The sequence below is a fragment of the Choloepus didactylus genome, chromosome 9 (genome assembly GCF_015220235.1).
Source record: "Choloepus didactylus isolate mChoDid1 chromosome 9, mChoDid1.pri, whole genome shotgun sequence".
In the NCBI taxonomy this organism is placed as follows: domain Eukaryota; kingdom Metazoa; phylum Chordata; class Mammalia; order Pilosa; family Megalonychidae; genus Choloepus; species Choloepus didactylus.
The window spans coordinates 108,873,372-109,017,550 of record NC_051315.1 but is presented as its reverse complement, the minus strand read 5'-3'; the positions used below and the strand labels follow the sequence as shown (position 1 = coordinate 109,017,550).

The 144,179-nt window shown below is 39.5% G+C and overlaps 1 protein-coding gene across 3 annotated transcripts; it reads right to left on the bottom strand.

Moving 5' to 3' along the window:
- Positions 1–34,933: 34,933 nt before the first annotated feature.
- Positions 34,934–138,932, bottom strand: XRCC5 (X-ray repair cross complementing 5). Of its 3 annotated transcripts, none has more exons than XM_037849507.1 (21): positions 138,847–138,932; positions 134,615–134,728; positions 131,547–131,730; positions 130,612–130,660; positions 129,529–129,651; positions 126,342–126,533; positions 122,925–123,039; positions 121,574–121,712; positions 118,711–118,823; positions 115,277–115,339; positions 112,189–112,326; positions 110,895–110,985; positions 108,446–108,579; positions 100,898–101,094; positions 80,916–81,009; positions 79,393–79,462; positions 49,084–49,193; positions 47,354–47,450; positions 45,414–45,481; positions 35,972–36,043; positions 34,934–35,191 (listed from the first exon to the last, which is right to left on the bottom strand). In XM_037849507.1, exons 1-21 carry the CDS (start codon positions 138,865–138,867, stop codon positions 35,177–35,179), a joined length of 2,199 nt encoding a protein of 732 aa, XP_037705435.1. In that variant the 5' UTR covers positions 138,868–138,932; the 3' UTR covers positions 34,934–35,176. The 3 variants fall into 3 exon arrangements, with proteins under 3 accessions (XP_037705435.1, XP_037705436.1, XP_037705434.1); XM_037849508.1 differs by lacking the exon at positions 138,847–138,932 and adding an exon at positions 138,760–138,779; XM_037849506.1 differs by lacking the exon at positions 138,847–138,932 and adding an exon at positions 136,813–136,854.
- Between the last annotated feature and the right edge of the window lie 5,247 nt (positions 138,933–144,179).

Here is a 144,179-nt window from a genome sequence, read left to right as displayed (position 1 = left end):
TCAAAGGAACAAACGTACACTTCAACTGAGATACAGGAATTTAAACAACTAATGCTAAATCAATTCAAAAAGTTTAGAGAAGATATTGCAAAAGAGATAGAGGCTGTAAAGGAAGCACTGGGCTTGTATACGGCAGAAATCAAAAGTTCAAAAAAACAACTAGTAGAATCTACGGAAATGAAAGGCACAACACAAGAGATGAAAGACACAGTGGAAACATACAACAGCAGATCTCAAGAGGCAGAAGAAAACACTCAGGAACTGGAGAACAAAACACCTGAAAGCCTACACGCAAAGAAGCAGATGGAGAAAAGAATGAAAAAATATGAGCAACGTCTCCGGGAACTCAAGGATGAAACAAAGTACAATAATGTACGTATCATTGGTGTCCCAGAAGGAGAAGAGAAGGGAAAGGGGGCAGAAGCAATAATAGAGGAAAAAATTAATGAAAATTTCCCATCTCTTATGAAAGACATAAAATTACAGATCCAAGAAGCACAGCGTACTCCAAACAGAAGAGGTATGAATAGGTCTACGCCAAGACACTTAATAATCAGATTATCAAATGTCAAAGACAAAGAGAGAATCCTGAAAGCAGCAAGAGAAAAGTGATTCATCACATACAAAGGAAGCTTAATAAGACTATGTGCGGATCTCTCAGCAGCCACCATGGAGGCAAGAAGGAAGTGGTGTGATATATTTAAGATACTGAAAGAGAAAAACCACCAACCAAGAATCCTGTATCCAGCAAAGCTGTCCTTCAAATATGAGGGAGAGCTCAAAATATTTTCTGACAAACAGACAATGAGAGACTTTGTGAACAAGACACCTGCCCTACAGGAAATACTAAAGGGAGCACTACAGGGTGATAGAAGACAGGAGTGCGTGGTTTGGAACACAATTTTGGGAGATGGAAGCACAACAATGGAAGTACGGTTGAGAGAGGAAGGTGGGGAGCATATGAGACACCACAAGAAAGGAGGAAAGATAACGACTGGGACTGTGTAACTTGGTGAAATCTAGAGTATTCAACAATTGTGATAAAATGTACAAATATGTTCTTTTACGAGGGAGAACAAGCAAATGTCAACCTTGCAAGGTGTTAAAAATGGGGAGGCATTGAGGGAGGGATGCAAGCAGCATAAACTAGAGACTGTAACTAATAGGAAAAAGAAAAAAAAAAGCCCATGGCTGAGGCATTACCTCATAGCGTCCATAACTCCTCAAGTCACCTCTGTGGACACCTGTTGCTTTCATCTCTCTGGCACACTAAACCCCTCTTTCCTGTGGGAAACCCACGCCATGTGGTTTTGGTGGGGCTGCACCCAGAAAAGCACTCCAGCTGCAGAAGCTGGACCATGACCCAGCTACCTTATCTTTCTGGCCTCGGGGATTGGCTCAGAAATGGGCCACTCAGAATCCTCCCCGGGACTTCTCCACCAGAGCTTGTGGGAAACACTGTTTCCATCCAGTCAGGTTGCTAGCTGGGACTCTGGGAGTCTGGGGCTCATGGAGATCCCATTTTCTACTATGTAGAATGCACCTAATTTCAGAATAAAATCAAATGGGAACCCTCAAAGCATAGCAGAAGGGTGAGGGTCCCAACTCTCCTGGAAGCATACACAACCGAGCCGTGTCCTCCACTAGATTTCCCAGGACATTAGTCAATAAAGTCCTTTTGGTTAAATTAGTCTAAGCTGGATGTCTGTCAACCCCCCCCACCGCCCCCCAAAAGCCATTATGAATACAATAGTTTCCATATATCTCCATGACAAAAATTCATGGATTGTTGGTTGGGGGTGGGGAAGGGAATGGGACTCTCCTATTGAGTGTAGGGTCCCAAGTTTATCTAGCGGCAGCATTTGCAGCTGTTATTCTTCCTTAATTCTCTTAATGCGTCTGTTCAAGGTCATCAAATGTTAAATAGGAAGGTAATATGCTCAGATATACACTCAGAGAGTGTTCTTTTAAACAGTATTTTCTTAAAACTTTCTTAAGATTACATCAGGGTCTGGTGAAACATATGACAACATGGATGAACCTTGAAGACATAATGCTGAGCGAAATAAGCCAGGCACAAAAAGAGAAATATTATATGCTACCACTAATGTGAACTTTGAAAAATGTAAAACAAATGGTTTATAATGTAGAATGTAGGGGAACTAGCAGTAGAGAGCAATTAAGGAAGGGGGAACAATAATCCAAGAAGAACAGATAAGCTATTTAACGTTCTCGGGATGCCCAGAAATGACTATGGTCTGTTAATTTCTGATGGATATAGTAGGAACAAGTTCACAGAAATGTTGCTATATTATGTAACTTTCTTGGGGTAAAGTAGGAACATGTTGGAAGTTAAGCAGTTATCTTAGGTTAGTTGTCTTTTTCTTACTCCCTTGTTATGGTCTCTTTGAAATGTTCTTTTATTGTATGTTTGTTTTCTTTTTAACTTTTTTTTTTCATACAGTTGATTTAAAAAAAGAAGGGAAAGTTAAAAAAAAAAAAAAAAAGAAAAACAAGGAAAAAAAAAAAAGATGTAGTGCCCCCTTGAGGAGCCTGTGGAGAATGCAGGGGTATTCGCCTACCCCACCTCCATGGCTCCATGGTTGCTAACATGACCACAGAGATAGGGGACTGGTGGTTTGATGGGTTGAGCCCTCTACCATAAGTTTTACCCTTGGGAAGACGGTTGCTGCAAAGGAGAGGCTAGGCCTCCCTATATTTGTGCCTAAGAGTCTCCTCCTGAATGCCTCTTTGTTGCTCAGATGTGGCCCTCTCTCTCTGGCTAAGCCAACTTGAAAGGTGACATCACTGCCCTCCCCCCTACGTGGGATCAGACACCCAGGGGAGTGAATCTCCCTGGCAACGTGGAATATGACTCCCGGGGAGGAATGTAGACCCGGCATCGTGGGACGGAGAACATCTTCTTGACCAAAAGGGGGATGTGAAAGGAAATGAAATAAGCTTCAGTGGCAGAGAGATTCCAAAACGAGCCGAGAGATCACTCTGGTGGGCACTCTTACGCACACTTTAGACAACCCTTTTTAGGTTCTAAAGAATTGGGGTGGCTGGTGGTGGATACCTGAAACTATCAAACTACAACCCAGAACCCATGAATCTCGAAGACAGTTGTATAAAAATGTAGCTTATGAGGGGTGACAGTGGGATTGGGAAAGCCAAAAGGACCAAACTCTACTTTGTCTAGTTTATGGATGGATGTGTAGAAAAGTAGGGGAAGGAAACAAACAGACAAACATACCCAGTGTTCTTTTTTACTTCAATTGCTCTTTTTCACTCTAATTATTATTCTTGTTATTTTTGTGTGTGTGCTAATGAAGGTGTCAGGGATTGATTTAGGTGATGAATGTACAACTATGTAATGGTACTGTAAACAATCGAAAGTACAATTTGTTTTGTATGACTGCGTGGTATGTGAATATATCTCAATAAAATGATGATTTAAAAAAAAAAAAAAAGATTACATCAGGGAATCAGAGAAAGGGCTTAAAGATGAAAAGCTGGTAGACTCACAATCAGAACCCTTAGGAAAGGGCAGGATCCAGCTATGAGGTGAGAGGACAGAAGCCAGAACACAAGATTCAGAGCAGAAGGTAAGAAGTGGCAAAGCTGGTGGCAAGACCTTGATCCGCTGGTCGAAGCCAAAGGGGTTCCGCATTATTCTTGCATTGACAATGGAACACGGGGGAGTGTAAGGGTGAGGAATCAGATCATAATGATGTAAGCAAATAAGGAAAAACCACAAAAAAATGTGCATTCAAAGCTTTGGACTTCTTTTCTCTTAATCTAAAGCAGAAGTTCAAGCAAGGGAGGTAATGTGCAAGCACCAGACACATGTGACACCTTAAAGTATGTGACACCTTAATGCTACTACCTTCTTACTAGATGAAGTACGCCACCCTGGGTACTGGCTTTGAGAAGGTGGGGACTATGGAATCTGCCAGAACTAGACCAGAATCTATTGTGAACATAGGGAAGCTTCTCTGGTCACTGGTTTCCTCATTTTTAAAATAAAGATAATCAATTTGCCTCAGGATCTTTGTAACTACTGAGGTGATGCATATAAAGTAGTCAATGAATAAATTATTGCCATTATCACTTTTATTATTCAACAGAGTAATAGAAAACTGGTGCCATTACCATTAGCATATAAATAGCAAGGTTAAATTAAAGAAAAAAAATGGGTCCCTGGCACCAGTGTTCTGTCTTGTTTTGGTTTCTGTTCAGCTAAGAGTAACAGATACTCAACTCAATTAGCAGGAGCTTAAGCGATGAAGTGTTTTTACTTCTTGTATGAGGAGATGTCCAGCGTAGGTGGCTGCTGGTACCAGTCCAGCAGCTCAGGGCTGCCACCAGCAACCCAGGCTCTTTCTGTCTTCCTGCACTGGCATCTTAGCATGTGGATTTGTCACCCATGGCTATAGCCTCATTGTCTCAACTGGGCTCGGCTACTATAGCTCAAAGAGGAAAAGAAAGGAGGAGGCATGGCCCCTTCAAGCCCTTCCTCTGTATCAGTAAAGCAAAAGTTTCCCTAGAACCATGTTTCTGCTCCTAGAACTTCGGCTTGTATCATTTTTGGCAAGAAATGCCACATGGCCACCCTTTGCTGCAGAAAAGCCTGGGAAAGTGGGTACTTCCTTTTTCTGGCTCCTGGTGTGGACGACACTAAGGGAAAAGGAGATGGGGATGTAGGCTGTGCAGGCCAGCTGGGGCCGTTGCCCCACCCTGTGGATAGGAGGAGAAGTTAGTGTGCTGTTTTTGAAGGCCACTTGTTGGTATTCCATTCAATTTAGAATGCATATACTTTTCATCCCAGGGATTCCATTTCTTTGTGACACTCAGAGAGAGATTACAGCAGATGTTGCATTCACAAAGAACTTGGGAAAGGAGGAGAGTAGCAGTGGCATTTGTAATAGTGAAAAAAATTGGAAAACACCTAAACTCCTGTCAACATGGGAGTGCTGAGTCATGAGATATTGAAACTATTTATGGAATGTCATCACCATCAGAGACAATGTCATAGCCTGGAAAGAATGAGAGAGAAAAATCTTAGTCATTGTTAATGGAAAAATACAATCAGCAGGACAATAAGCACTATGATCACATATTTGTAGAAGCACCCCATAAAATGTCATATTACATATTTCAAAATGCCATATTCCCAAATATGGAAGGATGGATACCCACCCAAGGGACTAGAGAGGTTTACTTCTGGGAGTGGATGAGATTGGGGAATGTGGAGGAGGATTTTCACTCATTGGTGCTGTTTGTATTTTAACAATAAGAATGAACTCGTGTAAGATTCGTGTAATTTCTAAAAAGTTATGTTACATGTAGAGTAGAATATTAAGTAACCATTAAAATGACGGTGAAAATCTTTTTAGAAAATAGGTACTGTGTGCCTGGAGAAAATCCAGGCTCATCTTTCCTGAGAACTTTGATTTGGAGGAGGGGCTGCCTGTGTGGAGTAGAGAGGGGCTTCCGCGCTTCTGTGTTTTACAGTTCTTTGATATGGGAAGTTGAAAACAAAGTAATTTGCAACTGAGACGCTATTTGCTGCTGCTTTGCTGATCTCTGGGAGTGGTGGCACTGGTGGGGGTGGTGAGGGTGGAGGTGGGTAAGGGCAGGAAGGAGGCTCCCAAGCAGGATCGCAGGAGGGAGCTCCCTACCTGCACTTCAGCCAGGGCCTCCAGAGCAAAAAATTTTCTGGATCTGCCTCCAGAGAGCTGGAGTTCTTGCCAGCACACACTCGAGAGAAGAGGCCTTCTGGCTGCAAGCACCGAGAGCATCTGCAGCCAGGCGGCGGCTGCCTGCTAGCCCAGGAGAAGCTGCAGGCAAAGCTGGCGAACACAGAGCCAGGATCATGCAGGCTTCAGGCAGTTGGCTCTTTCCCCTTCTCTCTCCACCATCCAAATCGTTCCCAGGCCAGGGTTTCAAGTGGCAGCCAGATGATGCCTTCCTTCCAACCGCAGAGGATGCCGGACAGGATGCGGTGATGCCAGTGCCCCCTTCCCCAGCCCCACCCCAGGCCCCAGCTCTTGGGAGCCGTTGGGCTCTGATAATAGGAGCCAGTGGCACCTCTGCCCCTGTGCATGCCCACGAGGGCGGGGTGTGGTAGGGGTATGCACTGCAGGCTCCTGCTGGTCCAGCCAAACAGCTGAAGCCCCCCAGGCTCCAGTCCTCGTCCCACAGTCCTCCGGATGTGGCTTGGGAAAGTCAATCAAGGAGATTGACAAGGCAGAACTACTGAAAACAAACAAGGGTAAAGCTGCTTCCTCCGCTCAGAGCAGACGGAAACCCCAGGAAATCAGTCAGTGTAAACAAACAAACAACAAATAACAAAAGTAAGGGGTACAGCAATAGAGGCTTTTTGGTGTGTATTTGAGAATTTCCATAACAGAAATGAACAAAATAGCTGTCACCCATCACCGCTTTGGGTGTTTCTATCATCTCTCCAGCCGGGATCGTCCTTCTTCACAGATTTCCTGGATGTGAATCCTGCAGATTCCCCCTGGCCTGTCCAAATGCTACTTTCTCCAGGAAGCCTTCTCTGATTCCTTTTCCTTCCTCCACCACCTGGTGAAACTTGATCGTGCCTTCCTCTAGTTCTTATTTCATTTTGCTTGTACCATTTTGATAGCAGTGATTCAATTCTCTTACATGGTGGATATCTGCATGCCAATTCTCCTGACCAGTTTTGAAGGCAGGGATGTTCTATTCATCTCTTTATCCTCAGCACATGGCCTGCGACAATGGGAATGGATAAATGAATAAATAGATCAATCAGTCATTTGTTTCATAACATTGATGGTGTGCCTACCATATGATACGGGCCATACCAGGTGGTGATGTAACTCAAGACAGATAAGACAAGGTGTTCTCATGGGCCTCTGCGGGGGGGTCTACAATGTGTGTGTGGGGGGGGGTGGGGGGTGTACAGCCAGCCATATAAGCAGAGAATTGCAAAAGAGGGTTAGTGGTGCAACCATGAAGGTATGGACAAGCTAGAGGGGAGGGTGTGAAGGAAACAGGGTTCAATTCACCCGAAAGAGGCAGTGTTATCTTGGTATAATATTTCAAGTCTGTGGCAAAGCAGGTGCCAAGACAGGATTAGCAAATGCAAGAGATTTGTTGGGAGAGGCAGCAGGAGAAGGCAGGAAGAGCTTCCGGCCACACTGCTGTTCTGATGCCTGTGGAGGGAGAGAGGGAAGAAAGGAAGAAAGGGTGGGAAGAGCTTCAGACTGCAGGGCGTGGCGGCAGAATGGCGTGGCCCATGAGAACACCTTGTCTTATCTGTCTTGAGTTACATCACCACCTGGTATGGCCCGCATCGTATGGTAGGCACACCATCAATGTTATGAAACAAATGACTGATTGATCTATTTATTCATTTATCCATTCCCATTGTCGTAGGCCATGTGCTGAGGATAAAGAGATGAATAGAACATCCCTGCCTTCAAAACTGGTCAGGGGAATTGGCATGCAGATATCCACCATGTAAGATATCTCACGGGGAGTCCTTGAGCCAGAGACGCCTAAGGAGGAGTCTCACACCTCATGGGAAGGACCCCCCTGAACATCCCACTGTGCTCCATCGTTGGCTGGGAGTAACCTGCAGAAGTCACGGCCTCAGCTTGAATACAGTGAAAGATCCAGACGGGCACAGCTGAGGCCATCTGCGGCAGGAGATATAAGTGGCATGTTTTCATGTCCGCCATGCTTGGTCTCTATATTTAAGGAAGTATCAGCAGTCACATAGGTGAGGGACTATGGGAAAGGACAAAAAGGAAGATGTTCCAGGGTGAAGGACCTGCATAAGCAAAGATACTGAAGTCTGAAACAACATGGCTCATGAGCAGACTAGCCAAACCCAGGCTAGTCTCAATTAGGCCTGATGCAATTCTTTCTGCCTTGCCTTGGAGCACGGATTCCCAGGAGGCAAGACTGTCCTTTTGTGCTCCATTCATTTTCAGGGCCAAGTGGTGCTTGTCTTGTTGGCTTTCACTGTTGATTTAGTCTTGTTTGCTGGCTTTTTGAAGGTTGCTTCATCTCAGTTCATTCTTCAACTTGTCCGACTTCTGCTCTCTGTACCACATTCATCGCGGTGGCAGGGAGCCCACTGGAGCACTCAGCAGGTGGAGGCTTGCAGGGAGCCGGCCAAACATTGTTCCACAGCTCAGCCCTCTGCCTCTGGGAAAACACTGAGCAGTGGGAACCCTGAGAACAAAACCGTAAACCCAGTTTTATTGAGAAATGTGGATTAAGAGAGATGGCGAGGCCCCCAGTAATGGCCATTACCAAAAGGATGAGTTTTGGCCCAAACTACTTCTTCTTCCCAGCCTCATATTGCCATCTTGCATAAGGATTCATTCTGAAAAGCAACTACTAGGACCTTCCCACTTGATCCACCCCCACACAGGTGCTCTCTGCTCCTGTTGCACCCCTGCTGGGGCAGCTCTCCCTCTTGCTCACACTCAAATGCCTATGTCCAAATCAAAAGACTCCCTCCTTCCTTTCTAGCCAGAGGACATGCCCTTTCGTCTTTAACATTCAGTTCTTCTTTCTGCCAGAACCAGTGTGTTATGGGTTGAATTGTGTCTCTCCCAAAAAGATAGATTGAAGTCCTAAGCCCCGAGACTTCCAAGGGGACCTTACTTGGAAATAAAATCATTGCAAATGGAATTAGTTCAATTAAGATGAGGTCATACTGGAGTAGGGCGGGCCCCTAAGCCAATATGAAAGATGTCCTGAAAAGAACAGGAGAAAAGACAAAGATAGAGATGGAAGGAGAGTCATATGAAGATGGAAGCAGAAATTGAAGTGCAGTGAAGATTGTCAGCAAACACCCCAAACTAGAAGAGGCATGGAACAGGTTCTCCCCTACAAGTTTCAGAAGGCGCAGGGCCCTGCCAATACCTTTATTTCAGATTTCTAGCTTCCAGAACTGAGACAATACATTTCTGTTGCTTGAAGCCACCCAGTTCATGGCACTTCGCTCTGGCAGCCCTAGGCAATCAGGCAGGTGTCTGGCAGCCCCTATTACTTAGGTCTACAGCCTGCCCAGTGTGGTTAGTTGTTGACACATGGTTGGAGTTCTCCCGAACACTGGACACTGCTGTTCTGGGTTTGTCACCAGACTCTCAGATCCTCAAGAGTTCAGATGAAGCCTCCTCCCTCCTTTTGGGTCTCCAAGCTTTCGGGGAATGGCCTATCATTGGTGTGCATCTAAGCAACATCAGTGTCAGTGACTGGCAAAGACTGGCCTCTAGTTCTGCTCTGGCTATATGGTGATTCTCCAGCCAGCACTCATCCCTGTCCACTGAATGGACAGGCCAACTTCTGCTCACACACATGCCATGTCAGGGTTTGGGGACAATGAATGTAGCCTATAAATTTCTCTGAAATCCTAAGAAGAACTAAGATGGACACTTATGGCCAATTCTGGAAAGTGCTCAACACTGGAGGAAAAAAATCCTGTCCTACATTTTCACCACTTGTAGTAGACTGAGTTATACAACCCCCAAAAAACGTGTTCTTAAAATTAATCCATCCTTGTGGGTGTGAGCCTCATTGTAAACAGGACCTTTGGAAGATGTCATTTTGAGTTGAGGTGTGGCCAACTGAATCAGGAAGGGTCTTAATCCTACGACTGGAGGCCTTATAGAAAAGGCCACAGGGAGAGAAGCCACGGGGAGCAGCCAGGAGCTGGAAGTCAACAGAACCTGTAAGATAAAGGAGATGCTACTGCCATGTGCACTGCCATGTGACAGAAAAGCCAAAGAGCCCCAAAGTTTGCCAGTCAATAAAAAACAATCCCAGGAAGAAGCAAGCCTTCCAGCCTCTGAAACTGTGGGCCAATAAATTCCCATTGTTTAAACTCATTGTATGTATCTGTTTTCACAGCCGGGAAACTAAGACACCACTCTTCTGTACCCCATCGTCCTTCCTTGGCTCTGCCGCTCGCCTTTCTCCCTCCTTTCCTGTGTGCATTGAAGACATGTAACTGTCTCAGCATTTGGATTTAATGGCCTCTAAGCGTATTGTTCCAAAATCTTTTACCAACTAGCACATGGTTCCCTGGGCACTACCTCTGTGCTTGTGTGGTGCTGCTGGTGGTGGCAGTAGGGCGTGTGTGTGTGTGTGTGTGTGTGTGTGTGTGTGTGTGTGTGTGTGAGTGGAACTGAGAGAAAGAAAGCAACCTGGCAAGTGCCAACTGGCAGCCTCTCTGGATCAATAATATTAATGATTTTAGAGACTTCCAAAGAGCCGTTGCCAACTCTTTTTTTTCTTTCAATACTGTTATCACTGCTACAAAGGCACCCCAAGGCCCTTTTACTTAAAGACAGGACAGAATGCCCCAGATGAGAGTGCTCTTGGTTTCTGTCTACAAGGGCTGCAACTGCAATGCTTCCTAGAGGGACGGGTGGTTGGCATTAGGCTTGACCTTAATTTTAGGGTCAGGTTTCCAGGGGAGGGATGGTGTGCTCTCCTGAGAGCTCCTTTTGTGGCTGGCACTCATGTGATCATCTACTCTGCTTTACCCTGGGAATTTCCACCTGCCTTTATGAAGACATGTTTTAAAAAAAACCTAGGGTTTTGTTGACAAAATAAGGTAGTGTTTAAATGCCTAGGTTTTAGTTCTTCCACTCTCTACGCTGTCACTTACTGGCTGTGCCTCCTTCTCTCTGGGCCTCCATCCCCTGTTATGGGGAATGGGGGGTTGGGAGGGTGGCCTAATGGTGAATGACAGCTAATATTCTGTAACGGTCATTCATCGAGAAGACAAAGGCCTGAGAAATCTATGGAAATATTTTATTCATTCATTCATTCATTCATTCATCCTACTCGGTGACAGGCACTGTTCTAGGTTCTAGACCAGAATGTCCAATAGAAATCGAATGGGAGCTACACAGGTAGCTTTAAACTTTGTAGCAGCCACATTAAAAAGTGAAAGGAAACAGTTGACATTTATCTTTTTTTTTAATCAAATTTTTATTTCAAAATAATTTCAAACATATAGGACAGTTGCAAATACAATACAAACCCCATATAGAGAACTCCAGTACCGCCCCCACTCCCAGATATCTGTATCTACCAATTTTACATTTTGCTACCTTTGTAGTACCTTTCTTTCTCCTTCCTTCCTTCCTTCCTCCCTCCCTCCCTCCCCTGCCCTCTTTCTTTCAACTGTATCTATTACTTTTCTATCAATTATCTATCTACACACTTACCATCTTCTGAACATTTGAGGGCAGGCTGCATACTTCATACTCCTTGAACTCATAACACTTCCATGTAAATTTCCTACGAACAAGGATATTAACTTATGTCATTAATTTAACTGCAGTTAATTAAAGAAAATTAATATGGATATAAAGCTTAAATTCTATATTCCAATTTTTCCTTATGACCCCTTTGAGTTTTTCTCCTCCATTCTTAGATCCACTCCAGTATCATATATTGCATCGATTGCCATTAACTCTTAATTAACTCTTTTTTAAAATTAACTATATAAAATTTTTTTTAAAAAAGGTATACAATAAAAAAATTTCAAACATACCATAACAAGGGAGTAAGAAAAAGACACCTAACCTAAAATAACTACTTTACTTCCAACATGTTCCTACTCTACCCCAAGAAAATAACCTAATATAGCAACATTTCTGTGAACTTGTTCCTACCATACCCATCAGAAATTAACAAACCATAGTCACTCCTGAGCATTCCCGGAACATTAAATCTACCCACGTTAGCTTATCTGTTCTTATTGGGTTATCGTTCCCCTTTCATTAATTGCTCTCTATCACTAGTTTCCCTACATTCTACATTATAAACCTTTTATTTTAGGAGTGTGTTGTTTAACATCCAGGTGTTTTTGAATTTTCTAAGTCTCTGATGGCTATTGACTTCTAATTGTATTCCATTGTGGTCAGAGAATGTGCTTTGAATAATTTCAATTTTTTTAAATTTATTGAGGCTTGTTTTATGTCCCAGCATATGGTCTATTCTGGAGAAAGTTCCGTGATCACTAGAGAAGAATGTGTATCCTGGTGACTTGGGATGTAATGTCCTATATATGTCTGTTAAATCAAATTCATTTATCAGATTGTTTAGGTTTTCAGTTTCCTTATTGGTCTTCTGTCTGGTCGATCTATCTATAGGAGAGAGTGATGTGTTGGAGTCTCCCACAATTATTGTGGAAACATCAATCGCTTCCTTTAGTTTTGCCAGAATTTGTCTCATGTATTTTGTGGCACCATGATTGGGAGCATAAACATTTATGATTGTTATTTCTGCTTGTTGAATTGTCCCTTTTATTAGTATGTAGTGACCTTCTTTGTCTCTCCTAACATCCTTAAAGTTTAAAGGATTTAAAGTTTAAAGCATTTAAAGTTTATTTTATCTGAGATTAATATTGCTACTCCTGCTTACTTTTGGCTATAGCTTGCATGAAGTATTTTTTTCCATCCTTTCAGTTTCAATTTCTTTGTGTCCTTGTGTCTAAGATGAGTCTCTTGTATGCAACATATTGATGGTTCATACTTTTGGATCCATTCTGCCAATCTATATCTTTTAATTGGGGAGTTTAATCTATTTACATTCAATGTTATTACTGTGAAGGCATTTCTTGAATCAGCCATACTATCCTTTGGTTTATGTTTGTCAGATATATTTTTTCCCTCTCTCTCTTAATGTCCATTAATGAACCAATATTGAATTTCTTTAGTACTGAATCTTTCTCCATATCTCTCTCTCCTTTCTTTGTTTCTCTGTTGGTAGGGCTCCCTTTAGTATCTCAAGTAGGGCAGGTCTTTTATTAGCAAAGTCTCTCAGCATTTGTTTGTCTGTGAAAAATTTAATCTCCCTCAAATTTGAAGGAGAGCTTTGCTGGATAAAGTATTCTTGGTTGGAAATTTTTCTCTCTCAGAATTTTAAATATGTCACGCCACTGCCTTCTTGCCTCCATGGTGGCTGCTGAGTAGTCACTACTTAGTCTTGTTTCCTTTGTATGTGGTGAATTGCTTTTCTCTTGCTGCTTTCAGAACTTGCTCCTTCTCTTCAGTATTTGATGGTCTGTTCAGAATATGTCTTGGAGTGGGTTTATTTGGATTTATTCTATTTGGAGTTCACTGGGCATTTATGCTTTGTGTATTCATATTGTGTAGAAGGTTTTAGAAGTTTTCCCCAACAATTTCTTTGAATATACTTTCTAGACCTTTACCCTTCTCTTCCCCTTCTGGGACACCGATGAGTCTTATATTTGGATGTTTTATTTTATCTATCATATCCTTGAGGTCCATTTCCATTTTTTCGATTTTTTCCCCATTCTTTCTTTTGTTCTTTCATTTTCTGTTCTGTGGTCCTCAAGGTTGATGATTTGTTTTTCAGCTTCCTCTAGTCTTGTACTATGAGTATCCAGAATCTTTTTAATTTGGCCACCAGTTTCTTTCATTTCCATAAGATCATCTATTATTTTATTTACTCTTGCAATGTCTTCTTTATGCTCTTCTAGGGTCTTCTTGATGTCCTTTATATCCTGTGCCATGCTCTTCTTCATGTCCTTTATATCCTGTGCCATGCTCTCATTGTTTGTCTTTAGTTCTTTGGTTAATTGCTCCAAGCACTGTGTCTCCTCTGATCTTTTGATTTGGGTATTTGGGTTTGGGTTATCCATATCATCTGGTTTTATCATATGCTTTAAAATTTTCTGTTGTTTTTGGCCTCTTGGCATTTGCTTTACTTGATAGGGTTCTTTTAGGATATGTAGGATTATTCAAGGATGAATCTCTAATTTGTCAGATCTACAGCTTGGTGGCATACACTTTCTCTAACTAACCAGCAGATGGCGCCCGCGAGTCACCTATTCCCCTCAAGTCAGTTCTCCCCAACTTTGTCTTTGTGGTGTGTGGGGGTCTGATCTTGTGGGGTCCAATTGGTGCACCAAGTTTGGGTGTTTTGTTGGTGCTGTCCACCCTGAATGTGGGGCATGTGTCTGAGCGGTTAGGGAGGTATGGCAGCTTTAATGATCAAACCTCCCAGGTGTTCCTGGAGATTTAAGGCTGTTGCAAGAGTCTAAACCTTCATTTCAGTCTTGCCACAGACTGTCTCTGCCACTGACCCACAAGTCTTTGGTATTGGGGTATGGTCCCTGGGATTTCTGAGTGGGTCCCTCTTCCAAGCCGTGCCCTTCAAGGACCTCTGCTGAGGGAAGGTTGTGCTATGTCACAGGTGCGCGCCGATCCTCAAGGGAAGTTCTTGGCCACCGGGCCATGTAGGTGCATTCCCAGCCTGCTGTAAGGATGGTTGAATGGGGCATGCCAATTTTCCCCTTTTCGCACAGCTCCGCCTTCCCAGCTCCAGGACAATTAGCTGTCAGTGCACGAGAGGCTATTGTCCATGCCCGACACTGGTGTGTGCATGTGCTGCTGGAAACATCCCCTGTCACACTGGGTTTTTTGCACAAGGGATGTGGGTTTTTTCCCCTTTTGGCTCACCTCTGCTTGCCTCGCTCTGAGACAATTAACAGCGGGTGCATGAAAGGCTATCTTCCATGCCAGATGTTGAGGTGTTCGCACAGCCCATTCCTGCCATGCTTCACTGTGCAGTTCTCGCTGCTGTATCTGCAGCCACTGTTGGGTTTTTTTGAAAAAGAACTAGTCCACCTCCAAACACCAACTCTCGGTTTCCCCACACTGCAGTGTGGCTGCTGGATATTCAGTGGCTTACTCACTCGTTTCAGAATGCCGACTCCTGGTTTCACCAAGTCCACGGTCCCTGTGGATTTAGCAGACCTTGTCCAGCTGGTGCATTGCTGGAACTGGTGTTCTGGGTCACCTTCTGGCTTTTATCTAGTATGTTTCATGGAGGTGTTTTTTTGCCCTGTCTCACCTAGCTGCCATCTTAGGTTCTCTCACATTTATCTTAATAATATATTTTATTTAACCCAATACATCCAAAATATCAGCATTTCAACATGCAAGCATTATTAATGAGATTTTTTGGCCCTCTCTTTTCCATACTTAGACCTTGAAATCCAGTGAATATTTTAAACCTACAGCACATCTCAATTCAGATTAGCCTTGTGTGAGTATTTAGTAGCCACAGGGCAGTAGCAGCAATTGTATCAGACAGTGTGGTCCTGGAACATTTCCTAGGGGGAATGAGGTGGATTTTGAGTTGCCTGAAAGCGCAAGTCATAATAATGAGGATGAGGGTGATGAGCAGCTCAGGCCCTAGCAGATGACTCAAATAGCGGCCACCTAGACTTGGACCTCCAAAGACCTGGACTTGCAGAATAGTAGTGTCAGCTAACAATTGTCAAGCCCTCATTCGGAGAAAGAGGCATCGTGCTAAGCACTCTTCGTACATTAAATAATGTCAGACCCAAGCCTAATAGGTATTACTTTAATATTTATTTTATAGAAATGAGGAAATGGAGATCTAAGAAACTGTAAATTGCTTATGGCCACTGGGTGGTGAGCCAAGGAACACATTCTGCCTGAGCCCATCGCTTGTGCATGTATTTACTGTTCCATTTACTGTGTCCCTTTGGCAAGTTAGCCCATCTGAGGCTGCTAACAGCATGTGGTTGCTTCTTAGCGATCGGGGCTGCTGTGAGGGATATAATGAGAACTGTGGTAAGTGGTGTGAGTTGTTCGCTCTATGGCACCCAGGATGCAAAGAATGTTCATTTCCCTTTGATTCCTCCAAGTAAAAGCTAATTGGCAGGAAGTTCAGTGTCACCCTCTTGGGGTTCTCCCTGTCCCTGGACTTACAGAGTTCTGAAAGATCTGCCTGGCCCCACAGCCACCTGCCACTGTCCCTATGTACCTCTCAGGCCAGGTGGAGCACTGGCCCTTGCTAGGATAGAGCTGTTCGTCCTCACCAACGTTCAGTCTCCATAGCCCTGATCCTAGCACAGGCCATGTGGCCCCTTGCAGAACAAGATAGATACCACAAGACACCACTATCCCCCAGTGCTACCCTTAGTGGGATCTTCAAACCACAGCTCAGCAAACACTCTTAAGATGTCACACATTTCAGTCTACATTAAAAAATTGGGACATTTCACATAAACATTTGGAGTTACTGAGTTTGAGTACATGAAATTTCCTCTGAGGAGGGAGACCTTAACCCCAATGGCCCCTTTTACCCTTGCTGGGAGGTGGAATAACATGAACCAGGCCTCTGTGTTGTCTCCCTAAGGGGGCCCTGTAATAACATGGTCCGGAGCATCAATTCAGAAGCCAGGCTACCTAAGTTTAAATTTAAGTCCACACTACTTGTGTGAACTTGAAGAAGTTTCTTGACTTCTCTGTGCCTCAGTTTCCCAAATGGGAATAATACAATATACAAGGTGCATATATCAGTGCCTGGGGCAGTTAGCACTATGTGAGTGATTGCTATCATTCTTATAAAATGCAAATCAAGCTTTCAGCAGGTCACGCTCCTGTACTACTTAATCTGCCTGGCACATTGCAGGCATAGAAATTTATTAGCCGTTTTGTCTCTTAGTACCATCGTCACAGAGTGCCAATTCTGGGAAAGACTTACGTCATCTTCTTTTAGGGAATTTCTGATTTCACAGTAAGAATTAAGGGCATCTCTTCATTTTTTCTATACTAGCAACTATTCATGATGAAATGCTCTCAAGAAACAGGCCCAACAGACAGTCCTTAGGGGACGCCTTCCTGCCTGCTGTGGATCCGGATGCCCTCTCATGGGATGTGGCCTGGCTCCATGCCCAAGCACAACCTCACAGCTGGGGCCATAGCCTGAGATGGGGTGCTGGGAAAATTATAGGAGGAGAAAAGAGGGATTGTACTTTGTAGAAGAAAACACACACGCCAATGCAAAGGGACAGATAAGCCCAGTAGGTGACCCATGCCTATTGGATTCCAGGCAGGCTGCTTTGAGAGACTCAGGAGAGCAGATTGTGGAAAGGGTTTGAGGCAGCATGGAGCCTTGGAAAGAATGGGGGCTGGGAGGCAGGAGGCCTGGGTTCCAGGCCGATCTGTGCAGCTGACCAGCTGAGTGACCTTAGGGAATTCCTTCCATGTCCTGGTCCCCATCTCTTTGGCCAAGGAGGGTCTGGTCCAGACACCCTCTACAGCCCCTTCTAGCTATGATGCCCTGTGACCATTTTCTGGCTCTCATTCTTGAGTGGGCAGGCTTGTTACATGCTTGGGCTGCCCCAGTGCTGTCAGTGACACAGTCTAGTCCTCCAAAGCCAGAACTATTGACTATGATAAAATCCAGTTTCCTATATCAGGTGTGACTTAGAATCTCAGACCCAAATTGGGCTCAATAGAAGCTTTTTTTTTTTATGATAGTGGTGGCTTCCATTGCTGGGCACTCCATACTTATGCATTCATTAATTCATTTTTCATTAATTTGACATTTACTATCAACACTGGTATAACATGGTGTTGGGACTGGGGAGAATGAAAGAGACAACCCAGAGGCACAAAATCCAGCAACTAGCCCATAGGGCATTACACTTGACCTCTGAGAACCTGGGTATTGAAGCATCCTGCCATGCCCCTGCTTAAGAATACATGCCATGGCATACCCAGGGGCACCCTAACTTCATGAGTCAGGTGGGTGCAAGGGGTCCCAGAGAGCCGGGCCGTCTCCAGCACCACCAGAAGCACCGTGCTCTCCAGGTCTCTTCCTGCGGCCTCAGCTGCAATCTCCTCCCACACGATGCCTTCCCTCCCCTCTGAAGGGACAGTGGAGGGTCTGAAACCAGAATATTTCCAGAGATGTTCCCAAAACCTGTGTGAATCCTGGGCTCTGGCATCAGAAACTTCTCTTCATTTCCCAGAAGCCTGGACAGCCTCCCACGGAGGGAGCCTGATAATAAATGAGTTCATTACCCTGGCTGCTGGGGCCCATGACAGCCCATCTGCTGGCATGATTAATTAAAACTTTTGACTGCCGATGGCGGTGCCATCTCAGGGCCAGAAAGCAATTCATCGGAGCGTCTTCTAGCCAGCCATTTCTGAAGGCTCCTAGAGAGACTGATGGGGAAAGAGAGTAGAGTCTTCGTGGGTCAGCGCCATTGCCTGGCTCCCCTTTACATTACCTGCAGAGCCTTCCTCCTCTGAGAAGCCCACCCCCATGAAGTGGAGGCACAGCAGTGGGAACTAGACCCTCAAATCCTCCAAGTGGGGCAAGGGGATCATTTCCTTAGGGGAGGGTTTTCAACTTCTCCCCAGCAGGGGGTGGTGTTGAGGCTCCAAGGAGGGCTTCAGCCTCTCTTCTTGAGCCCTGTGTTGAGGCACAGTGCAGCCTCCACTTTCCGTCTGCGTGTGCGGCGTTCCCGCCCCTGACCTGCAGGTGTGGCAGAGCTGCTGGGTCAGCCCTCACGTCCAAGCAGGGCTCCGCAGCCCACCGCTCCAGGAGCCTCATCTGGAGGAACACGTGAACGCTTTCCTGGCCATTAGGAAGGTTGGACCTTGGTCCCCAATGGCTATGACCATGGCAGGCTCCTCTCTGTGGTCAGAACTCAGAGGGGAGGGAAGGTCTGACTGAGAATGAAGCCCACCACCTCCAGGAAGACAGAGGCGTCACCCTTCCTGCTTTTGTGTGCAGCCCACAGATCTCGGGGTATCAGAGTGAGTCCCAAAGTGGGCTTCTTGCTCCAATGCAAGCATAGTGAATGCTTATGCATCCTCACAGCCTAGGCAAAACTGCCAAGTTTGCCATTGATCTTCAGAAATTCTGTGTCTGTTCCTATCACCACCTCTTCCCTACATCTCAGTCTCCAGTGCTATTCTTTTTTTTTTCTTTTAACATTTTATTTTGGAATAAATTCAGAGTTATAGGAACAGTTGCAAAAACCATACAAACCCCATACACAGAACTCCAGCATTCCCTGACCCCCCCCATACCCCCCGATCCACAAACTTCAACATGTTGTCCCACCGCTATTTCTTTCCCTCCCTCTCTGCCTATCTATCATCCATCATCTATTGCTCTGTCTTCTGAACATATGAGAGCAAGCTGCACACATCCTTGAACAAACAATATAATTCACATATGCATTTCCCGTGAACAAGAACATTCTTTTATGCAATCCCATTAAGCACAGCTAAGAAGTTCAAGAGATTCAACAATGATACAAAGCTTACATTCTATATTTCCTTTTCCTTATGTCTCAACTACGTCCCTTTGAGCCACCTGTCCTCCATCGTCCGATCCTATCCAGAGTCATCCTTGGCATTCAATTGTTGTCTATTTAGACTGTTTTTTTGTTTTTTGTTTTTCCTCAACTGTGGAAACATATATACAGCCTAAATCTTCCCATTCCACCCCCTCCCTAGCATTCCATTAGTGGGATTACTCACATTTAGTATGTTGTAATGCTATCACCTTCCCACCCTCCATTTCTAGAAATTTCCCTTCACCTCAAACAGCAACCCTACACTCATTTCTTAACTCCCCATTGCCCCTTCCCCCATTTCTCTTTGATACCAGCTTAACTTCTATAGGACACATAAACTATGTTCCTATACTCCTCCATTCCCCCACCTTTATATAGTTCTTGTCAAAAATTACATATTTTACATTGAGTTGAAAACCACTGATTTGTCCTTAGAGTTTGTGTATTTTATATCACGTAGAAAGTAAAAAGTGGAGTTACAATTCAAAAAATTATTGACTTCTATTTGTATTCCATTGTGGTTGGAGAATGTGCTTTGAATATATTCAATTTTCTTTTTTCTTCTTAAATTTATTGAGGCTTATTTTATGTCCCAGCCTATGGTCCCTTCTGGAGAAAGATCCGTGGTCCCTAGATAAAAATGAGTGTCCTGGTGATTTGGGATGTAAGGTTCTATATATGTCTGTTAAAATTCTCTATATCTCTTTCTACTTTGTTTCTCTGTCGGTAGGGCTCTCTTTAGTATCTGGAGTAGGGCAGGTCTTTTATTGGCAAACTCTCTCAGCATTTGTTTGTCTGTGAAAAATGTAAGCTCTCCCTCAAATCTGAAGGAGAGTTTTGCTGGATAAAGTATTCTTGGTTGGAAATTTTTCTCTCTCAGGATTTTAAATATGTCATGCCACTGCCTTCTCGCCTCCATGGTGGCTGCTAAGTAGTCACAACTTAGTCTTTTTTATTGGGGAGTTTAATCCATTTACATTTAGTGTTATTACTGTAAGGGCAGTACTTTCTACTACCATTTGTTTTTGGGAATTTATATGTCATATCTTATTTTTTCCTCTCCTTTTACCTTTCCTGATAATCTTCATTTCTGCACTCTTCTCCAACTCTCTCTCTCCTGTCTTTTCCTATCAGCCTGTAGCACTCCCTTTAGTATTTCTTGTAGTGCCGGTCTGTTATTCACAAATTCTCTCAGTGTCTGTTTGTCTGAAAATGTTTTAATCTCTCCCTCATTTTTGAAGGAAAGTTTTGCTGGATATAGAATTCTTAGTTGGCAGTTTTTCTCTTTCAGTATCTTAAATATATCATGCCATTGTCTTCTTGCCTCCATGGTTTCTGCAGAGAAATCTGTACATAGTCTTATTGACCTTCCCTCGTATGTGATGGATTGCTTTTCTCTTGCTGCTTTCAGAATCCTCTCTTTGTCTTTGACATTGGACAATCTGACCAGTAAGTGTCTTGGAGTAGGTCTATTGGGATCTACTCTATTTGGGGTACATTGTACTTCTTGAATCTCTAATTTTCTGTCTTTTATAAGAGTGGGAAATTTTTAGTGAATATGTCTTCTATTACTCTTTCTGCCCCTTTTCCCCTCTCTTCTCCTTCTGGGATACCCATAACACATATATTTGTGTGTTTCATGTTGTCACTCAGCTCCCTAAGACCCTGCTCATATTTTTCCATTTTTTTCACCAACTGTTCTTTTGTGTGTATGAATTCGAATGACCTGTCTTCCAGTTCACTGATCCTTTCTTCTGCCTGTTCAAATCTACTGTTGTGTCCCTCCATTGTGTTTTTCATCTCCTCCATTGTGGCCTTCATTCCCATGAGTTCTGCCATTTGTTTTTTTAAGTTTATGAATTCTTCTTTATGGTCAGCCAGTGTCTTCTTTATATCCTTCAGCTCTTTTGCTATATCTTCCTTCATTTCATCAAATTTATTTAGCATTAGTTGCCTCCACTCCTGTGTCTCAGCTGAGCTATTAGTTTGTTCCTTTGGCTGGTCCATGTTTTCGTGTTTCCTGGTATGGCTCATTATCTTAAGTTGTCCAGGCATCTGATTTTCTTGATTAGTTTATTTTGGAGCTTGTTTTCTGTCTTTTACCTAGTGTTTTTCTTGTTGGTTGGCTTTGTTCTCTGGCCTCTGTTATTCAGTTCAACTTATTCTAGACCTCTAACTTAGGTTCTATTTAGTTGATCAGAATTTTTCCCCTCTTGTTTTTTCTGTTTCTTGCTCTGCCTCTATGTAACCTTTTTGTGAGTGGGTCTCCTCAGATATGATCGACCCTAGTCAGATTTTCCCAGTCTAGTGAGGCCCAGGTCTCATTGGGAGGGTATGGAGTTTTCCTGAGAATGAGACCCTCCTATGAGGCCTTTAGAATTGGTGCTTTTCCTCTCCTGTCCAGCAGGTGGCGGTAGCCAGCCTGCAGCTCCCCCACCAGTGTAAGGAGGTATGGAGCCTTTAGTTCTCCTGGTGACTCTGATCCTGTCAGGGGCATGGCTGACTGAAGCCGGAATCTGAATTCCAGCCCCTGGGGTCTGAATTCCCAGAAGGAGGACTGCCAGTTGAGCTGGACCTCCCTCCACTCTCCCAATCCTCAGAACTCCAGTTGTCTCTCAGAGGCACTATTCCCTTCTCCTCTCTCCTCTTTGGGGCCTCTCCAGGTAGATTCCTTGGTCAGCCTGAGTTGCCAATTAAAGACGGGGGTGGAGGCCTTCAGTAGTGAATACGGAATTCAAAGACACTGTGGGTACTCTGTCTCCCCCAAGCCCAGCCCAATCCCTCAACCTAGGCTTTCCGATAGAAAATAACCACATATATTACTTTTAGATTTAAAAAAAAAAAAAAAAAAAGTAGAAAAGAAATCAAGAAAAAGGAAAAAGGAAAAAAAAAAAAAGAGTCTCTTTTAAAAGTCTTTCCCCAGCCTGGAAGTTTTGTCAGTGTCAGAGCATTTAAAGATATGCTTTGGGCTATTGTCTGATAATTACTCTCCAACTGCTTCAGTTCCACCCCTTCCGGGGGGCTATTGAAATGCAAAAAGGTAAGGGATCAGTGAGAAGCCAGAAGGGACAAAATGTAGGGGAAAAAAAATGGCTTTTTTGGAGTCTGGGAATGGGTGCCCGCTTTTACGTGCCCCCACTTCTCAGAGCCCAGCCCTTCTTTAGCACCCCAGCTCCCAAAGTTAGTTAATTAATTTGTTGATTAATTCTGCAATTGAGGCTGGGTTGAGCCTCCCTTCTTGCCCTCAGCAGATTGCTGTTTTTTGGTGGTTTTTTTCCCCCCTTTCAGGGAGCCGGCAGCAAGACAGTCTGTGAGGTCTGGGTGGGGAGGGGCGCCAGACCCCTGGTCTGGGGAACTTACAATGTTCACTGAGATCTCAGCTTTTCCTCCAATTCCAAACTTGCGTCCAATGTGCAACTGGTTACTGGAGACCCCGAAAACACTGTTTCATATAGTTCTTGGGTAATTGCCAGCTGCTCTAGGGGAGAGACGAAATTCTGCTCCTCACCACTCTGCCATCTTGCCCTGCCTTGCCCACAACTTAGTCTTATGTTGTTTCCTTTGTATGTGGTGAATTGCTTTTCTCTTGCTGCTTTCAGAACTTGCTCCTTCTCTTCAGTATTTGAGAGTCTGATCAGAATATGTCTCAGAGTGGGTTTATTTGGATTTATTCTATTTGGAGTTCGCTGGGCATTTATGCTTTGTGTATTTATATTGTGTAGAAGGTTGGGGAAGTTTTCCTCAACAATTTCTTTGAATATGCTTTCTAGACCTTTACCCTTCTCTTCCCCTTCTGGGACACCAATGAGTCTTAAGCTTGGATGTTTTATTTTATCTATCGTATCCCTGAGATCCATTTCAATTTTTTCAATTTTTTTCTCCATTCTTTCTTTTATTTTTTCATTTTCTGTTCTGTGGACTTCTAGGACTTTGAGTCTTTGTTCAACTTCCTCTAATCTTGTATTGTGAATATCCAGAATCTTTCTAATTTGGCCAACAGTTTCTTTCATTTCTATAAGATCTTCTGTTTTTTTATTTACTCTTGCAATGTCTTCTTTATGCTCTTCTAGGGTCTTCTTTATGTTGCTTATATCCTGGGCCATGCTCTTCTTCATGTCCTTTAAATCCTTTGCCACATTTTTGTTCCTCGATTGTAGTTCTTTGATTAATTTAGCCAAGTACTGTGTGTCTTCTTTTTTTTTTTTATGTTCTAAGATTCAATTCTGAGTTTACACAATGTAGTTAGTCCACATTGGTGAGGCTTTAAAGTGTTTGCCTTTATTTCTGGTGTACTTCACTCAAATACTGTGTACAGGATCCATTCACCTTGTTGTGTGTCTCACAGCTTCACTCCTTCTTGTAGTTGCTCGATGTTCCACTGTATGCGTACACCACAGTACACCATTCCATTCTTCAGTCAATGTACCCTTAGGTCATCTGCACCCTTTGCAAATCATGATTACTGCCTCCATGAACACCAGTTTGCAAATGTCCATTCATGTCTCTGTTGATATGGGTGTTTGGACTTGGATTCTCCATATCGTCTGGTTTTATCATATGCATTGAGATTTTCTGTTGTTTTTGGCCTCTTGGCATTTGCTTTGCTTGATAGTGTTCTTTCAAGTTGTAAAAAAAAGAAAAAATACCAATCTAATTTTTCAGAAACACAAGTTGGTGGTGTACACTTTCTCTAACTAACCAGCAGGTGGCGTCTGTGAGTCACCTATACTCCTCGTCAGTTCTCCCCAACCTTGTTCCCTCAGTATGTGGGGAAATGATTCTTGTGGGTTCAGTTGGTGAACTCAGTTTGGGTGTGTTGCTAGAGCCGTCCGCCCTGAACGTGGGGCGTGTGTCCGGGTGGCCAGGGAGGAAGGACAGCTTTAATATTCAAATCCCCCAGGTTCCCAGAGATTCAAGGCTGCTGCAAGAGTCTAAGCCTTCATTTCGGATCTGTCCCAGACCCACAAACCACCGGACTTGGCGCAGCATCCCTGGGTTTTCCGAGCGGGCCCTCTTTCTCAGCTGTGATCTTCCAGGACCTCTGCTGAGGGAGGGCTGTGCTACATCACAACTGTGCGCCGTCCCTCAAGGGAAGCCCCAGGCCGCTGTGCTGTGCAGGGGCGCTCTCAGCCCAACGCACAAATGGTTGAACGGGGCATCTCAGCCCCCCCTCTCTTCACACAGTTCCTCCTTCCCAGCTCCGGGGCAACTGGCACAGCTCTGGGCTGTGGGCACGGCCCCGGGCAGGAGTTTATCCAGCCCTCCAGGGATCCAGCTACAAGTCGTGGGGCTTCTCCCTCCCTCCGGCTCTCCCCTGCACTCCCGTGGTCCCAAGGGTATCTGCCGCGAGCTATCCTCCATGGCCAACGCCGAGAGGCCAGCTCAGCTCGCTCCTGTCGTGTTTCGCTGTGTGGTTTCCACCATCGCAACTGCAGCCACTCCTGGGTTTTTCCTTTTTTGTTGTTGTTCTTTTTAAAAGAACCAGTCTGTCTCCAACCGCCAACCCCTGGCTTCCCCATACCTCAGCGCGGCTGCGGGTCTTCCAGCTGGCCTACTCACTCATTTAAGAACGCAGACTCCTGGTTTCACCAAGTATACAGCCCCTATGGTACTAGGAGCCCTCGCCAACTGGTGCATCGCTGAAACCAGTACTCTGGGTCACCTTCTGGTTTTTATCTAGCATTTTTCACGGAGATTTTTTTTGTCCTGTCTCACCTAGCCGCCATCTTAGGTTCTCCTCCTCCAGTGCTATTCTGTGGCTCCTGAGACAGCAGTTGCTCTGGATCCATCATCAAGGCGTAAACTATTACCTTTATTAAGAGCATCTTAAATTTAACAAGAATCAAAGCCTTGAGCTGCGGGAATGGGAGAGATGCAGTTTCAGAGAAGGAGCCAGTATATGGGAGCAGGGAGTTTGGGGGGTCTATTCAACCTCCTAGAAGTGACCTTTTACACTAACACATTAGAGCAGCCAGTCTCTTTTTATATATCCCCAACACTATCCTTTATTGAAGTTAGCATTGTTTCATTATATTATCACCAGGAGGAAAGTCAAGTGCAGGTTTCCTCTCTGGATGGGGTTGTCATGCTTGTCACATGAGACTGACAACACTCACAGGGATGGAGATGGAGTTGAGCAGACCTTGAATTAACCCAAGTATACGTTTGGTTGCTTCCGGTAGGTGTTGGTGTTTCAGTCACCATGAAGTGAAGAGGAGATGGCTCAGTGCCGAGAGTGAGAGGGGTCAGGCTGAGGTACTGACCATGTTCAGCTGAGAGGAGAGTGTGGGCAAGAACGGGGCCCTCCTTGTGGGACTCAGACCAAGGGATGGCCTGAGAGTTCAAGTTCTGCTTTCCCTGCAGATTCACTGTGGGATCGGAAGGAAAAGTCCTCATCTCTATGCACCTATGCATGTCCATTTAGAGATTCTTTCTTGACCTCTTCCTTCCTTGTGGAAATGTGGCGACAATCAGGAAAATTTCATGTCATAAGTGATTTGAATTTTAACAGGGAAGATTTCCATTACTTAATCTGAAGGCCCTAGTAGCTCCCTGAGAATGCTGGAAGTGCAGGGTTCTGGATATTTGTGTTTATCGATGTGTGCAGAACAGTGTCTAGTATGTGGTAAGGACTCAGTACATATTTGGGGAAGGAATGCAAGAAAATAGACCAGGAAGGGTCCTTCAAGGATTTGTCTGGTCCAACATCTTACCTGTGTGCCCAATAAGGAAAACATTACAAAAGGAACTGCTGCTCTGGTTTGAATTTCTGTTTGGGGTGATGGAAAATTTTGGTAATGGATGATGATGATGGTAGCACAACATTGTGGATGTAATTAACACCACTGAATTTTATATCTGAATGTGGCTAAAGTGGCAATTTTAGGTTATATATGTTACTAGAATAATTTTTTAAAAAACAACCATAGGACCATACAACTCAGTAAACCCTAAGGTAAACTATGGACTATAGTTAATAATACAATTATAATAATATTCTCTCCACAGTTGTAACAAAGGCACCATACAAACGCAAAATAGTTATCAATGGAGGTGGTATATGGGAACTCTATTTTTTGCATGAGTTTTCTATAACCCTATAATTTCTCTAATTGAAAAAAAATTCCCATTTACAATATCAACACAAAGAACTCTGGTTTAAGTGTGTGTGTGGGTTCTCTCACTTGCCCCCCCCCCCCACACACACCAATTTACAAATAAAATTGAAGTAAAGAGATACTATGTGCCTTGCGGAGCTCTCCAGATCCGGGTGCCCCTCTCCTAGCCCGGTGATCTTTCCCCAACAATGGAAGTTAACCAGACTGCGTTGTGGAGGCCCCCCAGCCGCCACCCCTACTCTTCTCAACCAGGACAGCCCTGCGCTCACCTACTATATTATGTCAAGCTTCTACATAGGCTTCCACTGGAAGTGGAAGAGAATATTAGTTTTTGAGGGCATGCAACTTCCCTTTAGAAGTTGACTTTTCTACAGATGTCAGAACAGATATAAAATACCCTTCCCTTCTGCTATTTTGGGGCAGGGGGTTGTTGGTTTGGTGAAGTGGGGAGGACACCCGAGCTTTAATGACCAGCACTAAGTGCCCTCTGAGGCTATCCCAGCAGCCTGGGAGCTGCTATCCCAGCACCCTGCCCGCAGACAGCTGCCGGAACCACCTTGCTGGGGTGGCCATCTGACCACATTTCTCTCTTCAGAAATAGGGTTTCTCCCATGGTAATTGCCCTAACCTAATTTTGTAATCTAACTGCTCACCATTTCCCATCACACACTTTACCCTCCTGCTAAACCAAACCACTTACCCTTTCCTGAACCTGTCCTGAACCCTGCCATGTCCTCTATTTGTATGTCCTGCCCCTCTCCTCTCTCTTGATTAAATTCTCATTCCATTCGTAGTCCCTCTGAAATGCCACTGACTCCAGAACGTGTCCCCCGTTACCAAGACTGAAATCAATCTTGTCTTTGGTGCCTTGCAGGCTCTTCTCTTGGATGTCTCTCATAGCCCTCCTCACCTCGTAGATTCTGGCTGCTTGTGAATTCCCTGTCTCCCCCAGTATGCTGTGAAATTTGGAAGACAAGGACTATGTGTTCTTGAACTACAATCCTCTGCAGTGCCCAGCAGAGTATTTTGATGTAGCAGGTGCTCATGCATGTTAATAAATTGAATTTTATAGACAATGAACCCGGGATACATGTTGGGAGAATAGGGGTGGGCATATGGGCCTGCTTGTGGGGCAGCTGCAGATCAATAGAGAAACCCCTCCTGCCAGCCGGGTGTGGATGAGATCCCTGCAGCCCACAAAATGCCCACAGAAGGATGGGGTCACATGCCTGGAACCAGCTAAGACACTGACCACATTACATGCAAGAATTCAGGAATCAAAGGATAGAAAGACACAGGCTTTGTACGAAACATTTACAGAACATTTTGCAGCTTGTTTTCATATTCACATTCTCAATGAATGCATACACACAGTTCCTTTTGATAATTTGGCAGTTTGACCCTTTCCACTTACTCGAGCTGCACAAATATTCCTCACTTCTTCATATAGACAGAGCATCAAATAAACTTTTGTTTCTCTTTTTACATTTATAGGAAGAGGACTAAAATTATTGAGTCCCTTCCATACTTCAGGTACTGTTCTAGGTATCTGACAGACGTAGAAACACTCTTCCCAAAGACGTGCTCTCACCTGAGTGCACCCAGCTGAAACCCCCACTGCCACAGCTCTGTTCTCTGCAGACATAACAACCCATCCCAGTGACTCAGCAAGGGAACGTGTGCACGTAAGTGATGAGTGTGTACATGCGTGCATACATGTGTTAGTGGGTTTGAGTCTGTATATTTGTAATTCTTACTCCAGTTCCCACAAGGTATGGGTCCCACTTTTCTTTTTGCCTCTCTACCATCACACGCTCACTCTACCCTGCAGTCTGATCCTTTGAGTGTTTTTTTCTGTCTGGACTAATAAAGTCGTGAACTTCTCCTGCCTCCCTTTGCCAGTGGGTAGATTTAAGTTTGAAGGTGATTTAAGCCTTTATCAGTACACTAATCAAAATGGCCCATAAAAAGTCCCTAACCCCGATGCTGTTGGAGGGTCTAGGGACCAGAGGTGGGAAAAGGGGAGGGAAATCTTTAAACAAGGAGCCAGGTGAAGTGACACATTGTGATGTGACCTATTTGCTGAGGTTGCAAGACTTGGAGTGTGAGCAAACACACATGAATGCCCACATGCACACATGTGCACACATCTCATATCTAGAACTCAGGCTGTTTTCTGAGTTCTTTTCTCCTAGAGGGTTTGCTTGCCATTCCTCATCTTTTGTCTCCAATATCCCGAGAGACAGCTGTCCATTTTGTCGTAGGGCTAATGGTATCCGTTCGTAGTGGGCAGGGCAGGGCATTCTAAAGCCAGGACGATGCTGTTTAGAAGAAATAGAAAACTGGAGGGGCCAATAGTGACGGAGCTGAGCATTTTAGCTGGGTCACCTCGTTTCATCCTGACGGCCCCGTACGTTAAGGACAGGTAACATAAGCTCTACTTTACAGTTGTGAAAACTGAGGTTAAGAATAGTTGAGCAGCTGGCCTAAGGTCACATAACCAGGAAATGGTAGAAGCAGAATTTGAAATGCAGGCATTCTCACTCCAGAGGCTGGCCTCGTATTCATGACACTGAGCAGAAATTAAAAAGCAGGTTTCTAAGGGGAGGAGACGGATGGAAACGGAGTTGTTGAATCATCACATGGCACAGACTCTTTGCAGACAACTCAAGCCCTGGGTTACATAATTAAAATTCCATGGCCATGCTTCTCCCCACCCCTCCATCCCACAAATGCCAAGCTTGGGCCAGCCAAGGCCACCGGTGATGGTGGGAGGGCTAGCTCCTCATCCTCCAAACGCTCACCTAAATTCTAGTGTAGGTGAAAGCTAGCCTGTGGGCAAAAGTAGCTGGTTTACCTCAGACCATGAGGTTGGGGTGGGGAGTTGAGGAAGGGACATGCCATGCCTGCCCTTGATTTGCTCCTGGGTTTTAGAGATCCAGGAGGCCTGGGTGGGCAGATGGCAGGAATCATTCCATTTGCATTTTTGGAGACTTTCTGGCTATGACATGTATGTGCGGAAAGACAGGGTGGGCAGGAGGGCAGAGGGACTGAAGTTGACAGCCACCTCCTGGCCTGCTCAGTTGGTATGTTACTTACATTAACTGGTTTGAGCCTCAAACAAACCTCCCAATTACTATATATACAGCAAAATTAACCTTTAGAAGAGGTTCGGTAACTTCCACATTTAGATAGCTAGTAAGTGAAGGGACAGGGTGGCAGAAACGATCAGGTTGGCTAACCCAATACCCATTCTCTCTCCATTCTCCCTAGACTGTCTCAACCAGAAAAGCTGAAATAATTTAGGCCTTCTCACTTTCCCAGCCCCCCTTGAAGCCAGGGTCATGTATATAACAAATTTCTGCTCAAAGAAATGCAAGCACAAGTCTGCTGTAGAATTCAGGACTGCTACTGTTTTTCCCAGTAAGAGGAAGCCACAGCTGGCACTGCCCTTTCCACTGTCTTTCCTGCTTTGAATGGGAACCAGAAGGAAGGGGCAAAAGAATCGCCAAGTCTACAGTCATGACACCACTCAGCCACTAAATCACCAGCAGGTGCCTACGCCAGACTTCATGCAATGTGGAAAAAAATTAGACTAGTGGTATTCCCATTACTTACAGAGTTCACATCCATGCCACTGCACCAGTGAGGAGAGCAAGAAACAGGCAATTTATTTCATCACTCCTAAGAACGTATTTTGTAGTCTTCCGACATTTAAAAAATTGCAATGCAAACTAAAATGGCAACTGGTTTTTTAACATTTTAGCATCTTTGGAATCAGGATGCATCTAATAATTAACGGTATTTTGGATTTGAAAAAAATGCTATATTAAAAAGATCCTGTGAAACTTATTGCTGGACCCACCAAGTTTCTGGGTTCTCAAAAGATCACGTCCATCCCACTGGTTTGCTTCTACCAAATGGAGACAAAAATAGGAAGGGTGACAGCTTACCTCCAAGAACAAGAGTGCACAGATCTATTTAAATCAACACAAGCCCTAACAAGTCCCCCACTCCTTAGAGAACAAGGTCTTTTTGAAACATGCTTGTGCCATTTATGCCAAAATATATTTATGCTATTAAAAATTTTCTCAAATTGTCTTTGGAGTCTGCCAGACCCTCTTTTGAGAGTGTGTCTGATGTTTGGAAACAGCCAGAAGTCACCTCTGGTTAAATATTGTGAATAAAGTGAGTGGTCAAAGCAATGCATATGGTTTGTTTTACGTTAAAGTTTTTAAATGTTTGGAGAAATGGGTCACTTGAACAGGTGTGTTGTCTCTCAAAAGATTATTTTGAAGAACACGTACTTAAACCTAAGAGTTCTAACCTTTTCTTCTTTTTAAGTCCTCTACATCTCCCATCCCTTAAGACAGGTGGGTGGAACAAGCATGTTAAATGTCTCAGTTCTGCCCATTTGTGAAAACCTCAAGCCACAGATACATTAGTTTGAATTATTTTCCCTTTTTAGTAAAAATAGTCAGGAATGGACTGGTATTTCTGTATTACTTCCACATATTTCATTCCTTGGCTTTTTGTTGTTGTTGTTGTTGTTGTTGTCTTGTCCAAGATAGACTCCAAGCTTCTCACAGGTGAGTACATTCCACTCTCTTTAGATCATTCGGCAAACATTGGGGCACAGGCTCTAGGCACTCAGTGTTGACTAAGATGGTTCTTGGGTGTTACTAAAGCTGCAGAAATGACTGGATAGACTCAGGACAGCATCTGCTGGGATTTTTCAGAAATGTCCTATAACTCCCTTTTACCCCCACCCTCTCTCTGCCAACTTCTGGCAGTGCAAACTGGCAAGAAATGGAAAGTATTCTCAATCGTTTATTCTGACCAGGGCAAAGACACAGAAAAGTCACTCCAGCATGATATAAGATGGTCTAAATTTGCCAGGATTCGCCATGTCCTTCCCTCTGCCTTTGGGCAGGACTGTTTCTAGCCCGAGTGGGAAGACTACCCAGAGGAGAGAGAGAGGAATCTCTTTCTGTTTCCAGTATCTCCAGAGGAGATTCCTCAGTAGAGCACAGAGAAAGTCATAACACTAGTGACAGATACAGCAGCTTGGGAAAGTGAGAAGACCTAAATTATTTCAGCCTTTCTAGTTCAGTCGAGGGAGAATGGAGAGAGAATGGGTATTGGGTTAGCCAACCTGACAGTTTCTGCCACCCCGTCCCTTCACTTACTAGCTATGCAAACTTGAAGTTACCTCACCTCTCGAAACTTTAATTCTGCTGTATATATAGTAATTGGTTGGCCAAGAAAGCCACAGCCCACTTTCTGTGCAGGCCCGAGATGCCTGTGCTCTCTTTGCTTCAGGCTTGGCAGGCAGTTGGTGGTGAGATGTCAGTGTAGGAGGCAGACTACAAACCTGTCTTGTACTCCAACCTGCTGTTCTAAAGATCCTTGAAACAAGTTCCTACTAAGGTGGTATGATGATTCCCATTTTTCAGTTTGCTCTCTATATATTTAGCTCTAGTTGAGAGTTAAGAGGAGAGGCATCACTGGCGAGGCAGGATTTGGCCATTCCTTGGGTCCTGGTTTTGTGATACTAACTTAATATAATCAAATATAATAGGGTGGCCATATATAAACCACACGTGGATACTTCTGAGAACAAAAGAGGGCACTATTAATTATTCCAGGACAATAGGTGTGAACTCTGACTTTCCCAACTAAACTGGGATTTGTGGTCATCCTATCAAAACTATCAAAACCTACCCTGGGTGTCAACTCCCCAAACCTTGATCACACAGAAACTTTTACTTTTTCATAGAATAACTAGATGAGAAAGCTTAAGTCTAATAGCAATAGATAATTATGAAAATTATCTATACTTAAAGGTTCTTAAAGACAGAAATAAAGATAGGAGGCAGACCTATTAAAATGTTAATATATTCTGCCCATGCCTTCTATTTTGAGTGTTCCTAATACCACTTTATTTGTGTAAAGCATTTGATAGTTTACAAAGTACTTTGATAGGCATACTCTTACTTTTTAAGCCTATGATGTAGGTAATGGGTTCAGTGCTTGACTAAGGCCACACAGAAAACAGCAGAGGAAGAACTCGAATCCAGGACCTGGGCTAGCCCAGTGCTTATTCGCCAAACCACAATGCATCCTGCCACAGTATCTACTCTGAATGGGCTACCAGCTCATGCTCTGAACCTGAATACCCTGGGGGAAAAGAAGGGGGTGATATGAAATGAGGCCAACTGACGGTAGCAGACAAAACAGAATATCTGTTGCCTGACTCAATATTAGCTGCAAAGCCAGATACTGGCACTATATACAATTCAAAATAGAAGTGTGTATCTGGGTCTATTTATTTTTTGAAACTATCTTGTATTAGATAAAAAACTGCCTATCCTCAATATAGTTTCCAGAGTTTTCCAAGATTCTAAATTGTGTATGAAATTAATTAGCAAAGGGTTGGAACCCAGTATTTAAAACAGTGATTCTTAACTGGGGGGTGGCACATAATCTTGAACGGGCATTTGGAAATGTATAGGGGTGCTGCGCTGTGACTGGGGGTTGAGTTGCCCTCCTTAATCTCTCTCTGCCTCCTCTGTAAGTCAATAGATTTTATTGCCAGAAGACCAAAGGTGAGAGGAAGCAGAGTCAGTGACTTCTGATTCACACATGCCTATCATGTGTGGTCTAATGTGCTTCTGCCACCTCGCCCAGGGTTGACTGATGTAGTGCTTGCTGCTCTCCAAGGCCACAGTCAGCAGAATATCTGGGAGTTCTATAGCTCTGCAAATTTCATCTCAGGTAAGTGGGCCCTTGGTGAATTCATCCAAAACATGAAGTCCCTGCTCAAACAGTAATGCTATGACCAAGTCTATATAGCATGTATACTGTGACAACATAGCACACAGTGAAATAGATTTGGAAACTTTTATAAAGCTAATTTAGTACTTGCTTTCCCCAGCCTGTCAAACTCATTTCTTCCTTCAGGTATTCAGATAATTTAGGTAAAAACGGGCTTAGGGAAGCACAAATAATCCTGCTACGTACAACCTAAATCATAAAGTTATCAGAAGATTGAAAGAACTTGATTCAAACTCTTCCTGGTTGGACAGAAGGATCGATGTTTCTAAGAAGGAATTCCCCAAACTGCCAAAGACAGAGGATGCTTAGGGGACCATATTCACTGAGGATCTGAAGAAAATGAAGTAGAATTTAAGAGAACAAAGCTCTCCCTCTCTGCGACTCAAAGAAAGATGTTTTGTCCAAGTTACAAATATCACCTAGGCTTTAAGTATCTGTGCCAGTTTGTATGTATTATGTCCCCCAAAACACCATGTTCTTTGATGCAATCTTGTGGGGGCAAATGTATTAGTGTTGATTAGATTAAAATTCTTTGATTATTTCCGTGGAGATGTGATTCAATCAATTTTGAGTGAAACGTTTGATTGGGTAATTTCCATGGAGGTGTTATACCACCCATTCAGGATGGGTGTTAATTGGATCACTGGAGCTGTATAAAGGAGTTCACAGACAGACAGAAGGACCTCAGAGCCCTTTATAAAAGCCAATCCATTTCTGGTGTTTTGCATATTGGCAGCATTAGCCAACCAGAACAGTATCTAACTGGACAGTGAGAGATGGCTACCTTATCCTTCATTGGGGTTGCTTTAAATGGGCACCTGTACCTATGTCAAGATTGAATCAAATGTGCAAAAGCATCGAGGGGTGTCCTAGAGCCCCCAAATGAACCACTTTTCTCTCCTCAGCTGCCTAGGAGCTCCATTTTCATCAATGCCCAGCACTGAAGAACTCTTTGAAGAGCATTAGTAATTAGCAGCAACCCACAGAAGGAGTGTGAGTCTTTTACGACTGTAACATTTACAAATTTATTGTATCAATGACCATTTTTTGGAGGAATGGGAGATGGGCACCAAGAAATGCATGACACCATGGAAGGAGGTGTTAGAAATTGGCGAAGGAATGGGGAGAGGAAAAAGAAGAGGTGCTCTGCTACTTTCTTATTTTAGGAAAGGAAGCATCATTCAGAAAGACAGAAAAGGAAACGTAAGTAGGAATGGGAAGGACTGGGGTACTGAGGAAGAAGGTTTTTAAGACAACCAAACTTTCTCTCTTTGAACCTGAAAATAGAGATTAACAAGATGATATAATACTAACTACTGATAGTGAATTTCTCAGTTTTTGTTTATTTGTTTTTTAAAGATTACTGATATGGCAGAGGCTGAGCCAAAATAGGGTTTCTTCTTCCTGGGAATGCCATTATAATTCACTGCTTAAATGAGGAGGTTGGGAAACTGGGCCCTTCCTTCCTCCCACCCCGCTTGAGGAAAACCACATAAACACACAACTGGTGCAATGTAAAAGGCTCACGTTACAATGCCACTGCTTTGATTGCATAAGTTGTGATTGCTATTGGAGGACCAGATGAAGGACCATGTCCACGACTGCCTCACTCCTAGGAGGTGTTGAGAAAACTCACAAAGGACCAGGCCGTAGTCACGCATGAGGCAGTAAGAACTTCATGAGGGCTGCAATCCTCATTACCAACACCCCAGGTCAGGATAAAATCTGTTTTCTAGAAACTTCAAAGTAATATAATATACTGAGATCAGTGACCACAAAAGAAATAATACACCAATCCGAAAATAACAATTGCTCTTTATAAACTTTTATGATGTCCAAATCATCCCTTATAATATATATGCACATATTCAATCCACAGAGAACTGGGTGAGATTCACTTCCATGTAATCTGCAGAGACTGTCTCCAGAGCTTGTTTCCCCTTGAATGGGTTCCTTCAGGCTGTTCTTTACGAAACTCCCAGCATCACAGCCATGGCAACACAGCTCTATTCTCTTAGATCTCCACACATCCCACAACCTATATCATGTCCAGCTGGAAACAAGAACAACATATTTAAAAAGGAATCAAGTCAACTTCAGACCACTGCTTCCCTGGTGAGACAAGCTTTACTGAAAATGGTTCTGTTCATTGGTAGGCACGCTTGGAAATGCATGCCTTCTCACTGCTGTTCTAGGAGTTAAATTCCAAGTATCTCATCTCAATGCTAAGGGCTTCTCTTTTAAAAGGCTGCAAACACAGCAGGCAGTTTTTGCTGCTCAGTTGACACATGAGACTTCAGGGCAGAAAGCTTCCAAACATGAAAGCTGGATACAAAAGTCAACAGTTATGCAGCCTCACAGGCATTCATGATGTGGTGCAATGAGGTCCAGAAATCCTCAATGCCTATCAGCCTATTTTGTTTATGTTAATTCAGAACATTTAAGAATTAGGCTTTTTAAAGGCTGTTTTTATTGGTCAACCCACACAAATTGCATGTTGTATTGCTTAATTTTGGTTAAGAGTAATTTCAGTAATTATAACATTTTGCAACTAAAGGAACAGATTACTTAGCTCTTTTTTAGCCCTTCAACAGGGAGGATTAATCTGAATGAACAATGCAATTGAAATCATGGAGCACAGGAATTTCCATTTTAAAATTACCTATTTGATTAAATTTATAATGGCAATAAATAATAGTATAGGGAGCTTCTGGAGTGTTAGAAATTAAAACACAAATAAGAAAAGAAGTATACGATAAGCAGTCTTTGTGGCTGTATTTACAGCAGGTGATTTCAATCATTAGAGGACCTGCTATATACTAGCAGTACTTACTAAATCATCCACATCGCCACCTTCTTCAACTCTGGCTGCATCTTCTTCTGGTTTTTCTTTGGGGGCCAGAAACTGCGAATAGAAAATTGGTGATGGTACCAATATGACAGTTATACCTTTTTTGCTAGCATTACCACAAACCTAAGAAGATTTGTTTAGCAAAGTCTCGTTACAAATGGCACCAAAGAAATATCATCTGGACATTTTCTCCTTCACCTGAATCTGGATTTGAGAGGAAAATTTTCATGTTCAGTAGGGCATACTCAACAGTCACCATGAATATTCTTGTGAAGGGACAGGAAAGGACATGGCTCCTCAAGACAGTGACAATGTGTAGGGACCTCAGTCGGGCACTTTGCTGTTCTGATCTTACCATCTCTGCTTTCACATAAAAGGAGCTGGCTTTTGCCAGTAAGAAAATAACCAAACACCTCAAACCAGTATGTTCTGGACTTTTTTGAAGGACAACACTAACATGACTTCAAGTCTCTGAACTTTAAAAGATTATAACAGCTATTTTTTAACTTCATTGAGGACACAAAGAGGGAGGACTCCTTGTAAGAGATGTGAAACACAAAAAACGGATGAGCTTGGGAGGTTGCTTAATTTCCTTTTCTGGAAATCCTTCAATTTATGTAGATATTTTTGAAAACACGAAAATGGATGAGAAAATTTCTAGTTCACTCTTCTGTTCAGCATCAGTGTTCTAAATCCTGAAGCCTCTAATAGTCAGATATGTAGAAAAGGAAGGGTCCTGAAATCTGCAAGGATCTAGGAATGAGATTTTAAAATGGTAGTGAATTGTACAGAGTTTCTTCCTGGGTTGATTGTGAAGTTTTGGTAATGGATGGTGGTGATGGAAACACAACATTGAGAATGTAATTAACAGCACTGAATTATATATGTGAATATGATTAAAAGGAGCAACTTCAGGTTATATATATGTATGTTAATAGAATAAAAATTAAAACAAAACATAGGACTGTACAATACAGAGAATTCTATTGTAAATGATGGACTATACTTAATAGTACAATTACAAAAATGCTCTTTCATACATTATAACAAATGTACCACACTAATGCAAAGTGTTAATAAGGTGGTATACGGGAACTGTATTTTACACGTTTTCCTGAAAACCCACAACTTCTCTAATTAAAAAAAAAAAAGTGGTGAATGATCTGAGTACTCTTGCCTTCCATCCTTCCCTCTGAGAGGAAGCAGTGGGGACTCTTCCTCCAAGGTATACAGTAACTGCATCAAGAGCTAGGCTCTACCAACCACCAATCTACGTAACAGCCAGAGAGGATCTTCTGGTAGCAAAAGTATTAAAAATGGTAGCAAAATCATGGTCGGTAGAGACGAGCTTGTAGGAGTGGCTGCTTCTAAAGGGGGGTAGAAGATGGGGAGTTCCAGGAAGACAGCTCCACTCTCTCTGTTAGGACTCCCCAGGGTCAGTGGCTGTGGAGTGTGCAGTGAGTGCACCTTCCAGGCTAGACCACCTCTGCTCTCCTACAGTGGATTCTACTCAACATGATAAAATGGAGAGAAATGCTCTACCCTAAATGTTCCTGTTAATTTTATGGTACAGTGGATACAAATGAAACCTTTGAAACCATAGGCCTATAAATAAATACATGAAAATATGTCACCCTTTAAATACTGGGCTGTGTGCAAGTCTCAGGAAGCAGGCTCTACATGTCCTTCTATTCCTCATGTACAAAAACACACACACAGATTACAAAATGGCAACAAAAAAGGCTTTATCTGCAGAATTGGGGCTCTGGCATTGTCAGCACTGTGGCCATCCATGATGGCTTGTTTTTTGGACTCAACATCTGTTGTGGACCCCATCCCCCCACCCCTCATTCAAAACCACCTCACCATTCATTACACATCACTTCTGACTGAGAGATTGAGGGAATTTATCTTCTAAGGACATTTATGGATTTTTCCATAGGTATTTGGTAACCCTAAACTGGACCACATTCAAGGCTGGGAATCAAAGGTATCAGAGATAGAAAATCCTAGCAACGGGGGCAGTACACTCTGGAACAGACTTGTAATCAGCTTCAGTATAATTATTCTGGTTAACTATTAATAAAGATACCAGAGGGCCAAATACAGATAAATAAGCAATCCATTCATTTATTTGCATATGGTTTATGCCTAAGCAAACCTCTGCTCTATCCTAGATTCCCAAATTAATCTTAACTTACACTTCTCCTAAACATTATCACTATTTAAAAAAAAATTCTTTAATTTTGTTCCTCTCCTCTCCTACTCATTATCAGTAATCCCTACATGATTTTCTTGTATCAGGAATATATGACTAAAGGATAAGACTTAGTCAGCCAGGGTAAAGAGAATAAAAAGAGTTGAGTCCTGCCACAGACCTCCACAGAGCCACAGATGACTAGCACCTTCCAAACATATGACAAACTAAATGGGCTCAGTGGTTCTAAGTTCACTCTTATCTTTTATCACCCCTTAGTAACCTGACACCTGGTAGGCACTTAATAATGATATGGAAAATCCCTGGTTTTTTGGCATTCAGCCTTTAAAAGCTCCAATTCCCATTCCCTTCCCCCCTTTCCTACGGCAATTAAAGGATAAATTAAGATAGAATTGCTTGTGCAGTATGATCATGGTATATACAATTAAATACAAATAGCACATCTCTGAGATGAGGCCAATTTCCTAGAAAGAGAGTATCGGCAGCAAACAAACTTCCATTTCCATCAAGTGCTCAACATCTGCAACTGATTTTCTGGACAGATCTGCTTCACATTTCTGTGTAGGTAAATTATGGCTGAAAGCTGGGCTGCCATCCATTATCCTTCCCAAAGCCCCCAGCAAGGCTGATTTCTTGCACACAGCACTCCTCATCATCAGAGATTTTAACTGCAAGTAATTTCCAGGCTGTGCAGTGACTGGGAAGCTACAGATATAGCAGAGAATTCGATGATCGCACTGCTTTCTCAATAAAAGCAACAGATTCTCTGAACACAGCAGAAAGGGGTAGGAGTCAACTCTCATCTTTTCTTGTGTTCTTTACCTCTGCAGTATGTTCACAAAGCAGAGAACTGAAAGCACACGTGTGACACACTCCTTCCTCCAACCAGCATCATTTACCTGGGGTTACCAAGAAAGAGCCTTCTTCCCTGGAGACCTTTATGAACTGGATAATCTACTACTTTTCAAGTGTACTAAAATTCAATCATGTATATTGAATTTCAGTATACAGAAATGCACCACAAAAAAAAAATGGAATAAATAACCTCTGTGTAGAAATGCCCAGTCCTATACTCTGTAAGGCTAAAAAATAACCATCAGCTACAAAATTAATTTATTAATCCCCAATTAAAAACACATGACTTCCAAGAACTCAGGTGAATAAAAGCATCAGGAAGAATAAAAATCTGTTTGCACGTGTTTTGCCTAAAAATGACATATATTTGGAATCCATTGCTACCTGTGGCTTACTTGATGCTATGACGGCAATATAGTACAGCAAGGACATCGTGTACTCTAGTGTGGCAGAACAGAACTGTAACTTGAGTTCTGCCCGTTTCTCATAACCCTGGGCAAGCCACTTGACCTTTCTGTAACTAATTTTCTTCAAAAATAAAATGTGAATATTATTACTTATGTGATCTATCTCACGGGGTTTGGGTGAGTCTGAGATGAAGAAAAGTATGCAGAAATGCTTTGTAGTATTCTAAGTTTTATGTTCTAATTCTTAGGAAAATGTTTTTAAAAATCTGTATATGCTCATCAAAACCTGTGTAAGAATATACATAGTCTCTTTATTTGTAATAGCCAAAGTTTACAATCAATCAAATGTCCATCATCAGAATGGATGAATAAAATGTGGTAGGATAATAAAAGGGAATGCTACATAGCTAAGGAATGAACAACATGGATTAATCGCAAAAGGCATGATTCCATCTATATTAAGATCAAAAAAGGCAAAACTACTTTTAAATGACAGAAATCAGAACAGTAGTTACCCTGGGGAGCAAGGGGTTCTGACTGGGAAGGGCATCAGAGAGCCTTCTGGAGTGCTGGAAATGTTCTATGTTTTGATCTGGTGGTGGGTACATAAGTATACACGTGTAAAAATTCATCATGTTGCATATATAAGTCTTGTGATTTTACTGTATATATGTTCAACCTCAATAAAAATTTTAAAAAATATATCTTATAAAAGAATCAAGTGCTAAACAAAGGTAAAGTAATGCTGTTGTCATTATTGCTTTTCTTTGTTCTAGCATATAAAAAAATACACTGGAGATTTAAAGCAGAAAGGAGCAAAGGAAAATGTCAGGGGGGTCCAACAAAGGCCTGTGGTTAAGAAAAAATTGTTCTAAAAAAATGATTCTAAACTTTAACTTAGGATCCTTCACAAGGCTTTGGTGATTTTTTACACAGTCAAAAAAACCTGTGTGCTCTTGAAAGAGGAAGTATGAGCATCTTTTTTTCAGGCAGACGTGGCTGTTGGCATTGTAAGGGGCAGGCAAGGAAAAATGTGGTAGAAAGATGGAGGTAGCAGTGGTCCAGGGGACTGGATTCCAGGTGTTGTGCTAGCCATTAACTTGCTACGAGACACTGGGCTTCTCTACTTCACCTCTCCAGATGGCATCAGTAAAATGACCAGATCTCAGTTCTGAGAGTCTATGATGCTAAAGTGGGAAATCAATAAATAGCAATAACAATAAAGAGGGCTAGATTCGGCAGCTACAAGGAAAACAAGTGCTAAAAAGATGATCCCCTTCTCCCCACCGCACAGAGATTTTATCGAATGATTATTTAGGTATAGCTCAGCCTCCCATCATCCTGTAAGAAACAATAACATAAAGCCATGAGGATAAATCCTCTTTCACTTCAGGGTTCTCAATATGGAATAAAAAGAATGAAGAATTACAGGGTCAGAAGAACTGGATTCTAGGTCAATGACTTACTACGAGATCTCAGTACGCCATTTTACTTCTCAGCGTTGTAAGTTTCCTCATCTATCAAATAAGAAGTTGAGACTCAAGTATTTTTCAAGTTCTGTTCCTTGAAGTCCTCAGGGGTCTTCAGAGGCCCGTAGGCAGGGGTAATCCCAATCTGCAATTCCATTGCCCATTAACTGAGGAGTAACACCTGTATCTGTTTTGTATCTCAGTCTTCCTTGTATGTGTTCACAATTTTAATAAAAACTCAGCTAGAGGATCATTAGGATTCTTTCCAGCTGAATAAAATTCTATCCAACTTAACCCAATGTCCTCTGCCTTAGTCAAAGATCTAGATTGTTTAAATTCTTCTAACCCAGGGTTTCTCAACAGTAATATAACTCATATTCTGGGCCAGATAATTCTTTGTTGCAGGTGCTATCCTGTACATTGCAGGATATTTAGCAACACCCCTGACCTCTACTCACTAGAAGCCAGTAACACACCCCAGTTGTGGCCACCAAAAGTGTCTCCAGACATTGAGAAATATCCCCTGGGGAGCAAAATCACCCCTGGCTGACAATCACTAGTCTAATCATAACACAGTTTTGTAAAAGGAAATTCCTAAGAATTAAAAAATAAAAAAAGAGAGTTTTCTGATAAGGACGATAAACTTCAAGTGAAGAATCAGCCTATCCGGACCTCTCACACCCAAGTCCAGGTTTCTTGGAGACTCTGGGGCACCCCACTTCCCAGATGCTCCTGCAGTGCCTCCTCCTCCCATACTGAAATGCAGCACGAGAAAATGGAAGTCCTTGGGGACTTGCAGGAAAATGAACTAACAGATGGAGAACATACAAAAGCTAATGGCATGGTTAACAACACCAACTGGAATAGAAAGTTAAGGAAAAGAATTAATTGACAGGTTGTAATGGCAATAAAAAATGAGTATAAAAAAGGAGTAATATTTATGATTGGCTTCAAAATGAAATGAGAGGTACCAATAAATTTAAAAGAAAGTAACCATCTAAACTTATGTCATGGAAGAATTTCTTTCTCTTTCTGCAGCAGGACTGATTTACCAATATTTCTCAAAAGAATCATAAAATCTCCATATTTCCAAACACACTGCAGGGAAATGGTTCCTCTCACCATGATGTGCAAATGTGAAGTTATAATTTAATTTTTTTTTAAATGAGCATCCCTGGATACTTATTTTTCTTCAAATCATTAACATTTAATCACAAGAATCTGACAGCTTGCTAACTTTAAATAACTTATGGTAAAATATCTTGAAATAATTTAAGATATCTTAATATATTAATATCTTAATATCTTAGAGTGTGAGGACTGTCCTTCAATCTCTCTGATTATAGTGAAGTTTACTTAACTGATTGTTTGGGAAGTGACCAAATTTACCACTTGCTTTAACAGCAATGTAAATGAATGTCTCAGTGCACAGTCAAAAGTGATTACATTTCTGTAATTTGGCTAAGAGAAATAACTGAAGCATGTCTCTCCTATTAAAACCACAAAGAATCAGCTTTCTTGAGCCAGAATCTCACTCAGCAATTCTCCCCATTACCAATTGTATGTGCACTCTCCCTTCTATACTTTTTTTCCAAAAATCAGCAGATACCATTTAAAAACATTTTTAATATAAACAATCCAGTTTTCACTCTGAAAAGCAAAATAATGGGTTCATGCAATATCAGGGCAGATAAAAAAGCATAAACTTGCAAGTCAGACATGGTAAGAGTACGCGGTAAAGGTGAATCAGAATTACGAGCTCTATTTAACGGTCTTCCTAACCACCCCCAGCTCAAAGGCCAGATAGACATTTGTTCAGATGAAAGAGATAGGGACTGTAGTACTCTAGAGATTGTTGGTCTAAGATTCCATTTATAAGACTTAATCCATTAAGGAATGAAGGTCCAGTGCAGTGCACAGGAACCAGCATTTTAATCCTCGTGCTGCTTCTAAGTGCTCACAGAGTAACCCCACTTAACCTCTCTGAGGCTGGGCTTTCTAGGGATAACAGGGAGCTAGTTCCTGCTCCTGACAATTTTTAGGGGCTTGCTGTGAGGGTGGCACAGATACTGTTTGAACAATTCGGTTCTAGAGTTGGATATATAGTTTTCTTTCCATTATTTTCTACCTCTATCTAGATACGATTTAGATAACATTTCACGTGAACGTTCTTTAAAAATCAAAATGTTATATAGATATTTGGTATCAATATTAAATTGGCTGGAATGCTGGGGAATATGGAAAAAGAAAATGACATTTTCTAGATGGGAAAAGTCTGTAAGGTTAACATGCAGTATACTTTTTGGTGGTCTATGAGATAATATATATATCTGTGCCTGGCATACAGCTGGCACTCAATACATTTGAGTTTCCGAATTTCTAATCTGCCATGACAGTGAAATTAGGTTTTGCTGGTAGTATTGGAAGAATACATGGATGTATTCTTGAATATGAAAACACTGTACTCAAGTAGTAGCAAAAAAAAAAAAAAAACAGGAGTAGCCACCAAAGGTGGGCAACCAATGTAGGGAGGGGAGGGGAGGAGATTCTCTTTGCTCGTTTTTCACTCTGCCCTCTTCATACTCAAAGATGGTGAAGCCTCTAGAGTCATCAACCAACTAAAGTGAGTTCTGGTGATATTAGAATCATCTAAGCACACCACTTCATACTTAGTAATTAACTGAAATTCCTCTCTGTAGCCTAATTAGCAGACATTAACATTCCTGATGCTAAGGCTCTGTGCTCTTATATTGCAAAGAAGATACTGCACTTGCAATATAGAACAAGCCTCACATATGCAAGAAGTACACTGTCCCTCCGTAGATTTTTTTCTCTCTCAAATATTCTGGATTCACTTACCATATCACCTTTGGTTAAGATGTACTGCTAGGGAGGAAAAGCTATCTTCTTTAGATCAGTGCTTCCTTCTTCCTCCAAAAACTGTAATATTACTCAACTCTCACCTGGACGATAGATTTTTTTTCTCCTAATGCAAGAATGACTAAAATTAAGTTATTCGTCTTGATTTATTTTACTTGTTTAGCAAAAACTGACTGATAAGCCTTTATCACAGTTCAAAGGGGAAAATATTATCATGCCATTGTATAAAGTGACAAACAGAAAAAAGCTAAGCAGTCAAATTATGTATTTAAGCTCATTGTATGCAGTACTGATTATGACAAAAAAAAAGTACAGAAACCATGGAACCCCTTTTTAGATAATGATCAGCCTCTCAGAGCATGTTCCTAAAATTCCAGGTTCTTATTCCCTAAAAGCAGGGACCATATCTGTTCTTGAATAAAACCCTTACACCAGGCAGTGCTTAATAAAATTTTCTGTATATTCTGATTAACTTTTCTTCCATACAGTACCATGATTTCTGCCAAATGTCTTTATTGAATTGAAAATTCAAGAGATTTTATAATTTGGCCTGAATTTAGCCATATGAACAAACACTTACAGCCTTGTTTCCTCCATTTTTCTCTCAGAGTCCTGCCTGTGAGCCCCAGACTAAGCTTTCTCTCAGTGTGTATACAGTCACTTTTTGATTCTTCATTTTCTTAGTAATTGTATTCACTACCCTATACTATAACCCATTGCTTTGAGTTTCTAGGAGGCAGGAATGGTGTCTTATCTGGCACAGTTCTTGCAGATTGTGGAGGCTTTAGTATGTAACTGATGGCTGCCTGGTATTGTGCTAGCAGAACGAGATCAATCAGTGACTGTAATGAAGCTGAATGTAATCCGCTCTACATTTTTGAGCTATTCAATTTAATTTCACTAAAAGTCCACTTCAAACCTGAGGCATAATGAGGCATTACTGAACATGTAGCCACAAGTAATTGACTCAAAGCTGAACCAGATTCAATACTCCTATACCAAGCAGGGGGAAGCTGGCCTTCCTATTTGTGTCATTAAAAAGTCACGAGGTTTGGAAATATGGGGTATTTTACAGAAAACACCCGGATGTCCCTTATGCTGGAATACCAGTGGTTCTCTATCTTGCTGTGCATTACAATCACCTGAGGGGCTTTAAAAACACACAAAAAATCAAAGCCATGCCCAAGACCCATCTCAGACAAACAGAATCTCTGGAGGGTGGGGCTTTGTATCTTTAAAAAAAAAATGTACCCTAAATGACTAGTGAAAGGCCAGGGTGGGAAATCAATGGGCAAGATGGATTCCATAGCCTTTGCCAAAGCCTAGGCTAAGTTTTGTATATACTATGAACTTCAGTAACTCTAGAGATTATGGGTGAGTTCTAGACACATAACCATGGCCTATGAGAAACTGAGTGAAATCACAATTTCTCCCATAAGGCTACTGACGCAATTTGCCTACTGGTTGACTAAAGAATGGATGCTAATTTTTGTTATCCTTAAAATTTAACTTCTTCAAGGAAGAATGGGCATCAAGAAAGTACTGCTCACTGTCTGTACTAAATCATCTAAAGACCAGGATTTATCCTTCAGTACCTTTTTGGCTTCCTCAGCTGTGACAGAACTTCCAGAGGCTTCATCTTTGGTGATCAGAGTAATTCCATCTAAAAAGTAATTCACACAGTAAAACCCAAACATAATGAATCAATCCTAATCCCATCTTTCCTTTCCATCACACATGCTCCCACCTTCACACCAGAGACTTTTAAAACCATATTGGTGCTATGTCACTGAGTTGTTGAGTTTCTTAAGTCACATTTTTCCTTCCACTTTATATAATCCTCTCTTTAGTTTTGTTTGTGCAAAATAAATGTCACATCTCAAATGTCACCTGCTCCATGAAGGCTTCCTTGACCAATTCCAGAGAGAAATAATCTCTCCCTCATAAGAATTCTCAGGTCCCTTTGTCTATGTCCTTGAAATAGATCTCATCTTATCTTGTATAACTAATTGTACATATTTTATCTCTCCTAAGAGATTATAATTTTCTTGAGGGCAGGGACTAGATTTTATTCATCTTTATATTCCTGTCAATGTAGTACACAGCAAAGGCTCAATAAATGTGATGACTTTTGTATGTATGTATACTTTTGTCCAAATCCATTAGGTACCCAATATACGAATCGGCAGCTATTTTGACTTGTAGCAGTGTTACTGATGGAATGGCTAAGGACTAAGATTGGGAGGAAACATCTCTTACTTTGAGCATGCCTATTATTTAGCACAATACATCAATTTTAGCTCAGTGAGAGCAAATCAAGGATAGAAAAAATTACCCTTTACTTTAGTTTCTCTTCTTCCTCAAGTGTACTGAGGAAGTGACTGATGAATGATACACTTTCAGAAATGCACTTGCATTTAACATCCATTTGTATCTAGAAATGGCACAGGTCATGTGTATTCTCTCAATAGGATAGAAGCTCACAGAAAATATGTATCTTGTGTATGTCCTGTAAATTTCTTTTCAGCAAATAATCTGCTGAAGGCATTCAATAAATACCGAAACCAATCTCTTTCATCTACTGGGTCAGCAACAGAGACACAAAAGTGATTTGAGTAAGTCCCATTCACTACCTGCTCTAATTGCTTTCATTCCCTGGTGTAGAAGTTAAAAGGCTGAAAAATTAACTGTCAGGGAAATGGTTGCCTGTGTGATGAAAAGCTACTTGTTGGAAGCTGGATAGTATATTGATAGTTAATTATATTTAGAAAAAAAAATAGCACATTTGGAGAAAAAGGTATTCAACACCTTTTATACATAATTTGCAAAGAAAGGCAAGTTGAAACTAATTTTTTGGCCCTAGTATAAGTGAAAAATTTCACATATTTTCAACATCCATTGTTTTCACAGTATATATTTTAATAAGTAAAATTTTATACTTGGTCCTGAAAGAAAATCAAGCCAGGTTAAAAAAAAAATAGGCAAAGGGCATGAAAGAAATCATACCTCAAGACTAAAACTCAAAGAATGTGTGTTGCCTTCTTTCTGGGTTTAATTTCAGTTGGTCACTGTGACTAGTGAGGCACAGAGGGGCTTTGGTGCGTGAAGATGTTGGTCTGCTGATATGGAAGGCCCAAGAATGTGGTAATGAACAACTAGCAGCAGGAAGGCAAAAGTGGCTGAGATCAACCCAAGTGCTGGGGTTCAAGCAGGAATGAATGGCCTAAGAATCTGAGAAAGGGGGCAATGTTTGCAAACACAGCTTTTTCATTTAACAAACAGACCTGGAAACAGGTCACACCACAGAGTTTGACATGGGATTTATAGGTTTACTTTTATTTACCACTTTGTGTTTCTGCTTATTTTGAGTTTATTGAATCCTGAGCATTTCCCATATCCAAAAGGAAAGTCTTTGGGTCCCTGCATGACACACTGTATAATTTAATTTATATTTAGAATGTATATTTATAGTTAATTATATTTAGAAAAAAAAAATAGCACAAGTATTTGGAGAAAAAGACAAACGACTCCTTACCCTGAACGACAATTTCCCAGAAATGATTTAATTGTTTCATTTCCACTTTCTCTCGAAGGGTTTTCAGGAAATTGTTAAAGCGCTGCTCCTCTGAAAACTGTGGTGGGACATGGGGTATGGGGGAGACAACTCAACTCAGAACAAATACAAAAATAAATTCATCTCCAGACCAAAGCACTATATTTTGAATCCACCACGCTTGCAAAATAAATAAATAAAACATTCTTTTGTAAATGGGAAACTGGCATATCAAACAGAGCATACTTGTTTGGAACCAGAAATCCTTCTATACATGGAAGGTCCAGCATCTCACAGAGCCATACAGTGTTTTTAGTGCCCTGGTATTTTGTTTTATTTTTTAACTTTTAATATAGACAAATTCAATCAAAAACAGAGAATAGTTTAATGAATGCTCATAAACCTATTAACCCAATTTCAACACTTATCAACTTGGCCAATCTTTTTCATCTACACCCTTACCTTCTTCTTCCCCAACAAACCCTGGACTGTTTTGAAGCATCTCATATTATTTCATCTATCAATATTTCAGTAAGTCATATTTAAAAGACAGGGATTCTCTAAAACAAATCAAATCCACATGCCATTATCACACTACTCAAAAATTTAATTATAATTCCTTAATAGGGGCAAATAAGCAGTCAATATTCACATTTTCCCAACTGTCTTATAAATCTTTCTTCCTCTTTTTTTTTTTTTTTTTTTAAATTTAACTTTTACTGTTTTTAAAGAAACCCAGTGATCTGGCACTTTTAAGGACATGTGGTGGCAACAGTGCATAGAACTGTTATCACACACTCCATGTAGCCTGGATCAGTGCCGAAAAAAAAAACTATATTTTCACCAACCTTTTCTTTACAACCAAATTTTTCCACCCAACTGGGACATCTTTAGTCTTATCTTGCCTGTATTTTTCCAGAATTTTGGCTTTTTATCTGTAAGGATTTGGGTCATCTACTTCTGAATCTCTTATTCTACTCTAATTTTAACAATTTTCTCATTTTCTTATCATTCTTTATAAGTGTCTAAATCATACCAACATTATTAATTCATTCAGCAAATATTTAATAAGCACATACACAAGAACTAACATGCATGACAACTGTGCCTACTTTAAAAATGTACTATCCAATTAAAACTTGCTTACCTCTTGTCTAGAGGTATAAAAGCCTAGAAATAATTTAGGAAATTTCAAAAGTGCTTTCTAAAAATTTCTAATAAACAAATAAACACAAAACCTTGGGAGCAGGCTCGAAACTTAATTTTGAGTGTTCTCCACCTCCATCCTGCCCGCACACTCACACCAGCATTCAGATCCCTAAATTCATAAATTCTTTCCCCATAATTAGACCAAAATATATTCCCCCCAGATTCCCTAAAATAGCCCCATCTTTTACAATGATGATTGGGTCACCAGAAGTTACAAAGGAAATTTCCTTGGTTCCCTAAATAGGAACAAAGCCAGAGTTGTTGTGTAACAAACAGCTAACTCTTAGGGATAAAATATCCCACTCACCCATCTTTACTTCTCCTCAGAAAAGACACTTATAGTAAAATGAGTTTAGTTATTTCTACCTTTCTTGGCATTCATTGCTGTTTGCAATAAGAACCATAATTTCGAAAGCCCACACCTGTTTGTGGCATACTGTCTGTCTCTCCCTCATGACAGTGGCCAGCTGCATAAGAAGAGAAGAAAGCTAGAATAGCATTACCTGAATGGCCTCTTCCCGGAAGGCTCTAATGCAGTCCATGCTCTTCATAAAATATGGTGTTTCATTAGTATCCAAAAACTGCTCTATGTGACTTATTAGCTGGTGACTCACTGGAACATAAGACAATAAATTTATTTTCCTAGATTTGAGTGGTGCTTGTTAGAGTGTATGATTCTGTTTGCATGCCAATGAGTACATATTATGGTTCAAGAGCCTCCTGGTCAGGCACAACCGTGATACTTTTTTAAGAGGCTGGGTGGCAAACGGGAGGTGAAAGGCAAAATACTGATTCCAATACTGATTTGAGAAGGTTGTGTAATCCTTCTTGATATTTATTAAGAAATAAAATTTCATTTCTAAAATGTTTAAAATGATAGCTAACTGTGCCTTTTAGGATTTCAAACACTTGGGTTTTTGTTGTTGCTGCTTTTGATTTTTCCCCCTGAATTTAGGGGCCATTTGGACAATTCAAAACTGCCTTTCTTGATAAGATCGTAGACAACAGAACCTTTAGTCTCTCTCCCTAATTCTACTCAGGATAACTGTCAAACAGTGTCAGGCCAGGAAAAACAATAAGGCAGGGACACCGCATCTTCTACCAGTCCCAGGTCAAATTAGAAAACACCAGCCCTGATCATAATTTGATAATATCCCTTTAGACTGAGAAATCATTAGTAACATTATCTTGTGCTCCAGCTGGACATGAATATTCTCTATGTTGTTCAGCAATCCACAAACCATGAAAACCTAATAAACAAAAATTGTCAGAAAACAATGTCATAACTGCTACAGAAAGAGGAAATACATTAATAATATCATTTCCAAGGTGGCTAAGAAAAGGTTACAACTTGAGGTTGCCTCACAAACAGAGAGACAAAAAAATTCTTCAGTACGAAAAAGAGCAGAGGAAAGTAGAAATGTAAAACAAAAATCATCAGGAAACTTAATTTGCTGAGCAGATGAAAGCTGACCCTTACAATGTGTGTAGAAGAATAAATCATGGCCTAAAGGGTCACTCCCCGCTTGTCCCCTGAAACCACCCACAGCCTGATTGTTTAGCAATTTACGCTGAATGGTCGATAGCCTAAGACTGCAGGTATGCCATAATCATGGCCTAATCTGGGCATTCCAACAGTTACAACGTGTATGTGTACACTGTAAAACAAGCTACTCTAAGCGATCGCCCATAAAGCTGCAACTATGACTCACAATGACCTGAGCCTTGCTCAGTGCCTTCTGAAAGACATGATACTCAGCACCTAATTATTTCCCAAGGATCCTACAGCAGTGGAATGGACTAAAAAACTGGTTGCAATCTTTTCTAATGAAGAAATTTTTGCAGCAAGAGAAAAATATCCATAGTAGTCACCTCATCTCTTCACTTCATCTCTTCTACCAACTAGAAGATTATGATCTACATTATAACCAAGCACTTCACAAACTTGAGGGATTAGCTAAACACTGCCCTGCAATTTCAGAAATCTTTACCAATGTATCCTGCGGCAGTGAATTAATTTCCAAAGAGAAAGAATGTTCAGGCAGGTCTTTTTGAATAAGGTAAATAATACATCCCTGATTAGTAGACAGCAGAAAACCATCCACAAGAAGCTCAAAGCAATAGAAGCTATCTCCCTTTTTCAGCTTAGAAAGGTGAAGTAACAAATGTTTGTTATTTTGTATACCACTTAACAGCAGCTTACTTTCTCAGATACTTGGACATAAAGGTCACTTGCAGTTATATTTTTTCTAGGCACAAATAAGAGCCTTTACAGGCTGTGGTGGTTTGGAGCTATGAACCCCAGAAAAACATGGTCTTAAACTTAATCCACTCCCATGGGTGTGAGCCCTTGTAAATAGGACCTTTTGATGAGGTTACTTAAGTTAAGGTGTTAGCTCAACTAAATCAGGTTAGGTCTTAATCCTATCACTGGAGTCTTTTATAAACATTATGAAATTTAGACACAGAGAAAGCCACAGGAAGAAGCTAGAAGTCACCAGAACCCAAAGAAGCCAGGAGAGGCCACCATGTGCACTGCCACGTGACAGAAAAGCCAAGAACCAGGGCTTGCCAGCAGCCAGCCCCATAATACTGATACTGTGCTGCCTTCATCACATCTTGATTTTGGACATCTCCTAGCCTCAAAACCATGAGCCAATAAATTCCTGTTGTTTAGGCCAACCCACTGCATGGTATTTGTTTCAGTGGCCAGGAAACTAGAACATAAGCCAAAGACAGACATCACAGAGACTCCAAGTTCCTCTTTTCTTTTTAAAATGAGAATGAGGAATCTTAGGAAGCTTCAGTGTAAATATGTTTTTCTTTGCTTGGTTTAGTGATTATTTTCATAAATTTATCCTAGTATATCTTTATTGTGTAACTACTATATAAAAGACACTATGCTATGTTCTGTGGGGGACATAATTAAGTTTAAGATAAAACTCTTGCCTTTGAGGAGCCTACAGTTTAATAGGAATATAATACATACACACAAAAATAGTAACAGAAGGCAAGCATGAAGAGGATGATGGATGTTCTGGAAATATACCAACTGATCTGAAGTTTAAAAATCTTTGGAGATTACAGAAAGTTTCATGAATTGACATGGCTTTTTAGCTGAGCAATAATAAACAGAATTTGGTCATCATACAGCAGGAAACAGAATGAGCAAAAATATGAAGAATGGAGATGGGAAAACATAGGGTATGTTTGGATAAAACCAAATGGTTCAGTAACTAGAGCAGAGAGTACATGGAGGGGAGTACAGGAAGAAAAAGAAGGAATAAGAATTAGATAGGAAAAGACTGGAGGGACGTGAGTCCCAAGAGGAGAAAATAAGAAGTGTGAGGGTTCTGAGGCAGGGTACAGTGTGGCTCCTTAGAAGTAGAGAAGAAGAAGAGAAAAGGATCCAAGACCAAGCCTTTCAGGAGCTACAATATTTAGAGGTTGCAGAGAGGCAAGGGGGCTGACAAAGGAGGCTAAGAAGGAATGGTCACAGAGGTGGGGCAAGATAGCAGCATAGAGAGCTGTGGAATTTAGTTTAAATAGCCAGGAACAACTAGTTAATAGTCTGGAACAATGTTTAGGGACGTTTGTGACCGGACAAACATTGTACACCAGTCTGGAATGGGTGGAATGGCTGAGATTGCAGCATAGAACTGTAAGTAAAGCTCCCCAAACTGAGGAGCTGGCACCCCTCCTCCACTGGCACAGAATGCTGAGTTGGAATACTTCCCTGTGGAAAAAAGGAGGAGGCTACCTGGAGCGAGGGAAAGTAACTCAGCCAAACTCCAACTGAAGTTTTAATTAAGAAATTTGGATAACTGAATACAAAGTAGAAGCAAAGATAAACCCGGAGTATGCACGAAAGGAATCCTGAGGTCTCTCCCGACTGTGAGGGGGCGGGGCTGATGAAAAAATAAATAAATAAAAACAGAGGCTTTTGGAGACAGCTAAGCTCAGAATACTGGCAAATGGCTGTGTCCTAAGAAAAGGGGCACAGAGAATGGGGTACCAACACCGGTCGACTAGTGAAACTGGGGGGCTGGGTACTGACTCTGAAAAAGGGCTTTCTTTCTTTTTCCTTTTTCTTCTTCTTCTGCCATTCTAAGTAGCTCATCAGAGAAAGCCTCAGGCATTTTCAATTGTTAGCACTGAGCCAGGCAAGGATGGAGTTAACAGAGTCAGAGAGACAAAGGAGGAATTCAGGTGCAGGAGACCAACTCCCTAAAGGGTGTATCTTCCCTAAGAAAAGAGGAAGGTGGTGCCCAGCTCAAGTGGCTGCCCTCCTTCAGAGAATTCAGACCCTAGGGCCTGGGGAAGAGAGGGGAAGAGAAACAACTTAAGCTTGGCTTCTGACACCCTTGGCCCCTGGCCAGGACAGAGTCCACTGCGAATTAAATACACTGCACCTCTTTACACCGGTGTGGAGCTGCAGGCTGACAAGCACCACCTGCTGGACAGGATAGGAAAAGTAGGGAGTCTAAAGGTCTCAGAGGAAAGTCGGACCACCTGCTGGGGTTCATCCTCAGGTAAACTTGACACTGATTACATCTTTCTCCTGAGACCTAGACCTGTCTGGTCTGGGAAAACCTGATTGGGGTAATCAAGAAAACCAGATGCCTAGGCAACAAAAAATTAGGAGTCATATTAGGAAAAATGAGGATATGGCCCAGTCAAAGGAACAAAATTACAATTCAAATGAGTTAAAGCAACTAATTAAAGATCTTTAAGCAAATACACTAAATCAATCTAAAAATCAAATCAAGGAGTTGAGGGAAGATACGGTAAAAGAGATGAAGGACATAAAGAAGACATTGGCAAACACAATGAAGAACTTGAAAGCTTGAAAAAACAATTGACACAATTTATGGGAATGAAAGGCATAGTATAAGATGAAAAACACAATGGAGACATACAACAGCAGATTTGAAGAGGTAGAAGAAAGGATTCATGAACTGGAGGACAGGACATCTGAAATCCTACACACAAAAGAACAGATAGGGAAAAGAATGGAAAAATATGAGCAGAGTCTCAGGAAATTGAATGAGAACATGACACACACGAATATACGTTTCATAGGTGTCCCAGAAGGAGAAGGGAAAAGGGGCAGAAACAATAATGGAGGAAATAATCACTGAAAATTTCCCATCTCTTATGAAAGACATAAAATTACAGATCCAAGAAGCAGAGCATACACCAAACAGAAGAGATCCGAATAGACTACACCAAAACACTTAATAATCAGATTATCAAATGTCAAAGACAGAGAGAATTCTGAAAGCAGCAGGAGAAAAGTGATCCATCACATACAAGGAAAGCTTGATAAGACTATGTGAGGATTTCTTAGTAGAAACCATGGAGGCAAGAAGGCAGTAGTATAATATATTTAAGATACTGAAAGAGAAAAACTGCCAACCAAGAGTTCTATATTCGGCAAAACTGTCCTTCAAAAATGAGAGAGTGTTTGAAATATTCTCAGACAGACACTGAGCGAGTTTGTGAACAAGATACCTGCTCTACAGGAAATACAAGGGAACACTACAGGCAGACAGAAAAAGACAGGAGAGAGAGGTATGGAGCACATATTGCATGATGGAGCACAATAATGTAAGTACACTGAACAAAGATGACTGTGAGTATGGTTGAAAGAGGAAGGTTAGAGGCACGGAGGACACCAGAGGGAAAGACTGAAGTTAAACACTGGGACTATATAACTTAGTAAAACCCAGAGTGGTCAATGATTGTGATTAAATGTACAAATATAAGAATGTTTTACATGAGGAAGAACAAATGTCAACTTTGCAAAGTGTTAAAAATGGGATGGTATTGGGGGAAAAAATACAATCAATGTAAACTAGAGTCTATAGTTAACAGTAACATTGTAATATGCTTCCATTAATTGTAACAAAGGCAATATACCAAAACTAAATGTCTGTAAGAGGGGGATATAAGGGAGGGATATGGGATTGTTGGCATTGGTGGTGGTGTCTAATTTTTTTAATTGTATTTTATTTTAATTTTATTTTTTCTTTTGTTGCTTTTTAGTTGTCATTTTTTCCTTTTTCTTTTTCCATTTTTCTTTTTTCACTTCTTCCTCTTTCTTTGTGGAAGAAATGTAAATGCCCTTATATAGAATGCATAATCATGTGATTATACAGGGAATCAATGACTGTTTACTTAAGATGGAATGTATGGTGCGTGAGTAGTAAAACCGTCTAAAAAACAAACCGAGGGATACGTGTGCTGGAGAAAATGTGGAGGAAGGGATGTACCTAATCACCGTTGGTGGGGAAGTAGACTGGTGCAACTCATCTGGAGGGCAGTGTGTTGTTTCCACAGGAAGAAAAGCACAGGGTTGCCATATGGTCCTGCAACGCTGTTACTGGGTATATACTTGGAAAAACTGAAAAGAGGGACATGAATAGACATTTGTATGGTGCGGTTTATGGTGTCAGTATTCACAATTTGCAGTGGATAGAGGTGGCCTAAGGGTAGATCAACTGATGAACAGAATGGCGAACTGTGGTGTATACATACAATGGAATACTGAGCTGCTACAAGAAGGAATGAAGTTGTGACGTGAATGGACATTGAAGATAGTATACTGAGTGAAATAAACCAGAAATGAAAAGAAAAACATTACAATACCTCACTAATATGGACTAACTATAATGTGCAAACTCTGAGAACTGAGTCTGAGAGCACAGGTTATCAGGGGATGGCTTACTGTCAAGGTTCCTAGATTGTAAGCCCTTATACAGCAGTCACATCTATTCCTGAGTTGTAATGGCTGTTTGTAAATTCTGCAATGCTGAGCTCTTTGTGTATAACCTGGTTGGTCTCTGGAACTTTGGGTATCTGTGCGACACCTGAGACTCAGAGCCAGAGTCCGGCAGCTATAAATGTCAGCATTACCCCATACAGCAAATGTTAAAAGAGTCTGAAAAAAAGAGATGAGACTTCAATTAGACATATGAACGAAATGGACTTAGTTAGGACTAAGGTAAATCAGGCTAAAGGGTATAGGGCGATATTGATGGTGTTTTAAAAACTTCAACTTCTGTGTGAGACCAAAGGAAGAGATTATTATTATAGGTGCAAAAATCTATAATTTTTGTAACACACTATACAATTTAACTTGTATGGTCAGTTTATTCAAACAACATAATTACATGGAACATTGAATAGGGAGTGAAATCTGGTTGGTTTGTAGAGGTTAGTGTGAAGCCCCAATACATCCCAGGGTAATTTAGGCAGAGAATAAAAATATATTTGCAAAGCCCCCTTGAGGGACTGGGGGAAATTGAGGAAATATTAAATTTCCCCATCTGGGGAATTAATGATATTCTCACAAGCATTGGAGACCACCAACCTAAAAGGCTGAATCCTTGATCTTCGGGCTTGCCCTTACGAAGTTTGTTACCACAAGGGAGGGGCTAAGCCTACTTAACATTGTGCCTAAGAGTCACCCCCAGAGAACCTCTTTCATTGTTCAGATGTGGCCTCTCTCTCTAAGCCAACTCTACAGGTAAACTCACTGCCCTTCCCCCTACGTGGGGCATGACTCCTAGGCAACATGGGACACGACTCGTGGGGATGAGTTTGGCCCTAGCATCACGGGATTGACAAAGCCTCCTTGGAACAAAAGGGGGAAGAGAAATGAAACAAAGTAAAGTTTCAGTGGCTGAGCGATCTCAAATGGAGTCGAGAAGTCATTCTGGTGGCTGTTCTTATGCATTATATAGATACCCCTTTTTAGTTTTTAGTGTACTGGATTAGTTAGAAGGAAATACCTGAAACTGTTGAACTGCAACCCAGCAGGCTTTATTCTTGAAGACAACTGTATAACCATACAGCTTACACTATGACTGTGTGATTGTGAAAACTTTATGGCTCCCACTCCCTTTATCCAGATGAATAGAAAAATGAGGAAAAAAAGTAAATGAATAATAGGGAGCGATGGGGGGTATGGGATGTTTTGGGTGTTCTTTTTTACTTTAATTTTTATTCTTATTCTTTTTTGTGTGTGGTAATGAAAATGTTCAAAAATTGATTGTGGTGATGAATGCACAACTATATAATGGTATTGCGAACAACTGACTGTACGCCGTGGATTATTGTATGGTATGTGAATATATCTCAATAAAATTGAATTGAAAAGAAACAAAACAAGGAATGGTCAGAGAGAAAGGAGAAAACAGCATCACAGTAAGAGAACATTTCAAGAAGAGAGTTGTCTGCTGTGCCAAAATCATTACATCAAGCTTGTAAGGAAGAATATAAAGAGAACAGAGGATATGCACTGAAATCTGGGGAATCCTTAGATCCATGGACTGTGAGGAGGAGCCCATGAAACAACTAGCCAGGTACTGAACTGCTTTGCAAAACATAGCTTCCTGACCCATTTTACCCTGAAATTTGATGGAACAACACTAAAACACTAATACACAAACACACACACAACTGCTGTCTTAAAGGGGAAGATTCAAAAGACACTAAAATAAAGCAAATGCAAAAGCCAACAATCTACTTGTAAAAATGATGTAAGAAAGAGGTTATAAGGGAAAAAAAAAAAAAAGGTAGGAGTCTCTAAACGCAGTTTCCATTTAAGAATGAAGTCCTAGTGTGTCTGTGGGCCACTTTAGATTTAGTTTTCCTTATTTACATGTTAAACCGTCCTTTCCTCCAGAAGGTAAAGGAACACAGGAAGATAAACAAATTCAAACTTCCAATACATCTAAAGAATATGGAAAACCACATTTTGTCCTTCTAGGAATAATCACTTACATGGCCTATGCATCTGGCTGATGATTCTGAATTCTGTCTCTCTACTTAGACTATTTTGTTTCACTGACTGTAAGGAACCAGTTTATATATAGAATTTAAAATATTATAAAATATTTTATATTTTATTTACTAAAAGTATTTTATTTTTTAAATATAAGGATAATATTTTAATATCTGAGTATCAGAATGGGATGTGGACAAGAGACTTCCTTTCAAAGTTCAGTAGCCATTTCACACTTCCTTGTCATTTTTAATAAAAGTAAAATGCATAAATGGCTGACAAAAATAATACTCTACCTTGGACAGATTATGTTTTGACCCCCCATCTCCCATTCCCTATAAAGGAAATGTGATCATCGGGGTGCTTTTCTTTCTTTATTCATCAAGTATACAGCTGATGAACGGTCTGTCAGTCTTCATACTCAGTAAATCAGAGTCCCAATTATAATTCACCAAAAAGCTCTTCAGAATTAGTCAATGACTCAATAATACTCATTAGTAGCTAATACAGAAAATGGCCACTGGAAAGGCCATCCCTATTGGGATACTAACTCATGCCAAGGGCTGTCACTTATCTCAAGGAGTATTTAAAAAATAAGTATTGGATTCTGAGGTTTTATATATGGGCACTATGCATAATCCAGCATTTTACCTGAGTACAGAGGTTGATATAGAAAATTAGGATCAATACAATAATACTTTAATGTTATGTGCAAAATGTTATCCAGATTTAGAAGTTATGTAAGCAGGAAAAGTCAGAGTTTCCTTCTTTAACCTGAAATGCATACTGCCCCTCTCTAGAGAAAATATTCAACAACCTCCAAAATCCTGCAAAACTGACACCTCCTTCCATGCTGCACGGTCCTAAGGGCCAACTCACCCAGGGTCATGTGCTTGCCTGCCTTTGACTTTACATTTACTTGCTGAGCATAGTTGTCTACCTCCCTTCTCTGCAAAGCTGTTCCCAACAAAGTGGAAAAGAAACTATTTATTGTGGTTTGTTCCCTCCATCTGACAGGGCCAAAAAACCAGCAGGTTCACTCATCTGTCACATGCTGCATATAAAGAACTGAAACATCATTGCAAATGATTTTGCATCATTCAAGATGTTTCCCAACTCAAGTTTTCTATCTCAGTGCCTCATGGAAATGTTACTGATTGAAAAGCTGCACATTTTGCAGATGCCAGCAGCTATATTATTTTGAAATGTTAACAATTATTTGTATAACCAATGACAAAGCCATCTTTATAAAACAAATAAAAATCAAGCTCTTATATCAAATAAGTATATGGTCAGGCCAGTCATTATTTATTAAGAGAATAAAAAGAAGTAATATCCATCAGCAAATAAAACTCTAAGCAAGTAGTCTAGTCAGCCATCAATTAAATCCACTGCAAATTAATGAAATCATCGTTTTAGATAGTGACATTTCACCTGATGCTGAGAAAGGGAGTCTGGGTTTTAATAGGGGCAACTAAAACAGAAACAGACCACCAACTAGTTTCCTTTGTTTCTTTACTATACGACACAAAGTGATCATTATGGGTTGTGTGTGGTTGTGCATGTGTGTGTGTGTGTGTGTATCAGCAGGGTCAAATCAGAAGAAGAGAAATCACTGAATATTTAACACAGGAAATTTAATGCAGGAAATTTTTGTGATGGTGGTGAAGAACTGTAAAGCAAACTGGGAATGGTGCCATAATCCAGAGATTAGCATAACCCAGAGATTAGAAGCTGTAGTACTCCTTGGTGTGTGGGGAAAGAAGAGGGGTGTAACCAGAACTCAGGGATATGTCCTAAGGGAGCCTAAGCCCCAAAGGACCAGAGATGCTGCCCAGCACGGAAGGGAGAAAGACAGACTGGGGCCTCCTCCTCCCTCCCTACTTCCCACCAATCGTCCACTAGTCTCTGGTTGGCTAAACCGAGTCAGACATCAACTGACAGGGAGCCTGGGAAATACAATGTACAGGGTCCAGCTCCACCCCCACCCTGCCCCTCTGATCCAGGAGAACAGGGGAAGGGTGAGGAGCCAATTTAAGGACCTCCAGGTATAGTGTGTTAAGAACTCAGAGAGGTTCAACCCATTTTATGCACTGGATAGTACCAGGAGACAGAAATTATCAGGGTAATATTTAATTTAAATAATAAGGAAATATAAGATTTATAGTGTTTTATTCTTTCTCTTTTTTTCTAGCAAGGTAGGATGCAATGATATTCAGTTAAAAGTATTGAAAAGATTCATAAGCATATTTAAAGCCTTTACCGGGCATTTTAATTCTTTAAAAAAATTTCATTTCTATAAAAAGGAAATTATACTAAAAATGTGATTTTCACTTCTACTTGTAGGAAAGGCTACACAGATGTCCCTTTCCTTAGATTTAACATGGTGAAACACAGCAAAGGGTTACCACATAATTGTGCAGATGATGAGAATAAACTAGTGGTACTTCAAGGGACTGAACACTTCCATGGTATTCATGTCCTTTCAGAAATCAAATGTACTTCTAAAAATTTAAGCACAAAAAGAAGTTATCCTAAATATTTTTCCTTTAAATGACAAAAGATATGCTGACTTCTTAAATATCCTTGTTGGAGTTTGGATCCAAGATCCAAGAAGAATCTGCTCTAAATTTTGTGTTCCTTGCTCTGGAATTCCTCTTTTTAGTTTTGAAGTCTTTAATAAAAAAATCTTATTGGGGAAAAAGAAATCACTGGGTGGCAACAGAACTAGGAAAAAAACATAAGCTTTACGTACCTGAAAATGATGTTTAAAATGTCTTTTGTTTTTTTTTTTTTTAAACAATTGGACTATGAAGTAGACATAGGTCTTCTGTGCTCTTTGCCCCAAACCTGCAGCTCATCTAGCAGCTAAAAGAAGTTGCCAGCCTCCTTTTGAAGGACAGAAGAGGTCAGTAGATACAACACAGAGCAGAACCCCATCGTCATAATATTATGCATGACTGGTGGCACAGGAAATTGAACTAAGGCAATATAAAGCACTGACCACCTCAACAGTACAGATGCAGCCCTGGTTTTAAAATTTTTATTATTATTTCAGTCTTACCAATAACTAAAAAACTCAATTAAAACCTCACCGCTTAAGCTCTACAAGTTTAGTCACAACCCATTTTTTCATGCTTAACGATTTTCTCATTAAATGTAGTAATTTCTTACAAATCACACTAATAAAAGTAGGTCCTGCTGGGTGTTTTCCCTCCTTTATAAATGCTGCCTTTTCATTGATGTGTTAAATTAAAACCCCAGGCACAAGGAGCAGAGTAAATGCAAAGTCTTTATTGACAGAGTCCATTCCTGCAGACTGTGAGATCGCTCTCGTTTTATTTTTGCTTGTTAGCTTGTTTATTTATTTATTTATTATTTATTTGTTTGTTTATTAAGCTAACTGTGAGCCCTACTTTGTAGCCACAGGAAGAATGATACTGAAGGACTCTTGGCCTTAGCTCAGTCGAACAAAGATGGTAGTGTAGGTTAATAAACTAGGAAACAACATCCAGTTGGCCCACCAGCTATAAACTCACTTTACATAAACAAACACTATCACATGTCTTCATTCTGCTGGATGAATAATACTTTTCATCTTCAATAACCAGATATGTTCCTATGTCAGCCGGAAAGTTTTGAGTCTCCTGGTCAATGGATGTGCTCCATGGTATTCAATGGTCTTTTAACTTCTTATTAAAAACATTCAATTTAACCATAAAGGGCCCACTAAACATGTTCCATAAACCTTGAAGGCCATCAGTTAATATTTACAAAGCATATAGCAGTTAACTATCTACTCTTTAGTGTTATTAATTTCCCCTAATTCCAGAAAGGAGTAAATGAAGTACACTTAGGGTACAAAATTATGTTAATAAAAGAAAAATACTAAAGGAAGACCTTCTCATCAAACGAGGAAGTGATCTCTTTGGATGGTTTATGTAATGATTGTGCCATATGCCTAGAGGTAATTATTGGGCATGAAGTTGGGAGGCCAGGTGGGAAGAAAAAGAGGGTCTTTACAATCTTCTACGGTCCTAGAATTCAAAAACTTAATGAGGCTTAATGAAATAAAATTGATCTAGAAGAATTAAAATCCTTACCATCCAGACTTGATCTCAGTCAAGATGGGCAGTAGGAGTGAGGCAGAAGGCAAGATGACAGTGTTTGGTACTGTAGCCATTTTACAGTAACTGTTTAGCTTTATACCTTAGTGGATGCCATCAAATTAAATGTAGGAAGTAAGCAGAAGAAACCCAGTAGCCATAGTAACAGTGCAACCAAGAAGAAATACTCTGGAACAGGAGACCAATCTGGCAATGGGATCCAATTAAAAGTTGGTAATTGAACAGAACTGAAATTCATGTATCAGTTGAAGAGATACGAGTGAGTGATGAGTCAGACTCCTCATCAAGGAGAGACATAGGCAGCCACTGGTTATGTGTCCTTTTGTGACTGTTAGAGGAGCGGGAGGCAGCACATAGTGTTTTATGATGCCTCAAAAAATTGAGTCCTTCTTGAAAGGAAGTATCAGGTACCAGAAATTTTAAATGGCATTTCATATGGCAAATTCTTTTAAAAACATAAATAATAGCGCCCTGTGTTTGTGGTTTCCCTTAAGAATCCTTCCGATCCCTTTCTTCTTTCATGTTTTTTCCATCCTTCTCTGATTTTGTGAAGAAGTTTTATAACATCCTAAGCTCAAGATACAGAGATGATCTATTTCTCCACCTCTTTGATGGGCTAAGACTTATGAACTGATGCAAAGAACCAGAGAATTAAGTCTGCTGTAATTCAGAAATTCAAATTTATATTATGCCCAAGCACTGCTCTGTTCAAGTTAACAATGGAAACAAAACAATTACCACTAGCCAGCAACACTTGGAGAACACACAAAAAAAATGGAGGTCATTTTGTACAACTGATGGTAGACCAACTGTAGCATCTTTGGAGTGTGTTGTTTAACTTCCAGGTGTTTGTGAATTTTCTAAGTCTCTGATGGTTATTGACTTCTAATTGTATTCCATTGTGGTCAGAGAATGTGCTTTGAATAATTTCAATTTTTTAAAATTTATTGAGGCTTGTTTTATGTCGCAGCATATGGTCTATTCTGGAGAAAGTTCCATGAGCACTAGAGAAGAATGTGTATCCTGGTGATTTGGGATGTAATGTTCTATATATGTCTGTTAAATCAAATTCATTTATCAGATTGTTTCGGTTTCCTTGTTGGTCTTCTGTCTGTTGATCTATGTATAGGAGAGAGTGATGTTGAAGTCTCCCACAATTATTGTGGAAACATCCATTGCTTCCTTTAGTTTTGCCAGTGTCTGTCTCATGTATTTTGTGGCACCATGACTGGGTGCATAAACATTTATGATTGTTATTTCTTCTTGTTGAATTGCCCCTTTTATTAGTATGTACTGGACTTCTTTGTCTCATAACATCCTTGCATTTAAAGTCTATTTTATCTGACTCCTGCTTTCTTTTGGCTGTAGCGTGTATGAAATATTTTTTCCATCCTTTCACTTTCAATTTCTTTGTGTCACTGTATCTAAGATGAGTCTCTTGTATGATGGTTCATATTTTTTGATCCATTCTGCCAATCTATATCTTTTAATTGGGGAGTTTAATCCATTTACATTCAATGTTATTACTGTGAAGGCATTTCTTGAATCAGCCATACTATCCTTTTGTTTATGTCTGTCAGATATATTTTTCCCCTCTCTCTCTTAATGTCCTTTGATGAACCAATATTGAATCTCTTTAGTACTGAACCTTTCTCCGTATCTCTCCCTCCTTTCTTTGTTTCTCTGTCAGTAGGGCCCCCTTAAGTACCTCAAGTAGGGCAGGTCTTTTATTAGCGAAGTCTCTCAGCATTTGTTTGTGAAAAATTTAAGCTCTCCCTCAAATTTGAAGGAGAGCTTTGCTGGATAAAGTATTCTTGGTTGGAAATTTTTCTCTCTCAGAATTTTAAATATGTCATGCCACTGTCTTCTTGCCTCCATGGTGGCCACTGAGTAGTCACTACTTAATCTTATGTTGTTTCCTTTGTATGTGGTGAATTGCTTTTCTCTTCCTGCTTTCATAACTTGCTCCTTCTCTTCAGTATTTGACAGTCTGATCAGAATATGTCTTGGAGTGGGCTTATCTGGATTTATTCTATTTGGAGTTCGCTGGGCATTTATGCTTTGTGTATTTGTATTGTGTAGAAGGTTTTGGAAGTTTTCCCCAACAATTTCTTTGAACATACTTTCTAGACCTTTACCCTTCTCTTCCCTTTCTGGGACACCAATGAGTCTTATATTTGGACGTTTTATTTTATCTATCATATCCCTGAGGTCCGTTTCCATTTTTTCAATTTTTTCCCCATTATTTCTTTTGTTCTTTCATTTTCCATTCTGTGGTCCTCAAGGTCACTGATTCGTTTTTCAGCTTCCACTAGTCTTGTACTATGAGTATCCAGAATCTTTTTAATTTGGTCAACAGTTTCTTTTATTTCCATAAGAGCATCTATTTTTTTTATTTACTCTTGAAATTTCTTCTTTAAGCTCTTCTAGGGCCTCTGCTGAGGGAAGGTTGTGTTACATCACAAGTGCGCGCCATCCCTCAAGGGAAGTTCTGGGCCGCAGAGATGTGTAGGTATGCTCCCAGCCTGCTGTAAGAATGGCTGTATGGGGCATGTTAATTTCCCCCTTTTTGCACAGCTAGCTCCGCCTTCCCAGCTCTGGGACAATTAGCTGTGGGTGCACAAAAGACTACTGTCCATGCCCGATATTGTGGCGTGTGTGTGTGTTGCTGGAAAGACTTCCTGTCACACTGGGTTTTTTGGCGCGGCTCTGGGCTGTGGTGCTGGCGCCAGGCAGGAGCATTCCTAGCCCACTAGGAAGACGGCTGCAAGGGGCATGGTCATTTTCCCCCTTTGGCTCGCCTCTGCCTTCCTCGCTCCAAGACAATTAGTAGCAGGTACACGAAAGGCTACTTTCCATGCCAGATATTGAGGCGTTCGCACAGCCCGTTCCTGCCATGCTTCACTCTGTGTTTCTCACTGCCATATCTGCAGCTGCTTTTGGGTTTTTTAAAAAAGAACTAGTCTGCCTCCAAACGCCAACCCACGGTTTCCCCACACCACAGCATGGCTGCTGGATATTCAGCAGACTTACTCACTGGTTTCAGAACGCAGACTCCTTGTTTCACCAAGTGCATGGTCCCTGTGGATTTAGCACATCTTGTCCAGCTGGTGCATTGCTGGAACTGGTGTTCTGGATCACTTTCTGGCTTTTATCTAGTATTTTTCATAGAGGTGCTTTTTTGCCCTGTCTCTCCTAGCAGCCATCTTAGGTTCTTCAAGCATGTTTGATAATGAACCACACTACAATAAAACTATGACTGGGCATCAGTATCTAAAGATATACTGACTCTGAAATCAGTGATTTCTTCAGTATGGGGTTGGGGGTGAGAGGAAAGAAAGCCAATGTCACAAGGGTATTGGCAAGAATCCAGCATGGTTTGAGAATAAGGCTCACAGAGGGAACATGTGGAAGAATGAGTCTGGAATGGCAGAGTGGGGCCAGACTATGGAAAGGCTTGAGTAGGGAACTGATTTCACAAACATGGGGAGTGATTGAGAAAGACTGACCTGTGATCACATCTGTGCTATAAGAAGCTAAATCTGTACAAACATACAGGATGGACTGAAAGAGATGAACATTAAGGATCATTAATATAAGCCACTGGAACTGTGCAATAATGAAGTAATGAAAGTCTGCATTAGGATAATGATAGGATGGAAAGGAAGAGATAGACCTGAGGGAACTGAATTAGTTTAAAAATTAAAAGAGAATTAGAAATGGGTACAAAGTGGCCAGAAATGCTCATCCAAAAGAATACTCAACAAACAACAACAAACAAAAACAACCCTTATTTCTGGGGAAAATTCTACCAACACCAACAGCACTGGGAACATGTCATCACTTAGGCTGTTGCCTCACTTGAGATACCTTTCTTTGGGCCTTCTCCTACTAGCCTTTTACAGCCCAACCTCCCCCATGAATTCTTCCCCTACTGGTTATCCACCTACACCTGTATCCATATTGTCTTGGATGAACTGTGCATGCACCTAACTAACTCTTTCACCTGATTCCATATCTCAACCTTGCTCAAGGATCTCATCTACCTTCATGGCTTTATACATCATCTCTATGCTGACTTCTCCCAGATTTATACCCACAACCCAGATCTTTTCCCTGGTACAGACTTGCATAATCAACTTTATGTCTTTCCCTTCTCAGCAAATGACAATTTCTTCCAGTTGCTCAAGCCAAAAAACTTGAAATCATTCTTGACTTCTTTCTTTGTCTCACATCCTACATTCAAATCATCAGCAAAACCTGCCAATTCTATCTTCAAAATATACAAGAATCTGACCTCTTCTCACAGCCTCCACTACTACTTCCCTTACCTGGAGTACTACAGTAGCCTTCTAACACCTAACTCATCTGATTATTTCGACCTTGCCCATTCTCAACATGGCTGCTAGAGCCTCTTTTAAAACATAAGTCAGATCAGATTATCCTCTATTTAGAACTCTTCAGTGTTTTCCTATTCCACTCAGAGTAAGGCCTACTAGGCCCTTTATGATGCCCCCATACCAGTCTGATCTCATCCCCTACTTCTCTCTGAATGCTCTTCAGTGAAGCCACACTGGCCTCCCTGATGCTCCTCAGTGAAACCAAGCACACTCCTGCTTTAGAGGAACATGCTACTCCCTCTGTCTGCCAAGCTCCCCCACAGATATCTACATGGTTCCTCCCTTACTTTCCTCAACTCTGTTAAATGATGCCCCATCAGTGAGGCCTTCCCTAATGCCCTACATAAAATTGCAAGTCCATCTCAGCCCAGTACTCCCTATCCCCTATCCCACTTTGATTTTTCTCTACAGTTTTTATAACCACCTGACATGTATTTTCTTATTTGCTTATTGTCTGTGTCTTGTCATGATGACTGGCACATATAGGCATTAAACAAACATTTGCTGAGTAGATGAACAAATGGTCCAGGCCTTACTGGTTTACACCTCTAAAAAGAAGAAGACCAAGCTGTATATTCACAGATGTCTTTTTGTTGTTCCTTCAATTTAAACTCAAAATGCTGTATTCTGTGTGAGCTATTGTTGAGGAGAATGGATAGCCTAGAATTCGCTTGTATCAACTACTGCTTAATCTTTCAGAGATGAAAATGATTAAAATAAAGCTCTGTGGAAGACATTAAGGGAGTAATACATACCCAAAATATATCAGGCTATGTAAGAGAGGCATTGCAGGGGTGTGGGGATGAGACTTCACTTCCAACACTGCCACGACTATTGCAAGTGAGCATGTCTATTTGCTGTTGTTGCTTACTAGGTATGTCTTAGCCACAGACTATCCTGTTGCAAGCTCTTTTCCTCCTCTTAGATCAAATTGCTTGACCCCACTAGGGGTAGGAGAGGAAGGGTTCTCCAAAAATATATTAACCATGGCTATAACCAAATGTACCACACTCTAAGACAACCATCTTGATCACAACATAGAGCATGAACAGAATTAACAGGGCTGTTCCTATGAAGGAGAAAGAAAGCAAAATAGAGAATGTGGATATGGATGGGTATTTGGAAGGGGGGGAGGATGAAGAAGCAAACTTTCCCTTTCTAACTTCAGATACTACTATATTACTATTCGCATTTTTTCCAATGAGCATGCACTAATTTTTTTTTAATGAAGACAAGTCTAAGGAGCAATTACATCATACTGAAACATATAAAAGACTATAACAGTAGTAGATAATAAACAATTGTTTCTGTTTTCAGTGAGTTCTAAATGGGAAGACATTTTTCATTTGTTGGCATTTACTGATGTAAAATTCAGAATGTTTCTATTTCATTGATCCTTTTAGTTTCCATTTTGTTTTATTCTTTCTGTATCATATACTTCATTCTTTCTGCTTATAACTCATATGCTTAAAGTGGGGGGGGGGGGGTAGTAAAAAGGACCTTAGAAATTATATATTTTCATCTACTTTCCTCAAGCAGATCTACCAATTTGAATCAGATTTGCTACAGGCAAATCTTATCTTTGGTTTGTGGATTCTATGCATCCTGTAATTCCATACATTTAAAATGTCAAGGTATTAATCTTGCTGGCTTCATTATAGCCCATCTGGAGTAAGTAGGAATGGGGAAAATTCTGGGCTAATCCAATCTTAGATATTTAAAATATATTTTCCTTTAGGTATATGTGATAAATAATGAATCAAACATAAAAATGTGCTTGAGAAAGAATGGCACAAAAAAAGAAACAACGAAAAGAGGGAATAATGAACCTATAAATTTTCCAAATCAGCAAACATTGACCTAAGACTCAATATACTAAAATATCTACTGTCAGTAATGCAAATTGATCTTTATTACTCACTATTAATCACATTTGTGCTCTAACAATTTCCTGAAATCTATACATTTTTTTCTGTACTGAGTAAGCTTGTTATGAGATGGAGAACTCAGAAACACAAACACATTCTTGCAAAACATGTATCTAAGTTTATTTTTCTTAAAATTCCAATACCTAAACACTTTTACTTCAAATACACTCCATTACCAGAGCTGACAATGTTTTCTTTACTGGTACCCCACAGAAATTCACTTGAGGCTGTTGATTACATGCTATTGAGGCTACGAAAGGCAAAATTTATAAAGGTCTCACTAGCCCACAAGATCTCAAGGCAGATAGTTTTCAATACTCAAAACATCATGGGGGACAACTAGAAGAAATAAACAAAGACAGATTTGAACGACACTCATATTTTAAAGATAGAATTGCAGGTTTTGCTGATGATTTGAATGTACGGTATGAGTCAAAGAAAGAAGTCAAGAATGATTTCAAGTTTTTTTTGGCTTGAACAACTGGAAGAAATTGCCATTTGCTGAGAAGAGAAAGACATAAAGTTGATTATACAAGTCTGGACCTCAGGGAAAAGATCTGGTTGTGGCCTGAATTTACAGAACCCTCAACCTAACAACAGCAGAATACACATTCTTCTTAAGACCATATGGGACATTTGGCAGAATACACTATATGCTAGGACATAAAACAAGTCAGAGTAAACTTGAAAGAACTGAAATCATTCAAAGTATGTTCTCCAATCACAACAGAACTAAATTAAAAACCAACAACAGAAAGCAATTTGGAAAATGCCCAATAATTGAAATTAAGCAACACATTTCTAAATAATCTAAGGGTCAAAGAAGAGCAAATTAAATTGAAAATAAGCAGAAGGAAGAGAAATAATAAAGATCGGAGTGGAAATCAGTGAAATAAAAAGGAAGATAAATGAGAAAATCAGTAAAACTGAAAGTTTGTTTCTTGAAAAGATAAGCAAAATACACAAATTTTTAGCTAGACTGATCAAGAAAAAGAGAAGATACAAATTATCAAAATCAGGAATAGGAGGACATCACTACCAACCAATAGAAATCAAAAATATTATCAGGGAATATTAATATTAACAATGATATGCCAATATAAATCAGACAACTTAGATGGAATGGAAAGATTCTTGTAAAGACACAAATTACCAAAACCAACTCAAGAGGAAACAGAAAGTTCGACTAGATCTATAAAAAGTAAAGAAATTGAATTAGTATTAAAAAGCTTCCATCAAAGAATGCAGGCCCAGATGGTTTTACTGTTGAATTCTATCAAATATTTGAAGAAGAAAATACCAATCCTACACTTATTTTCAGGAAAAAAAAAAAAAAAAAGAGGAAAGAATACTTCCTAACTTATTTTTTAAGGCTATATTTTCCTGGTACTAAAGCCAGATAAAGACATCACAAGAAAAGAAAATGAAACACAAGCATCTCTCATGAACATTACATACAAAATTCTAACAAAATATTAGCAAAATGTATTTAGGGACATATAAAAAGGATTACACATCATGATCGAGTGGAATTGGTTTAACAAGTGAGGTTGGTTTAACAACTGAAAATCAATTAATATAACATACCATAGTAATAGAAGAACAAAAAACCCCATGAAATTTTCAACAGACACAGAAAATGCATCTGACAAAACCCAACACCCATTCATAACAAAAACTCTCAGCCAATGGAAGAAACTTCCTCAACCTGATAAAGAGCAACCAAGAAAGCATACAAATAATGTCATAAATTAATGGCAAAAGACTGAATTGGAATGTTTTTCCAATAAGTTCGGGAAAAAGGCAAGTATGTCTACTCTTACCACTTTTTTGAACATCGCACTGGAGGCTCTGGCTGTGCAATCAAGAAAAATTAAAGGCATACAATTTAGAAAGGAGGAAGTAAAACTGTCTTTATTTACTGACAATATGATCCTGTAAATAGAAAATCCTAAGAAGCAGGCAAAAAACAAAACAAAAGAAACAAACAAACAAAACAAAAAACCCACAAAAAAAACTACTAGAACTAATGAACAAGTTTAACAACGTTGCATGATACAAGATCAATAAACAAAAAATCAATTATATTTCTATATACTAGTAACAAACAATCCAAAAATAAAATTAAAAATACAATTCCATTCAGTTGGCAATAAATTTAACAAAGAAATGTAAGACTTGTGCACTAAAATCTATAAAACATTACAGAGAGAAAGTAAATAAGATATAAATAAATGGAGAATTATTCTGTATACATAGATTAGAATACAAAGTATTGTTAAGATGACAATTCTTCCTTAATTATCCCGAAGATTCAATGCAACCCCTATCAAAATCCTAGCAGGATTTGTGTGTGTATGTGTGTAAATTGAAAAGCTGAACCTAAAATTTATACAGAAATATAAAGGAATTAAAATGACCAAAACAATTTTTAAAAATAAGAACAAAGTTGGAGGACTTACACTACATGGTACCAAAACTTACTATAAAGCTACAGTAATCAAGACAGTGTGCTATTGGTATAAGAACAGACATATAGATAGATCAATATAACAGAATTGAAAGACCAGAAATAAACGACTATATTTAAGGTCAACTGATTTTTTCAACAAATGGTGTTAGGACAATTGGACATCCCTATGCAAAACAATGACTCTATAGACTCTTACCTCACACCATTCACAAAAATCAACTCAAAACGGATTATAAACCTAAATGTAAGAACTAATATTATAAAATTTCCAGAAGAAGAAAAAGGAGAAAATCTTTGTGACTTGAGCTAGGCAAAGATTTCTTATATATGATACCAAAAGCATACTCCCTAAAAGAAAACACAGATAAACTGTACTTAATCAAAATTAAGAATGCTTACACTTTAAAAGACATCATTAATAAAAAGAAAAGACAAGCCACAGATGGGGAGAAAATATTTACAAATCATATATCTGATAAAGGACTTGTGTACAGAATATATAAAGCACACTCACATCTTAATAATAGGAAGACAAACAACTCTATTCAAAAATGGGCAAAAGATATGAATAAATTTTGAAAAGATGGTTAACCTCAACAGTCTTCAAGGGACTGCAAATTAAAATCACAATGAGATATGAATATACTGCCACTAGAATGACTGTAATTGAAAAGACTGACAATTCAAGTGTTTGCAAGTAGGAGAGACTGGCACTCTCATTTATTGCTGGTGGGGATGTAAAATGGCATAGCTGCTTTTAAAAAGTTTTTTTCTTAAAAAGTTAAACATAAATTTCCCACATAACCTAGTAATTCCATACCCTGATATCTACCCAAGAAAGATTTGTATGTAAATGTTCATAACAGCATTATTTGTAATAGCCCCAAGCTGTAAACAACACAGATGTCTATCAACTGGTGAATGGATAAACGAAATGTGGTACATACACACAAGGGAATATTATTCACCTTAAAAAGGAATGAAGTTCTGATACATGTGACAACATGGATGGAACTTGAAGACATCATGTTGAGGTGAAATAAGCCAGAGACAAAAGCACAAATATTGGATGATTTCACTGATACGAAATAATTAGAATAAGCAAACGCACAGAGTCAGAATCTAGAATACAGGTTACCAGGGGATGGGGTTGGGATAGGGAATAAGGAGCTAAGGCTTAAAATTTACAGTTTATTTTTGGGATGATAAAAACGTTCTGGTAATGTATGGAGGTGATGGTAGCACAACATTGTGAACATAATTAGCAGCACTGAACTACATATTTGAATGTGGTTAAGAGGGGAAGTTTTAGATTGTATATATGTTACTTGAATAAAAATTAAAAATAAATCCATGGAACTACACAACACAGTGAACCATAAGTTAAACCATGGACTACAGTTAACAGTACAATTATAAAAATTGTACTTTCATCAATTGTAACGAACACACCATACCAATGCAAGGTGTTAATAAAAGGGTGGTATGTGGGAACCCACAACTTCTCTAATTAAAAAATGTACACATTATGGTAATTGAAAGATGCTAGATGCCAAAGGCTGCATATTGAAGGAGTCTATTCATGTGAAATACTCAGAAAAGGCAAATCTACAGAAATAGAATGTGGTTGCTTAAGGTGGTGGAGGAAGCAGGAAAGCTGACCTCAAACTGGTAAAGGGAACTTATGGGGTTAGGGAAATATTCTTTAACTGGATTGCAGTGATGATACTCTATAATAATTTATGAAAAATCATTGAATTGTAGTTGTAAGTACATTTCATAGTAGAAAATTATATTTCAATAAAGCTATTTAAAAACTGGCAATGAATAAGTGTAATTATCTAACAGATCTGTGAAGATTTACCAGATGGAAGACACTAGATGTTTCTACTATAGAAAACTGCTGAAGTTCAGACAGCAGTCCTGCCCTGCCCCAAGAAAACTACTAGATTCCAAAGGTAAGGAAATTATAAGAAGATATTTTCATGAGGAATGCTCCTGATTTCAATGTTTATTGAAATACAGTGAATATCCTGAGTGTCAAGGTAGAACCTGTGGTGGTTTAGAGTTATGCACCCTAGAAAAACATGTTCTTAAACTTGAATCCATTCCTGTGGCTGTGAACCCATTGTAATAGGACCTTTGATGAGGTGTAGCCCAACTGAATCAGGATGGGTCTTAATCCTATTACTGGAAGCCTTATAGAGAAGGACACAAAGAGAGAATGCCATGGGGAGCAGCAAGAAATTTGAAGTCAGTAGAACCCAGAAAAGAAAGGAGAAGATACTGCCATTTGCATTGCCATGTGACAGAAAAGCCTAGGAACCCAAAGAATGCTGGCCACCCAGAAGATTGCCCACTTTGGGAGGAGGGAAACCTCTAGCCTCTGAAACTGAGTTATTAAATTCCTGCTGTTAAGCCAACCCATTGTATGGTTATTCGTATTAACAGCTGAGCAACTAAAATAGTTTTTGGTACCAGGAGGGCGGGTGCTGCTATTACAAATACCTAAAACTGTTTGGAATTGGGTACTGGGTAGAAGGTGAAAGAACTGTGAGGTGCTTGATAGCAAAAGCCTAGACTGCTTTGAAGAGACTGTAGAAACGTGGATGTTAAAGGTACTTCTGAAAAACCCTTAGAAGGAAATGGTGAATGAGTTCTTGAAAACTGGAGGAAAGGCGATCCTTGTTATAAAGTGGTAGAGAACTCGGCGAAATTGTGTTCTGCTGTTAGTTGGAAAGCAGAACCTGAAAGTGATGAACTTGATATTTAGCTGAGGCAATTTCCAAGCTAAATATGGAAGGTCAGGCTGGTTTCTCCTTGCAGCTTACAGTGAAATGAGGGGAAAAAAAGAGATAAACTGAGGATTGAACTGTTAAATACACAGAAACCAGCAATTAACAATTTGAAAATTCTCAACTTACGCAGACAGCATGTTCTGAGACTAGGGCATGAAGCAGTTCTATCAGGAACCTTTCTGGGCTTCCAGGAAGTGAGACCCCAGAGTAGAGGGCTCCATGTGAGGGTTTAGACAAACAACTCTCTGCTAAAGAGGGTATGGCTGAACATGGATCCAGTCATCCATTTCAGTGGAAGTCAGGATTGGAAATGCAGTTATCCAGGAAGATCTGTGAAAAGTTCTATTGTCTGATGGTTTGCACCTGCTTGAATTGCATGCAAAACCAACAATTTTTTTCAAAATTTGCATGAGCAGAACCATTGCCTTTCTGTACTGAAAGAAAAGAGAAGACAGAGAAGGAACAAATTGAAGGAAGAATGATTTCAAGGGCAGAATCACTGAAACAAAGGTCTGGACCGAAAAGACCTTGGGTCAAGAGGGCAAATTGACCCACATGTGTGGAAAGGGCAGATCTGCCACTGCACTTGGAAGGGGCAGGCCTTGTGCCCCATTGTTTAGGGAGAGGGCCTCGACCCCAATGCTTGGAGATGCTGGTGCCTGTACTCGGCATTTGGTGAGAACCTGGCCGCTGCGCAAACGCTTGGAAGGGGTTTGCCCTGCTGGGTTTCGGGCTTGTTAGGGACCCATGACCCCTGTTTTTCTTCTGATTTCTCCTTCCTGGAATTGGAATGATTTTCCTATGCCTATCCCACCTTTGTATATCAGAAGCAGATAATCTGTTTTCTAGGTTTCACAAGTCCATCAGACAGAGGAATTCTGTCCCAGAACACACCATGCCCATAATTGATTTTGATGAGACTTTGTACTTAGTATTGTTACTGAAATGGCTTTTGGGATGTTGTGATGGATGCATGGAGTTTGCATGTGGGAGAACATGTCTTTTTGGGGTCCAGAGGGCAGATTACAGTGGCTTAGAGTTACGTACCCCAGAAAAATCTTAATCTTAATCCATTCTTTTGGTGTGAATCTATTGTAAATAGGAACTTCTGATGAGGTTACCCAACCTGTTGGCCCAACTGAATCAGGACGAGTTTTAATCCTATTAAGGGAGACCTTATAGTGAAGGCCACAGAAAAAAATGCCACAGAAAGAAGCTGGAAGTTAATGCAACCAGGAAGAGAAAATAGAAGATGCCGCCATGTGTCTTACAACCTGGAAGAGAAAAGGAGAAGATGCTGCCATGTGTCTTGCCACGTGATGGAAAAGCCAAAGAACCTCAGAGATTGCTGGTCAGTCAAAAAATACTGACCCTAGGAGGAAACAAACCTTCTATCCTCTGAAACTGCAAGCCAGTAAATTCCTGCCTTTAAGCCAAGCTACTGTACAGTATTTGTTTCAGCAGGTATGAAACTAATACAAACCTCAATGCCACTGAAGACATACAGATAAAGTACAGAATTTTAGCAGTTTCATCTGTCAAAGGAGACTAAAATGGGCCTTTAATCATGGTTAATTAAAGATTTCTCCAATGATCTATAAGGAATCTAAAAAAAGAGGTAATTTTTCTCCTATTTCTGAAGATATATATATTGATAATATTTTCAATCTCTTCTGAAAATGTGTTCTATATCTGCATAAAACTTCTTTCCTTTTTCTGGTCAAAGAAACAAGCTGCCATTTCTAAAAAGTTTTATGTAGACGTGGATGGATCTAACAGACAGGACTAACTGTACTAAGTTCCACTTGTCACTTCTTTCTGTGTCAGCATATTTTTTGCCAGGAGCTTCCAATTTGAAAGGAGAGAACCAAAACATTCTTATTGCATTTAACTGGGACTCCAAGCTGTTCCTAGGCTCCTCTTACATATTTCAGCTGATTAATGACTATTTTAACAATAGCCTAACATCCTTCCCTAAACATCTCAAATGGTTAAGAGCTTCTGTTTTGTTTTTTTTGTTTTTTTTTTGCCACAAGCAGTCACTTTATGTCATTGATTAAAGCAGTCTGCACATCAGCAAATCTGAAATCAGTTTCCTTTTTCAAACAGCTGGGCTTAAGAAGCAATCTTGAAGACAGCCCAATTCAAGGAGAACCAAGTGGGATGCCTGCATGACAATGATCTACCACCATGCAAGGTAGAAGCACAGAATTTACAGGAGGTAGGAAAAAAGAATCAAATTGCCATGAGTAAGTATTTTAACCCTTCTCTGGCTCATAAATCACACTCATTAGCACTTACTGCAAAAGTGAACGCTAACAGCAAGTTGGATAACATACTCTTTCTCCTAAGTACCCATGAATATTTGAAGGCAATATTCCATGTTTCCATCAGAGCCAATTGTGAGCACTTTTCTTGTTGCACTGATGGCACAGGTCATCAATGCAAGTCAATCAATCAGTTATGTTAAATGCAAGACTGAATGGACACTGCTCTCTTCTAATTGTTCTGATGCTGGGAAAGCATTCATGTGAATTCTACGTTTTCAGCCAGAAGAAAAAGAAAACAAACATCCTTTCCAATTTTAACATAAAAAGAGAAAAATACTCAGCAGGTTTAAGGCAAGCAACTTTAGCAAATACTTTAGCAAATAGCATGAGAATACAAAGCACAGGGATAAAATAAGAACACTGTATTAATATGACAATGTTCTTATTTTATTCCTTTTAATGCTCTAAGGAAGAAACATAAGTGCTCACTTAGAACATAACTATAGCAAACATGCTTTTATTTTTATGCTACCAGTTGTCTCTCTTTCTTAATGGACAGCTAGAATACATTTTACAAGAGCCATACCCTGTAATTAGAGATATTCTGATACACAGATTGACAGGAACTTGAAAGGTTTTCAGAAGCTGACTAAGAAACCTTTTAGGGCAAGTTGCTGGAAACAGAAAATACTTTTAAAGTGGTTATGTGTGTATGATGGAAGTCAAGTCTTTTTACTGTTTCTTTTTGTACTCATTTCAATTATTTCATTTTAATTATTTGGCTGATGAGTTTTATTATATTAAAATGTAAACTCAGGGTGGTACTGTGCCATCTAATGAAACTTACGTAACCAATTAAGAAGTACAAGCCACAAGAAGCCAAGAATTGGCTCTCTGGAATCTGATGCAGTACCTTCCACAAATATACAACAATCTGTGGAAAGATACCTTGACAACTCTGGGTTTCAGTCCATCACAAAGAAGATGATGAGCAAGACCCTAAAGCATTTTGATACCTAATTGCCATGTCAAATACTAACGTGCCCTTTTAGCAGGTATCCTTTACAATTCCAAATAGACTGATTTGTCATTGATAAATGTGGCACACAATAAGTCTGTATCATCAAGTTATGGAGTCTATTTAAAACCAAACATGCCAAAAGGAATCAGGTGAAAACTAATTAGATATTTAATAAAAATATAAACCCTCTAGAATCCATGATTATGTATTTTTTCTCTCACCGCTAGGTGCATCACTGCTATTCTGGGGAAGGACTAAGAAAGTATGTAAAATTGTTTAAAAAAAACTTTTATAAGACTAAAGATGTTTAAAATTTTATTCACTGTATTTTGTATCCTTCTGGTATTTGACATACCTTAATTTTGTAAATTTACCACCTCTGTGTAAAAAAACAGATAAATGCCAAATTTTTATCTTAATTTTGTGTATCTGGAAAGAGCTATGCTAGGTTACAAAAGTCATATCCAGGATTATATAAATTAGGACCAATTATAAAAAAGAAAAGGATGCACACATATAGAAAATTTCTCCTGGATCACACCTCTTGAGAGTTCAGGTATGTATACACATCAGGGCTCTATTTATGGCAGAAAATCACAATCTACTTAAGTAAACCACTGTGCAAATGAGTAGCGCTATATGCCATACAAAAATAAGTTTAAGACAAACTATGTGGCTTTGATGAATGATACCTTTTTAAAACTAATAACTAAATGCCCCACATTCCGACTAGTGCTAGAAGGCCTTACAGAGGAGTAAATTTTAAGAAATACCTTTTGAAAATTGAAAGGATGTTTGATGAATGAGAATCAGATAGGTTGGGGAACAAAGGCAAAGACACTTGAAGATGGGATGTGATACAAACAAATGAGAGGAAAGAGATAGGAATTAAATGCCATTAAATGCTTCTGCAGCCACAGAATGAATTGATTACCTTCTAATCAAATGGATTTGTGCACATTACTGTTCACTTGCACACAAATCCAGTGCTAAATACCAGCTATTTGGAGGTCCATAGAATTTCTACTCAGGATGTCTTCTCTTGACAGGTGTTTTTTTCTTTTCTTCTTCCGAAAGCAGTCATATTCATGTGAATTCAATTTGGTGGAATAGAGCTCCACCACCCTCTCAGTACTCAGCAGTCTGATACAGAGCCTATTATCTGAGTGGCAAAAAAAGAGGGCAGATGGAAGAGAGAATCCTCTCATATTATAAAAAGTTACATTCCATTCTTTCATCTGTCTCCACATACCCATCTTTTCTGGCTTAAGGTCCTCAGAGAACTGTTTTTGATGCACCAGGTAACATTCAAGCTATTTTACATAATTCACATACCCAGTGGGAAGCTATAAATTCAGACATATCTCAATCATGCAGGGAATATTTGGAGGATTAAAATAATGTGGTTCTTCCTTCTCCATTTTGCTATCTTTTAACCATTTGAGCTCTCTTCCTAAGTAACTGTAGGGAAAGGTTAAGAAGATGTCCCTTCTTACACCTCTGCTGAACATCTGGGTGGTGGAGGATATTCAGCGAAGTAGATAAACTCAGTCTTAGGAGTCTCTGAGAATTCTGTGGACAGGCTCTTCACATTATCTTCAAAAATTGCAGATGACTGTGATGATACATTAGGAATACTGTGTTGTGTGTAGGGAAACATTCATGATTGATGGATGATTATTATATATACAGTTGTGGTCAAGAATTTTTCTATTGTAAAACTGTAGTAAAAGAATGGTGGGGTAGGGAGGGAGGAGGAAAGGGACTGGAAAAAGATGGGCACCTGAGAGAAAATCAAAGACAACCCACAAAAGCATCAACAACCGGAAACAACACAATTGTTTCCTGGATTTCAGAGTGTTAGTTATCTCCTCTCTGCCAATAAGCTCAGAATAAGCTTAGAACAAGAAACACTCCTCACACTTAAAACCAGAAAATGAGAAAATCTGTAGCTGCCTATTATAGACTGCTGATGTCAAGGGGACAGGATCATGACACTCAGTATGGCTGTGCTATCATTAGGGCAGACAGAAAGTAGTAAGGCCCATACTTCAGCATACAATAAAAGGTGGAAAGGCCAAGTTCTACCTAAGGATAAAATCATCTTACCAACTACCTATTATTGATCATGCTTTTGGCAACAGAATCAAAATAGATCTAGTGGAGAAAAGCATAGCTGCCCTGCCTCCCCACATCCCTACACAGAGATCTCTATCAGGGATAAAGATCATTACCAGGGAAGTGTAAAGCAGCTTAAAATTTAGAGCAGTAATCTTTGGGCTTGCAAGGGAAGTGAGTCTTGGGTCACAGAGGGCCTTTCTGTAAAGAGATGTAAAAAGAGAAAAGGAGACAAAATTTCTGTAGCTTGAAGGAAGAAAGGGAGGGATAAAAGGAAAGCTGAGTTAGGACACAAAACAGAACAAGTTGCTAACACGTAGGCAATCCCATTTTCCCACAGCTCTGTGGAAAGTTTGGTTTTGTGAAGCTGCTGAAGGGCTCTGACTTGCCAAGTCCTGGAAGGAGGTACAGAGGTACACGTGCTATCCCAACACTAGTAACATAGTGGAACTCAAAACCACAAAGTAAAGGTACAGTCTACTCCTCAAAAGTCTAACTATTTAATTAGTTTAACTGATTAAAAATCTAGATTACTAATGGCAGCCTTTTGTGGTAATGCTTTTATAGTATTTTCTTTACTAGTAGATCTTTGTAGTTGTCCCTTATTAGTGAACTCACTGAGCAACATTATGAGCACCTGAGGGTAAACTCAGCACAAGTCTGTCCAAATGAAGACAGAACTGATTTGTGGGTCTCCCTGTTAAGAATGACTCCGTGCAAAGCAGATAGAGCACCTGAGAACACAGAGAGCCCGAGTTTGAGGAGACCATGAGAGAGTAAATTCCTGAGAATTTGTTTGAATCTTAGGAAAACATAATGTTTCTCCCAGGTTATTCAATTAGGATTCAAGGAAGTATAGATGCAAAGCAAATGGCATATCACTCACCTTCCTCAAAGCTGGCATTCTTCTGCCTCACTAGAACACGGAAGTTTTCAGCAGGATTCACACTTCCAACCTGGAATACACCCACAGACAATAAACCTGCAGATTACTTCTCTTTTTGGCAGAACCCCAGGCAGTGTAAGATGGCTTAATGTGGTAAGTGTGCTCTTACAAAATAAAAACAGACAAAGAAAAGGCCTTTTCTATTCATTTTCATTTCCAGGGCTCTGTTAAAAAGCTAGCAGATTGCTGGGGACAAAAAGCTGCTGTCTGTACTTTCACCTCTCTCTCGATGCAAGCTGACTTCTTTACAGTGGGGTAAGAAGTATCAGAACCCAATACATGAGTCAGCCATGTGGCACAGATGCCTGCCATCCTGACACTGAACCAATTAGGAAGGGGAGGACTATGCAGTGTGGGAGTCAGTTCAGAAAGAATATATTTGTTCCACTAAGGTGACATGAAAATTAAAAGCCTGATGCTTGATTCCTGAATTGCCCTTTGGGGGACTGCTGCTGACCCTTTAGTGTTGAAGTTTTGGTAGAATATACAAATACGCCCAAGCTGAACATGTACCCAGAAAGTAAAAACAGATGTGGAAAGATTTACTGCAGTGCTAGATGATAAAGTTTTAAAGATGAAATTCTCTGCCACACTCTATTGCACTTTCTGATCATAAGTGTCTTTAATATTCTAGTTTCAACCTTAACAAGGCCTAAGCACCATGCAGCTCACAGGAGAAAGCAACAGAGTTCCTACTATGGCTAGTGAACTTTAGTACAAAGTATACTGAAATTTCCCATTTGCCCTGATACAGCAAGCATAAAAGCTCTCAGAATAAAAAAGTTATGATTTTTCCTTTACCATAAGAGAAACATTGAAATAGAATCCAAATCATTTTTCAGATGTTCAATTTCTCTAGGAGTGTTTCTTTTTGAGGTAGAAACAAGTGCTATCGCCCCTAGGGTAGTTTACTAATAAGGGACCATTTTTAAGATTCACTGATTAAAAATAATGTGACTTAAAATAAGGCAATATATGTTTAAGCTCCAAAAACGTTCTCATTAAATAAAGCTGATTTCAAGTATCAAAGTATAGTCATTTGGGGAACTCTTAAACTTATGAATACTGTTCTGAAGTTGTATATTAGAAAAAAAATGAGTTAAACTGTTTTAAATTTTACATTCTTGGAGACTAAGATTCATCCTATTATTTTGACAAAACAGAAAGCTGCAACATGAAGACAACAAAAAATCTCTACATAAATTGCTCCCACTGAGATATTCTATGCTCTATATATTACATAGAGCTCTATATACTATATAATATGTTGAAAGTTCTTTAGATAATTCAATAGCAATAATTATTTAAAAGAAGAAAGGAAGTGTGGCATGGGCCTGTAGAGTTCACGTACTGAGAGGACCAGAAAAAGTGATATGTTAAAGGACTAACAAAAATTGATGTAATCTCCACCAAGCCCCAGCCCTCCTGAAAAGGGGAAAGCACACTGAGAAAGGTCTGCTTACGCTGGTGACACTGCCCTCGGCCAGGCTGGAGATACTGAAGCGGACTTCCCCTTCCTCGGTCTTGTATTTTTTAGAGGTAGGTTCGTCTTCATGTCTGGAAAAGAATGGATTTGTTTTTTGTTTTATTTTTCTACCTTAAAACAAAACCAGGAGGTGGGGCAAGACAGTGGCATAGGGTGGTATGGAATTTAGTTAGCCCTGTGGAACAACTAGCATATAGCCAGGAATAACTAGTAAAAAGTATGGAACAACTGTTAGGAGACATTCGTGACTGGACACATATCATACACCAGTCTGGAATGGGTGGAACAGCTGAGATCGGAGCATAAGAACTGTAAGCAAAGCTCCCCAAACTGTGGGGCTGGCACCCCTCCCCCACCAGCTTGGCAGGCTGAGCTGAAACATTTCCCTGTGGGAAAAAGCAGCAGTCTACTAGGAGGAATGGAAGGTAGCTCAATCAAGATCCAACTGCAGTTTTAGTTAATGAATCTGGACTACCGAATACAAGATATGAGCACAGATAAAACCCAAAGCAAGCAGGAAAGGAACCCAAGGTTTCTCGCTGCAGAGAAGAGGCGGGGCTAACAGAAAAAAGAAAACATAAACAAAAACAGAGGCTTCAGAGTTGGCTGAACTCAGAATACTGAAAAAGGGCTGTGTGCCAAGAAAAGGGGCACATAAAACCGGGTACCAAATCTGGTTCAAGAGAAAAGCGATCCATCACATACAAAGGAAGCTCAAGAAGACTATGTGCTGATTTCTCAGTAGAAACCATGGAGGCAAGACGACAATGGCATGTATTTAAGATACTGAAAGAGAAAAACTGCCAACCAAGAATTACGTACCGGCAAAACTGTCCTTCAAAAATGAGGGAGAGTTTAAAATATTTTCAGACAAACAGACACTGAGAGGATTTGTGAACAAGAGACCTGCTCTACAAGAAATAGTAAAGGGAGCACTACAGACAGATAGAAAAAGACAGGAGAGAGAGGTCTGGAGAAGAGAGTAGAAATGAAGACTATCAGTGAGAGTAAAAAGAGAGAGGGAAAATAAACTAAAATGAAATAAGATAAAATATGACATATAAATTCCAAAAGTCAAAATGGTAGACAGTAGACATTACATTGAGTGAAATTAGCCAAAAACAAAAAGACTCACTAATATGTACTCTTTGGACTCACTAATATGAACTAACATTGATGAGCGAAATTTGAGAGTTAAAGTTGAGAACACAGTTGAAAGAGGTTAGAAATTGGGCATTTGATGCTGAAGGAGTACATACGGATAAACAGGATTGATTTTATAGATCCAGAAATGGATAGCATAAGACTGTGTGATGGTGGCACAATATTGTAAGTACTCTGAACAAAGATGAGTGTGAGTATGGTTCAAAGAGGAAGGCTAGGGGCAAGTATGACACCAGAAGGAAAGAGAAAAGATAAAGACTGGGATTGTATAACTTACGAAACCTAGAGTAGTCAAATAATGGTGATTAAATGTACAAATATAAGAATGTTTTTAAAAGGGGGAGAACAAATGAATGTCAACATCACAAAGTGTTGAAAATTCAATGGCACAAGGGAAAAAAATACAACCAATGCAAACTAGAGTCTACAGTTAACTGTAACATTGTAAGATGCTTCCATTAATTGTAACAAAGGCAATATACCAAAGCTAAATGTCTATACGAGGGAGCTATATGGGATTCTTGGTGGTGGTGCTGTTGTCTGACCTTTACACTGCATTTGACTTTATTTTTATTTTTCTTCTCTTTTATATTTTTATTCTTCATTTTTTTCCCCTCCTTTTCCTCTTTCTTTGCAGAGGAAATGGAAATGTCCTCATATATGTTGTGGAGGTGAATGCATAAATATGGGACTATACCAGGAATCACTGATTCTTTACTTAGAATGGATTGTATGGTGTGTGAATAAAACTGTTTAAAAAATAAACAGAGGGATACAAGTGCTGGAGAAAATGTGGAAAGAGAGATACACCTATTCCCTGTTGGTAGGGAAGTAGAATGGTGCAGCCCATCTGGAGAGCAGTGTGGTGGTTCCATAGGAAGCTAACTATGAGGTTGCCATATGGTCCTGCAACCCTGTTACTGGGTATATACTTGGAAGAACTGGGAGCAGGGACATGAATGGATACTGCACACTTGTGTTTATGGGGGCAGTATTCATAATTCGCAACAGACGGAGGTGACCAAAGGGTACATCAACCGATAAACGGAATGGTAAACTTTGGTGTATACATTCAATGGATACTGAGCAGTGGCAAGAAGAAATGACGTTGTGAGGTATGAAACAAGGTGAATGGACTTTGAGGACAGTATGTCAAGTGAAATAAGCCAGAATCAAAAAGATAAACATTATAATGTCACACTAATATGGATTAACTATAATGTGCAAACTCTGAGAATTGAATCTGAGAGCATAGGTTATCAGGGGAAGGCTTTTGGTAAAGGTTCCTAGATTGTAAGCTCTTAACAGCAGTCATGTCTATTCATGAGTGGTAATGGTTATTTCTAAATTCTGAGATGCTGAGCTGTTTGTGTATAACCTGCTCAGTTCCTGGAACTCTGGGTATCTATGTGACACCTGAGACTCAGAGCCAGAGTTTAGCAGCTATGAATGTCAGCACTGCCCCATACAGCAAATGTTAAAGAAGCTGAAAAAGAGATCAGACTTTAATTAGAGATATGAACAAAACGGACTTGGTTAGGACTAAGGTAAATCAGACTAAAGGGAAAAGTATGATACTGACTGTGTTGTAAAACTTCAACTTCTATGTGACACCAAAGGAAAAGATGTTTATTTGGTAGAAAATCTATATTTTCTGTTGCACGCTATATAAGTTAACTTGTATGGTCAGTTTATCCAAACACCATAATTACAGGAAACCTTGAATCGGGGGTGAGATCTGGTTGGTTTGTACAGGCTAGCATGAAGACCTGATACATCCCAGAGTAATTTGGGCAGAGAATAAAAATGTATTTGCAAAGGCCCCTTGAGGGACTGGGGAAAATTTGGAAATATTAAACTTGCCCACCTGGAGAATTCCTGATATTCTCACAAGCATTGGGGACTACCATTGTAATAGGCCAAGCCCTCAATCTTGGCAGCCTTGCCCTTATGAAGCTTGTTAGTGAAAAGAAGAGGCTAAGCCTACTCAAAACTGTGCCTATGAGTAACCCCAGAGAACCTCTTTCATAGCTCAAAAGTGGCCTCCCTCTCTCAGCCAAGTCTGCAGGTAAACTCACAGCCTTCCCTCTACCTGGTACCTGACTCCCAGGGATCTAAAACTCCCTGGCAACATGGGACATGACTCCCGGGGATGAGCCTGGACCCGTCATTGTGGGACTGAGAAAGCCTTCTTGACAAAAAGGAGGAAGAGTAATGAAACAAAATAAACTTTCAGTGGCTTAAGAGATTTCAAATGGAGTTAAGGGGTCATTCAGGAGGTTATTCTTATGCATTTTATAAATACCCCTTTTTAGTTATTAGTGTATTAGAATAAACTAGGAGGAAATACCTGAAACTGTTGAACTGCAATCCAGTATCCTTAATTCTTGAAGTTGATTATATAACTACCTAGCTTATATGGTGTGATTGTGAAAACCTTGCAGCTCACATTCCCTTTATCCAGTGTATGGACAGATGAGTAGAAAAAAGACAGACAAAAAGTAAATGAATAATAGGGGGGAATAGAAGTATGAGATGTTCTGGGTGTTCTTTTGTACTTTCATTTTTATTCTTATTTTCATTTTTATTTCATGGAGTAATGAAAATGTTCAAAAAATTGATTGTGGTGATGAATGCAAAACTATATGATGATACTGTGAACTGATTGTATGCTGTGGATGATTGCATGGTATGTGAATATATCTCAACAAAATTGCATTAAAAATATATATGAAAAACAAAACCAAACGATGCAAAAACTAAAATTGTTGGTGTTATGTGGGGTGGAGGTATGAGGGCTATGGGATTTTTCTTTTTGGAGCAGTAAGAATGTTCTCAAATTGACTGTGATGATGAATGCACAACTGTGTGATTATACGGACAACCAATGATTGCACACTTTGGATTGATTGTATGGTTTGTGAATAAAACTGTTTTTAGAAAAAAAAAAAAACAAATAATATAAAGAAACAGCAGTGGCTAAAAAAAAAAAAAAAAATTGCTGTGTTAAAAGTATAAACTTATTTTCCAAGCATCAAAAATAAACAACCACACTTATTCCTTCTTTGCAAACAGCCTGCCTCCCTTTCCCTGCCTCGGGGCTTCTGACAGCAGCCCTGGCTCTGTTTCACAGCAGTACAGGAATCATGATTAGCAGTCACATCATAAAGCCCTCTCCAAAAACAGGTAATCGAAACTTAATATTTAAGTAAGAAATCCATTTACCCTTCAGCTATTATTTGCGAGTCTCACAATTGATAGCTATTAGCTTTCCATGTACACAGAGGACCTTTGTGTCTAATAACCCATCTTCTACATTGTACGTGTGAGCTGGCTTCCACTTATAGCTGTCAAAACTTACCAGACATCCTTAATTAAATATGCAGGAACTTGCTCTTACAGAAGTCTTAAACTATTAAAAAAAAATCACTTTCAAAAGAAAACTTAATTTTTCTTTTATACACTTAATTCTATTTTGGGCAATATACTAACAGAGTCCAATAGTATCTGTGTGCTAAGGGAAAGATGACTTCAAGAGTGTTTGAAACACCCTGCCTCAAATAACTGCCTGGCTGGCTTTTAATATACTGCCTTCAAGCTAAGAGGAGGTCAAGTTAATTGCAAAGGAGAAGAAAATCAGATTCAAAGATTCTGCCCATAATCTCCCATAAACTGTTGAACATAAAGATATGAAGATTTTTCTTCCAGAGAAATAACCAATCTGGGGTAAAAGCAGCTGTCAAGAAAGAGCTCAATGATAAAAATGTAGTATTTCTAAAGTTGTTTCCCGCCCCCAAAACCCCAAACTTCAGACAATGAGGTTTAAAAGAAGAGATTATCCTGAAAATACGGCAAAGAAAAATAAGGCATAAACTGGCTTACTCAATAATGAATCACCTCTTATAGCTAGGTAAAAGGACTAAAGTAATCATATAGGCCTTACAAAAATGAATTACAAGGTTTCATTACTTGACATCTTTCCCATTCACCACTTGCCTTTTTTGCTTTGAGAAGTAGAGAAGAGGTAGTGGAAGACAAAAGGATGGGGACCAAGAAATATTTAAAGAGGCTAAGTCATCCAGAGCTTTTTCCTTGAAAGTAGAATAAAAAATAACCATACCAAAAAAGCCTTGGTGGTAAAAATAGAGGAAAAATGAACATATCTATGGGAGCATGAAATTCCACTAGAATTAGAGTTCATTAAAAAAAAAAAGACTACAGCATTTCCGTTAACCGCTGCCAGTTCTCCTCAAGAGACAGTTAACAATATGGTACTGCTGAAGATCTGACTGGTCCTGGAACCTCAGTAAGTTATCCTCCTCTCTGAACTTTGGCTTTCTCTTCAGGAAAACACTTATGATGAAAAGTGCCATTAGTATATCAATTATTCTCTTCCCCCAAACACAAATTAACTATATAGTGGTATTAAGAAGCATTAACATGCAAAGCACTATGCTAAGCTCTGTGGGAATGTCAGGTTGAATCACATGAAGAATTTATTAAAACCCCGAAGATAAGATTCTAGGGAAGGAAGTATAAGGAGACATATATACCAATTCTCCTGATTTGGGCAGGTAAAAGCAGACCCAGGAATAAGCAGAAAGTGATGAAAATTTAATATGGCTAATATTCTCAAGGCCAAATCATTTAATAAGATTATCAGAAATTTTACATATATAAACTCATAATGTCTATGTGAAGTGAGAAAGGGCAATGATTATTGTGCCAGTTTGAATATATTGTGTCCCCCAAACGCCATTATCTTTGATGTAATCTTGTGTGGGAAGACGTTATCAGTTTTGATTAGATTTCTTTGAGTGTTTCTTTGGAGATGCGCCCCACCCAGCTGTGGGTGATGACTCTGATTGGATATTTCCATGGAAGCGTGGCCCCACCCATTTAGGGTGGGCCTTGATCAGTGGAGCCATATAAATGAGCTGACAGGCAGAGGGAACTCAGTGCAGCTGTGAGTGATGTTTTGAAGAGGAGCTACAACCAAGAGGGACCACTTTGAAGAAAGCACAGGAGCTGCAGATGAGAGACAGTTTGAAGACAGCCATTGAAAGCAGACTCTTGCTCTGGAGAAGCTAAGAGAGGACAAATACCCCAAGTGCAACTAAGAGTGACATTTTTGAGGAACTGCAGCCTAGAGAGGAATGTCCCGGGAGAAAGCCATTTTGAAACCAGAACTTTGGAGCAGATGCCAGCCATGTGCCTTCCCAGATAACAGAGGTTTTCCAGACACCATTGGCCATCCTCCAGTGAAGGTATCCGACTGCTGATGTGTTACCTTGGATACTTTATGGCCTTAAGACTGTAACTGTGTAACCAAATAAACCCCCTTTATAAAAGCCGATCCATTTCTGGTGTTTTGCATCCCAGCAGCATTAGCAAACTAGAACAACTATCATTCCTGAATTATCTGTGGAGGACCCAAGTCCCAGAAGGCAGAAATTTTCCATGCAAGATCACAAGAGATGTACAAACACTAACAGCTGCTACATCTGGATGGTGGGACCCTGGGAAATTTGTTCCTCTTTCTTCTTTTCTCATCTTCTTTCTTAAGTATGTATAAATTTTATAATTCTTATTTAACAAAACATTTACTGAATAAATACTATGTCAGACATTAAGCTAGACTCTAAACACTAGATATACAAAATGTAATATCCACTTTCAAGAAGTACAGCATAATAAAAAAGGTAAGTATACAAACAATTAACAAAATATTGTGGTAAGATGCATATCCCTTTCAGAACACAGCAATTAGTTTTACTGGATTGGAACATGAGCTGCAGGCTGGGAAGTAGAGAGTTGTTGCTGGAAAATACATAAACTATAGACACAGAAAAATGGTTTTGTCTAGGTAGTTGGATTATGGAGAGATACTTATTTTCTTTCTGCTTATCTGGGTTTTATCATTTGTGTGATAAGAGTTTGATTTTATGCTGAATAATGGAAAACCCTTAAAGCCAGGGTTTTAAATCAGGGGTCCAAGGATAGTGTGAAGGAATCTGTGAACCACCTGAAATTTTATGCAAAACTTGTTCTCTTAGGGCATTTTTATGGGGTGAGGGTTCATAGTTTTTATCAGATTATCAAAAAGGTCCATTACAAAAAAATAAATACAATTAAGAATCATTGCATTTAAGGAATTTTAATTTAGGAGGTGTTTTTTTTTTTTTTTTCCCAGAAAAATCACTCAGGATGCAGATTGCAGAACAGAGTAGAAAGGAATAAGATTGGAATGAAGATAAATCAGTTAAGAAGTTATCTCAATAATGCAGGCTAAAAAATGAGAAGGCCTGTATAGAAGCAGCAGCAGTGGGTGATGCTAATAAGACCTAATGATTTTCAAATGTTTACCATGTACTAGTCACCATGCTAAGCACATTTAAAAAATCTCAGGCAAACCTCTCAACAATCTCATGAGTTAGCTATTACCATTGTCTTTTTTACAGGTAAGCAAACTGAGGCTTAAAAGGGCTTGGTCCCTTGTCTGAAGCACAGTTAGTAAGGAGTCATAACTAATTGTGTATTCTTAACTACTCTCCTATACAGCTTCCTGAAAGGCAGGTATTTGTTATCTCCACTCAACACACAGCAACTTGCGAATTTCACACGGCTACCAAGGAACAATGCTTGGGGTTCAGATCCAAATCTATCTGACTCCAAAATCAATGCTATTAACCACCACACTAACTTGAAGTGAAAGGGATGGATCTGAGATCAATGTAATACAACTTGGTAAACCAATTAAAGAAAGTAAAGAAAGAGATGACTTCCAGGAAATTAGGTATCATTGACTAAAATAGAGAAAACAGCATAAAGAGGAGAGAGTTTGAAAGGAGCATGGAAAAAGAAAGAAGATGATATTCACTTAAGATATGCAGCAGATAGGATGGAAATCTGGGCTGCAGACAGATATTTAGTGGGTTTTGGGGCCATGGATATGAAATAATTTAAAGGTCTTGGGACATGCATTATTAGGCAATACAGCATAATGATTGAGAGTACAAGCTCTGGAGTCATACTGTCTGCTTTCAAATCCTTATTCCAACAATTACCAACTATGACCTTGGGCAAGCTTCTTATCTTCTCTAAGCCTCAGTCTCTTCTGCTTTAAGATGGAATCAACAAAAGAACCCACTTCATGGCATGGCCAAGAGGAACTAAACATAGTGCATGTAAGCACTCAGCATTGTACCTGTATTCAATAAATGTAGGCTACTTCTGAGGCTGAGTACTACAGAACACCAACATTTAAGTTAAGTGGAGAAAGAAAAGCTGCCCCCAGAAAATCTGAGAGAGAACTGCTAAAGATTTAGAAAGAAAAATCTGGAGAAGCTGAAGTTAAGGAAGATAAATGAGTTTCAAGAGGCAAAGAATAACTGACAATGTCAAGTGCTACAAAAAGGTCAAGAAAGAAACTGCAAAGTTGACATGAATTGAGCAGTTACTGTTCTTTGGAAGGCCAGTTTCAGGGGAATAGTGGGGCAGAAGCCAAAGAGACTAGAAACTGAGAAAAGTCTATTCTTTCAATAAGCCCAGTTTATGGAAGGAAAGAAGATAATAATACGGTAGTAATTTAGAGGAAGCTGAAGAGATTATTCATTTTTTTTAGATGAAAGAACTGAAATGTTAGTATGTTGAGGGAAAGGACCTGGCAGAGAGGAAGAAAGAAGCTAAAAATACAGAAGAGGAAAAGACATTAATGGACCAGGTTACCAGAAAGACAGGAGACAGGACCCCAGGGCAGAAGTAAAGGAATTAACTTTGGACAGGATCAAGTTCCCTCTTCCACCGCGAAAGGAAAGAAGTAAAGGTAGATGCAAATACAGAGATTTTTTAGGCAAAATGGGCCAGAAACAATAGTAATACCCCCAATTTCATTTCTGATTTTATTTCTTTGAACCCTCTCTCTTTTCCTCTTTGTCAGTCTACTTAAATGTTGATTTTATTGATCTTTTAAAAGAACCAGCTTTTGGTTTCATTTATTCTTTTTAATTCTCTATTTCATTTATCTCTGCTCTAATCTAATCTTATTTCCTTCCCTCTGCGCCCTCGAGGTTTATTTGCTCTTCTTTTTCTAGGTTCCCACCTGTTGGTCTCTATTTTCTCTTTGAAATCAACATTACCATCATCATCGTTGTCATCTTCATTGACAATGTGCCAGGGACATGACTAGGAGTTTTTAAATAATTTACTCTCAAACACTGTATTCTTACTCGTGCTAGGCTTTAGGGATACAACAATGAACATCACTTAACCTTCATGAAAACTCTATGAGACAGATACTCCTCTTATCCAAGAGGAACTGAGGCTTACAGAAGGTAAGCAATCTACACCTAAGGTCACACTGCAGAGCAAGGGAACAATCTCACATTGTCTGATCTGCAGCCTGAAGCCTTAATCTTTAATCAGGTGAGACTATCTGCTGAGAGCAAGCTGAGAGGGGTCTCAAGGGACTTGAAAAGAGAAGAAACTTTAAAATAGCTGCAAAGAGACAAAAAGAAATCAAGATCACATGAGTCAGTTGTACAAGCAGAATTAGAAGTCAGATGTCCTCATTCTCATGTAAGGTCCCTGTCCAAGAGATAACATTTTCATTTCAAGGGTGTACATCAACATTAAGGGGAGCGATGCTTTTATAAGATAAAGGTAATGCTTCGTGCATTTCTGGACTGCAATGTCAAATGGTGCCGTTATCACTCTCTTGGAATGAAGAAATCACTTCTAACACTAGGGAGTCAAAAGATCAGCATGAATAGTGGAACTCAAATGTTCAATGCCTTTACTGATAATGATATCATTATTGCTTTGCGTTTTGACTATGGGTTTTCCTCCAAACAGCTCAAAGTAATTTAACATTTGTGATTTCCTTGTTCCTTATAATATCTCTTGAGATGAAACTGTTTTTAGCTGGATAAAACTCTCATTAAGCTAAAATTATTTGATCAAAATTAGATCAAGAGCAACAAAGCTGGGATGATAACCAGTGATTCCCAGCACAAGGCTCTTGTCCTAGACTACGACACTGCTTGAATAGACTTTATTTGCTCACTCCCCAATCTCAGCCCCTCACACCTACACTAGACATATGTACCGTGGATACAGGGATGGTAAATATACACAGCACAGTTAATTTGAGCATTTTTTCCCCTCTTAAAGCTAATCAGAGCCTTATCATAAAATTGAGGGTTTTGAGAAATTTGCATTAAGGACTGAGTCACTCTTCTTGAATACAGGAGGTACTCAATAACTATCTGTGAAATGGATCATTTCTGCAATTCTTAAAAACTAAGATTTCTTCAGAAGCAAAGGTGAAAAATAGTGTGCAAGTAGGTGTGTGTAAGTGAGATGATTCTCAGGCCACCATGGGAGCAAAGAAAAAGAAGCCCAGTACACTGAAGCTTCCTGAAGAGTGAGTTGGAAGAAGAGAGCTGAAGGTGTAATCACAGCAGGTATCAAATCACAGAAGAACAGCCTTCTGGATCTATGTGGTACGTTTTTTTTAACCAGGCAATTTACATTTTAATCAACAGGAGGAGGGGAAAATGGCCCATTTCTTTCCCACTATACCAGAAGGCAATCAAGATCCTGAACTGGAGCTTTAATACATAAAGAGAGAATAGCCACATGACTGCAGTACAACTGAAATAAGGCTGTCAAGGGAAGAGAAGGACTCAGAATTTTACTGAACTGTTCTAAAATACTAATCCAGGGGCATAGAGGTAGATGAGGATAGCAGAGAGACAAGTGGATTTTTAGTGACAGTCTTCCTATGTAGAAGAAGGCATAATAGACTAAAAATAAATGTAAACCCCCTGGGATGTGTTTATGAATACACATTACAGATAGCATCTATCAATCCTGTGATTTGTTTTCAGTCCTGAAGCTTGGAGAATTAACCTCTAGAAAGCCATGGAAAATGCAAAGCTTTCTATTCAACTTGGAAGATAATTCATTAAATTAATGATTTCTAGGAACCTATTAAGGTTTCTGAAATTGCTCAATACTTCTGTACTGGGGTATTTAAAAATGTTTACTTTGTCAATAAAGATATAGCTGTGGGGAAAAAAATCAAAGGAAAAAGAAAAACATTCGGATCTAAAACTGGATCTTAAGATGCAACCTAAAAAAATGAACAGATTGGGGGCGGGGCAAGATGGCGGACTGATGAGCTGTATGTTTCAGTTACTCCTCCAGGAAAGTAGGTAGAAAGCCAGGAACTGCGTGGACTGGACACCACAGAGCAATCTGACTTTGGGCATACTTCATACAACACCCATAAAAACGTGGAACTGCTGAGATCAGCGAAATCTGTAAGTTTTTGCGGCCAGGGGACCCACGCCCCTCCCTGCCAGGCTCAGTCCCCTGGGAGGAGGGGCTGTCAGCTCCGGGAAGGAGAAGGGACAACTGCAGTGGCAGCCCTTATCAAAAACTCATTCTACTGATCCAAACTCCAACCATAGATAGACTGAGACCAGACACCAGAGAATCTGAGAGCAGCCAGCCCAGCAGAGAGGAGACAGACATAGAAAAAAACAGGACGAAAAACTCCAAAATAAAAGCGGAGGATTTTTGGAGTTCTGGTGAACATAGAAAAGGGAAGGGCAGAGCTCAGGCCCTCAGGCTCATATGCAAATCCCGAAGAAAAGCTGATCTCTCTGCCCTGTGGACCTTTCCTTAATGGCCCTAATTGCTTTGTCTCTTAGCATTTCAATAACCCATTAGATCTGTGAGGAGGGCCCTTTTTTTTTTTTTTTTTTAATCCTTTTTTCTTTTTCTAAAACAATTACTCTAAGAAGCCCAATACAGAAAGCTTCAAAGACTTGCAATTTGGGCAGATCAAGACAAGAGCAGAATTAAGAGAGCTCTGAGACAAAAGGCAATAATCCAGTGGCTGAGAAATTTAACTAAACACCACAACTTCCCAAGAAAAGGGGGGTGTCCGCTCACACCCATCATCCTGGTGGACAGGAAACACTCCTGCCCATCGCCAGCCCCGTAGCCCAGAGCTGCCCCACACAACCCAGTGTGACAGAAGTGTTTCAAGTAACAGGCACACTCCACAAAACTGGACGTGGACATTAGCCTTCCCTGCAACCTCAGCTGATTGTCCCAGAGTTGGGAAGGTGGAGCAGTGTGAATTAACAAAGCCCCATTCAGCCATCATTTCAGCAGACTGGGAGCCTCCCTACACAGCCCAGCAGCCCAGAACCGCCCTGGGGGGACGGCACTCACCTGTGACATAGCACAGTCATCCCTCAACAGAGGACCGGTAGGTGCACGACCTGGAAGAGGGACCCACTTGCAAGTCTCAGGAGCCATACGCCAATACCAAGGACTTGTGGGTCAGTGGCAGAGACAAACTGTGGCAGGACTGAACTGAAGGATTAGACTATTGCAGCAGCTTTAAAACTCCAGGATCACCAGGGAGATTTGATTGTTAGAGCCACTCCCACTCCCTGACTGCCCAGTAACATGCCCCATATACAGGGTGGGAAACACCAACTACACACACAAGCTTGGTACACCAATTGGACCCCACAAGACTCACTTCCCCACTCACCACAAAGGCAAAGCAGGGGAGAACTGGCTTGTGGAGAACAGGTGGCTCGTGGACGACACCTGCTGGTTAGTTAGAGAAAGTGTACTTCACCAAGCTGTAGATATGATAAATTAGAGATAAGGACTTCAATTGGTCTACACATCCTAAAAGAACCCTATCAAGTTCAGCAAATGCCAAGAGGCCAAAAACAACAGAAAATTATAAAGCATATGAAAAAACCAGACGATATGGATAACCCAAGCCCAAGCACCCAAATCTAAAGATCAGAAGAGACACATCACCTAGAGCAGCTACTCAAAGAACTAAAGATGAACAATGAGACCATAGTACAGGATACAAAGGATATCAAGAAGACCCTAGAAGAGCATAAAGAAGACATTGCAAGACTAAATAAAAAAACAGATGATCTTATGGAAATTAAAGAAACTGTTGACCAAATTAAAAAGATTCTGGACACTCATAGTACAAGACTAGAGGAAGTTGAACAATGAATCAGTGACCTGGAAGATGACAGAATGGAAAATGAAAGCATAAAAGAAAGAATGGGGAAAAAAATTGAAAAAATCGAAACGGACCTCAGGGATATGATAGATAATATAAAACGTCCTAATATAAGACTCATTGGTGTTTCAGAAGGGGAAGAAAAGGGTAAAGGTCTAGGAAGAGTATTCAAAGAAATTGTTGGGGAAAACTTCTCAAATCTTCTAAACAACATAAATACACAAATCATAAATGCTCAGCGAACTCCAAATAGAATAAATCCAAATAAACCCACTCCGAGACATATTCTGATCACACTGTCAAACACGGAAGAGAAGGAGCAAGTTCTGAAAGCAGCAAGAGAAAAGCAATTCACCACATACAAAGGAAACAGCATAAGACTAAGTAGTGACTACTCAGCAGCCACCATGGAGGCGAGAAGGCAGTGGCACAATATATTTAAAATTCTGAGTGAGAAAAATTTCCAACCAAGAATACTTTATCCAACAAAGCTCTCCTTCAAATTTGAGGGAGAGCTTAAATTTTTCACAGACAAACAAATGCTGAGAGAATTTGCTAACAAGAGACCTGCCCTACTGGAGATACTGAAGGGAGCCCTACAAACAGAGAAACAAAGAAAGGACAGAGAGACTTGGAGAAAGGTTCAGTCCTAAAGAGATTCGGTATGGGTACAATAAGGGATATTAATAGAGACAGGGGAAAAATATATATGACAAACATAAACCAAAGGATAAGATGGCTGATTCAAGAAATGCCTTCACGGTTATAACGTTGAATGTAAATGGATTAAACTCCCCAATTAAAACATATAGATTCACAGAATTGATCAAAAAAAATGAACCATCAATACGTTGCATACAAGAGACTCATCTTAGACACATGGACACAAAGAAATTGAAAGTAAAAGGATGGAAAAAAATATTTCATGCAAGCTACAGCCAAAAGAAAGCAGGTGTAGCAATATTAATCTCAGATAAAATAGACTTTAAATGCAGGGATGTTTTGAGAGACAAAGAAGGCCACTACATACTAATAAAAGGGGTAATTCAACAAGAAGAAATAACAATCGTAAATGTCTATGCACCCAATCAAGGTGCCACAAAATACATGAGAGAAACACTGGCAAAACTAAAGGAACCAATTGATGTTTCCACAATAATTGTGGGAGACTTCAACACATCACTCTCTCCTATAGATAGATCAACCAGACAGAAGACCAATAAGGAAATTGAAAACCTAAACAATCTGATAAATGAATTAGATTTAACAGACATATACAGGACATTACATCCCAAATCACCAGGATACACATACTTTTCTAGTGCTCACGGAACTTTCTCCAGAATAGATCATATGCTGGGACATAAAACAAGCCTCAGTAAATTTAAAAAGATTGAAATTATTCAAAGCACATTCTCTGACCACAATGGAATACAATTAGAAGTCAATAACCATCAGAGACTTAGAAAATTCACAAATACCGGGAGGTTAAACAACACACTCCTAAACAATCAGTGGGTTAACGAAGAAATAGCAAGAGAAATTGCTAAATATATAGAGACGAATGAAAATGAGAAGACAACATACCAAAACCTATGGGATGCAGCAAAAGCAGTGCTGAGGGGGAAATTTATAGCACTAAACGCATATATTAAAAAGGAAGAAAGAGCCAAAATCAAAGAACTAATGGATCAACTGAAGAAGCTAGAAAATGAACAGCAAACCAATCCTAAACCAAGTAGAAGAAAAGAAATAACAAGGATTAAAGCAGAAATAAATGACAGAGAGAACAAAAAAACAATAGAGAGGTTAAATATCACCAAAAGTTGGTTCTTTGAGAAGATCAACAAGATTGACAAGCCCCTAGCTACACTGACAAAATCAAAAAGAGAGAAGACCCATATAAACAAAATAATGAACGAAAAAGGTGACATAACTGCAGATCCTGAAGAAATTAAAAAAATTATAAGAGGATACTATGAACAACTGTATGGCAACAAACTGGATAATGTAGAGGAAATGGACAATTTCCTGGAAACATATGAACAACCTAGACTGACCAGAGAAGAAACAGAAGACCTCAACCAACCCATCACAAGGAAAGAGATCCAATCGGTCATCAAAAATCTTCCCACAAATAAATGCCCAGGGCCAGATGGCTTCACAGGGGAATTCTACCAAACTTTCCAGAAAGAACTGACACCAATCTTACTCAAACTCTTTCAAAACATTGAAGAAAATGGAACACTACCTGACTCATTTTATGAAGCTAACATCAATCTAATACCAAAACCAGGCAAAGATGCTACAAAAAAGGAAAACTACCAGCCAATCTCCCTAATGAATATAGATGCAAAAATCCTCAACAAAATACTTGCAAATCGGATCCAAAGACACATTAAAAAAATCATACACCATGACCAAGTGGGGTTCATTCCAGGCATGCAAGGATGGTTCAACATAAGAAAATCAATCAATGTATTACAACACATTAAAAATTCAAAAGGGAAAAATCAAATGATCATCTCAATAGATGCTGAAAAAGCATCTGACAAAATCCAACATCCCTTTTTGATAAAAACAATTCAAAAGGTAGGAATTGAAGGAAACTTCCTCAACATGATAAAGAGCATATATGAAAAACCCACAGCCAGCATAGTACTCAATGGTGAGAGACTGAAAGCCTTCCCTCTAAGATCAGGAACAAGACAAGGATGCCCGCTGTCACCACTGTTATTCAACATTGTGCTGGAAGTGCTAGCCAGGGCAATCCGGCAAGACAAAGAAATAAAAGGCATCCAAATTGGAAAAGAAGAAGTAAAACTGTCATTGTTTGCAGATGATATGATCTTATATCTGGAAAACCCTGAGAAATCGACGATACAGCTACTAGAGCTAATAAACAAATTTAGCAAAGTAGCAGGATACAAGATTAATGCACATAAGTCAGTAATGTTTCTATATGCTAGAAACGAACAAACTGAAGAGACACTCAAGAAAAAGATACCATTTTCAATACCAACCAAAAAAATCAAGTACCTAGGAATAAACTTAACCAAAGATGTAAAAGACCTATACAAAGAAAACTACATAACTCTACTAAAAGAAATAGAAGGGGACCTTAAAAGATGGAAAAATATTCCATGTTCATGGATAGGAAGGCTAAATGTCATTAAGATGTCAATTCTACCCAAACTCATCTACAGATTCAAGGCAATCCCAATCAAAATTCCAACAACCTACTTTGCAGACTTGGAAAAGCTAGTTATCAAATTTATTTGGAAAGGGAAGATGCCTCGAATTGCTAAAGACACTCTAAAAAAGAAAAACAAAGTGGGAGGACTTACACTCCCTGACTTTGAAGCTTATTATAAAGCCACAGTTGTCAAAACAGCATGGTACTGGCACAAAGACATATAGATCAATGGAATTGAATTGAGAATTCAGAGATAGACCCTCAGATCTATGGCCGACTGATCTTTGATAAGGCCCCCAAAGTCACAGAACTGGGTCATAATGGTCTATTCAACAAATGGGGCTGGGAGAGTTGGATATCCATATCCAAAAGAATGAAAGAGGACCCCTACCTCACACCCTACACAAAAATTAACTCAAAATGGACGAAAGATCTCAATATAAAAGAAAGTACCATAAAACTCCTAGAAGATAATGTAGGAAAACATCTTCAAGACCTTGTATTAGGCAGCCACTTCCTAGACTTTACACCCAAAGCACAAGCAACAAAAGAAAAAATAGATAAATGGGAACTCCTCAAGCTTAGAAGTTTCTGTACCTCAAAGGAATTTCTCAAAAAGGTAAAGAGGCAGCCAACTCAATGGGAAAAAAATTTTGGAAACCATGTATCTGACAAAAGACTGGTATCTTGCATATATAAAGAAATCCTACAACTCCATGACAATAGTACAGACAGCCCAATTATAAAATGGGCAAAAGATATGGAAAGACAGTTCTCTGAAGAGGAAATACAAATGGCGAAGAAACACATGAAAAAATGTTCAGCTTCACTAGCTATTAGAGAGATGCAAATTAAGACCACAATGAGATATCATCTCACACCAATTAGAATGGCTGCCATTAAACAAACAGGAAACTACAAATGCTGGAGGGGATGTGGAGAAATTGGAACTCTTATTCATTGTTGGTGGGACTGTATAATGGTTCAGCCACTCTGGAAGTCAGTCTGGCAGTTCCTTAGAAAACTAGAAATAGAGTTACCATTCGATCCAGCGATTGCACTTCTTGGTATATACCCAGAAGATTGGAAAGCAGTGACACGAACAGATATCTGCACGCCAATGTTCATAGCAGCATTATTCACAATTGCCAAGAGATGGAAACAACCCAAATGTCCTTCAACAGATGAGTAGATAAAGAAAATGTGGTATATATACACGATGGAATACTACACGGCAGTAAGAAGGAACGACCTCGTGAAACATATGACAACATGGATGAACCTTGAAGACATAATGCTGAGCGAAATAAGCCAGGCACAAAAAGAGAAATATTATATGCTACCAGTAATGTGAACTTTGAAAAATGTAAAACGAATGGTTTATAATGTAGAATGTAGGGGAACTAGCAATAGAGAACAATTAAGGAAGGGGGAACAGTAATCCAAGAAGAACAGGTATGCTATTTAACATTCTGGGGATGCCCAGGAATTACTATGGTCTGTTAATTTCTGATGGATATAGTAGGAACAAGTTCACAGAAATGTTGCTATATTATGTAACTTTCTTGGGGTAAAGTAGGAACATGTTGGAAGTTAAGCAGTTATCTTAGGTTAGTTGTCTTTTTCTTACTCCCTTGTTATGGTCTCTTTGAAATGTTCTATTATTGTATGTTTTTCTTTTTTGTTTTCTTTTTTTAAATTTTTTTTTCCATACAGTTGATTTAAAAAGGAAAAAAGGGTAAAAAAAAAAAAAAAGAAAAACAAGAAAAAAAAAAGATGTAGTGCCCCCTTGAGGAGCCTGTGGAGAATGCAGGGGTATTCGCCTACCCCACCTCGATGGTTGCTAACATGACCACAGACATAGGGGACTGGTGGTTTGATGGGTTGAGCCCTCTACCGTAGGTTTTACCCTTGGGAAGACGGTTGGTGCAAAGGAGAGGCTAGGCCTCCCTATAATTGTGCCTAAGAGCCTCCTCCCGAATGCCTCTTTGTTGCTCAGATGTGGCCCTCTCTCTCTAGCTAAGACAACTTGAAAGGTGAAATCACTGCCCTCCCCACTACGTGGGATCAGACACCCAGGGGAGTGAATCTCCCTGGCAAAGTGGAATATGACTCCCGGGGAGGAATGTAGACCTGGCATCGTGGGATGGAGAACATCTTCTTGACCAAAAGGGGGATGTGAAAGGAAATGAAATAAGCTTCAGTAGCAGAAAGACTCCAAAAGGAGCCAAGAGGTCACTCTGGTGGGCACTCTTACGCACACTTTAGACAACCCTTTTTAGGTTCTAAAGAATTGGGGTAGCTGGTGGTGGATACCTGAAACTATCAAACTACAACCCAGAACCCATGAATCTCGAAGACAATTGTATAAAAATGTAGCTTATGAGGGGTGACAATGGGATTGGGAAAGCCATAAGGACCACACTCTACTTTGTCTAGTTTATGGATGGATGAGTAGAAAATGGGGGAAGGAAACAAACAAACAAACAGACAAAGGTACCCAGTGTTCTTTTTTACTTCAATTAATTGCTCTTTTTCACTTTAATTATTATTCTTATTATTTTTGTGTGTGTGCTAATGAAGGTGTCAGGGATTGATTTAGGTGATGAATGTACAACTATGTAATGGTACTGTGAACAGTCGAATGTACGATTTGTTTTGTATGACTGCCTGGTATGTGAATATATCTCAATAAAATGAAGATTAAAAAAAAAAAATGAACAGATCATTTTGGTTTGAAGAAAAAAGCCATAAATAACCATTTGACCTAATTCTGCTAAAAATCAATGTTATATCCCCAAATGATTTTGCAAATCAAGCACAACTTCTGGTTTTGTTGGTGCTATTAGTGGAAATTGATATGAATTCTACATACAATCTGATAAGGGGAAAAAACTTGAAAAGAAAAGTAGCCAGTTGAAAACTTGATTTAAGGATTATATGAAAGGCACTTTGTAATTCTTAAACTACAAATACCTCATTAATGAAATTACCAAGTATATTCTCAACATACTAACAGAATAGCTACAGATGAGTTAGATTTCTCACTCTCCTTCCCACTTTTTATTCAAATTTCTCACTCTCCTTCCCACTTTTTATTCAAAATCTTACTGACATTCCCCTGACTCTAACTTCCCAACCAAAGATAACCTGATGACACTCAATCTTGCCCCCTCATTCCCAACACCTTACTTTAAAAAGGGCAAAAATTAGTCTTAGATATTTAGAAAACTTTGCTTAGCCTTCCCACATACAATTCACCAACAATTTATACAGATCAAAAGTCAGCAACCCAGAAGGTAGCTCTAAATCCCAGGAGAATAGCAAGGATAAATGATGACTGCAAGAAACAAGGATAATCCTTTTACAGACATGAGAAACCAGCATTTTCAATGCAAGGATCAAATATCAGAAGGTTTCTTCCCCCTGCTTTGTAATTCCCCAAACCCTACGCATCACCTTAATTTCCAGAGGCCCTCTAAGACTACCGCCAAACTTAAGTACTCCAACACAAAGTACTTACTTGTCTTGGAAAATGTCCTGAGCAGTTATTTGATCCTTCTTCTTGATGGCTTCAGTCAGAGGGAAAAGGGTTTTTATTTTAGAGAGAGGAATCTGACACTTGGCTGCCACCTCAGAAGGGGGATCCAGCATATCCAAAATATGCTGCTGAATTGGGGGCAGAGGCTCCTGGGGATGTAAAGCTCTGTGCAAAAGACACTGTTGAAAAAGGTACAAGGATTTTAAAACACAGATGGAGACATCACATAGGGCTTCATTATACTTCTTCTAATCAGGGATCCTCCGTCTTTAGTTTAGGAGGGCTTTGTGATTCATACCATATGTAAAAGACAACAAAAAGGGTTGGCCTAGAACTACATCTGTTAACAGGACATTGTTAACATCTGAAACTCACTAGAAAAACAGAGGTAAGTCTCATCAATATCTGCTGTAGACCTCTGAAAATGGAGCATCATCTTATAAAATAGGTCCATCCCAAACTTTCTGAGGGTGGTGAGTTTGAGCTTTTCTTCACGAGTTCACCTGTTTCTCTCCTTCTTCACTGCTAGACTCTTGTCCAAACACCATCACCTCTCACCTGGTCTACCACAATCACTTTCTAACTGGCTTCTCTGCTTCTATTTTTCACTGCAGCTAAAGTGATCTTAAAACAAACAAACAAACAAACTTCTCACCGCATCCTCTGAAGTTCTACACACTTAAGCTTCTGCTTACCTTCCTTATCACCTGTCACTCTCCCCCTTACTTACCAGAAGCCAGCTAGCCTGGGTTCTTTCTGTTTCACTAACATGCCAAGCTCATTCCTGTCTTTGGGTCCTGTGCTTGATGCTCCCTCTGCCCCTTCTGCCTTCTCCTCCAGCTCCATAGAGTTGGTTCCTTTATATCATTCTGGTCTTTGCTCTAATATTATCTCCTCAGAGGGGCTTTCCCTGACACTATCTGAAGTAGCTCCTCTACTCCCATCCTACCACCCAGGCACTCTATCATTTTCCCTGTTTTACATTTTTTACAGCATTTATCACTATCTAAAATTATATTATCTTTTTTTTGTTTGTTTGTTTACTTATTTATTATTTAATCCTCCCCTTTGAAAGTAGAGATCTTGTTTATCTCGTTTGCTACTCAATTCCAAGCACTGAAAACAGTGCCTGGCACACTGGTACCAAACAGATACTGGTGGAAGGAATGCAGTGCTCTTTCTCAGGACTCTAGTTGTTAACAGAGGTGAAAAGAAACAGCACCAAGAGTGAAGATCAAGGCCAGAGCAGGTTCTCCATTGCTCACATAAGTGGAATTCTGGACAGCAAGCCACTTCCATCCAAACACCTGTACTGCTTTCAGCATGCTAGGCCAGGCCTTGGGCATTCCTGGGATCTGCCCAGAAAAACATTCCAAAAGGAGTATAGGAAGGTAAGCAACAGGACAAGATGTAAATAAGAAAAAAAGAGAAGAACTGAAATTATCAGTTCTCATTCCCATCCTAGAGAATAATTTTCAAAATTAGGTTGGAGAATAAGACTCCTACTTTTCCCACCTTTAAACAACTTTTATATTAGTAGTTTTTAAGGAAAAAAACATAGAGCTGAATAGCTCCTGAAATTTCAAAATACTGTTTCATATCACAAAGTATATGATTTATACTAACCCATGGATAGTTTTCCTATACTGAAGAAAATGTATGCTAGAAGTTTCTGTTCTAAAAAATAAAAGATACTTAAGCTTTAGCAGTAAATATCACCCAAGAGTCAATGTCCTTGGTTTATTAATTTTCTTGGGGTATGGCAGGAACATATTGGAAGCAAAGTAGTTATTTTAGGTTATTTGTTTTCCTTAATCCATTGCTTTGTTTGAAATGTTGTGGGGTTTTTTTGGTTGTTGTTTGCCTGTTTGTTTTTAATTTTTTGATAAACAAAGTTAAAAAATTGAAAAAAAATCAGTAGAAAAATGGGAGTAAAAACTAAATGACAAATAGGGTGGGATGGGGGGATGGTTTGGGTATTCTTTTTTCACTTTTATTTTTTATTCTTATTCTGATTCTTTCTGATGTAAGGAAAATGTTCAGAAATAGATTGTGGTGATGAACGCATAACTATATGATCATACTGTGAACAGTTGATTGTATACCATGGATGACTGTATGGTTTGTGAATATATTTCAATAAAACTGAATTAAAAAAAAAAAAAAAAAAAAAGAGTCAATGTCCTATAAATTCAGAAAACCCTGAGGTGGGAATTAAGTACCAATTTCACCTACAAAATCTAGGTGCTGCTCCCCATTTCAATACACTGACCACACTCTTACTTCTCCATACAATATTCATTTGTTTCAGAGTTTGACTCCCATTTTCCTCTCTCCTAATTACTTGACTTTCCCTTGAGCATCAATAACATTAGGCCTGTTTAATGGAAAGCAAAAGGAGAAACCAAAATGATCCTAAATCCTGTGGCTCTACCTCCAACATTCTTGAACATAATCCTTAATTACTAGTGCTTTCCCTCAGTTCATTAAAGTATTTGGAACAGCTTCTAGAATGCCTTAAGGTACAAGCAGTAAATGAACAGCCAACATAGTCTACTTCTAATATACTCTGGATAATTCTATCTGTGATATCCTATGTGGTGGTTTTACTCTTTTGGAAAAGAGTAAAACCACCACTGGACAAATATGCTACCCAACCTCCTTACTGAAAAACATTCCAGACTTCTAGCACAAACTCCAGGCAATCCTTTCAAACTGCATCATCATCCATAAATCAATAATAAACCACTTACAACAAATGTTCTGAAGCATCAACTGTTCTCTCTTATTTTCTGAAAAGTCACATTTTAGACAAATAAAGCTAAGTGGGCTACTTATAAAATTCATTCAAGCAAAAAAAAAATCTCAATTCATTATAAATATAAGCAACATTTTTTAATCACTAGGATGCTGAGACACAGAATTCAATCTATGTTTCTTTTAAGCTACTGTTACTCCTTGAAGTGATTTTTGTGATTTAAAAAAGACTAGAGAGACCACTGCAAGCTGAATAAAAGTTTACAGGTTATTATTTAAATATGACATAAAATTAATTTCCTATGCCTACCATTTCTCTTAGTGCCTACTGTTTCTCTTAGTTCCTTCTACTTCTCTGACCTTTTTGTTTTCATTTTACTGACTTGTTTTTATGGCTGTGTTCCAGTTTGCTAAAGCTGCCATTATGCAAAATACCAGAAGTGGACTGACTTTTATAAAGGGGATTTATTAGGTTATAAATTTACAGTTCGAAGGCCATAAAAGTCTCCAAATGAAGGCATCAACAAGAGGATACCTTCAGTTCCAATGGCATCTGGAACACCTCTGTTAGTTGGGAAGGCACACAGCTGGCATCTGCTGGTCCTTTGCTCCCAGGTTCTAGTTTCCGTTGCTTTTCCAAAACATCTCTGGGCTTCTGTCTTTCTTAGCTTCTCTTTCTCAGTTCCTGTGCATCTGCACTCCCAAGGCATTTCTCTCTAAGCATCTGGGAGTCCTCTCTTAGCTACTCCGGGGCAAACTCTGGGCTTCATCTCTTAGCTTAGCACATCTCCAAATGTCTTTCTGTCTACATCTCCAAAGTATCTCCAAGCATCTGGGTCTGTGTCGGCTCTAAGCTTCTCCCAGAGGCAAACTCTGGATTACATACCTTAGCTTCTCTCCAAAATGTCTCCCTCAGCTTCTCTGACCTCCTTCTCTCCGTGAGCTCTCTTTAAAGTACACCAGTGAACTAATAACTGGATGGGGGGGGGGTCACACCTCCATGGAAATAACCTAATCAAAAGGTCTCACCTACAGTTAGGTGGGTCACATCTCCATGTAAACAACCTAATCAAAGGGTTCCACCCTAATCAAAAAACTAATAAGTCTGCCCACAAGATTGCATTAAAGAACATGGCCTTTGTGAGGGACATAATAGACTCAGACCAGCAAAGGCTGTCCCTCATTGCTTACATGTTGGTGTTCAGCACTTTGCCCTCTTTCCTTCCCACCAATGCACTCTCCCAGGCAATCTCATTCACTTCTACCATTTCTACCTCAATGAGGAAGACTCTTAAATCTATATATTTAGATCTGACTTCTCTCCTGGGTTCTGCATCCCTTTCCCACTCAATATCTATACCTGGTGTTCTAGTTTGCTAATGCTGCCAGAATGCAAAACACCAGAGATGGATTGGCTTTTATAAAAGGGGGTTTATTTGGTTACACAATTACAGTCTTAAGGCCATAAAGTGTCCAAGGTAACACATCAGCAATCGGGTACCTTCACTGGAGAATGGTCAATGGCATCCGAAAAACCTCTGTTAGCTGGGGAGGCACGTGGCTGGCATCTGCTCCAAATTCTGGTTTCAAAATGGCTTTCTCCCAGGACATTCCTCTCTAGGCTTCAGTTTCTCTCTAAAATGTCACTCTCAGTTGCTCTTCAAAATGTCACTCACAGCTGCACTGAGTTCCTTCTGTTTGTCAGCTCATTTATATGGCTCCACTGATCAAGGCTCATCCTGAATGGGTGGGGCCACACCTCCATGGAAATATCTCATCAGTTATCACCTACAGTTGGGTGGGGCACATTTCCATGCAAACAACCTAATCCAAACGTTCCAACTTAATCCCCACTAATATGTCTGCCCCACAAGATTGCATCAAAGAATATGGCTTTTTCTAGGGGACATAATACATTCAAATCAGCACACCTGGGTATCTAACAGATATCTCAAACACTTGAGAAACTAAATGAACTACCTTTTCCACCTGCTTATTCTATAGCCCTTATCACAAATCAATGGTGACACTATTCCTTTGGTCACCCAAGCTAGAATCCTGTTATCTTCTGTGCCAGTTTGGATGTATTATGCCCCCCCCCCCCAAAAAAAAGCCATATTCTTTAATGCAATCTTGTGGGGGGCAGATTGATTAATCTTTTGATCAGGGTGTGACCTCCTGATCGATTGTTTCCATGGACATTTGACCCCAACCATTCAGGGTCCAAGGCCCAGACATTTGCTGACACTGATGCTTAGACATGCTTGGAGATGCAGACAGAAAGACATTTAGCTAAGAGATGAAGCCCAGAGCTTGCCCCGGGGTATGCTAAGACAGGACCCCCAGATGCTTAGAGAGAAACGTCCTGGGACAAAGAACCAAGAACGCACAGCAGCTGAGAGAGGAGCTGGAACACAACCCAGGATCAGCACATGCCGGCCACATGCCTTCTCAGCTACCAGAGTTTTCCAGATGCCATCAGCCACACTTCAGTGAAGGTATCATCTTGTTGCTGCCTTAGTTTGGACACTTTTACAGCCTTAAAACTTTAAATTTGTAACTGAATAACCCCCTTTATAAAAGCCAATCCATTTCTGGTATTTTGCATAATGGCAGCATTAGCAAACCAGCACATCCTCAATTCCTCTTTAGGTCTCATCACTAGCCATTCAATCCCTCTAGCTACTCTACCTTCTAGATGCCATCAGAATTTATTCTTCTCTCTACTCTCCTCCATCTTTGCTTCAGGCATTCATGTGGGCTACTGTAGGTTTCCTAACTAGTCTCCTTGTCTTCTCTCTCTCCCATTTCCCTCTCCTATATTGCCACAAGAACTATTATTATAAAAACATGTTACCCGCCTGCTGATAAAATCCTTTAATGACTACCCACTGCCTATGGGACAAAATCCTATAACTACAAAGTATGGAATACAAGCCTCTTCACAGCCTACCTGCTACTTATCTACCCTGCCACCTTTTCCCACCATTTTCCCATAGACAGCCTATTCTCCAGGCAAATGGAACTGAACACATCATATTTCTCATTTGTACATGCTGCTTTTGTTGGGCATGCCATTACCATATCATGCACCCCTCTTTTACTTTCAGAACTCTGTCCAAATGTTATTTCTCAGTGAAGCATTCCTTAAGCCACCCACTTGTAAGAACCCCTTTTTCCTATTACTCCCATAGCATTTTGTACCCACCATTGTTGTATCTAATGGTTTTGTCTCTCTCTTCTCCTTCCACTCCTCTAGAGGGGTTCTTGAAGTAGTGAGCTTACAATATTTCTAGCACATGGTACACTGTTAGTACTCAATAAATATTTGTAAAAAAAAAAAAAGCAAATTCAATTCATAAATACCTACCAGTGAAACTTCTTCATACAAAAGAACCATATTAAAAACTCTTTCCACAAAAGAAAACAAAGCCGGTAACTTGTGAAAAGCAAAGTTGTCACTACATGTAGCTTTGCAAAATGCCTGAGTTTATGGCTTGTATCTGTTCATTATCCCAATAAACATTTATTGACGATAAATAGAACTCACCCTAGATAAATCTGCCAAGAATTATAAGTTTCTGTTTTTCAACATATTCAAGTGTACATGTAAGCTTTCTACACCAAGTGGTCTGTTCTTCCCTTTCCTACAGATGGCAAAGCCTTCAGGTCTTTAAGTCCACTTATCTAAAACACCAAATATTTTATATCAGTAATTTATACTTGATTACACTTTGAATACTAAAGGATTACTAAGCCAGGCCTTTCCCTGTTAACCTTCATATTTTTAATTTTAGAACAAAATATGTTTTTTCATTACTTAACAGAATTACAAGCATCATAAATTAAAACAACAACAAAAAAACCCAGGCAGATCCTTTTGAGTAGAGGATCCCTCAAATCACAACAGGCCCTAAAATGAACTTGAAGTAGTTAAGGGTGCTTTGAGAAGTAAAAGTCAAAAGAGTCAATCAATGGTCTCTCCATCAAATGGGCTCTCCACACCTCTGAGGGAAAAGAGTTTGCCTGAAAAAGCTGCTTATCATTTCTTCAGTTTTATGGCAGTCAGAGAATCCTAAATCCTGCTGCCAACACCTTAATCCAGAACTGGAATATTCCTTGCCCTCCAAATCTTGGTCAACTCTTCCTTCTCTTCAGCATAAGTCAGTTTTCCTGTCAATTCCCCCAGTTTCTTTTAACCCAATTTCCACCTTTCAATTCCTTTGGCTTAAGATCCAAAAATATATATTATATATTTTTTCTGTATTTTCATTACTCTTTAATAATTTCACATCGTAACGTCTTTCCCTGGCCTCTATAGTACCTCTAATTATAAAATTTTTGACAAATATGATGCTAGAATACATTCTTCCCTAATAGTGGTCATATTACAATACATTTCATAAAATCTCTCCTACTGTTTTGATATTAAAAAAACAAAGAAAACTCTAATTCACATAAAATAGAAGAGAAAAGCCTGGACAAAGCATAAATGAAGAAATTTTTTGTTAAGCCCCGCTGTATTTTTAAAGAAAAACTAGTCTTCCTTCAGAAAAAACATAAAAGCATCCTAACTTAGTTCTTTGTTTTTAAGACCTCAGATTATTTTTGTCTTTCTGAAGCAGGGAGAGGAAAATGTTATTCTTCCCATTAAACAGAGCAATGGAGGCCCTCAGAGGATACAGAAATTGTTTGGGACTGGCCAATTACCTAACTTTTCACTAAGCTCGTTTTCATTTAAGACATATGACTGGCTCATCTTTCATCTCTCACCTGAAACAATCTCTGAAATTGAGGATTTGGGATTTTGGTGGTTGCAAACAAGTCTTCAATGGTGTCCTCCTCCTCATTTTTCTTTACCAAGCTCATGGAATCAATCAAAGCATCAATAGCACTTAACTGGGCCTCTTAAAACAAAGATAAATAGACAAGCAGAAAAAAAAAAAACTGATTATCTCCATTATCAACCACTAAAGCAAACATTTTCCATTCATAGAAATTCACGGCAATTGGCAAGTTACACAGTCCTCACTCTGCCACAAATATTCTCTAGTTATGCAAATCATTTAACCTCTCCGAGTCTCCGTTTTCTCATCCGCAAAAAGAGCCATTTAGAGTAGCAGATCCCTTAGGTCTTTTCCAGCTCTACCATTCGGTGAACCTTTGACAGCAGACATATCAAAAGAAAGAGTATTCCAGAGGAATACATAGTCATTCAAAACCAACTTCCATATGAAATTTCAAAGTATTCAGTATTCAATCAGCTAATATTTTAAAAAAAATCAATAATTAGCTAAAAGAGAAAAACATTAAAAAAAAAATCCTCTAGTAATGAAGCATAGGCTTTATAAGGGTTGAATATAACCTGTATCAAGAATACAGCATGTTAGCAGGATACCACTGGACCAGAGGGGTTGATTCCTTCACAATCTCCTCAAGTCAGAGTCCCCTCTGTCCTCTCACTAAGTCTCATGGCATTCATCATACTCTGCATATATGATGGTATCGGTGCACATGTCTCACCCAAAACTCTAAGTTCCTTGAAGGCAGAAACAGATTTTCTCTTTTTTATGTCTCTCCTAATACCCAACAGAGAGCAAGTGCCTCTCAATAAAAATCTACTGAGGCAACAGAAATGTCATGGTCCAAAGTAATGAGGATGAAAGGCAACTCTCACCAAAATGCTTCTACCTAAAGTACAGTGTGTGTGCCGATTCATACGGTAATTTGGCTGCTGAACTGAAGCTCCGTTTTTGGGTCATTCACAGTCATAAGGCACAAGGGGGAAACGAATATGCAGTTTCTGAAAAGTATGTTATGCTTCTATTCTTCACCTTTTCAAGCATCCCTTCCATACAGCTACTACAGAATGACAGAGAATACAGATACTTATTAAGAGACATTTCTTTCTATCCCCTGGTTTTTGGACTGTCAAGGAGAGGTATCAGATAACACAGGCCTGCCATCAGCATCTTAAGCTGACTACTGCAGGGTTCACCCAGCCATAGGAAGGAGATGGTGCTTGTATGTGTAAATATTCAGTGATTTTCACCTGCTACTACAAGCTAGTATCAGACCAGCTCACTTGGACATTGCATATCTCTACAGATACATCTACTCTGGAAAAATGCCCAACAGCTTTAATGATCCATTTTTCCAATGGAGGAAATACAAACAGAAGCATGTTTAACTCACAGAAAACAGATCAACAGATCAAAAGGTCTTGAATGTTTTAGAGCCTGAATGATTTATGTCTATTAAGATGACTTCTCCAACAAAGTTCTCTTTTTTAAAAGTTCTAAGCTCATTTAAAGTTTGGAATTATCAAGAGGCAGAGACAGACTAATGTAAGAGTGGCAGCTTCTCTTACACGTTCGGGTCCATGCCTGCTTCAACTGTGGCTCATCCCGCGAAAGATGACAAAGAAACAAGTCTGTGGGACCCACTTGATTCTTGGCCTTTCCACAGCACATTGCTCTCACAGAGTCCAACCAAAATAACATACACAGAAAACCCAATTCTGGGACTCACCTCACAATTCCCCAATCCTACATTGCTACAGGTAGTATAGCTAAACTTGTAAATGAAAATATCCAGTCATTTTTTGTTCTTTTTAGTATGTTCTCTAAACTCTATGCATTACTATATTTTGTTACAACTGTTTTAAATTGTGAGCTCTGGGTGACAGAAGCTTTGTCTAGGAAAACCATTCTGCATAGCACCTTGATATTTGTAGCCAGATGCTTAAAAAGGCCTTTTCTCATCAAAACTGAAGGAACTCTTGGACACTAGAAATAAGTAAAAATGATACTGAGATTATTACAAACTACAGAGAGAGAGAAAAGAGAGAAGTTAATCTCAGCATTGTCACTTTTCAGTTCAAAATTACATCATATTTTACACAAGATACCAAAGTCACAAGTTTGACACTGAGGGTCAATTCATCTCACCAGAGGGCAAACTTTCTGCTCACATTAGAAGATAACATCCATTTCCAGCAAGCTGCTCAGTAGATACAAGCTCTAAGTCAGAAGGACAACATAGTGTTTGGGGAGTATAGGGTAAAACCTATCCCTCTTACTGGAAAAACAAATGGTGAATTGGAATCCAACCAATTCCACTCCATGAAATACCGGCCCTAACCAATGACTACACACAGGTGATTTCCCAAGAACAGCCTGTATTTGGCGCCAATTAGTGGGCTAAATGGAAACAAACTCACCTGTGGGAGTGCATTTCTTATTATTTTTCAAGGATGAAAACATGTATTGCCGCAAGTCTTCCATGAAAGGCAGCTGAACATACATTAAACACTAATGAGAAATAAAGGGAGGGTAAAAGCAGAAACCACCAAATTAATAGAAAAATATAAATTTGGTCCCAATGCTGTATAAGCAACACAACAAAAATATTTCACAAATCAGATACCTAAAATCTAATATGTAAAAAGTAAAGTATTTTGACTTCTGTTTTCATCAGTACACAACTGCAAACAGTATGAAGAATATTAAACATAAAAGAAATGCTTAAAACAAAGACTACCAAAGAATAACTGCAAAGTGCATGACTAATACAATAAACAAGAAGTGTCAGGGTGATTGGATGGCTGACCTGACAGGCAAGATATCTGCCTTCCCTTTCCAGTTCTGCTACAGTTAAGTTCTCTGAGATACAGGAAATGGTAAAGAATCTAGATCTGTATTTTAAATAGGAGGGCAGCAAAAAAACTGGATTTCACAAGAATCACAACAAAATCACATCATCAACATTTATTCATAGTCCCCATTTGTAAAAATGGAGGTCAATTCTTCTATCTTATTTGGTTCTGAGAACTCAAGGACATGGAGAATCAAGAGGAAGATCAAAGGATTTGGCAAACAGAAGGTAACGGTCAACCTACTGTGGTTGACTGAATTGTGTACCCCCTAAAAAAATATGGTCTTAATCTTAATCCACATTCCTGTGCGTATGAACCCACTGTAAATAAGACCTGTTAAAGCTATTATTTTTAGTCAAGATGTGGCAAACTGAACCAGGGTGGGTCTTAATCTGGATTACTGGAGGCCATAAAGAGGATCCAGAAGTCACAGAAAGAGAAAAGAGAGAACATCACCATGTGACAGAGGGAAGATATTCATGGCAAGGAACCCCACAGATTGCCACAAGCCTGCTATAAACTCCTGTTTAAGTCAACCCACTGTGTGGGTGTCATGGAAGCTTTTTAAGACACTTATACTGCTTCTATTTAATCACAAGCTCTTTATATACCTTATATACCTTTATAGTCTAATGTTCCTTCCTTGCTACTCAAAGTGTGGCCCACAGATGGGCAGCATCGGCATCATTTAGGAGTTTGTGAGAAATGTAGAAACTGGGGCCCAACTCCAGAATCAGAATCTGCATTTTAACATATCCCCAGGTGATTCCCATTTGCATTAACAATGGAAAAACACTGCTTAGAATAAACATACTGAAGAAAAAAACATACATGAATAAAAAAGGCCTGTGGGTTTTACCTCATAGGCGTCCTTGATATAAGGAAAAGCCATGCCAATTTGAGGATTACTTCTTTTGTCATAAGCATATCGAACTATGGCCACCATGTCTAATTCATCCAAAGCATGAATCAGGGCGGAAAGTGCCACTGCTGCTGCCTATTAAGAAAGATATGCAGGTGTTAACACATCCAACTCCTGAGATTTTTCAAAATAGAACTAAATGTTTGTCTAAATGATCATCATCCACTTTCTCTTTTTGTTTCAGATTTTTTAAAAAGTGCCTCTCTATATGACTCCCGGCGATGAATGTGGACCCAGCATCGTGGGACTGAGAGTATCTTCTTGACCAAAAGGGGGATGCAAAATGAGACGAAATAGTTTCAGTGGCTGAGAGATTCCAAATGGAGTCGAGAGGTCACTCTGGTGGACATTCTTATGCATTATATAGATAACACCTCTTAGGCTTCAATGTACTGGAATAGCTAGAAGTAAATACCTGAAACTACCAAACTCCAACCCAGCAGTCTGGACTCCTGAAGACAATTATATAATAATGTAGATTACAAGGGTGACAGTGTGATTGTGAAGACCTTGTGGATCACACCCCCTTTATCTAGTGTATGGATGAGTGGAGGAACGGGGATAAAAACTAAAGGACAAATGGGGTGGGATGAGGGGATGATTTGGGTGTTCTTTTTTCACTTTTATTTTTTATTCTTGTTCTGGTTCTTTCTGATGTAAGGAAAATGTTCAGAGATAGATTGTGGTGATGAACGCATAACTATGTTATCATACTGTGGACAGTGGATTGTATATCATGGATGATTGTATGGTGTGTCAATGTATTTCAATAAAACTGAATTTAATAAAAAAAAAAAAAAAGAGTGCCTCTCTATCCACTTCGAGACCAACGTGTACACATTTGCTTTTGACCACATCCTCTGTGTCTCTCCTGAACCTTTGTTCCATTAATTCACCATCCCCACTGCCCATCCCCCATCAATCTCTTCAATTTTCCCTCTCCTCTGAATTCACAAACTCATCCTTCAATTAAACTCAAGTCTCAGCCCTTCTTAAACAAAATCTTTCTTTGCCCCTCCTTCTCCATAACCATAAATTACAATCTGGTATCTTTCCTTCTTTTCACCTCTAAATTTTGTGAAATACAAATCTTGCAGTTTTCACTGCTTAGAACACATTCTTCAATCCAATCCTGCCACCGTCCTCATTTCTTTACTGAAATTGTCCTCTGAAAAGTCATCTGCGATCACCTAATTGCCAGATTCTTGGTTGCCTTTCTATGTGACCTTTCAGTAGCATCAGACCAGCCCCCTTCTCTACACCTTCTCCATCTGTGAATTCAGAAACAATACTCTCAAGTGATTATTCTACTTCTGGGGCCACTCCTCCCCCAACTCTTCCCTTTCTCTCTAAATTCTGCTCTTGGCCCTTCTAAAACTTACTTGCGGATTACTTCATTCAGTCCCATGTGCTGATGTTTCAAAAATCTGTATATCCAGCTTTAAAACTCCCTTAAGATCCTAGTTTAGACTGCCTATTAGCTGGTACATATCTCACCTGTTTATACTTCAGGGCTCTCAAACTGAATGAGAAAAACAAAACTATCTTTCCCCCATTCTCCTCCTGCATTCCCTATTTTCATGACCACCACCACCTAGTAAACCAAACTAGAAGCCCCCAAATCTTTCATAACACCTCCTTTTTCACCTTCACGTGTTAAGCAAATTCTATCAATTCTACCTCTACACCAGCTCTCAAATCCATCTGTTCCCTCCCACCACTGTCTCCCCTGTTCACAGAGCTAATTATGTCACTTTCCTCCATAAAAACCTCCAATGGTTCCTCTACTGCAGCCTCACTAAGCCAATCATTATTCCTGGGAAGGACCTGTATTTTTCCATCTCTGCGTCTTTTTGCTCCTATGATTTCCTCCTAGCTAGAATGCCCTGTCCAAATCTCTGGCTTTCTAGCTTCTAACCCATTTTCAAGGCTCAATAAATTGACACCCTCTCCATTTCAGATTTACTTTAATCAGCTCTCTCTCCCCAGCACTCCCCAAACACTCTGTCTACACTTTTCTCAGTCTACGCTGCATCACGGCTACCTAAGTATATTCCCATTTTCTCCACTAAAAATCTATGACTTTAATATCCTGTCATCAAAATTTTCTTCATGATTTCCAACAGAATGTGATTCAAGAAAAGTGTGGGAACTGAAATTCTCAAATAAGCCTACCGCACTCCCATGACTGTACAGAAGAGAGTGGAAGCCATGCATTCTCTTCTCCTAATTTTAACATTGCTCTGAAAGAACAATTTCATACCCATCCAGCACCAGCCAGCTACCTTTCAGAAGTGAGGAGACACAGAGGACTAAGAGGACTAAACAAGTTACACCACCACCCTACCTCTTCTCCAAACAAGTCTTCTATATCCAGTTTACTAATTTTAAATCCAAATACTTCAGGCATGTGGAAGCCTGGTTAAGTAGTTTTGAACACAAACTAGAGTACAATCTTCCAGTTAAGATCAACATCTCCAAGGAAATAAGTTCTGACTCGGTAGGTGAACAGAAAATACTTATACAGAGGGCAGGTGTGATGTTAGGCAGCCAGAAACCTGCCTCAAAATAGAATATCTTGGAGAAATGTGAAAGAATGCAGAGAGAGAGGAAAGAGGGAAAAGACAAATGTCCTCAATGATGAAAGTAGTTCAGTAAGTCACTGCAGCTCATCTCCAGGATGCTTAAGCCATCCCTACATGCTCAATGTTTATGAAAATGTCAAACTGACTCCCTTTAAATTTGACCATGAAACTCCCACACATAAATGCAGCCGTTCAAAATGCTTTTGTTTTTAATACTCACTTGGTTGCCAACTGCAGGAGCATGTTCTCAGGCCTTGTGCTCATACTACAACAGAATCATTTATCTTTTCTCCATTTTCAAAGTTCAAGGTCAGTGAATTTTCCCACTGCTGTTCCAAGAGTTAATGTCATTTTAAACCATTAAAGCCTGAAATAACTCACTTCCATAAAAGGACAATTCAGTTCTGTGGCACCACCTCAAAGACCTACTGTCAACTCACCTCATCATCTTTTGCTGCGAAGACCTTTAGAACTTGATTTCCCATAAAGAATTTTCTCTGGACCTACAAGAATGAATTAGGAAAAGAATTGGTTTGGATCAAAATAAGTGATACACATAATTACAATTCCACAAGTTTCTAAGAAATTCTATTTAAAATGCTCTTACTGAAAATAAGTATCAAAGGTAATAGAAACAACTTACTGCTTAAGGCTCAATTAAACTCAATCAATACTTGAGCACCTAGTATGCGGCAAACATTCTTCTAGGCACTATAAACACAAGCGTGAACAGGACATGGTACTGTCCTTGAGAAACTTAGGTAGATAAATATAAAATTAACTGTAGCACAGTATTACAGCACAGGGTTACACGGTCCTACAGGAACACATAAGAAAGGCACCAAGCTTGGTCAAGAGAGGTCATGGAAGGCTTCTGCAAGTAATGACATTTAAGTCCAGGCTTAAGGGATAAGTAGGAATTAACCAAGAGAAACGTCCAGGCACGAGTGTCCCAGGCAGAGAGAATAGTGTGTATCAGTCCAGAATAACACAAAAGCATGGTATACTTGGAGAACTGTTTTTGAAGTCATGCAGAACTACTGTTCCAGGGGAAATGTGAAAAATCAGATTAGAGAGATTAGCAGGGATCAGATCAGAAAGGCTCTTGTGAGCAATGTTAAGTGGTTTGGACTGCATCCTAAAAGCAAAGAGTAGTCACTGATGAACTATAGAGAGTTTAGAATGCAGTCATTTTAGTATCTGAGAACTCTGGTAGCAAAGTAAAGAACTCATCAGAGAGGGGCAAGACTGGAGGAAGAGAAACCAGTTAAACCAAAAACAAGTACTGCATGTTCTTTCTCCCCCCTTTAAGTGCAAATAACTAGCAGAGTATTAGAGTTCTCAAAGCAGTTCTACAGATATTAGATTAGAAAATAATTATGGAAGAGTTCTTGAAATCATAATCACCTGCATATATCTGTCTACCATGATTAACTTCTCTCTGACCTAGTGGCCTTGAGGTAAGTTTTAAGAACATATCATGTGCTATCTTGGGCAATATTTCTCATACATTTTTTCTGCCCTCCCATCTCTAAAGTGGAGAAATTAGAAGCAATTTCACCAGTAATAGCAACTCAAGATGATTGAGTCTCAAAGGTATGGGGATGAGGCCATAAAATTTAAACAGCCCTTAGTGCCCCCTTTCATTCCTCATTTGAAAACTATTATTTTAAGAAATATGAGAATAAGCCTATATTTTTACTTTACTATATTTATATAGATTTACTTGTCCTGCTCTTAGAATTTGCAATAGTTCTTGAATGATAAAAGAAGAGCTGATATCTTTCTTTCCCTAAGGTGTCAAAATGACTTCTTGAAGGACAGCCAGACATGTGAAGGAAGTTCTACCTAAATTCTTATCCCTCCTATGAGATACCCAGAACCCTGACCACTTAGAGGATAACAAATTGAAAGACTTCCTGAGATTTCAAGAGAAAAATTCACAATTTTTTAAAAAAATCCATTTTATATAATGAAAAATGTCACATCAATATAATCCAGAAATGTTAGTTTGTTCCAATTTAAGGGAATGTGGAATACAATATGTATTCTTATTAAAGATAATCACCAGTCTGTTAAAGGGTACATGATTATATTTTTGCATAGTCACTATAGGTAATACCTTGCTTTTAAGAGAATGTATGTGCATTTGTTATAATGATACATGAAGGCAAGTATGTAGAAACTGAACTAGTCAAAATGAGCTTGTCTATCTGGTGGGGATAGATTACAACTGATTAATGACCCAGGCTTTAGGGTTGAAGAGATGTGGTTCAAAACCCAGATCCTCCCCTTTCTAGCCATATGACCTCAGATAATTACTTAGCTCTAAGCCTTGGTTTCCTAATGTATAAAGTACAGATAATGGCACCTACATGAGAGGGCTACAATAGGATTTAAATGAGAATTCATATAAACTGCTTAGTACACTGACTAGAGTATTATCATCATTTAAATAAATGGAAGCTGTTATTGCCATTGTACCCGTCTGAGACTGTACTTGTTGAAGATACAATAAATTTGTTTTAGGGCTTAAAAACAACAAAAACTTATTTAGAAAATACTTCATGATTTAAAAGGTAATTTTAACTTAACACAACAATTATTTTAAAGGAAGATGTATTTTTTTTCCAGTTCACTCTTTTTTGCTTTGTCATTTATCTAAATTGCCATAGGTGATTTCAACTTTCTGTCCTGAATGACACTTCTAGGTGTTTTGGACAGGTCTTTTCTGCTTATCTGTAATCAGGTAGGCCCACTTCCAAACAGGCCAGTTTCCACAAACACATCTGAACAAGGGTTCTTTTTCACTGAAAACACTCATAAACAGTGCCATTAAGAATCAACTTAAGATTTACCACCCAAAGTAAATAATTTTATTTTTAAGAGAACATACTTAGTGTAACTTGTAGAAAAAAATATTTATTTTTACCATTAAAAACTTATAGACTTGTTTGTAAATACTACCAATTTTGTGCTTATGAGTCTTAAAGGTATATACATATATAAAAGTTTGGGCATACCATGCAAATGGTACCCCCAACCACACCGCAATAACAGAAATACACAGGGACTAGATGCTGAAGCAACATGACGAAGTTCAAATTTAGTGTACTGACTAGATATTTATTTTCATTATAGTTCTTTCTTGTTTTTTTTTAGAAACAACCAAAATCCCTTTAGTCCCTAAGCTACAGGGCCTGGGCAAAATACACATTAAAAGATATACTTTATACTTATTAATTACAATTCCTCTCTTTGGTTGCCTACCACAGACGATTTAATTTGTGATTTAATTCCCTAAGCTCTCTGGGAATCTTTTAATAACCACTTCTAGGGTAGTATAAGGTATCTGATGGCCCTCAGTGAATTGTTGCAATGCTGCATTTCCCACTGTGCCCATTTTGTGTATCTATGCATCGGTGTCTAAAAAACATATGACCCGTGAATAGGTTTCATATCCTAGAACTCTATGCTGGGAGTGAAGAAGAAGGGTGGCTAGCATAAATCAACAATATTCTAAGAGTTCTGTGGTCGTGCAAAACCCAGCCAGCCCTTCATTCTTCCAAATATTCTGTTAACAATGTAAAGAACTGAATCCTGTTTCAGTTCTGAATCCTGAACTCTGAAGGCCAGAAAAGCCAAGAAGTGACTTTTAACTGAATCCATTCTTCCCTTAAATTCTCTTCATCTTGGTTTTTCTTCCCAAAGAATCAAAGATGCAACACTAATACCCAGCCTACAGTTTGGAAAAACTAAAAGTGAAGTAAATATATACTGTAAATAAAAGGACTGATCAAAAGCATACCATCTGAAGTAAAAACTAGGAAAAAGCTTATTTATTTTGTTCACAATTATAGAATAAGTACTGTACCTGAGAAGATCTACAAAATCCCAAAACAGAAAAGCACTTTCCTTCTGATTTATATTTCATTTGTTCCTCATCCACTTTAGAAAAGGGAACTATATCACTTCCATAGCGGAACCCTAAAGAACAAGAGAAGAGCATCTGTTAAGCATATGGGGCCTCGTTTTCTACAAGCTGAAATTAGTTCCACGCATACATTAACAATACATTCACACTTCAGAGCAAGCCTCCATATATTATTCTCTGGAATCAAATTAGTACCCCTTGTGATCAATGGGGAAAACGAAGCAGCAGATACACAAACAACATATATATTATAGAGACAATTAAAATCTAATTCATGTTTATGTAGCACCTTCTGCAATCTAGTTACCTTAATGATTACCCAGCCTAGAAGAACAAAGTAAATGCAATGTACTAGTTATCCTCCCAAGATAAACCATGATTGACTAAAGTACAAGCATGATTTGTAAACATAATAACAAGAACACATTTATTCAGAAATCTGGAGACCCACAGAGAAAAATGCCCATAGGAAATTTTCAGAACAAAACATTTCCCAAAACGCATACAAATACCCAATGGAAGAAGCCCAAACTCTTCTTCTATTTAGAAATGTTCAACTGATAGATAACCTGAGTATTTTTCTACATTTAAATTAATTTGACTTTTGAGATTTGATTGTATATTTTCTTCTTTTTAATTACTTAGGGTATTTATAAAAATATAGACTCATGGCTTCTAAAAAACTTTCTAATCCTGTGCCATAGCCTCTGTTCTATAAAAGACCTTTCCCCTTCAATATACATTACCTTACCTGTTTGGTAGAGAAGGATCATCAAAATACAAGCATTCTGGCCTTAGGTAAATGGAAAGAAAAAGCAAATTGCTCTTTACACTAAGAAATGAGGAAACTAGTGTGTCTGGGGAAAAATTCTGTGATCTGGTGATTATTTGTTCCTGTCAGTCTGTTGATGTTGTCAAGTATTTAATCAAAAAGAAACACATTTCTATTTCCATATATGTCTTTTAAAAACAGCTGGTGCAAAAAAACAAAACAGAAATTCTAGAAAAAATTTAACAGTAGGGAAATGTATAGCACATGATTAAGAGTGGTATCTAAATCAAATATTTTTCATAACTTTTCTCTGTCATCAGTCATCTTACTTGAAAAATTTAACAGAAACTTGAAAATTCTAATTAAGACTGTCATGTTCTTTCATTCATCTACTTGAAGAGCGAATAATTCTAACCTCTGTGCATTGCAAAAAGCAAAAGTTATATAACACATAACCATATTCTTTTGCCCAAGTGTGTATATTCATCCCTCTGTTTAAGAAAGAAGACTGTATATATTAGGATGTGGAAGACAGATGACAGGCAAAGGAACTACAAAAAGGTAAGGGAGAAAAACTATACTTCTACCGTATTACAATTTTTAATTCCTCCCTCTTCATTTCCTTACCAATAAACTTCTTTTTTCCCCTAAGACAACCAGAGCTGCTTTCTTTGCTGGCAACCCAAAGAACTGGCACCCTCATCTCCACTTCCTTCTCTTTCCAATCCTTCCTACACCCACCTGTTATATTAATCTTCCTAAATCACAGCACCAGTAATGACATTCTGCTCTTTAAAACTATAAACATTCCACACTGCTTTCAAATTAAATATAATTCTTCAGTTGTCTTTCAAAGTCTTTCATAATTCAGTATAGTATGTAGAAATACAATCTCTGAAGTAAGACAACTCTGAGTCTGAGTTCTGGTTCTCCTAGCTGTGAGCTGTGTGACTCTGAATAAGTTAATGATCATCTTTCAGCCTCAATGTCCTTACATGTAAAATGGAATAACAAGAGTGCCTACTTCATAAGGTCACTGTGAGGATTCAAAGAGAAAATGCAGGGTTTCTACTAGATACTGTCCTCGAGAACTAATCTGTATTTGCCCAATAGGTCAATCTGACTAGACTACTTGATTAGCAAGCAATGGAGTCATGATTCTGATCTAGGTCTGACCACAAAATTCAAGTTCTTAACCACACAATACTGCTGAATTGATTGGCTACATTCTTCACTTAATCTGCCAAGGGAAAGCAAGGAATCGTAACTACTACTGTCTATACCCACCCACCCCCAACACACAAACATATACAAACAATGAGATACAGTGTCACAGATGAAAGGATTTTTTTCAAGGTTGGCAAATTAAAACTACACTGAGTAGTATGTAGCCTGGCAATAAATTTATCTAAAGAAACTGGTTGCTATCTTAACTATCACATAGTATCTTAGAAGTTTAGTTCTTGAACATTCAGACACTCTCAACCGGTTTCTAAGGCCTTTGGACAGAAATGCCATTTAGACATACAATTAAGTGCCCAATGGGTATGATATATGAAGTACAATTTTTAAAATCCTAGTGAATATAAAGCAATGTAACAAACAAATAATTTTTCTTGTCCTCTAAATTAACTTAACGGAGCATGTCTAGCAGGAAACAGAATAACCACCATGGAAGTGGGAGAAAAAAAAAAAGTAAACAAAAAAGCTTGCTTCAGACATATTACTACAAGTATTCTCCTAGCTAGTGAGTTTCAAACTTTAAAATCAGCCAATTATGAAGTCCTGCTGCTTGGGACATTTAAAACTCACAGAGACAGAACATCGAGTATACTCCTGGGAACTATCCTGCCTAAGACCTAATAGGCGACCTAAAGGTTTTTTTACCTAGTGTCTCATTATTCCCTCAAATCACTGTCTCTGTAACTGGGGGAAATATCGCTAAACAATAATAATACAAATCCTAGCCTGCCTCATAACACCTTAAAGAAAATCTCTGTTAGGTAAAAGTGAAAATTCTTACTGGCATACCTTGAATAGTATCTTCTTTTGGAACTTCAGTTTCATCATCATCATTTAAGCAATAAACTGTTTCTTTTTGTATATCTTCTTTTTTTAGGGATCTTGCATCCACAACTGACCAAGTCTTTCTAACTTTTTCCTGTAGAATCTTATCTCCAAAAAAAATTAAGGGAAAACAAGAAAAACTAGTGATTTTGATTGACAGAAGAAAAGCTAATAGACACTCCAGTTCACAGACAAAAATCCAGAACAATTAATCACATTACATTGTTTTCTTTGCTCTTGCCTATTATGGAAATCTTACTTTATTTCACAACAGGATACACAGGATAATTCCCTCTACATTTCATTTTACTCCATAAAGAAATATTAATATTTTGTACACACAAACACTTTTTATACAAAGCCCTCAGACTACTATAAATTAACTCAAATAATGAATTCCAACTAAGAAGATAGACCATGTATTTTGCTATCAGTTTTCCAATAGGAAAGGGACAGCAATCTTTCAGTAGTCAGAAATCAATAAAGAAATTTGAAAAGGATGTCATAATAAAGAAGAAAGGGAGAAGGCTGTTTTCTCATTCCTAGGGATACTATTCTAGTCCTTGATGAAACCTGAAATAAATTAAAACTATCCAATGTTTTCATGAACATACCACATGTTTTGGAATTAAGTCTTTGAATATACAAAAAACACCTGAACATATAAAAACATGCTTTGTATATTTACTTTGTACATTTAAAGAAAAAAAAAGGCAAGGAGGCTCAAATGGGGGCATGGATCAGACTTCAACTCAAGACTGGAACTTCATCAAATAATCACCGAAAGCAATTCATTTTTGAAAGCATATTATGAACTCATATACATATGTTACATATGTAACATATATACATATGTTAAAAGATAATTACAACCTATCATTTTTTGTTATTTCATAGATGATGTTACTATCAGATCATTAATAACTAAATTAGGTATAACTGAGTCTCCAAAACTCTGAACTTCTTAAATGGTACATATCCATATTTCTGCTATGATACTATAAGGGCACAACTTAATGCACTTCATTTTATCTCTTAAAAAAAAAAAGGCCTGTAAGTCATGGTTAACTCTCAATCATGTATGGAGAGAAAGAAGAGGGAGTCAAACTCTATTATATTACAGACAATTCTTAAAACTTCCTCTTCTAGCATGCCTTTTACAAAGACCCTAAATAGAGATTAAATGAACAGGGAGAGCAGCTAGAGAAGCAGTAATTATGGTACTGATTAACCCACACATGAATTGTCAATTCCTTATGTAAGCATATCTATTTGTAGGATACATTTTAAAAAATAATTTGTATCTACCACTTACCGACTTATAGGCCACAATCTTTATAGACAAATTGGAGCCAATGGTCAGTTGACAGAGCCAGGGCATGCAACTCCTCTTAATTTTCTTAAAGACGCAAAGTTGTCGCAGACTCTCTCTTAATAAAGAAAAATATATAAAGAAAGAGATAATTTTTAAATGTTAACATACCAGATAGATGATTCATTTAGTTTTCTAGAATGAGAAATGAGCTGCTATTGATCATAAAGAAAGGAACAGCAGGAAACGGCAGGAAAATGACAACCACAAGTTGGAAGAGAGCCAGAATACAAGTGAGGTGGTTCAGGAGGAAGAGAGAGTTAAATTACTTCATGGCCAGGTAAAAATGAAGACCTCTATTTTACCCTATACAGTCTTTTGTTTCCACTCAGTGGTTCTTAACTTTAGTTCAGGACCGAGGACACCTCTGAGAATATCATGAAAGCACATTCATAAATGAGTTTGCTAACAATATAATAGCTGTACCAACTCCCTGGAAACCATGTACCTGAGGATAAGAACCCCTGCTCCAGGACATCAAAGGGTGGGTACCGTCCTATTATATCACTGCTCACAACTCTACAATTCATTGGTTAGTTGCAACTCTCTAAAAAGAGATCCTATGCTTTATATGCAAGCAATAGAGAAAGTTAAATAAAGACTATCCACTGGATTAAGGAACTGAGTAATTCATATCCAGCCTAAAGGTAAAGAAGATAACTCTAGGTTTCTTACTAGGGGGGTTGGCAGTGAGCGGGGAGAAGGGAGCAAGCACAATACAAAGAATGCTACTTCACCTGAACAAAAGTAAAGAAGACTGTATTTTATCTGGCCCCTAATTAAACACAACAGTTAAGAACAGTGAGATATCAAGAGATCCCAATTTTGAGAAACAGTTTACAACAAGTGGTAGATACTCTACCTGCATCTTTCTCCAAAGCTTATGGTACATTTTGATTGTGGATTTGTTAGGGAATGAATGCGTGTGAACCAGGTGTGCTGGTTTGGATGTATTATGTCCCCCAAAGTGCCATGTTAAAGTCTTTAATGCAATTTTGTGGGGGCAGGGTATTAGTGTTGATTAGGTTGGAATCTTTGGATTAGGTTGTTTCCATGGAGATATGACCCACCCAACTGTGGGTAATACCTTTGATTAGATTGTTTCCATGGAGGTGTGGCTCCACCCAATCAACATGGGTTTTGATTAGTTTACTGGAGCCCATAAAAGTTCAGACAGAAGGAGCTCAGAGCTGCAGCCGAGAGAGACATTTTGGAGATGGCCATTGAAAGCAGACTTTTGCTAGTCCAGAGTTTGCCTGGGAAAAACTAAGAGAACACTCCCAGATGCCTAGAGAGAAACGTCCTAAGAGAAAGCCATTTCGAAACCAGAACCCTGGAGCAGATGCCAGCCACGTGCCTTCCCAGCTAACAGAGGTTTTCTGGATGCCATTAGCCTTCCTTCGGTGAACTTATACTCCTGTTGATGCCTTAGTTTGGACATTTTCCTGGCCTTCAGACTGTATATCTGTAACCAAATAAACCCCCTTTATAAAAGCCAATCCATTTCCGGAATTTTGCATAACGGTAGCATTAGCAAATCGGAACACCAGGTCTGCCATGTCTCATAGGACAGACATTACTGGTTCAAGCAGGAGTCAGGACTAAAACCATAACAAGGTTTAGATTCTGTTCTGGGGGAAGTTCTAAGGACCAGTGTCCAAATATATCACCTGAGAACAACTGGATCAGTTCTGCAATAGATGTGAATCTTCCCAAATAGAAGTCAAGTTGTATTCCTAAGATATTCTATAAGGTGATAAATCTAGTCCAGCACTATCCTATACAACTTTCCTGCAATGAAGGAAATGTTCTTTTTCTATCTGTGTCTGTGCAACAGGTTAGTCATACTAACCATACATGGCTACTAAACACTAGAAATGTGGCTAGTGTGACTGAAGGAATGAAATTTTTTATTTTATTTAATTTTAATTTGTTTAAATTTAAATAGCCACATATGGCTTTTGGCTACTGTACTGGATGGTGCAGTTCTGCTTGATACCTTCATAGCAGACCTAAATTTAAAGTAGCTTCAAATTCCTAGGACAATGCTTAGTCATGCTATGCTACAGGAAAAAAGCAAAACAAAACAAAAACTTCTTTAATAGTAATTGCATTGCCCTATAATTTTTCTTTATGATATCATGCTTAATATGTTAGCTTAAGACATATATCCCCACATTAAAGCAAGCCATGTCCAAATCTGAGAGGTGTAACTTAGGAACACATATTTGCATTATGACTACAAACCACTTTATGGGATTCCTTTGGCAACCCCTTGTGAAATCACAAGTCCATTTCCAAAACTTCCATTTACCTACCTTGAATGGTTCAAAAAAATTATTTTAAAATTATTTAGAAAATCAAGATGTACTGCTTGTCAATTATAGCCCCACAGAAATATTTGAAAATTGTAGCTGAGAAAAAAATTTAAATAGCTATGTGCTGTAGCTACTAAAAAAAATTCTAATTCTTGAAACTTGACTTCAATTAAGAACTTGGCATAAACTACCTGTGTTTTATGTATTTATTGATAAACTGGAAATGATTAATGAATATCAAGAGATGTTATCCTGAGAATTTGAACCTGCACAAGCCATATGCTTGGAAAAGTATCCTATTTCCGCTTTTACCAAACACATGCTATTGCTTTTACCAAACACATGTCCCCCAACACATGCCGTTCTAGATGTGATTGATCCTCGCAGGTTCCTTGCTCAAAATAAATGCATGTCCAATCCCAGCTAAGATAATACAGATAAGGGAGATGGTCTCTCCCATAAGTGGAAGGTTGAATAAAGCCGTTTGCCTTACATGGTACTTCAGGGCTTTCGTATTTCTCAAGTCATTTTACCTTTACAACACCTTCATGAAGTAAGTAGGCTAGGAATTCTTTACACTTTGGAATTTTAGTTTTTAACCTAAACAAAACAGTTTGCAACCAAAAATTTTTAAAAATCACTATACCATAGAATGCTGCCTCCTAAAACCTAAATCAGAAAGTAAGTCAGATCTGACACCACTTTTTTATAATCAAGAATTTTTTTTTGTAGGCATATGAAAAGAAAGGCCCAATAAATACGCCCTGAGCTTGGCATAAAGAAGGAAACCTACTGCTTTATCTTTTGCATTTAACTTCAAATCTTTCGGGTTATCTCTGTATTTCAAACTTCAGTGACACAGACCTGGAAATAAATCAGACACCTTGTGCTAACCAAACACACTGTAGTGTGCCATTTATTTAATAAAAATCAGATTAACTGCTAATTAAAAAGTGTCCCAAAAAGCATTAGAGAATCTTTGATCAAAAGAGACATTTATAGGGGTAAAACTGAAGTTGTAAGCAATGTTTTCACTCCCTACCTAAAGGAGTAAATTTCATCCAGCCCATCTTCACCTTCTAAAGACATCATCACCTTCTTCACCATCTGAATACCTTCTTTTTGCTGCTGAGTAATTTCTTTTTGAGGAAAGGAAGATCCATGTTGGTCCAAACTCAAGTTGCTATCTCCTCTGTCCCCAGTTCCATCTTCCTTGCCAATTTGGAAAGGCAAACTGTCAAGAAAATATCAGCAGTAGTTAAGAAGCTATGCTCTGAGGTCAGACAGTAAATCGGATTCCAATCCTACGACTATCATTCACTACCTATGTGAAAATAGGTTATGTCAGTCAACCTTTCTGAGCTTCAGCTTTTTATCTGTCAAATGGCACTTATCTCTCTTAGCTAATCCTCTTTTGCAGTTTCAAGTAACAAAAAGCTCTTTGACTTGGTAAAAATGGGAAACTTACTGGTTTAATAACCAAATAACTGAAAGTACAGGGTTGCCCATAATATTAGAGATGACCAGACCCAGGATTACAAACATCACAAGGATTATATGATCCTTGTACTCTCTGTCTCTCTCCATATCTCATCTTCACTTCTCTTTATGTGCCAACTCTCTCAGACTGGCTTCTCCACACTTTCAAGTTCATATTTGCGCAACTCCACCACTGAGAGTGTCTGAATGTTCAACTGTCTAGTCTCTAGCTCAAAAAACCAAGAAAGGGTTCTGCTTAGCCCACATTAGGTCATAAGTCCTATCACTTGGTCAATCAATGGTAGCCTAGGCCCAGATCTCAAAGATGACAGCCCTCATTCAAATCACAGGCTAGAGTTCAGGAAGGAATGCTTCCTTGGAAAGGCTACTCTAGGCAAACCAAAAAAAAAAAAGTCCACCAATGATTTCCTCAAGGTTATCATAAGGATTAAATAAGAGAATGTATATAAATTCTTAAAACTCAAATACTGTTGTTATTGCAGATATTGAATTCCTAGTCAGAAATCACCTAATTGCTAGAAGTAGGTAAAACCCAATTTTGATCTTGTATCTCACTTCAGTTGTTTGACTGAAATGAGACTAAAACTAGACAGGGATTAACAGTCATGGAAATATTCAATAATCAATACAAAAGTCTTAAAATAAACCAACCACACATTTTATGATAATGTTCTACATGGCACTTTATAATGTTTTCATTATATGTTAGATAGATATATATGTTAGATAGATAAAGATTTCTATCTCCATTCTCTAAAAGAAACTGAGGCTACACAGAGGACATAATCTGGCCAAAGCTAATATAGCTAATAGGCGATGGAGCAAAGACTCAGTCACCTTATTCAAAGGATAAGGTTATTTCCACTATAGTACACTACCTTACTTTGTCCCTGGAAAATCAAATGGCTGAATTCTGCAATCTTTTCAATTCACCCAAAATTACCTGTTGGTCACCTCTATGTGAATGGTTATTTTTAAAGTTGATTTCACTACCATTCTATTTGCTGTAATTAAACTAGGGCTTTCTGTTTAACTTTTTTCTAAGCATAGTTAACACAATACATTTGCATGTCCTGTATCACCTATCAGATGCTAAGCTTCCAGAGAACAGGGGATGGCATATAGGGCTTGTGTCAATTTACTGCTGCTTCCATAGTTTCAACCAGGAAGAAGGGAAGAATTACATGAAAAAGAAAAAGTTAGGAAGTTATTCTAGAAGAGGTTTAAAAGCAGTTCTTTTTAACCTCATTAAATCAGAAATTAACTTTCTCAGTAGTCAGTAGAAGAAACTAAAAAATACGTCTAAGAAACAAGCCTACTCAGGGCACAGTGCTTCTTTAGGTCACTGGTATTTTTTAGTCCAAGCAGAATAATCAATCATACATGGGCTACACCAAACAATAAAATCACAAGCTCAACATTGTGTTTTGGAGTTTTGTAGTGCAGGAAGACTATTACCCAAGAAAAAAAATACATCTTGTCAAATAACAAGTAGAAGAGGAGGCTAGACTCCCTCTGCAGCAACCTTTACTGTATTTTCACACACAAAAAAAGCAGCCCTTTAAAATGACATTGACAGAAATGCAGTATGCTTCAACCATGTAAAGGCATGCTGAGATTATGAACAAGAACAGAAGCTGAACTGGACTTCTGAAGTGCTAAGAAAATCTCAACTCAATAAGAAGTGAAGTATCATTTAGAAAGTACTTAATTTCTCTGAAGTACCATCTTTGTATCAGCTCAATGGGTTATCCTGAACTATTTTTCCACAGTCCTACAGAAAGGAGATGCCCCTCAGCAGTATTAAAGAGGTATAAACATGAAGAAGAGGTTCTTAATTCCCCATGGCAGATATTTTGAAGTTAAAGGCCTACCACTCTGAGCTGGAGGCTTGGTAGAGCTCTCAATCCGAAAAAGAAGTGTCCCCAGAAGATCTAATAATTCAATTTCCTATACCATCACTCTGCTTTCAAGAAAACCAGGACAAGAAATAGGTTTCAAATGTAGCAGGAAAGACTAGGTAGTGAGAAGAACTTTCTGTTAGGGATATATGATAGAGAAAGTAAATGTCTGGAGGGAAAAATACAAGGTTTTGTTTTGGTGGGGTTGCAATGTAGCTCACTCCCCTCAAAGTTGTGAAATACTATTTTCCCCCTGAAATTATATACCTCATCTCTAAATATACATTAACAAATTACATTTTATGTGTGTGTATACACATCCCATTTTGTTCCTAAAGTAATAAAATACTTTAGATCTGAAGAGTCAAAAATAAACATTCTATACATTTAAAATGATTCCCAAGTTGACATTCCTCTCCACCCCAACAAAATATATCATCTGAAGTACAGAGTTCTCTTGAGCTGTTTAAGAAAAGAAGCCATCTATCAATCTACTAAGTGTTTGCGTCAAGTCCTCCGTGCAAGGAGATGAACAGTACATCCTCAAAAGATCTATAATTCCCAATTTAAACAAACTGTCTGCTACTGAGCTGCTTTGCCATACTGTGACTTTCATCTCTTTATCAATAAAACTCAGGACAATTCCTGACACACAGAGAGTAATCAGTAAATGTTTTCTGAGTAGCCAGTCATCTGACAGACTTCAACTCAGAACAGAGAGCAAGGACTCCTGTAAACAAAGAACTCTTAAGGAGTCTTACTCAGTGCATTCTGCACTCATTACAACATCACAGGATTTGTCTACAAACATTATTCTTATGATCTTACAAGAATTGCAGGGAGATTCCAGACTTCTTTAGGTTATAAATTATAATATCCAGCTGATCTTTGCTGAATGGGCTGCTGAGGTCAGTGAATACTTCAATATGCCTCTTCTCAAACTTCTTTCCTCTAAAAGAGAGAGTTACGACATGAAGAAATCATTCTTCAGAATTAACTTTGTACAAATTCAAATATACTTTGTCACTGAGCAGAGAGAGGCTAAGGAATGAATCTAGATACAGTTAAAAACTTATTGTTGCTGCTCAGTTAAGTTCCTAATAAACACATAAAAAATAAACACATACTTTTAAACATCTTGAGTGAAATTTGTGAGCATTATAGAATATTACGTCCCTAATTCCCTAACTCTAAACTTCACCTAAAGATGTGATCACCAAGACTAAAAAAGATCCTTTCCAGAAAGCCTTTCCACAGGCAGAATGTAAACAAGGAACTCTACCAGTATACTACTATTTCAGCCTTGCAAGCATTCACTTTCCAAATGCTCTGCTGATTACATTCACAGGGCTAGAAACAGGATTTTGCAGAGACTGTGAGATATGATAATACATATTTGGCCTGGTATTTTACTGCAGTTGCTTATGATTTTCCTAACAGGCAAGGGATCTGTGTTTATGTGTGTATGTGTATGTGTGTACGTGCACGCGCACGTGCATGTGCATATATTCAAAGACATTTTCAAGGCACGGTAATTAAAGAAGTAATGAATTAGGAACCTTGCTCAAAGTTACTATACACTTAATTTCAATTACATATGGATCATACCACTTACTTAAAAAAAAAAATTCCTGGTAATTAGCTTACATCAAACAGGAAAGAACTTGAAACAAGGCAAATGCTTTTATTTCTCCCAGAGAAATTCCCACCAAGTATAGCCCTTCCTTTTTCATAAATTAAACCTTAAAGAAAACAGAAAGGTTGAACTGAACCATTGAATATTGCCAAATGTTTGTTTAGCCATGCAAGCATGCTGCCTGATTAACAATGGTTCACAAAGCGCACTGATTACATCAATCCATAGTTTTTATAAAAAGCTCATTTTCAATTCTCTTCAGCAGAAACACTCACACAGTATCATGTTGAATCACATCCATGCACACAATGAGTGCATCCAGGACTTGGCTAGTTAAGGGCAGAAGATACCAAAGAATCCCTTTACCCCAAGAATATACAATTTTCCTCCCAGAAGTGCTGGAATTATGGACACTGGGCTGACTATGTGACAATCTAAAAGTACTTGCCCAAGTGCCCTTCGTCCAAAGTTTTATTTCATTAGTATATATTCACATATGCTACGTATCAAAGTATACATCCTGACACATAAAGCTAAGAAAAATAAAGAAAACCCAAATCTAATCTTACACTTTCCATTCATTTAATAACAAGTTATGATACCATTTTGCAGTCTTAAGAACCCATTTTTTGGTGAACACAGTCTATTCTTAAGTATGAAATGAGCTGCACTGTAGCATTTCCAAGTCACTCTCACTACAACAGCACCTCCCAGTGGTCAGGGATGGCATTACCAATTGTCTGGAAAAATAAAAAGAGTAACTCCTTAAAATTAGGGGGCCTGTGGAAGAAACTGGAAATCTCAGTTTGGATTATGAACTTGATTTTAGGTACAAAAGCATCCCCCATTTGGAAAAGGGTGGAGAATGCTAATGCCTTACTTTCTAAAATATTTCTCGACCTCCAAACACTTCTAACCATAACCACCACCAAACCCTCTACACGTAGTCAAAACCAAAGATACCCCACAATTTCTTCCCCTTCCTATTGCTCCTAACCTCTCAGTAACCAGATCACTAGCACAGAGAATGGGAAAATGATTGAAGAGCCTGGTGCCCAGGCACCACACTTCATTAATTTCACATTAAATCCTCAGAGCCAAAAATAGCCATTTACTCATAGCTGGGTTCTGAAACAGCTTCTCCAAACTGAACTATGACTCCACAGATTAAAGAAAAAATTTTAAGTCTTCTCTGGCTGAAAAAGGATACAGTCAGCTTGTTGAGAACCTGGTTGGATTTTGCTTTCAATATCCATCAGCAAATCAAAATCTGGTAGCATCAGGTGTCTATGAACTGTGATGTTCTGATACTGATCCTCACTAGCAAGGGTATTCTCAGTGCCATCTGTACCAAACAGGACTAAAGCAATCTCATCCTTGCTCTCAGCAAACACCTAGAGAAGAATGTTAGAGAGTTAAAAACCATATTGGAACAAACTAGAAGCCATCAGGTATCTAACCTTCAGGAAGTAGGACAATCATACCTCCCCACGGTGGATCCCTTGGGCCACTGCCAATAATAGCACATGGGCCCCATGGACAATGACATTTCCTAGGTTCTAAGCAGACTTTTCCATTGACTACAGGTCCCATCCTTCATTTCAGCACACGTTGGGGTGGAGGGATAGGGAGGGCGCTAATGGTTCTTGCTGACTTCCAGCCAAATCAGATTCTAATTCTCAATGAAAACATGGAAAATCTGAAATGATTTTTAGCCTACCTTTCAGGAACGACTAGCCAAGGTTTAAGTTTTCCAGGGATTAAAAAAAAAAAAAAAATGCCACTTCAGACTCTGTCTCAACCATTCCACTTATAGGTTTGTGCGTGTGTGTGTGTGTGTGTGTGTGTGTATACACACACACCTATACACACACACACAAGAATTCTTGTACATGTACACAAGACAATGGACAAGAACATTCATTCCAGCACTGTTTATTATAGGACACAACTGGAAACAAACTATCAGTCAACAGGAGAAGCCAAAAATACATTGCAGAATATTTATGCAATGGAATATCACACCCCAGTAAAAATGAAAACATTTGAGTAATACTTATCAACATAAAAATATTAGGTTGAGAAAAAAATAAGTTATGGAATTATGTATACAGTAGAATACCATTTATATACACTTTTGAGAGCTTCATACAATACCATATATTATTTATGAAGAATATTATGAATAAATATACTTTTAAAAGTATAAAATATGCATGATAACGATTACTACCAAATTTTGAGGGAAGGAGGGGAAGAAAAGGGAAGAAAAGGATCGGAAAGGGACACAGGGGGGCTTCAAGTGTACCTGTAACATTTTACGTTTTAAGGAAAAAAGGAAAAAGAAATGAAACAAAAATTTTAAAACATTAGAATTGTATAGCAACAGGCAATAGGAAAACAGGTTTCCATTTTATTGTTCTGTTATTTGTCTCCTTTATGAAACGTTTCATAATAAAATGTAAGAATAACAAGTAGTGTCAGACACGACAAACAGTGTCATTCCCACCTAAGTACTACCATGAGCCTTTTACTTTGATGGGGTAGAATGCTGCATGGGGAGAGGATGAATTACAATCATTCTTCATTTCTGTTGGTCTGTTAATTTCTCAAGTCTGTTAACAACTCCAACTATAATTCCAGCTGTATGTGGAGCAAACGTCCCAGCCACTGGGGTTCAAACATATCTAGAGCACTAGAGGAGCAGGCCAGTAAAAATTCTGCCTCCTTGACAAGACTGCATCTCAAAGCAAAGTACTCCTGCCTCAACAACGAAACCTCAGCATGGGAGGGGAGGAAATTTCGAGTGCAGTATGGAACTTTCACCAGATTTTGTCTCCCAGCTTTTCCGATTCACTCACTCTCATGGAAAGGGCAAACCCCCCCCCAAAAAAAAAAATTTTAAATGTACTGTTTTTCAGAAAGGAAGGGAGGGAGGGAGGGAAAATGTATACATTAGGGCACAGCAGCATTTTTGAATGTGATCAACAAATTATTATAACTGAGAAGGGGGTTAGAATCATTTTCTTCTACTTTGACACCTCAAGGACTCGAGGTCATTGAATTTGTGAAAAGCTAGGATGACCACTGGGAGGTAGCAACACCCAGAGGAAATGGAAATATCCAAAAGAAACAGCAGACAGGTCAAGCAGGAACCAAAGTAACAGTGAATGAAGCAGGACCTCATGAACCTAGCACAACGGGCAGTCATACCAAGTGGAAGGGCAGCAATAATAACAGCTAACACTTACACAGTGTTTACAAAATGTCAAGTACAGTCCTAAGCACTTTATATTAACTCTTTTATTCCTCAAAACAACCCTATGAAATAGGTTCTATTATTTTCTCCCATTTTATACATGGAAAATGGAGGCACTGTGGTAGGTAGTCTCCAAGATGGCCACTGGCCATGCTGTCTCGCCCAGTATATGCAGAATACTCCTTATAACAAGAGAACAATTCTTCTCCCTTGAATCTGAGTGGACTTAGTGACTTGCTTCACCAAAGTCATCTACTTGGAAGTGACTGTCTGGGATTTCTAAAGCTATGTTATAAGAAGCCATGCAGGGTCTCTTTGAATGGTCACTCTTGGGATACTTCCTCTCACAACTAGCTGCCATATGGTAAGAATCCCAAGCTACCTGGAGAGGCCACATGTAGATACTCTGGTGGACAGCCCCAACTGAGCTCCCAGCAGAAAGAAGGCATCAACGACCAGCCATGTAAGCGAGCCATCTTGTATGTCCAGCCCAGTTGAACTTTCAGAAGACCCCAGTTGCAGCCACCATCTGAGTGAACCTCATGAGGGGCCCTGAGCGAGGCTAACCCAGATGAGTTCCACCACCCCACAGAACCATGAGACAATTTTTTTTAATGCTGTTTTAAGACAGGAAGTTTTATCTATCCAGCAACAGATAACTGGAATAGGCACAAAGAAGTTGAATGGCTTGCCCAAGATTAAGATGGTAAGTAAACACAGCAGAGCAGATATTCAAACCCAGGCCTTTTGTCTTCAGGGACTGTACTTCTAAACATTACTTTATCCTGTCTCTTGTTTCTGATAAAAACTGTAGTATCCAGTAGAGAGGCCAGAATAAGGAAAGAAAAAAAAATCAGACTCTAGTGGTAACTGGACTTACATGTGAGTACATGTAAGAAAACCCCCAGATTTCCAAAAACACTGAGGCTGGTTGTTATAAGGAGGCTGGTCTCTTACATTAGTAGACGGAGGCACAGTTAAAACATGGGTTACAAACTAAAGGCCAATCTGAAACCTACCTGTTGCTGTACAAACATGGTCATCACCTTCTTTGCTTGTTCAAATGGGGATTCTTCACCAGGAAAAGAGTTACTCATGGCAAAGCCCACATCCATACATAGCACCACAGCTGCCTAGAAACAAAGTCCCAAAGAGTGTTCAAGAAAAGGTTAATAACAGTCATAGGGACAGATAGATGAGAGATATGGCCATTGCTTATTTCACTCACAGAACCTGAACTGATATCTGGGAAAGGGGTGGTAGAAGTGGGATTTTCAATGTTCTACATAAAGAATGTCTATAAAACATACATATTTTCATTATGGAGAACACTTAAATAGTCCTGATACTTTCCAGAAGCTAGAAGCTAGAAAGTATCAGCCAGGAAAAAAGCATGTTCAAGGTAGCTGCTGCTCCTTTGGGCTGAATAAAGTCATGGAGAGCAGATCTGAACCTAACCTGCAGGCTGGAACTAAGTCCAGCCCAGTTGAGCCTAACTTACATCAGGCAAATTGCAGTTGATCTGCAGACCCATAAGTACAAGAATAAATACTTTTGTTGTATGCCACTGGTTTGGGGCAGTTTGTTATGAAGCATTACTGTGGCAATAGTTGACTGCTACAATCTGCATAGGCTAAAATCATGCACCGCAACAATTCAAATCAGTTTGTAAACTGAGGATCTAAAATGAAGGATAAAATATCAAATCTATGCTATTGGGGGACACAGACATGTAAACAAATAATGTCTGGACAATGTTCCATGACAGAGGTATGAACCAAGAATTAAGAGAGAACACAGGAGGGGCACCTACCCAAGACTGGGGGAGGGGAGTAGAGGACAGTTAAGGAGACAGAAAAGCCTTCCTGGATATGATCCTTGGATGGGTCCTAAAAAATGAGCAGGAATCAGTCATATGAACAAAGGAGCTCCAGGCAAAGGAAACCACATAAGGAAAGATAACAAATCATTAGATAGCAATCATGTATGTGAGGGAACTAAGAATAAGGGAAACAAACTTAAAGTAAAAGAGATACATGAAAAGCTCTATACTTGTCATCCAAAATTTACCTGAATAAATACAAGCTGAACTAACAGTAACTCACAATTTCGGGGTAGCTTACAAAATGAGTCAACAGAATAGCATGGCTAAAACACTGCTCATCCCTGCCTCACCCCCGATCCCCAAAACATCTTAGGTTGTATTAACAGTATAGTGAATTCAAGAAAGGAAAAGCAATCTTATGGTGAAAAAAGACTGGACTAGCAATGGAGAAACCTGAGATCTAGTCTCATCCCTATTATCAATTAGCTCTGAGCCTCTCTGTTAATTCAAGGAGGCAGGAGGCAGTTGTTGGACTAAATGGTCCATGCTGATTTGTATCTATTATGTCCCCTACAAAAGCCACGTTCTTTGATACAATCTTGTCAGGGCAGACTTTATAGTTTTTTTGATTGGGGTGGGACATGTGACTAGGTTGTTTCCATGGAGATGTGACCCACCCAACTGTAGGTGAGACCTTTTGATTAAATCATTTCCATGGAAGTGTGACCCCACCCATCCAGTGATTAGTTGCCTGGAGTACTTTAAGAAAGCTTATGGAGAGGAGAAGCTGAGAGACGCATTTCGGAGAGAAGCTAAGAGATGTAATTCAGAGTTTGCCCCTGGGAGAAGTTAAGAGCTCACACAGACCAAGATGCTTGGAGATGCAGACAGAAAGATGTTTGGAGATGTCCAGAGACTGCTCCGGAGAAGCTAAGAGAGGACCTCCAGATGTTTAGAGAGAAACACCCTGAGTGAACAAGCAAAGATGCACAGGAGCTGAGAGAGAGAAGCCAAGAGAGACAGAAGCCTAAGCAAGGATGCACAGGAGCTGAGAGAGAGAAGCTAAGAAAGACAGAAGCCCAGAGACATTTTGGAAAAAGCCATTTTGAAGCCAGAACCCAGAAGCAAAGGACAAGCAGATGCCAGCCACGTGCTTCCCACTAACAAAGGTGTTCCAGATGTCATCGGCCTTTCCTCAGTGAAGGTATCCTCTTGTTGATGCCTTAGTTTGGATACTTTCATGGCCTTAGAACTGTAAATTTATAAACTAATAAATCCCCTTTATAAAAGCCAATTCATTTCTGGTATTTTGCACAATGGCAGCCCTAGCAAAACAGAACACGGTCTAAGGTCTTTTCCAGAATATTGTTTGACTCTGAATGACAGTCTCACCTGTGCTTTGTACTGGTCAGAATACATCTGACAGGCTGTTAGTAGCTCTGAGTATCACACTGTATGAGGAAGACTAATTACAACCAAACATGAAAGGTTAGGGAAGAATCTGGGAACATGTGATGAGAAGAACAGTTGGAAAAAACTGGATATTTGAGCTTGATGAGAAGATTTAGGGAACATGATAGCTCTTTCCAAAGATCTGACAGTTGTGTTATAAAAGGTCCGTAGAAGAGATAACAGGATCAACAGAAGTTACAAGGACCCAATATAATGGGGAAAAAAATGAACACTTAAAAGTAATCAACAAAGGACCTACTGGTTTTCTAAAGCAAAGACTTCCTGATCCTAGAGGTGTTTAAAAAGCCTGGATGAGCTCCTATCAGGCAAGTTACAGATGATTTCTAAATCTGGTTATGTCTCAAGAGTCCAGGTAACACATAAAAAAGAAAGACAATATTAAGTTTTTCCCTAGTTTACAAAGAATTGGACTTCATGCACTAATATTTAGATTTCTAGAGTAAAGGAGCTTATTTAGAGAAAAGAAGGTAATATATTACAAAATTCCTTTGAGAGCAATAAAATTTATATTGAACAGTTTCAATGCCTGAGGATAACAATCTAAAAAAAAAACTTAGAAGCACAAAATATGCCTGCATTTATTTGTTATATATTTACAAAAACTATTTTTAAACCAGAAAACTCCAAGCCAGGGACTAAAGGTCTTCTGCCAGAAATCAGGTATCCAAAAAAAAAAAAAAAAAAAAAAGGCATCAAAAGGTTTCACAATATAGAATTTCTAGTCTGGAAACAGAAGAATGGGCTACACAATATTTCTAGTTCCTTTCTGGCACAAGTGAGAAAGCCAGGAAAGAGAACCTGGATAGCATAACAACCCTTTTCTTCTATATTGTAGCGATTCAAACAGGCTGTTAGAATTTTGCATCAAGTCCATCTGCCATAAACAGTTGCTCCACTAGAGCTACAAAGTTTTCAGCAGCTAAAAGAGGAATAAAAGAGGTGAGCAGTATCATTAGGAGTCTAGAATAGGTTCAAACAACATTTCCCAGCAGGGAGATGGGGGGTGGGGGATGCGGATCAGCTGCTTGAATTCATGCCTTATTCCTGGCAGCACCTTGTTACACATGTTGCAGGTGCCTAGTAAAGCACCTAGCCTAGAGTAGGCACTCAATAAATGTGTTGAATGAATGAAACAACTCCCTGGAACAAAACCTCCCTCTAGGGATCCCTCAGAGACAACTACCATCTCTGCCTATACTGAAAAAAATCATTTTTAAAATTCATTGTAATTTATTTATCTGGGGCACCTAGGATCCCTAGCAACACAGATTCTACGGGAATCTGAAAAACCAAACATCCTGGGTTCAAATCCTGGTTCCACTACTCTGGGGCATGTGATGACTACACTTTTCTATGCCTGTTTTCTCACCTGTAAAATGGGGGTAACAGTTTTCACCTCCCAGGGTGGTTGTAAAGATTAAATGAGATAGGAATGAAGAGTGCCTCACGCAGAATAAGCTTTCGATAAACGTGAGATTAATTACAGAGGTGTAATATGACGCCTTACATTCTACATGCTTCTACACAGCGCCCCTCTCTAAAATGTTTCAACAGGCCTGTGGGGTAGATGCGTGTGACTAACGTCCATTCTTATATAGATAAAAGGAAGAAAACACATCCAAAACAGGCGCAAGTGTAACGGAGAAGGTGGAGTTAGGGGGTTGGAGTGAGATTAGGGGTAGAGAAAGGCGGAATGGGGAAAGAAGCGAGATAAGGAGGGGTTGGAAAAGGAGAGTGGAAAAGGCAGGAGTGAGTAGAGAGTGGGCGAGGCTCCAAACCAGCTCTTCTTAAAAGCATCCCTCCGTCACGGCCCTCCTGATCCAGCCCACTACCAAGATCCTCCCCTCTCTTTCCATTCCCTGGCACCGTTGTGATCTCATGCTTCTTGCTTCAGAGCCTCCCTGTCGGGATTCCCGGCGTGGGCAAGACCCAAACACACGTCTCTCTCTCTACCTTACTCCCCATCCGCGCCATGTTGCCGGTCCGCAGGCGTTTTTGGTCGCCTCTTCCGGGAGGGAACAAGCAGCACCGAATCTCGGTTCCGGCTGACTCGGAATCCGCCTGCAGTGTGAAAATGCCGCTTCCCGCACAGCCTGGAAGGGGCGGGGAAACCGCGCGCCAAAGCTCTGAGCATGCGCAAATTGCCTTCTTTCGGCCCTGGGAGGAAGCGCGTGGTCTTTGAATTGACTTTGTTAACAGCTGTCTATTGCTTCTCGGAAAGCTTTACTTCCCCTTTCCCCCATTGATAGTAATACCTATGCTGGGATTCGGAATTCGGGTTAATTATGAATCAGAAAGTCACTTTATTTCTCCAAGTCTCAGAGTCGTCTTCTGTAAAATGGGGGTTAAGGAGACTATGGATGTAGTAACTTAGAATCAACTCCTGAAAGAGTAGTTTTCTAGGCAAACATGAGTGGGAAGGGCATTCTTCTTTCCAGAGGAAATGGGATGTATAAACGCCTGGAGGCCTTAAACAGCATCTTCCAAAAGTTTAGAGCGGCTCTAGCTTGGAAGTGGGAGGTGAGGGTTAATTCAGAACCCTTGGGTGATTTTTTTTTTTTAAGGCGCTATCATTCCCAGTGCGGGACAAGCTCACCATCTCCTTCCTGAGGGAGGGAGGCAGGCCTAAGCTGTACCTTGCAAAGAAATGTGTATTTTCTATACCAGATATCTTGGTTTGTCTGGGCCGCTGTAACAAAGAACCACAGACTAGTTGGCTTAAACAAGAGCAATTTATTGTCTCACAGTTCTGGAGGCTAGAAATCCAAAATCAAAGTGTTGGCAGTGCCATCATTCCTCTAAAAGAGGGAGAAACTTCTCCATGCCTCACCCATGGTTTGTGGGGGGGGGGGGGGTGGGTGGGCAATCCGTGGTGTCCCTTGGCTTGTGGCCTTATAACTCAGTCTCCGTCACATGGCCATCTCTCGCTCTCTCTGTCTCCAACTCTCTATCACAAGTTTACTCATTATAAGGACACCAGTCATGTTGGATTAGGGCCCACCCTTATCCAGTGTGATGTCATCTTAACCAATAACATCTTCAAAGAACCTGTTTGCAAACAAGTTCACATTCACAGGACGGGTTCGGATGTGAACGTGCCTTTTTGGATCCAGTCTGTAAAACCAAATGATCCACAAGCCGACAGGTGATTGGACAAAGGGTCTAACAACCTGCAGTGTCCACAAACTGCCCAGAGTGGGACAATCAAGTCCAATCAGACTCTCTTCCTCTTGGAATTTGAACTGGGAAAAATGGGAACTGAAGCTGAAATGACTAGAGACAGTGACGAGGGAGAGGCCTTGATGGGCCCTCTGGGAGCCAAAGTTATAAAATAAACTAAGGCATGTGAGAGTCTGACATTTTCAGACTATGTTCATAGAGCCCGGGAAGTTCTTCGGGCTTTTGATCCAGACTGGAGTCCTTTTCAAGTTGAAATATTACTGTGTTTTAGTGTATTTTAGTATGACTGGTAAATAGGATGACTGAAGCCTCTCCATGGTGAAGGAAATCTGCATGCCTTATGTCCATGATTTTATCTTGAATGTAGTCTCTATTTCTTTCTCTCCTCTCTTTCTCTCTCTTCCCCAGCCCCCATCACCCACCTCTTTTGTACACCTACACACCGTCTAGGACAGGTCTGTTTCCTGGGAGAAATAGAGATTCTAATATCTGTGCTGGTTTACATCTGAGGCAGCTGGGCAGCCATGGTGCTGACAACAGATATGAATTTTTTTTTTCATTTTTATTGAGATTGTTCAGATACCATACAATTATCCAAAGATCCAAAGTGTACAATCACTTGCCCCTGGGTACCCTCATACAGCTGTGCATCCATCACACTTAATTTTTGTTCAATTTTTAGAAACTTTTCATTACTCCAGACAAGAAATAAAGTGAAAGATGAAAAAAAAAAAGAAAAGAAAAGAAAAGGAAACTCTAATCCTCCCCATCCCTAACCAACCCCCCTCAATTGTTGACTCGTAGTATTGATATAGTACATTTGTTACTGTTTATGAAAAAATGTTGAAATACTACTAACTGTAGTATATAGTTTGTAATAGGTATATAGTTCTTCCCTATATGCCCCTCTATTATTAACTTCTAATTGTATTGTCATACATTTGTTCTGGTTCATGGAAGTGATGTCTAGTATTTGTACAGTTGATCATGGACATTGCCCACCATAGGATTCAGTTTTATACATTCCCATCTTTTGACCTCCAACTTTCCTTCTGGTAACATATATGACTCTGAGCTTCCCCTTTCCACCTCATTCACACACCATTCGGCGCTGTTAGTTATTCTCACATCTTGCTATCAACACCCCTGTTCATTTCCAAACATTTAAGTTCATCCTAATTGAACATTCTGCTCATACTAAGCAACCACTCCCCATTCTTAAGCCTCGTCCTATATCTTGGTACCTTATATTTCATGTCTATGAGTTTACATATTATAATTAGTTCCTATCAGTGAGACCCTGCAATAATTGTCCTAATGTGTCTGGCTTATTTCACTCAGTATATTGCCCTTGAGGTTTTGTCATCAACCCATTTTTTTTTAATATGGTTTTGTTCACTCACCATACATTCCATCCCAAGTAAATAATCGATGGTTTTCTGCATGGTCATACATTTATGTGTTCACCACATTCACCATTATCTATATAAGAGAATCTACATTTCTTCCACAAGGCAGGAGGGAGAGTCAAAGAAGGTAGAGAGGCAAAAGAAAGAGGAAAAAAAAAGACAGCTAGGAAGCAGCAAAAGGAAAAATAACCTTAAATCAAAGTAGAATAAAGAATCAGACAATACCACCAATGTCAAGTGTCTAACATGCCTCCCCTATCCCCCTCTCTTATCTGCATTCACCTTGGTATATCACCTTTGTTACATTAAAGGAAGCATAATACAATGATTCTATTAGTTACAGTCTCTAGTTTATGCTGATTGCATCCCTCCCCCAGTGCCTCCCCATTTTTAACACCTTGCAAGGTTGACATTTGCTTGTTCTCCCTCGTAAAAGAACATATTTGTACATTTTATCACAATTGTTGAATACTCTAGATTTCACCAAGTTACACAGTCCCAGTCTTTATCTTTCCTCCTTTCTTGTGGTGTCTCACATGCTCCCCACCTTCCTCTCTCAACCGTATTCATAGTTACCTTTGTCCAGTATACTTACATTGTTGTGCTACATCTCCCCAAATTGTGTTCCAAACCACACACTCCTGTCTTCTATCACCCTGTAGTGCTCCCTTTAGTATTTCCTGTAGGGAAGGTGTCTTGTTCACAAAGTCTCTCATTGTCTGTTTGTCAGAAAATATTTTGAGCTCTCCCTCATATTCGAAGGACAGCTTTGCTGGATACAGGATTCTTGGTTGGTGGTTTTTCTCTTTCAGTATCTTAAATATATCACACCGCTTCCTTCTTGCCTCCATGGTTTCTGCTGAGAGATCCGCACATAGTCTTATTAAGCTTCCTTTGTATGTAATGGATCGCTTTTCTCTTGCTGCTTTCAGGATTCTCTCTTTGTCTTTGACATTTGATAATCTGAGTATTAAGTGTCTTGGTGTAGGCCTATTCATATCTCTTCTGTTTGGAGTACGCTGTGCTTCTTGGATCTGTAATTTTATGTCTTTCATAAGAGATGGGAAATTTTCATTAATTATTTCCTCTATTATTGCTTCTGCCCCCTTTCCCTTCTCTTCTCCTTCTGGGACACCAATGATACGTACATTATTGTACTTTGTTTCATCCTTGAGTTTCCGGAGACGTTGCTCATATTTTTTCATTCTTTTCTCCATCTGCTCCTTTGCGTGTAGGCTTTCAGGTGTTTTGTTCTCCAGTTCCTGAGTGTTTTCTTCTGCCTCTTGAGATCTGCTGTTGTATGTTTCCATTGTGTCTTTCATCTCTTGTGTTGTGCCTTTCATTTCCATAGATTCTACTAGTTGTTTTTTTGAACTTTTGATTTCTGCCGTATACATGCCCAGTGCTTCCTTTACAGCCTCTATCTCTTTTGCAATATCTTCTCTAAACTTTTTGATTTAATTTAGCATTAGTTGTTTAAATTACTGTATCTCAGTTGAAGGGTATGTTTGTTCCTTTGACTGGGCCATAACTTTGTTTTTCTTAGCATAGGTTGTAATTTTCTGTTGTCTAGGCATGGTTTCCTTGGTTATCCAAATCAGGTTTTCCCAGACCAGAACAGGCTCAGGTCCCAGAGGGAAGAAATACTCAGTATCTGGTTTCCCTGAGGGTGTGTCTTAGAAAATTGCTCCACCCTTTGATGCCTCAGGTCACTGTGCTTTTCTGCCCAGCAGGTGATGCCTGTTAGCCTATAATTGTTGACTGGTGTGAGGAGGTATGGCTATGTTCCCCCACGCTCTGGGGTCTGGTTCTGAATGGAAAGGGCCCCACCCCTTTCCTCCTAGAGAAGACAGAGCCCCAAGGTGGAGGTCATTAGCATTTCAATGGTCTCACTCTCTGCTTGTGCTGTCTCCACCCTTCTCCGCTTCACAGCCCTGGAAACGGAAAATGACTGGGGCTTTCTCCACTGAGCCGAAAAAGAAACAGATAGTCCCCTTCAGACCCAGTCCAAGGCGACCCTCCGGCTCTCCCAGGTCAGTCATCACCCAAAGCCTCTGTCTGTTTTTTGGGGATGCGTACCTGTAGTGAGCAGTTCACACTCGCTACTTAAAACCCCAGTTGGAGCTCAGCTGAGCTATATTCGCTTGCTGGGAGAGAGCTTCTCTCTGGCACCACGAGGCTTTGCAGCTCGGGCTATGGGGGAGGGGGTCCCATGACTTGGTTCCGCAGGTTTTACTTACAGATTTTATGCTGTGTTCTCGGGCATTCCTCCCAATTCAGGTTGGGGTATGATGAGTGGATGGTCTCGTTTGTCCCCCTGCAGTTATTCTGGATTATTTACTAGTTGTTTCTGGTTTTTTTTAGTTGTTCCAAGGGGACTACTTAGCTTCCACTGTTCTCTATGCTGCCATCTTCCAGATATGAATTTTAAGCACTGCTTCCCCTGGCAAAAGATCTCTGTTAATCAAGGGTGAACAGGACAAACATTATTGATGTGACCGTGTATAAGGCCGCTCCCTTCCTCGTCCCCATAAAAGGGCTCTGACTTTTTTGGATCCATTTCTCCCTGTCAGTTCAAGGTCCTTCAGATATGTATGATACAGAATTGGGTGGAAAGGGGAAGGGATAGAAAGATAAGAGGTTGATGCACTATGGCTAGATCAAAGGAGCCACTGAGGCAAATCAGGTAAATAGGTG

Coding starts and splice junctions, on each gene's coding strand:
- XRCC5 (XM_037849506.1), bottom strand. CDS start 136,839: ATGTATTCTGACCAGTACAAAGCACAG. Junction 45,482..47,353: donor CTGGGAAATTGTCGTTCAGG/GTAAGGAGTCGT, acceptor ATTACTTTTTAG/ATGGAATTACTCTGATCACC. Junction 36,044..45,413: donor CAGCTGAGGAAGCCAAAAAG/GTACTGAAGGAT, acceptor TTCTATTCGCAG/TTTCTGGCCCCCAAAGAAAA.